The 118,312-nt window shown below is 29.7% G+C and overlaps 8 protein-coding genes and 1 long non-coding RNA gene across 14 annotated transcripts; 6 read left to right on the top strand and 3 right to left on the bottom strand.

Moving 5' to 3' along the window:
* Window positions 1-4: 4 nt before the first annotated feature.
* Window positions 5-1,024, bottom strand: LOC108565805 (N-alpha-acetyltransferase 10; the record flags this gene model as incomplete). Its single annotated transcript, XM_017925423.1, has 2 exons — window positions 940-1,024; window positions 5-598 (listed from the first exon to the last, which is right to left on the bottom strand). A coding segment is annotated over exon 2 (441 nt), but the record flags the coding sequence as incomplete, so codon positions are not given.
* Window positions 1,025-1,936: 912 nt separating this feature from the next.
* LOC108565813 (breast cancer anti-estrogen resistance protein 1) lies at window positions 1,937-44,619 on the bottom strand. 2 transcript variants are annotated; one of them, XM_017925433.1, is made up of 4 exons: window positions 44,164-44,619; window positions 22,446-22,595; window positions 13,077-13,232; window positions 1,937-3,663 (listed from the first exon to the last, which is right to left on the bottom strand). In XM_017925433.1, exons 1-4 carry the CDS (start codon window positions 44,203-44,205, stop codon window positions 2,146-2,148), a joined length of 1,866 nt encoding a protein of 621 aa, XP_017780922.1. In that variant the 5' UTR covers window positions 44,206-44,619; the 3' UTR covers window positions 1,937-2,145. The 2 variants fall into 2 exon arrangements, with proteins under 2 accessions (XP_017780922.1, XP_017780924.1); XM_017925435.1 differs by lacking the exons at window positions 13,077-13,232; window positions 22,446-22,595; window positions 44,164-44,619 and adding an exon at window positions 4,044-4,224.
* Window positions 44,620-46,517: 1,898 nt separating this feature from the next.
* Window positions 46,518-49,373, top strand: LOC108565804 (uncharacterized protein PFB0145c). The gene is made up of 5 exons (XM_017925421.1): window positions 46,518-47,728; window positions 47,789-48,243; window positions 48,300-48,532; window positions 48,606-49,217; window positions 49,278-49,373. The coding sequence occupies exons 1-5, from the start codon at window positions 46,518-46,520 to the stop codon at window positions 49,371-49,373; spliced, it is 2,607 nt and encodes an 868-aa protein (XP_017780910.1).
* Window positions 49,374-50,023: 650 nt separating this feature from the next.
* On the bottom strand, window positions 50,024-98,396 carry LOC108565809 (rab11 family-interacting protein 4). 5 transcript variants are annotated; one of them, XM_017925427.1, is made up of 12 exons: window positions 98,165-98,396; window positions 92,523-92,652; window positions 65,096-65,342; window positions 61,683-61,766; window positions 61,423-61,467; window positions 58,931-58,972; window positions 58,744-58,861; window positions 53,772-53,936; window positions 53,455-53,711; window positions 50,922-51,216; window positions 50,746-50,781; window positions 50,024-50,609 (listed from the first exon to the last, which is right to left on the bottom strand). In XM_017925427.1, the coding sequence occupies exons 1-12, from the start codon at window positions 98,306-98,308 to the stop codon at window positions 50,493-50,495; spliced, it is 1,680 nt and encodes a 559-aa protein (XP_017780916.1). In that variant the 5' UTR covers window positions 98,309-98,396; the 3' UTR covers window positions 50,024-50,492. The 5 variants fall into 5 exon arrangements, with proteins under 5 accessions (XP_017780916.1, XP_017780917.1, XP_017780918.1 ...); XM_017925428.1 differs by lacking the exon at window positions 50,746-50,781; XM_017925429.1 differs by lacking the exon at window positions 61,423-61,467.
* LOC108565812 lies at window positions 90,210-95,652 on the top strand. Its single transcript, XR_001891186.1, has 3 exons — window positions 90,210-90,625; window positions 95,362-95,402; window positions 95,623-95,652. It is a non-coding gene; the product is annotated as an uncharacterized LOC108565812 (long non-coding RNA).
* A 246-nt stretch (window positions 98,397-98,642) lies between the features above and the next one.
* On the top strand, window positions 98,643-101,220 carry LOC108565811 (mpv17-like protein). The gene is made up of 4 exons (XM_017925432.1): window positions 98,643-99,072; window positions 99,131-99,219; window positions 100,389-100,501; window positions 100,570-101,220. The coding sequence occupies exons 1-4, from the start codon at window positions 98,944-98,946 to the stop codon at window positions 100,776-100,778; spliced, it is 540 nt and encodes a 179-aa protein (XP_017780921.1). The 5' UTR covers window positions 98,643-98,943; the 3' UTR covers window positions 100,779-101,220.
* Window positions 101,221-109,581: 8,361 nt separating this feature from the next.
* LOC108565808 lies at window positions 109,582-111,833 on the top strand. The gene is made up of 6 exons (XM_017925426.1): window positions 109,582-109,669; window positions 109,723-109,763; window positions 109,817-110,788; window positions 110,844-111,077; window positions 111,371-111,554; window positions 111,614-111,833. Exons 1-6 carry the CDS (start codon window positions 109,639-109,641, stop codon window positions 111,778-111,780), a joined length of 1,629 nt encoding a protein of 542 aa, XP_017780915.1. The 5' UTR covers window positions 109,582-109,638; the 3' UTR covers window positions 111,781-111,833.
* Window positions 111,834-112,470: 637 nt separating this feature from the next.
* Window positions 112,471-114,424, top strand: LOC108565806. Its single transcript, XM_017925424.1, has 5 exons — window positions 112,471-112,591; window positions 112,645-112,685; window positions 112,738-113,709; window positions 113,766-113,999; window positions 114,339-114,424. The coding sequence occupies exons 1-5, from the start codon at window positions 112,561-112,563 to the stop codon at window positions 114,348-114,350; spliced, it is 1,290 nt and encodes a 429-aa protein (XP_017780913.1). The 5' UTR covers window positions 112,471-112,560; the 3' UTR covers window positions 114,351-114,424.
* On the top strand, window positions 114,351-114,824 carry LOC108565807 (the record flags this gene model as incomplete). The annotated part of the gene is made up of 2 exons (XM_017925425.1): window positions 114,351-114,522; window positions 114,580-114,824. Coding segments are annotated over 2 exons (294 nt in total), but the record flags the coding sequence as incomplete, so codon positions are not given.
* Window positions 114,825-118,312: the final 3,488 nt, after the last annotated feature.

The following is a 118,312-nucleotide window of genomic DNA, read 5'->3' as shown; positions in this document are numbered from 1 at the left end:
GTTTCATGGAGTAGGCGTCTTCGCCATCAGCATAGTATTTTGGTTCGATTTCAACAGTTTCAAATTTGAGAGAGTTTTTGTATAAATTTAAAGCAGCCCGATTACTTTTCCTAACATGCAAAGAAACATACTTCGCGTCAAAGCACTCTACCATGGCCTCTGATGCTTGATTCATCAGTTTCTGTGCCAAACCTAACCTACGGTGAGATCGTTTAACAGCTAGTGATGTTATGTGACCATGCTTCATCTCCTCAGTATCCTCTTCCATTTTGGCCAAAACATAACCAACTATGTTTCCTTTCTCGTCCTCAGCGACATAGCTTAGCTGAGGCCAGCTTAAGCCATGGTAGAAATAATACTTCATTTGATAATTTTCTGGTAAGCAAAGCAAGTTGCAGTGCTGCATGTTCATAAGGTCTTCAGGTCTTGCGCAACGGATATTCATTTTGGATTAATTTATGCTAATCACGTCTGGTTCTTTTAACTCTGCTTCGTGGACTTCTATTCTCTTCACCTGATGATTCTTCGTCTTGGTATCCCAAGAGCCCTCTGACTAGTATAAACTTTGACAGGAATAACTTCCAAATAATGTACCAGCCTAAAACAAGAAAGAAACATTAGTGTTATGAACAATCTGTTTGAATTTATTTGCAATTATTGTTTATGTATATTACCAAGCGAAGTTAAAAATAGTACTAAAAGAAACGATGCAATAATCGATGCAAGTGCGAGCAAAAAGTCTTTCATATTCGCGGCAGCCTCGAGTTGGCTGTGTTAATTAGGAAAATGAAAATTGTAAACTTTGGCAGTGTGTTATCACAACATGTACGCCATTTTAGTTCTTATGTACTTTGACTTATGCAAGGAACAACGTCATTTTGCAAGCACTGAAGACTATTTTGCTCGGTTCCCTTGATGGAAATATAATGTTTTCCTCACCTCAGATTTTCACTCCACACCAATATTCTGGTATATTTCAAGAAATGTCAAAAAGCATGCTTAGACGGCCATCTTATGTCTAGGAAAATTTGTTATTCTTATATTGGGGACGCTGAACCATTTTGAATTTTCAAATATTCAATAATACAAGTCATTGTTAATAGAATAAGATACCTTTGATAGATAAATACAGGAACTATACTCATTTAAAATTGCATGTTAATGCTTGGAAAGAGTTAAAGAAATTATGTAATGAAAAATATACAAATATGATTTACTGTATACTTGGTTGCCTGTAATAAATAAGCAAGGTAAGTTAAAGTTATTAATTTTATCTTTCTAAATGTTGTATATTGTTTAATTTAATTTATTAAATTATTTAAATAGAAAACAACCGTGTGAATAATTTAAATAATTGATATAACGTAATTTATAAAATTTGCAAAATATAATTTAGTTTCATAAAATGAAATGATTTCTACATAGATTACGAATTTCTAATTATTTATTATTTTCTTTATTGAATACAACTACAATGTATCCAAATATATCATTTATTAATGTGTGTAATTTGATTTATAATATATTTTAAATGTAAATGTTTATTAGATGAATATTGAAATGCATAGGATTCGGTGATGAAATAAATATGGACAAATAATTTAAATACGACTTTCATTTTGTATTTGATAAAATTACAAATGATAAATTATTCAATTCAATATATAAATCAGTTCGAAATGTTTGCAGCGATTCGAATGTGTGTTTTCTTCTCGCGCACTCTTGTATTTTTGTATTATACAAACTTAATATACAATCTATATAAAAATGTAATATATACACAGCAATTAAAGGTTCTTATTAAGTAAATAAAGGATCTGGAAGGAAGTAAAAACAATAGTTATAATATATTATATATATAAAAAAATAAAATAAAAAATAAAAACAATCTGGATAAAGGAGGGGATACTTTTCTTATGCTTAGATAGACATTGAGAACATTGATATTTCGTTTTTATTAAAAGTTCTACCGTAACGAGAGATAATAAGTTTCGTGTGTAATTGTTTTCTTATATAATATTATGTATGTTATCAAATTAAGGAACTACCTTTCATTATATTTTTTAGCCTATTAAATATATTGCCAAAATTATTAAAATTTTTGAGCTATTCACAACCATATTTAAAGAAGAAATAAGTGGAAAATCATGGCTGGGCAGCTTGGACTAAGCACAATTTCATATCCCTGGCTAAATGCGAGATGTCCACAACGGAATCGACCATCTCTTGAACTGCTGTTACACTTGGGAATTGAAGAGCAGCTTGTTTAGTCTTCGTCACGCTGGTAGCCAAAGCTTCGTTGAGGGCATTTGCACAACCCAAAGCCCTCATCTTGATCTCCATTTTGTTGACATTCCTATGAACCGTGTCGCCGATGTAGACCAGTTTATGGGCACTCAAGACAACAAATTTACCATGGGCCAAGAATATCTTGGGCGGCTGATTGTGTTCAACCGTCTGGAGGAAAGCGTCGATGGCTTGCGTCAAGTTATTGTGATGTGTGGCGGCTTGAGCGGCGAAGAAAGTCAGCACATGTTTATCGTCCGGATCCAAGATTGCGTTATCTATGGCGGCGTCGTTTGCGTTCTTCAAGAGACAGTCGAAATTCTTCTGAAGCTCCTTTGGAAGCGCGTTTCTGATTTCCGTGTTGCTTCTGGCGTTCGCCTCCTTAGATTCTAAATTGACATAGTCGTAGTCTTCTCCAGTTTCGTTGTTGTTGGTTGGGGGTGAAGTGTCCTTCTTAAAAAGCAGAGTGCTGTTGCCTTGGATGAAGGAAGCAGCTTGTCTTATGTCTTCGGTTAAAGCTTTGGCGCAAGCGATCACTTGCTCCAACTCGTCCAGTTTGTAATGCTCGTCTTCTACAGGTTTGGCGAGGAAATCCAGGGACCAGTTTTGTAGCTGCAGCTTTTCGGTTGCGTCGTGTATAAGTTTATCCGAGTTTTTCAAAGCCATGACTAAATTCACTAGCTTCCCTGCTAGATTTTTGTCGGTTGCTCTTGTAGCGTTACCAAGTGCTCCCTCGCAGAACTCGGCAAAATCGTGCAGAGAAGTTTTCAATCTGATCACCACCAATTTAATTTCCATGATGTTCTGTTCGAGCTTTTCATAAGTCCTCCATTTGGGCGTGACGAATCCCAGAAGTTTCGATGTTACCGTCGTGGTTTCAGTCTGGAGTCTCTCTAGTGTTTCCAGAGCCGAGCTTAGCTCTAAGGGTAATTCTTTGATTTGGCTCTGCGCCGGTGGCACGTCGTATATTTGAGTGTTGTGGAGGACCAACTGAGGTCCCTTCTGGTGTGATCTAGGTATATCGTAATCTGGCATGTTGATGAGACTGCTTCTATTCGAGGAGCTGAAGGATTCACCAGTTAGAGACAGCGAACTCGCGGAACTCGACGGCGTCAAGAGGTTCTGAGAGTGCAAGAGCGGCCGAGGAATGTCGTAACTGTCCTGGGAGTCCTTGCTGATTGGCGAGATGCAAGATGGAGCCGGAGAGCATCTCGGGCAGTTCGATCTGGTCTCGTAGTTCACGGGAACCGCCCTTGGTGGCACATCGTATAGCTCTGAGCTTTGGCTGGGGCTGAGGTTGGACACCGGGATGGGAGAGCACCTCATCGGTGGCATATCGTATAAATACACGTCGTTTATTTTCCTCGGCGTTAAAACCTGCAAAAGTAGAAAAAGAAAACATGAATTTATCGTTGTGTTTTTACCTAATAATCTGCAAGTCAAATGGCTTATTAACCTCGGGTTTAGCCAAGCACAATGGAGAGGTTTTGTTTCGCGCGAGTTACCGGGGAAAACGAGAATCAATAACTTCCATAGGCGTCGCAATAATTACGCGCAAGAGCGTTCATGTATCGGGGCAATTTTTTGGTTCAAGAACTTCATGACCAAATATAGTTCAGAGCCTTCGGTTTCTTATTAGTCTGGCGCCTTTTGTCTTCGCGTTCCATCCAATGTAATAATTTACAACGCACTCACACTAGATTTTATCTGTTGCGCACTCGCTGCTCTTTAAGATGCAGTTATATATATATACGTACATACATTTGTATTTATAGATAGATATCATGGACGGAATAATTATGTTTATTCTACTCGTGGCACGATAACTTCATAAAGCTCACTTTCGTACGAACTGACTCTTGCTCTTTTTAACTTTTCAAGAGATCTTTGAAGTCTAGACATTTAATCGCAGCAGCCCGAAGGGTGTGTGTGAGTGTCTGCCCGCGAGGGCGTCAGACAACCCTCAGGATCCAGCCAGGATCGTAACCATGGCAACCTTCGTATCGATTCAACCCTCCTTCGGCCCCGAACCACCCCGCTACCCGTGTAATACATAATATATATACATATATATCAAACACATTTATATACCAAGCAAGCATTCTTTATTATATCACGAATTTGTTTTGATCGTGATATTATACCAACCACCATATAGGAGGATGGCGGAGAGAGAGCACGTATTTGCATCCATCCACACATCACATCGTCTGGACAGAAGGCCAACGTCATCCTCTTTATACCACGAGACACTTTAATTCTTTATGTACTTTTTCATCTCCTTATCGCACCAAAGTAAATACGAAACAGACATTGCAGTGTAATTAAATGAATTTGCCGGCTGCCTTTCCACCAGATTCAAATCGCCATTTATACGCACTCTAAAAATACATTCATTAATATCATTCCACATTTTATCAAATTCAATTTACAACCACCAACAAAAAAAACAGTCACATTTAATTAAATGATTTATTTGCAGATCTCATCCAATCCAATTAAATCTCATTAAAATTACTAACTAATTACATTTCTCAGAAATAATATATTCTACATTTTACGACAATATTTCCGCGAATTCTCATTAAAATTATATACAATGTAATTACACAAAAATGAATAATTAATAAAAATTAAATTTTCTAATAATAAATGCCATAAAAGCAATAAATCTTGTATGAAACGAATAAAATGAATAATTTAGATGCACGCAAATTATCAATACGTTTACCAAATAAGCACGAGTGGAATGGAACGGAGCGCAGCATTCCTATAACCATCCCAAATCGGAGATCAAGTCCATACTAACATTAATCTTTTTTCTTTCTGGAAAATTGCGTGTACTTAAATTCCTCCTGGTATGAATAAAGCGGCAATAAAAAGGTCCTTCAACTTGGAATTTCATTCTTTTTCCTTTTTTATATTTTTTTTATATATAAATTCTTCTCCTTCAAAGAATTGAATCCCAAACTTGATTAACTGTTTACATTCGTGTTTAAGTGTTGTACACTTAAAACATATCACTCAATATCACTCTTTAAAGCCATTTTAAGGAACACTTAAGGTAGAAAAAGAAAGAAGCAACTAACGGGAACTACTTTATTTTTGTTTTATTCCTTTTTTTTTCCTGATCCGTTCTCTTCCTTAAGTTATTTTTTTGTGCCGTTCTCAGGAAAAAAAAACGTACGCTTGTTTGGTTATAAAGGAACCATTTTAATATATAATGAAGAACGGATTTCCTTACCGGCTTTTCTTTCAAGTTAATTAGGTTAATCTTATTATGATCCAGTTTAGAAATAGCATTAGTGTATTTTAGTTCTTTAGACGTTGGTGAAATAGAACAAAAACTTTTTAATAAATATGAAAACTTCATTTATAAATTTTATAATTTGATGTTTTAATTTTGCAACTTATATGCATATTACAGCATCATTAAAATTATATATGAATTGATACGATATAGGCTATTACTAATAGCACTAAACCTGCTGTTATTTTATGTATAGGAATGTACGTATAATAAAATTGCCTTAAGAGGTAATAGCAGTTGCAGTATATTTAGTTCATTAAGTTCTAAATATAACCTGATGTTTACTCTGTACTATTTTTATACGTTCTTAAATATAGAAAACAATTATAGTGGAAGAGAAGATCCTTCGGGTATTGTAGCATCCTCACAAATACTTTGCGGCTTAGTCAGAACCGTAATTACAAGAGGTGTCAACTTAATTGCTCTATGGAGATTACATATTTTGTTTAAAGCAAATTAAATTTTTCTCAGAAATAACTAATTGATCAAAATTTATATCAACAAGATGACTCATATGCTTTAATGGATTAGATGTATAATTAAAGCAAAGAGCACATTGTAGTTTAGTTATCTAATATTATAATTAAATTGATACTATAACACAGCGTCTTATGGGATTTTAGGGAAATCTCGTTTAAGTAAAGTTGTTTGCACTAACTATGAATATATTCGTAAAGTGTTAAGGCCAAAGGCAATTCGTGTAAAGTTAGGGCTCAGGAGGACCCTTTATCCAGCATCCATTTCGATAAAACGCCTGAAACGAGGGGTTTAATCTTTCAGCGATTTCCGAAAAAAAAAAACCTTAAAGCCCACGCACGTGGGTCCACACGACGCATAAACATTTCACCAAAGGGATTTCGTTTTCCTCGAATCTCCGAGCATTACGAAGATTTGATACAGATATTCATGTTATTCCCTATTAAATGTCACAAAAAAGGAGCCAACCTACATGGAATATTAATGGTCACCATTAAAGCGAACGAATGACGTCCTCAACCTTCCAACACCATCTAAGTATTTTTCTAAACGTCCTTTAATCTCGATTCTACAACGTTTCCTAAATCTACGATGCGTGATTCATACGGACGAATCGCAGGAATTTCATTTTAACAGCACTTTCGGAATAGCTAATTTCATTCATCACTACATGAAATCATCGCTTTTATTAAAGCCCACACAATCGAAGCACACGATTCCGCTAATCGGCGTGCAGGAAAAGTCATTGAATTGTAATGGTATAGCCAAATACTGTAATTGCGAATTTTCTTGTAATAACCTTGTATTTTTACAAAGAACGGATTACATTTATTAATTGCTAATATTTATACAAAATGACGTTATTAAATAGTAAATATTTATTTAAAGCAGAAACGTGATTAACTCGCTTTGTTCTTAATGAATTATAAAATAAATAATGAAATCATTTTTATAATACCTCACAATAAATATATATATATATATATAATTTGCGGAAACGCTATACTTTGACCGGTCCTTTAACATAGGTATAATGTTCTATTTAGTAATTTCTCTATTTTCATCGATACTTGATATTCTAACATTTTCAATTCAATTAAATTGTGCTGAATGTTTCCAAAATGCGATACGTTCCACAAAATTTCTACCGTAGGCGAAAATTCGTTTGCTGAGGTAAAAAATACTGCATTTAAGTTTAATATAATAATGATAATTCCTTCAAAGAATAAATTCAGTTTTTTTAACTAAGAATTTATTTCAATGCATAAGATGTTCAACATTTGATTTATATCTACATGTTCCATTACTTTCATTCAATTAAAATGTGTTGTGCGTTGTTAAAACTCTATTCTACTTAAGTGACATACAATTAGCATTTTTTTATACACATGAATTAAATTTATAAACAACTTTATGAATGGAACATATTTCATCCACATGATGTAATTAAATAGTAAATATTTATTTAAAGTTTCTATAAAATAAATTGAATGAATAATTATAAAATTGACATCATTGTTTATAGTTTTGTAAAGTCTATTTAAAGAGTTTAATTATATAACAAAAAAATTGCATTAAAATTAATCATTAATTTAGTCAAGTTTCATTGTTTCTAATTATATATGTAATTGTTATATTATTTTTTCTTATTGTTTCTTTTATATTCAAATCTTGTTAATTAAAGGTCAATCACCTTCATCAAAATGATATTGAATAAGACATGTGACTATTATACAGACGTATTATTTAACTTGGAATGTTTTTTGTTTTCTTTATATTTTATACTTGTAAGTTCGGAGCCGATGACTTTCCAATAAAATAAATCAGTTACCTTACGCATGAATAGGTAGCCCTTTTTTCCTACACTCATGCTCCGATGATGTTCGGACAAGTTTAACGTGTCAATTATAAAATATTTAAGACAATTTAATAACTATGAAATGGTTTTAAAAGTCATGGTTGAAGAACCACTAATTACTAACCACATCTAATTATCTTACAAAAACCTAATACCATGTAAGAAACATATATATTTTAGGGCATATGCAGATAGAAAATTGTAGACACAGAAGAAAATTACTGTGTACAATTACGTAATATATGTTAATGCATGAATATATAATTTAGATTAAAGCGATTATTTACATGAACAAGTTGCAAATTCTAACGGATCTTATGCAAGCAAAACGCATTCTTAACATTTTTTTTCTAATTATACACATCATCATACCGATATCAGCAACATTACGTAATCGAAAAATGGCCACTTTCAGCAATAAACATTGTAAAAGGAATGTTTTTAATAGAAGTAATAGAGCGAGAAGAAAGTTGTATTTCGAAAGGTTTGTAATAGAAGTAAAGAAAAATGTATTTGGCACATCAATTTTGTTTTTACGAGATTTTCTACTATTTTTCAATTCTTAACACGATTTCCCCTCTGATAATTATTTAAAACTATTGTATATATACCAGAATGCATAAGGTGATTGTTTGCAGATTGGAATCGCTTAAGTATTTCCATGTTCCAGTTACTTATTGAACCCAATAACTGTATTTCATACGACAAAAATGGGCTGCAAATGGCTTTGTAAATAAATACTTAGAAATCTAACGATAAGCTCTAACTTTATATAGTTTCCAGAATTTAAATCACAGCTGTTCTATCCTTATTGGTTTGAAAGATTTGGTTCTCTTTTATAAATTGATAATTCCTAAGTCTACATTTATTAGTTGCTGTTTTTTTTGTAACAAAATTACGATAATGAATAAATTGGATTAAATATTCAGTAATATTATGTAATTAAATTTTTCGAATTCTGGGACTATTTTTGGTTTAATATTTGAAACACAATTTGGAATTGAAGAATACATTCTTTATGTTATTAATTTTTTTTGTACGCGTTTTTTTATATCTTCTAAAAATTGTATAACAATGACTGCAATCTTCAAACCAGGTCATTTCAATTTGTTAACAAAAGTGCAAAATTATCGTTCAGATAAAGCGTAGCACATAAACTAGTTCCATTGTGTATTTGTTGTTATTGGACTGTTTCAATAAGAACATTGTTCTCGGTTTATACTTCTCAACTCGGATTTTCTTGACACGCAAAAGGATAGTCAAATTTATTGAAGATTATTCTTTTAACGCTCAATAAAAATTAACGACCCTACCCGTTCCGTCTGGGTCCACGTATTAAATGCCTTCGGAAATATACGTCGAAGGACCACATGGACATTCCATTAACGTTTAAATTGGTTTTCAATTACGGCAGACGTCACGCGAATCGATCAATTCATTCTCCACGTATTTGTATGCTTCTGTCTCATCAATAGCAACAATATAAATCATGCAAACAATAACAATTCAAATGCGCAATATGTTTGATTTGTGTCGACCTGTTCCATTAAATTAAATTCAACGATTTTATTAGAATAGATTACATAACTAATGTAATATTATATTATTTTGTTACGTGTTAATCGACTATCGACCGTTGTCACAACGTCCTACAAAAATGACATTATATTTTTCTCAAATTGGTTAAATCTATTCTTTTCATTATTTTCCACAAAGCAAGTTGCTTAACTTTCATATAAACATAATAGTAAAATAGAACAAATTCTTTGATTCATTAACACTTCAGTTTACAATAAATATTCCATTTGTCTCAAGTTAAGTCTACCTTTATCACCTCTCCAAATACCATCCACAAAGCTCGTTTTTTTACTTGTGTATAAATATAATACATTTAATAGTAAATCTGAAACTATCAGTTGTATTTCTCTTATTTAACTATCGTCCAAAGTCTGAATTGAACAGTTTACAAAAAATATTAAGTTGCTTCAACTTGCTTAAGTCTACCTTTATCACCTATTTAATTACTATTGAAATAATACATTGTTTGATTTCATATAAACATAATAAATTTAATAGTATATCTAAAACTATTAGAAGTTAAGAGATTTTTTCTTGTAATTGACCATAAGTTTTAATGAATTAAAACTACACTTTACAGAAAACAATATTCCATTTGTTTCAAGTTGCTACTACTTTTATCACCTATCCAATTAATATCCAGAAAACAAGTTGTTTAACTTCCAAATTAAGATAATAAATTTGTTCAAAAAAATCTAAAAAAACACTGTTTGTTTATACACTATTATCTTCTGATTAGAAAAGTAAATTTATGCGGTTCAATATTTGTTGACGCAATTATATTATAAACATGGTTTTTTTATACTTGTTTGTTTATTGAATGATTACTATTTGCTTTTTTAAGTAGACTTCAATAAGTAAATATGTTAAAGTATATTTTTTTATGTCGTGTAATTTTATTCACAATCTGTTCATCAATGTTAACATTAAGTAAGATCGCGGTTGACATTAGGTAGGTAATCTTTCCCGGTGGATAGTTACCATTATGATGATTTTTAATTTTTGACTATGAATCTGCTGCTATCCTTAACACTTTCATTGTCCATCGACTTGGCTGAAGGTCCATATGCTGAACCTCATTCATTTCACTATCCATCTGTGATGAACGATGACCCTATTGCTGCAAGCACCGCTAGGGCTCATAAAGGGCCTGGCTTGACCAGGATTTGAACCTGCGCCCACTAACTCGTGGGTAGGGTGACTTAATCATTCATCTATTAGTAGTTAATTAAAGTATATAACATGTCTTTAATTTGTATAATTGAATACATTTGATGTCTAGGTTAAAAATCGATTATATAATAATTAAAATGTAAACAACAAAATCTTTTGTTTATTATTAAAATTACTTGATAACAAAACGAAAGAATGAAGCTTCAGTAAATATATTAAAGAATATGATAACAGGCTTTTCTTCAAGTAATTGAATACATTTGAGAAATGCGATGAGATTAAAAATCAATTATATATGTTCCTGTTTCCTCCTCTCTCTCTCACACATACAATCTCTTTCATTTTCTCATAGTTTTATTTTTCGGTTCATGCATTTACTGCATGAATAAATCCTAGTTGAGATCCTAATCGTTGCAGGAATCTATACGTTCTATCGAAGCTGTCAGATGGTGTTAGATTTAGAGGTAGCTTTGATGAATTATAAAGGCATTCCCTATCTCAATCTTATCACGTGTATAAAAAGGCGTTTCTATTATTGAGTTATATTCTTCCCTCATTCTTCGCCCTTTTTTCTTCGACACAATGCTAATGCCTCGGAAGATATTCCAAGACATGTCTCATACAAAAAAAATAAATAAAAATAATTAATACTTCTTTTTTGAATGGAAAATTTTAGTTTTTTAAATTACAATTTGAAGGAGAAGATTTAAACTTTTTTTAAAGTTTATTTCTTTTAGGTAGTAATTCAATTATTGTTTCTAATTAAATGGGGAACGTCAAAGATTTGACATGAATCTTATTAATTTTTGTACATTTTAGAATAGAATTGAAATATTCCTCCGTGTTTTTCCAGATGTTACTGTACATTATACGAATAAAGAGAAAGGAGTTTGCCTCACTTACAAGATTGAAGAAATACAAGAGAACTACAGGATACGACCTAATTATCAATGATTTTTAATAAAATTCTTAGAACTGGTTATATTCTACAGTATTTTTAGAGATTTGATACGAATTTTCAATAAATTAATTAATAATATTAAATATAATTTAATTTAATTGCAAATTTCTATTCTAGTAATTAAATACATAATAATTTAAAAATTTGATAGTTAAAAATATCCAGGAACAAATTTATTATTACCATATTTAATATATTTATAATAAAAATTGAAAAAAAAAGGAGGAATTATATAAAATATTTTTAAAGTAATTAATTAATATTTTAAAACATTAATTTTTTTTCGAGAAATTTAGGACAATCATTAAATTTAATTATGAAACGGTTTAATTACAAATGTATTTTTTAAATTTCATCTCTTATGTTTCAACAAAATATTTGATTAGTATGGTTTTGTTTAATATAATAAAATATTCGCTAGTTTTTGGAAATTTATAAATACATTTTTTTTGTAATGCTTTAAAAAAATATGTTTTTTTATGTAAGAAATAAAAACGTGTTTTTATATATAAATTTATGTAAATGGTTTTCGCATTAACGTAATTAAAAGTTTCACAACAAGATAATTCCTACGTCGATAAAAAGTGATGGTCCGTATTAAATTACCTTTAATTGTACAGAAACTAAATACGTAATAATGAATAATGATATATATAAAGAAAGAAAGTGAAGGTAATTATTGAATTTCGAAAATATCTTCAGTTTTGCGTCTGAAAATGCGCTTGAAGAAACCGAACAAAGCGTCATTTATTTCCTCTTCTCTGGCATTCCCTTAAAGGAATTTCTCCGAGATTAAAAATTAATTAAAAACCGGCCATTAATTTCTTATCGCGGTCGCAGCGGACGAAGAAGCCTTGTCTTCGTTTCAATTATCCTTTCAACGTTTACTGGTGACCATAAACAGAGAGAAAGAGTTTATCAAGGTTCCCGCTGATGATAAAAACGAATAGCCCTTAAGGATCTAAATATTCTTTTATTGTCTGTACTTATATAGTCTATAAATACCAGAGTTTCTCAATCTATAGATCACGTTTTTTATTGCGTCTTAAAAATAGTAATATTTTTTCTTTGAGTCAAAACAGAAATAAAATTCTGAACAACCAATAAATCTACATCAAAAGATGAATACAATCATTTTCTTTGTTATGTTTTATCATATTTACAAATGCTTGCGAATAAAATGATTATGTAAGCACGTAAATATTTAGTTTTGTATTTTTTTATATGTAAAAGTTATTATCAATTTGTTTAGTAAATATATTTTAAATATTTAGTTTTCTTCGTGATAACAAATCTTGAGAAACGCTGATATATTATATATATATATTTGTATGTGTTTAGTCTTCAGTAATAATACTGTGTTTGGTTTTTCGCTTATTTAGTATTGACGGGGAGATAAAAATAGCATCGGAATGAATCATTTTGAGACTTGCCTTATTCGGCTGGACGTGCCAACTTCTTCTTTTCCCTTGCCTCTGCAGGCTGTTCATGTCGGAGATCTCGTTGAGCTGTGGTGAAGGACCTCGGCTTCCAGTCGTGTCTTCGTACACTCCTGGGATTAATCGGAGACGGTTTCCAGGACAGATACCCTGCGAGACAGAAGAATTAACACATAGTAGTTGCATGGACCGACGAGCGTCGTCATAAATCACAAAATGACGAAATCCTCCCGCGGGATTAGCATTTACATAACGGCGCTTCTTTAATTTACTGCCGCTCTTGCACTGCTCGAGGATCGAATGAAGAAAAATAAAAAAATGAATTTGAAAAAGCGAGAAGAAGAAAATAAAAAAAAACCGTGCGAGTCCAGGCATTATCGTAAAATGTGTACATATACTGGATTCCGATAAAATACGTCCGTGTTTGACAAATAAGATAAAAAGAAGTTGGGAATCGATATATGTTAATTCAAGGATTAAATCCGTTTTATTATTGCTTAATATCGCAGTACGAAAGAGAGAGAAGGTAACAAAAAAACTGGTTATGGGAACTGGATTATAAGGACATATATTTTCTTCTCTCCTCCCCAGATATAATAATCAGATAAACTCTGACTCCCAGATTATTACTTAAGCGCAGGGGTTGATTGATGAAGTGTAAAGGAGTGTCAATTAAAAGCGATAAAAATAAATCAAAATTTCCAAGCTTGGACACCGATAATGTGGATGTTAAATATAATTTTTTTTCTGTAATTTATGTCCGCTTGAATCGATTGAATTCCGAAATTGAAACCATCCAGGATGCGTTTAAGGCGACCGGAGAAACGAATAAGTAGGAGAAAAAAACATGAAACATACTTAAAACGTGTTTTCAGTTGAGTCAGCAGTAAAGAGGAATAATCTGAACATTATGTGTCCTTTTTTTTTCACAACCGAAAGCAGGATATGCGTTTTAATATGATATATGAAGATGCTTCTCTTGCGAGACGTTTATAATATGATTAATTATTTATTTTCTTGAAAGTGCTGTAATTATTTATACAATAAGTGGACTTCTTTTTTGTTTATGATTAAAACTGTAATATCTGGCGTAATTAGTTTTGTAATAGGCTTGGACTGAATGTCGAGGAACTGGGATTGGTTTCATGAATGGATGTTGCAGATTTTGGAGTCAAAGAGGTTGTTTGCGTGGATGCTGAAAAGTACAAGGGCGTCGAGGAGAAAGTGGTTATTTGGCCTTTGCAGAAAGACTACTTTAACACCAGTTTTTCTTTATACATCGAATTATGACATATTTTGTAATTATTAACTATATTTCAAACAAGTAAATCAATACTAAATAAGTACAATATAGTATAATTATCTAAGAAAATCAAGTTGAAATTAGTAGTAATTCGAAGTCTTTATTATTGACATCTTACAAAAGTTAAGCAACGTATTTTGATCAATATTTTAGCTAATATATAAGAAAATTGCAAAAGTTCGCATATTTCCTAATTGAACATTTAATTAATTCTATTCCAAAATGTTTATTGTCGTTGCTGAGTTGATGAGATATTTCTGAGTAAGTCATTAAGATTTGAACGGGTGGAAATTAATTAGTAACTGGTATTAGTCACGCCGTTATAACAATAAACATTCCGCAATTGAAGTAGAAAATTTCCTCTAAACAAATACGTAAAGATAAAACTTTAATTGCAGAATAGTCACTATGGTTTTTGGATTTGTCATCGATAGATAACAGTTTCTTGAATCATATTACATTTTATACGTGCAACATTTCTACAAACTCATTTAAAATAGCTTTAATTCACTAGAAATTGTATAGTTTTCTTTGAAATTTAATAATTTTTTTGAAATTAAAAGAACAAAATTGGGCAGAAAGACCTATGGTCAATAGCTCTTTGAAGTAGTTTACTTTTTTGATTTATGATATTTATATTATTGTATTGAGTTTTTAATTTTGTAATTTTACTATTTCAATAAATATTATTATTAAGAACAAAATACATCAATATGTTGCATAGTCCGGCTACTATCAGTTTGTATAGTCAAATTTGATTTGAATTTCAAAACAAATTAAATTTTAATTGAATAAAATAAATTCTATAAATCTAGTACATCAAATTATTGTAACTTTATACAGTTACATCTCTTTTTGTGCGGTTTATTCTTATTCGGTTTTAAAGTCCTCGATTAGTCCGGTTTCAAACAGTGCGGAACCGACTGCTAAGATATTCCTACTTTGGACGCATTTGAAATATATAATTAAATTTAAAAAAAACGAAATTCTGAAGAATACAGAAACTATTTTTGATACTAAATTATGACAGAATTAGAAAATTTTATTAAAAAATAATGCTACTTTACTCGCAGAATCTTATTGAAACTTTGAAATAATGTTAATGTTAAAAAACTGATATATCACGACTTCTTAGTAAAGGTTAAGTAATATTCCTCTTCAGCGTTTTATTGTTAGTAGCATTTAATTTTAATAAATAAATATAATAGAAAATCGATATTTTAACCGTTATTTCCTTCTTGATCTTCAATTGTTTTCTGATCATGAACTATTAAACTAATGTAATATTATTATCAGTTAATTTCAGATTACAAGATTAAAAATACTATAATCAAAGGTATATAGATTATTTCCCTGACAATATTTTTGTTATTCTTTCTAGATTATATATTAAAACAATACATTCTCTAGTTGTTCAGTCTTTAATGTGCTAAGAACTAAACACTAAAACTAAAGGTAGAATAAACTACTCCGCTTTTTATTTTACGACCACCCAACACACACTACAATAGCTTCAGGTCTACAAACTTCTTTTTAAGCTTTTCCCCAGACATAATATTCCAAGAAAGGTGATCACGCAGTAACTTTACAATTTGAAAACAATGCTACACGACAAATCAATTTACACAATATCCAAATTATATATAATCAACATATACACAACTTACACTTCAAAAAAAAATCAGAAAACAAAACGCAACTCCTTGCACTCACTTCAAACGCAACAACCTATAAATACTGCTTACATGGAACTGACATCGATAAGATTACATATTTGCATAACACTTATCTTGTTTGTAGATAAGACAAAAAATTAATAAATTTGAGTAAATATTAAAGTGTACTGTCTGAAATTAGATGTGATTTTTACGTGATCGGAATATAAATCGTGATAAATTTACCATAAAATAGTACTTAAAACTTTCGATTAAATCAACAAGCAGATTTATCGGACTAATCGATTAACTAATTAGATAGAATAGCCCTTTCATTGATTAGAAAATTGCTGTTATTTCCTCCACTTATGTTGTAGCGTTATATGGAGACTATTTAATGGCGGGAAAACTAACATTACTATCATACTATCATTATTTTCTTTCTAATTTCTTTTTGTTTGTTTGTTCAAATGAAAATATTTCTTGGTTGATTTTAGCCTAATTCTATGTTTCTATGGCGTCGCGTGTTCAATTACTTTCGCTTTCAACTCCCGAAGGCTCGAGTGTGTCCTTGTTCATAAATTAACTCTTCTATGCTAATTGCATCTTATATTTCGATGTGGTTTATTGCACTTTAAGCTATAATAAGCAAAGCTAATAATTTTCCATAAACACTTAAGTGTACCAAACGAAATAATGCGAAGCCGTAAATAAAAAAAAACAATCAGGAAATAATAACGGGTGAACTTAAATGTTTAATTATCTACCATAAATGTTAAAAGTAGTATACCTTTTAAACAGCAGTTTAATTTACTCTTAGATTTTTTAATATTTGACACATTACAAAAGTTAAGCAACGTGTTTAAAGGATAGTACTTAGTAATTCGTTATAGTTCTAGCAATACGCATATCTTTATTAGCATTTTTAAAATTATGACTCGCGCACCAAAATTGTCATGTTAAATTTTATATGGGTCGACAGCTGTCACATTGTGTCAAAGCGAGGAATTGGTGACAACCAATAATATTGAATTCGATTCCATTTGGACAAATGAATGTCAAAACTATTTTTGAGTTGATTATGAATTCAGAATTTTACTAATTAGTTTATTAACGTTCATATTGCTTAAAATTGACAAAATTTAAGAGCATAATTTTATTTTATTAAAAAAAAACTATTTCCCTACCTAACAAAAACCAAAAGCGAATTTAAATATAAATGAGAAAAGTATTTTCCTAATAATTTGTTTTATCTTGAAAGAACTATTTGACTTCAAAAAATATAATACAAGAATGAAAAATCACTTGAAAATACTTGAATATGTATTAATTCATTATTATTTATGTTCGAATCAATAAAACCAATAATTACAGTAATTACTTACTTCAGATTTAAGAATAAATGTTGAATAATGATTTAATAACAGTTTATTATCAGAACGATTATAAGACAATTCCAGGGGTAAGCAGGAAGTGAAAGCGGTGTAATTAAATAATAAGAGAAATTTGAGTAATATTAAGATGAAAAATCGGTGAATTTAATGCATCTCAGATCACTTGTGCATCGAGTTTCGATTTAGCAAGACATACGCACACCTAACAACGTCCACTTATGGAAAAAGCAAACCAACCTAGTAGTAGTTGTAGTCAGTTACAAAAATAGGATGATACTTCAAAACTGGTTCTCAAATCAAACTACATTCCAGCTATTTTCGTGAAATGTACCTATTTCCACAAATGTTTCTTAACAATTAATTGAAACTAAACATTCGCATCCATTGTTTCGTTGAATTTACAACTTGAAAAAACCATCATAATTTCCAACTAAAATTCACGACCCATTGTCAACTATAAAAAAAAATGTGTGTTTCATATACAACATAATGAAACAATTAACGCATTTAAAACGTCGCCGTTTATTATTGTTTTATCTTTGTATACACATATTTCTTTTTAATAACATACATTTTCATACGTCGTACTCGCATCCAGTTTTATAGTTTAATTAGCGCTAGTTTAGTTAACAACAGTAATTAGTGGACACGCATTTCTCTACTCATCTCCTATGATGCATCCTTTTTAGCAGCATCCTCTTGCATATGCTGATAATAACGCTTTTCACGAGTTTCTGTTCAACGGAGAATTATATCCATCCGCCAATAATTTAATTAATTACTGAAAATGCCGCAGACTGAAACGAACTTTACGCTAATTACAGCTGTTACATAATTAAATTTAAATTACGAGTTGCGAAGCATCACGAAGCTGACATTAGTTTCATTCAAATTTAATAATTCTAATTACGAAAATACTAACATGATAACTTATCATAAAACTGGTACCAACTCATGTGAACATTATAACTATGTTTATGTCTCATATTCCTCTCATATTTCAACTGTTCAATTTTTGAGAGATTATCCTCTTTCCTTAGTGTTAAGGTAACTATATGCAACTTTAATAAAGAGTTTCAATATAAAAAATAAGAGCAATTATATTTGTTTCTCCAAATTGTAAATAAATTAAGTTGTGTTACTTTAGAATGGAGTAACACAATTAATCTTCATTACATTAATATCAAGTTATCAAATAGTATTGAACATCCATCCAAATACTATTGTTAATATAACTTCCTTAACTTACATAATTTGTGAACATTAAGTACTCAAAGGAAGTCACCACTAGAATAATTATCAAGAATAAATTCAATAAATTTTTTGCGATATAATTTGAAATGTAAAGTAAATTGATTAAAGCTATTTGTACTAGTAAAAATCAGTTAAGAGTAAACAAATGTGAAGCTCGTTATTCGCTGTAATAACGTCTTCCATGCATAATTGACCATACTGAATCTTTAAAGTAGAGATTCATCGTGTAAATATTATATACTCAGTATATAGAAAGCACTCTGTTTGCATCCGTCCAAGAAGAGAGCTTATTTCATGCTTTGTTATTACGTAATTACCTTCAAAATAGTCCCATACCTATCCTCAACTCAAACTCCATCTCAAACGCGCAACACACAAAAGCTTTCGCTCCTCTAATATATTAATATAAGAACATGACGTACGCTATAGATGACATAACAATTAATCATATCTGATCCTATCCAATTACTTTAAATAATCCAATTTGAGTATGTGCATAGTCTTCCCCTTATGGCATTCTCAACTTATCAGATTCTCAACCATCCTCGAAGTACAAACATTGATTTACAACATTGATTTTGTACGCAGAGTAAAAATTTAAAAATTTATCACAACAAATGGGGAACCCGTATGGGCCTAAATTGAACCGTTAACCCCTACCGTCTCTTCGCCCAAATACATGCGGGACATTCGCAAAAAGAGCAGCAACAAACGGAGGTCATCAATCTCTACCCAAAAGAAGAAAAAACGAAGGTAGTTGCAATTTACTTTTCGGCGTAGAGCGTATATTTTATAGCATTCAATTTGTTGCGATTTCAAGGAGGTTCATCCTTGCGGCCCTTTGTCTCATTGCGGTTGGTTCGCAAGGAATAATGATAATAATTGCACTTTTACGTGAACATCGCTTTCGAGAAAAGACACTGATTTCGCCGGTCGCGAATGACATAATGACGGTGGAAATAATTACCTGGGTATTTGCTTTGTTCGTTTCCAATTTAAAAATGTCTTGGAAGCGGTGGCATTTGTATATGAAAGGATGAAATGACAGGGTGGAGGGAGGTAAGAAAGGGGGGAACGGTGTGCACGTATGAAATGCGGCTGTAATAAATATAATTTGCTTGTACACATGGTTCAAATTGTTTTCGGAGGAGCGGCGTTTTTTTGAGCAAAAAGGAATTAAACGAGATTCCTTGTCTTCGATCCTCCTTCCTCCTCGACCGTATTTTATCAACGCATTACTCTTCGTTCTTCGTTTTTTATATTTTTTCTTCTGCTCTTATTAATACTGGCAATCTTCACACGCAGGTGGCAATCCCACCGCAATTCACTCAAAATTGTTGCACGATACCGTTAAAACATACGTACAGACAAGTTCATTTCATAATTTAATTAAAATTTCTATTACGTTTAGACTTAATTTAATAAAATCATTACTTTAAATTCAATCTATCTATTTGCATTCTCAATTGTATATTCCACAAAAAATTATTGGTTATACAATTAGAAAACCAAACAATAATAAGTTTATAGAAAATATTAACAAACCTATACAAGTATTTTCCGTGACAAACGTTGCTTAACTATTATAAGATGTGAAACGTTCGAAAAACATAATGATACATATAATATTCATTAAAAACTTTCTGCACTCGTTGTTAATTGGAATATCTAGATAAATTATAGAACAAACTATTTATAACATATTCTATAAAATTATTGGTTATTTTATAGTTTAACAGATTGTGTGCTTTATAAGTAATATAAACACTTATGAGTTTATATCAATAACCCTATAACATATGTATCAATCTTATACAAATTGTTTAACACATACAAAATCGTTCGAAACGTCATCATAAGTGAAACTATTTAGATATGTCTACTCTAGATAGATAAGTATAACAACTGACAAGATACCATTGTTAAACTATTGATTATTTCCTACACGTATTCCTACAATTGCAAATCTGTTTATGCAAATATTATACATAGTTTTTTGTATTTGTAACGATAATTTTTGTAACTTACAATACTGAACATACAAACGAATGTAAATAATACAAAATGAAGATGTACATTGAACCTTTCGGTATATTGTTAAACCCATTTTGATGATTATAATAAGAGTTTGAAACTATCAATTTGTCTTTTATTAAATTATTTTGCAAAGAGGATATTGTATTTCCGGTAGTTTTTTTAATTGCAAATAGTGTGTATGAAATTATAATCATTAGGATCCTGTATTTAGCAATTTTATGGTGACAATAGGAAATTCCTAATTTTATTAGCGTAATGAAGTGATGATTCATCTGATACAAGATAAACTATAGTTTCATAACGTACAAATTAAACTAATTAATAAGTTATAATAAATAAGTTAAAATGTCATAAATAAGACTGTTATATTGATTAACTGAATAGGTTTTTGGTATTGAAACATTTCTTTTAAATAATTACGGCTTAACTATTTATGATGCGAATATATTCGTCATAATGGCTACGCAATACAATAGATCATGACGAATATATACGACATAATCAGTTAAGAATTGCTACAAATGTACATATTGCTTTTTCTATGCTCAAAATTTAAATAATTCACATGTGACAGCAAATAACTACAAAATCCTATGTTTCATTTTAGAAACCTTACATTTTATATTGATTTTCTTAAGAAACATATACAATTATCTAAATGTTTATTTTTTTGTATTTTCAAGTGATCTTATTGCAAATATAAGAACAAAAAAAATGTGTGGCGGTAATGAAAATAAACTTTGCGATAAGCATGTTGCCATGTGCCCATTCAATTAAACTGCAGATGACGTAACCGCAAATAATATAGTATGGCAAATAACAAAGTGAGTGAAACACGTTTTGCAATTCGTAACACTCTATTAAGTGATTCTAACAACAAAATAGTATTGATACGAAATATTCAAGATATTTTTTTTGTCATTAAAATATAATTTTTCTATAAGATTTTCCCAAATAATTTCTTTTTGAAATATTTTGTTGATTTAATTTGTTGCATTGAACATTTATTCTGAACTTTATAACATTTGCATTTTGATATATATTTCATTTTATATTGAATTTTACTAAACAATTTACAAGAAGCAAATAATTTTTTTAAATGTAATCTTTAATCTAGTTTCAGCATTTATTAGAATATTTAAGTTGTTGCATTCTCTAAGATTCATTGGGCAATTAATGTATATGTATTGCATTCAAAATCATTTGTTGATTAATGAACAATTTGAGTTGTTCATTAATCGAATATCAATTTAAGAATCGGATTAAGTTTCATTCGCATTAACCAATCACCCATTGAATTCTAAAATACATTGCCTTAATTAGGCTGTTTAGATTATGAACATTGATTTAATTTGTAGATTTAATCTTTAATCTTATTTAGGAACATGTTACAAATTAGTTCACTGCTTGATTGTTCACTTTATTGATTTTTTTTCCAGTCGAGTTGATGATAAATGTAAGGTTGACTGCATCCCCGAATTTGCGTGCCCGGACATGTACTAATCGAATTAGTCGGAAGCCGAAGTCTCCGAAAGAAAAAAAACGAAAGAGAAAAAAACGTTTTGCAACGCCACGATCTTTATGCTCAATTTAATCCATTTACATTTTACGAAAATAAAGATTCCGATCTGGACAAGTTGTCGAGGACAGAAGAAAGAATGAGTCGCAAAGAGAGAGAAAAAGAAGAAATCAAACCAAATGGTCATTCTTTAATGTTTACCTGTCGTCCTCTGAGGGCACACAGCCACCAGCCTTCGATGTTTGCAGTGTTCTGCTCCAGGACGACGAGAACATCGCCCTTGCGGAACGTCAATTCGTCGGGGGCTTCGGCAACGTTATCGTAAACAGCCCTTGCCAAACAATTCTGAAACTGAGAACAAAATACACCTGTTTTAGTTTATGTACTGTGATCGTCGCTCGGATAAAGGGACACATGACCATAAAAGACAGTCAGAGCGAGTTTGGAAGAAAATGGGAACGGGAATGGACAATTATTTAAATGAAAGCAGTTTTATGATGTGATTTTGGATATAAAGCTGGAAACATTTTCAGTCATTAGACTATCTATAGATTTCTTCTCTTTATGGAGCTATAAAATCTTTTATATACATTGAAGCTAATTTGTTTTAACTCAAGTTGGATTAACCAATTATTTCTATTTTATCGAGTAATTTTGTAAATGAATACAGGTAGATGATCGTATATAATTTTTGATTTAACAGAATTATAAAATCAAGATCATAAGATTCCTTATAAATGTATACAGTATATCTTCTGAAAGCTGTTACAAGTTTCCCATTAACAGGAAATGCATTTTTATTTACTGCAAATATATATTTATTTCATGACATGGCAGAAAAAGGATTGGTTTTATAGAACATGAGAAAAATACATATATTAATAGAACAAAATAACAGTATAAAACTACGTCTACGAACTATATTTCAACAAATTCCATAGTTTTTATAAGTAAAATGATATGAAATTTAGTTCCAATTATTAATTTGAAAACTTTCAATTTATACTAATTGATGTAAGTGATCAAACATGTCGGACAACAAACACTTTCTTGAAAGATTCTTATGTCCAGAGAACAAACGAACAATTTACCGTCTGATTGACGTTATTTTTGGGGATATGAAGCTTAAACCACTTCTAAAACCAATGATCGGTTAACAAACTTCATCTTTTATGTTCGTAAACCCTCTGTATTTAATATATGAAATACAATATATTTTGTTCGAAGTATCATTCTGAAAAGGTTACAGACCCTTGTATTATTGTTATTTTGGTTTACTACATCGGAAATGTAATATTTTTCACCACGTCCCACATGTCCACAAGCAAGTTAAAAGGGAACAATGGAGTTTCATAAGAAAAAAAATAAACATACCCACGAGTGTCACATCATTTTTTTTTCTATATATATACGTAGGCTTAATAAATATATAATTCTCAGTTTACAATAGTAAATATTACGATCACACCTTTCTCCATTTAGTAAATGTAATTTTAATATAATTTACCAACAAATTCAGAGTACAAACTTTATTTTTGTCACAACAATACGGAGTGTAATTCCTGTGAAAATTATAAATGAATAAAAGCCATGTGAATACTAAACAGTACATAATTACTGCAGTTAAGAAGTTTTTTTTTGGGGGAGTTTCGTTTAATCGTTGCGTTTAATTGGAACCATACCAAGAGATTAAAATCCTTTCATAAACTTGTCAATTAATGATTCAAATTTCAATATTTAATTGTACCTTTTCTTGTATACCTGGATTTTAGATTGTTAAATAACCGGTTGATAATTTAGCTAACCACATATTGATTACTTTTAGTTAATTAATGACTCTTTCTATATTATTAATTGTAAATTGTTATATTTATGAAAATAGATTTACTAAAATTCGCTCATATATACTTTATAGTCATTAAAATATATTTAGTTCCTCGATTAGACCAGTTTCGTTATATTGACGGAACCCGGACTATGCGAGGTACAGCTACAAAGATAAATGACCTTGTAGTCGTTAATAAATCTACCAAATAAAGGTTCTAAAATGAATAGTTTTAGTAGTCTAATGCAAAGTTCTTCGTTAACTAAACACAAATACTTTTAAACATGAATAGAATTGAGACTGATGTTGATTTTTTAAGTAACGAATTAGATAAATTTTTTAAGAAATACAGATAATTCTAGAAATGTAATTTCAATTTAATTAATTAATTTATTAACGAATTAAGCACCTTGATTTGATACGGAGTCAAATGTTTTGAACCTTGAGCGAGCCAAGGTTAAACCATTATTAGTTGTTGTTTGCAAATATATTATTATTATCATTAAAATAATAAACATAGTTTGTTGAAAGAGAATTTTAATTGAACTTGATCTTTTCAAACATTGCTAAAGCTATAATAATATCCGCTGAGAAACCATTAACGTGACGAGAACAGCCGTGAATAAATCTAGATTCAGGAAACAGCGAATTACGGAATATTTATATAAATATAAAGAGAAGGCAAGTTATTTTACGTTTTTTTTTTAATTCCCAAGACGAAAATAGGATACTGTTGTCAAAAGAAGTTTCAGTAAAGCGGATTTTATTTTTATACTTAATCCGCTCTTCTCATGAAATTCCTGAAACCGACCACTATATATGTTTGTGTGTATCTGTATGCAGAGAAATGCTTATAAAAAAAATCGGCCATAAACGTAAAGCGCATATTTCCATTCAACATGTGGAAAAATAGTTATTTCAGATGTCAAAACACTGGGACGACCGTCGCATTCAGCTTATAAGTATATATTTATCTTGGAATTGAAAACGGCCGTCTCCTTTTTCGTCCTTTTTTTTTGGTCTTCACTATTATTTTTTTTATTTTCGTGCACATAAAGAAGACATTCTCATCGACCGAGCGGAGAGAAACTATCGTTGAAGTCTTTAATTATTTCAAGTACGGGGAATTTATATTTCAACCTTGAGCACCGGTTTTCCTAATAAATTCACTTCCATTTCCGTTCGCGGAATAAAATGCGCAGTCGACGATCAGCGAATATTTACGCCCTTCTGCATGGAAACGTTCAAGACTTAACTTGCAAATAGATTCTCTTCAGGAAATGCTAAGATATTCAAGCGCTATGTTTGATGGGACAGCCCATTTTTTTCTGAGATCTTTATTGCCAGTGAGAAGGTGTCAATTGACTTCCATTTCCGTTCGCGGAATAAAATACGCGATAATTACTAGTCAACGATCAGCCAATATTTACGGCCTTCTGCATGAAAACATTCAATACTTAACTTGCATTCTCTTCAGGAAATGCTAAAATATTCAAGCGCTGCGTTTGATGGGACAACCCATTTTTTTTCTGAGATCTTTATTGCCACCAGAGAAGGTGTGAAGCGAAGGGCTCTAAATGAAAGCATAAGTTTTTCGATTTTTTTTCCAGGGTTGTTCTAGGATTTTAATACTAGTTATATATTATTTTTCTTTAAAGCTTTTTCACATCTGGATGATAAGTACATTAATTATCACCAGGACTATTAAGTATATCACACTATTTTTCAAAATCCAGACAACTTATTAAGCCATTCCAAGAACGGCTCTTCTCTATCTACTTTAGCATCTTCTAAACGTCCTAATCATAATAATAATCAAATTTAAATGGATAGAATTACAACAATCCCTCGCAGTAGGAAATCCACCCTCTTAATAACTAATAATTTAAGACATTTAGTTGAAATTAAATCAAAGCTAATTCGATTAACATTTCTTTTAGTTTTTTTTTACCAAGGGTTTTAATGTGAAAGGGCGTAACTGGTCGTTTACCCAAAATTACATTATAATAGCCCTTACTTAATTTGCCTGAAGGATAACTTAATCAGAATATTACAGTGGAATTTAAATTAATTATTATTTCACTATTTATTAGCAATTAATATTTATATTTGCTCAAAACATACCTTGAAAAATATGAATTTAAAAACATTTAACTTATCATGATAATTTTTCCATAAATCCTTACGTATCTCAGTTTGAGTAAATTAAATAAATGTTTTAGTATAATAAGAACAATGTAAATTCAAATATGATAGTCATTAAAAAAATAAGTAATAACAATATGTTAGATGACTTCGCACTTTCTTTACATTTATTACAATAATTTCTATATTAGTTATTGAAAAATATTAAAATTATTAATTTATAGTACAATTTTAGATTGAAATCTTCTACTAACTAACTTCAAGTAACTTGTGCTTAGTTATTTTTTTTATATATTGAATACTGTAGAAAGTTTATAAAAAAAATGCCATGTATTTGTAAAAACTATACATTTAAGAATTTGTTAAATGATTATAGAACTGCAAGTACTGTAGAAAACATAAGTACATATGAAATGGCTTATTGTAATCATGAAACATTCCAGTCAAAGGCAGTGTAACTTGACAAATTAATTGCAATAAATAATAACACTGTATACTTTACACGTTCATCCAATAATTAGAAAATAATTTACTAAGCATATTTACTTGAAGAACTACTGGGTCTTATGTATTATGGAGACCGTGGTTATTAATAATACCGTAAATGCAAGTACTGTAGAAAACATAAGTACTTGTGAAATAGCTTATTATAATCATGAAAAAATCCAGTCAAAACCAGCGTAACTGGATAAATTATTTGCAATAAACAATAACGCTGTATACTTTACACGATCATCCGATGATTAGGAAATAATTAACTAAGGAGAAGTACTCGAAGAAGTACTTGCTCGTAGGTATTTTAGAGACCGTAGTTATTAATAATACCGTAACTGCAAGTACTGTAGAAAACATAAGTACTTGTGAAATAGCTTATTATAATTATGAAACATCCCAGTCAAAAGCAACGTAACTTGACAAACTATTTGCAATAAATAATAACACTGTATACTTTACACGTTCACGTGATGATTGGGATATAATTTACTAAGACAAGTACTTGAAGAAGTACTTGCACCTAGATATTATAAAGACCGTAGTTATTAATAATACCGGAACTGCAAGTACTGTACAAAACATAAGTACTTGTGAAATAGCTTATTTTAATATTAAAACATTCCAGTCAAAGGCAGCGTAACTTGATAAATTATTTGCAATAAAAAATAACACTGTACTTTACACATTCATCCGATGATTAGGAAATAATTTACTAAGCACAAGTACTTGAAGAAGTACTTGCACCTAGATATTATAAAGACCGTAGTTATTAATAATACCGTTCTTTCTCATTTATTGGATGGTTTGAAGGTACTACGAGCAATACATTTACTCACAAAGTAAGTATAACTTGACAAGTTACTACTAAATATTACGCATTCGACAATGATTGATATGCACAAGTAGTCATGTAAACAAAGCATGGTACATATCAATAATCATCTAGTTTTTACAATATTATTTTTGATAAGATACTTCTTATACTCACTAAAGTACTAGTCAAAACTAAATCCGGTTTAATACAGATTTTTTTTTATCTACGTCTTAGTAATTGATTAATACGTTTCATGCGCTCAACTAATGACAATCGCAATCCATTAAATTAAATCCGTTGCGCTGAAATTGAAATTGCAGTTGTATCAGATAATTGTAATAAATGTATTTTCTTTGGTTACAGCTGCCATTCGTCGATCATCGCAACATCACGATTCCTATATTCCATCGAGAACGGTTTACATAATCCACGATTAAAACGGGTATTAACAAATCGGCAAATTAATGGGAATTACAGAGTAGACTGAGTGACGGGTGCAGGGTATTAAAAAGCCATTAATCTTGGACGCAATCCCGAAACAAATTAGTTGTAGTATAACAAAATCTGTAAATAACTTCGGATGGAAGAGGAGGAAGCCTTTTGTAACTACCGTCGACCGGTCACTTTCACTTCGACCAATCGGCTTAACAATACGAGAAAATAATAAAGAAAGAGTGGACAAGAGAAGGAAAAAAACATGTGTAATAGTTTCAAGTTTGTGTAAGTTATCTTCGTTGCAAAATCTAGTCGAAAAGAAGGCAACAACAGCAATGATAATAATAAAAATTGTTTTGTGTAATTGTTGTAGTTGAGTGGACGAGCGTAGGTCGATGATCTGCTGCAAAAAGCTTCATTCCACCAGTATAATAATTATAATAATCGTTTTTTTTTTAGTATGAGGAATTACATTTATTTTATAATTGAGAAATAAGTACTATAATTTCAGTGTTTAAAGAACACAACTAAATGTACGTGAGCTGTGGTTTTCTTACCGCATCATTGAATGCATGATAATAATCCAACAAACGATCGCCCTACATCTTTATTACGTGTTAAAACAAAACTGTTATAGACACAGACAAATTTAGACATCATCTACGTTTTAATCTCATCAAATGTTTGTAAATTAATAATGGACAAATACTTTTTAAGTTCAAATAATTAAATCAACATTAAGAATATAAAAAGTTGAGATCGAACATTTATTTTAACTAATAAAAGACATGCTTAAACGAGCCTTAGTAAATATTTCCAAAAAACTTTTGAAGTATTGTATTTGATTTTTGTTCAAATATTTCTTAATTTTTCAGTTTCATTTTCATATTTTCTTTTTTAAATATAATTAAAATCTTTTAGCAGTATATTTTTTGCTCCATGATATTATTTTTCCCTTGTTTTTTTTTATACACGTAATCCTTGAAACAATATGTCAAGTCTATATGAACAATATCACGTCATTTTTGATAAAATTCATGATCTTTTTTGATCACAATATTTACATAACGAGATAAAACGATAATATTTCCACCTATTAATACGCGCTATCTACGCGCACAATGTTATACAAAACACATTACGTGCGCATACATCCTGTTATGTGATCCTCCTTCTATTCATGCAATATGCGCCATGTGGGTTTATGTGACGTCTCCTGAATGGATCAGCTGCCAATTGACGTCAACCCTCCGAATCGTAATCCCCAAGGGGGTGGAATTAGAAATCAGTTGAGAAAACAGGCAGCAAATGTAACATGTGTAATTAATACAGTATCTCACATTCGTCGTCCTGAGTTTTTGGGATTTTGAAGGATTCGTGTTTTCACAGGAAACATATATAATTTGTAATATTATACAAACAAAGATGAGCAATAATCAAAACATATTACAATATTTAATTCCACAAACACATTTTTAAACGATGAGAATTTACAAGTTTATATAAGTAATACGAAATGTATAAATACATTTGTTGATTCATTTACATTAACAGTTAAAAAATTAATTAAAGAAAAACAGCTTAACTTCTTTATACAAAATACAAAGATCATTGCATAATTTAATATTAAAGCATCAAATGATTCATTTAAACGAAATTTCTATTTCTATTATTAAAATAAATGCATAATTAATTTATTATTAGAATTAATTTATATATCTGTCGCTTCAATAGAAAACTTTCCACTTTTGAATTCTCGATCAACTGATATAGATCAATCCATTTTGTACAGTATTTCCTTTCCGAGTTACCGCTTATAGAAGTTATGACTTTTAAATTAAGGCCGAAAGGTCAGAAATCAATTGCTTCCTACTGGTATTTATAAAATGAAACTCACAAACAATTATTATTGAATACTTAAATCTATGAAAACAGACGATTACTTTTCAAATTAAACATCATAATTTGTATTTTAATTGATAGTTGTAAAAAAATAATTTTATTAACATCATATTTAATATAATATTAATTGAAATTATTTTAATCAATTTTAGTTTAATTACAACAATAATTAACTGTAATATTTCTCAATAATCACAGTCTCTTTTATTCTCAGATTTGTTTTGTGGAACGTTTCCTTTTAGGATTACCGCCAATCAAAGTAATCGTTTTTCAATTAAGGCCGAAAGGTCACTAATCCGTTTCTTGTATATAGATAGAAAAATGAAGAAGTATGAATGTTTAAGAAATTTGTATACTTAATCTAATTTCCGTAGCGGAATTTTTCAAATATTTTAGTTAGATTTCTACTTAAAAAGTTATATAATAATCTTTACTTTCAATAAAGTAAGTACAGTGGAACCTCGCTTAACGAGCATTCCAAAATTTCAGAATTTTTACTTGTATAGTGAAACAATTTTCCACATATATATTTCACATATACTAAATTTGTTTTATAAATAGAATAAGTATTGTGACTCAAGATCTAAATTGTAGCAAGAATGTACAGTGGAACCTCATTTAACGAGCATTTCGCTTAACGAGCAAAATAATTGTAAGAAAAATCACTCGCTTAACGAACAACGTTTCGCATAATGATGAGAATAGAAGTCCCGGATTGTGCGCCTGCTACATCATTTTTAAAACTTGTGTACACATATTATGTGTATTTTTTAATGAATTAAACTCGTTAAGCGAGGTTCCACTGTATTTGATTTAATTAATTTATTTATATGTAATGCAATATAATTTTATAAATAACTTAAATGTAAGTACATCTGCGTTTAAGATCTATTTATAAAATCTGTTTTAGTTTGATTTATATATGAAGTTAAGTAGGTAGGGTCGACGGTTTATTTCCGTATGCAGAGTTACTCGAGAGAAATGGTGTTTTTCGATTTAGTACCGATGCCAACTCTATTATCAATGCACCATTTTATGTTATTTTTATCAGTTTGCTACATTTCGACTATTTCTTTGAAGAAGCTGAAGGATATAAAAAAGATGACCTATTGAATGAATCAGCTGCCAAAATATTTACAAGAAGCATACCAGACCTCAAGGGTGTATAAGGTAGTGGAAATAGTCTTGAGATGAGGACGAGAGGAGAAAGGAAAAAAAACACCGAACGCACAAACAACGCACGAAGAGAGAGAAAAAAAAGAGTAGAAAGATAAATGTATGTGGTGGTAAGGAAACGATGGCAGACGCAAAGGAATGCCGAGTATTCGAGTGTCCTTTGTTGCGTTCGTCGGTCTTCCTTTGTTTCATTCGATGCTCTAACCCCGTGACCGTTCGTTCGGATCTGGTGCTAACGAGAGGTCAAAAAGTTTGACCACTTTTATGAATGGGCGGAATTTTCGCAATGTGTTCCACTACACCAGACGCCCTTAAGGGTATTAGTGGTATGGTTCTCGGATTGCGGCGCCGCTGAAGCAGCAGCAGGCGGCGGTTCCCTTCAAACAAAATCCGTCATCTTAACGCGTTTATCTTTCATACTACATACGAGACACATCGTGTGCGGTTGGAATACGAATATGTTATGTGCATAATTCCGAGAAAACAAATCACACGGTGCCCGTTTCATTTCGGGTGGACTGACCTTTAATTAATTTCGGTGCCCACCCCATGGGACTCTTTCTCTCTGCACTGTCCATATAATTAGGTGTAATTTAGGTTCACACTTCCATTGTCCACCAAATGAATTTCGATCAATTCCCAACGAAAAACCGAGGGTTTTCTTCATTCATTTCACACTTATTCCATTATTCATGGCACGACTGGAAATCGGATTGTGGGTCTGTCTACAAACGCTTTTTCCTCGGTTTCGGCTCGTAAGTGGCCACTTAATTAAATTGCCCACGGACTCTTTAAAACTTATTTCATTTAATTCGATTTATACATCAATGTCAATTCAACTTCCACCGAAACATCCACATCACAATTTCAAATACTTATATTTAATGACTCATTACAATTAATTAATGCTCCACACAAATTCCAACGAATATTAATAAGTTCATTAAGAAATCTTCTCAAATATACAAATCAGTACACAAATTCTAAAATATGGTATATTTGTAATGAATGCAGATACCCAATCCACCGCAAAATTACTAATTAAGAAAAAAATCAGACCTAAATTATAGGTCATACTTCAATACCATTTCCAAACATTTGTATATAATCTATAAATTATTACGAAATTCAATACTGTAATACATCGAGGTCGTCTTGCCTATAAAACTGAAGTACTATAATCTTTTTATTGGCTATGATCTTACTATTATCTTGTCAAATTAGCTGTCTTTCAATGATTTTCGAACTCATAGATAATGGCCTAGGGCCGCATCGCGTTAATAAATCAGATACTTACAACATTTCAATAGGAACCAAAAAAAATGTGTATATATAAATATTAATTATATGTTTATTTTATTCTGAGTCCTATAAATTATCCAAAACGTCTGTCCCTGAAATAGTTTAGGGAGCGCTGAAAGGAACACCTCATTGGATATTCAAATTAGTATATTTATACTTCTTTGAAGAAGGAAAAACCGGTGAAATTCTTACTTGATTAATAGGAACAATATTCTGAAACCCTTTGATAAATAGTTTTATTTAGTTTAAAAAAAAATATTTTAAAATTTTAAATAAACTATTTTTTATAATACCATGAATAATGGATGATAAAGAAAAATATTTGAGCTTTCACAAAAGTAAAATTTATATATTTTCAACCGAATCAATCTGTGAAATTTCATCGTGAAGTTGATAAAATTTCATTGGAAACAAAAAATATAAACTGTTGATTTGAAGTTTATATGTTCATCAAAATGTAATTTATACTTATATACAAATAATAAAAAAAAAAAGTTAAATCATCTGACACTTTACCAATAAAAGTATTAAGACGATCTTAAATTGCAAACAGAAGAGGAAATAATTAGAAGTAAGAATAAAAAGGCATGGTAATAGAAACTAAGACGGGCTTGAATACCAGGCAAACGATCTGGCAATCAATCTTCTTAATGCCTCGTGGCTTTATCCAAGCGTGGCAAATCAGTGCATCTACCTCCAAGTATTAATTATCTTTAAATACATCCCTCTTAGTAGATGTTTGTATAATTGGATAGTCGAAGAGTAAATTTGCAATGATAATCAAATTTCTTCAAATTAAATTCCCACATAACTGTACAATTGTAATTCGTGACAATACTTGCGACTGTATACAAATAAAAGGATAATTAGTATATGATGAACATATTACAAAGTCACTAAATTACTTACTTAATAAACATGTGTATTTACGAAATTTTAATGAGTTAATTATGAACATTTAAATTTAATTATTTTCTAATATTGAGACTTTATAACCATAGAAATAAATTAATTTATTTTCTTAATGTAAATAATGTCAACAATTTAAAATTATATGTCAGATAAAAATAAGAAAAACACGTCTCATCTTTTTTTGTTCATTTTTACTATAATTATTGACTATTAACCGGTTGCACATATGTTTTTATTATGCATTTAATAGGTTGTTTAATATCGATTTCTATTTAGGAATTATACGATAAATATTGAATTAATTGACCATTAGTTAAAGAACACGTTAACATACTTGTATTCAACATTTCTTTTAAACGCAATTACTTTGAAAATATGTAAATTGAATGAAATTTCTCTTTAACTAGGAATATTATAAAAATTTAAATAGATATCCAGCAAATATAAACAGAAATATTCATTTTTTTCTTATATAAGCTTACTTAATTAGATGATATTGTTTTAATATAGAATTCCAATAATAAATCTAAAAATTGTGGATGAACAAATTGGATAATGACTATTGGTATCTTCACAACATTTATTTAGATAACATCATCTCATCAAACATTTCACAACAATAATTTCATTCTGATTAAAAACGTTATTTTTATCACTTAATTGTGATAATATTTTTCGGAATATAAGACGCATCCCATGTTTATGAGATATGATTTATCTGTAGAAAAATGTTTGAAATTTAAGAGTTATTTTTATGTATTGAGTTAGTTAAGTATTGTCAGTATTATTTGTGTATAAAAATAAAGACTTTATATCATTATTGTTGAAAAAAATAATTCTAATTGTTAAATGATATAAGATTTCATGGTTGAACTTAACAAATGGATGAAATAGTTTTAAACTGGTTTGATTATAATCTGGTATAATGGTATTTCTGCAAATGATTTTATATACATTTTGAATTTATTTTCTAATGACAATTCTTATGAATTCATAAAGTTTCTGAACTTCAATTATCTTTAGAATAGAAACGCTCGATAATAATAATATAGAAAAAGTTTTAACTAAAAAAATATCAATTCCATTAACTGGATAACGAGGTAAGGTGCAGGAAACTGTATGCAATTAAAATGACCGTATCCTTAACATACGGCCAATTTTCGATAAATCTAAAATGACCGCAATTACGTGTCGCAATAATAATGATAATCATAATAATATTGAACGCGTTCGATCAATTTTCACACCCAGCTCAAGCAAAACGCAGCATTTAAACATTCCATTTACAACTCATTGATTATCCGGAAATCCCTGCGCAACAGTAAATGGAGTTCAAATAGCCTTAAGTGTGTTTAAAGTTCAAATATTTGCGAAAGATTTTTCATTCTCTGTACGGGCGCTAATTGAGTCCTGCTCCCCCAACCCTACTTTTTGCATTTCGAGTTGATTGGATCACGAAGGCCCCATGAGGACGGACCGTGACTCATTGACGTGGCAGTAATTTGTGAAATGTGGGGTGGCCTCCTCCGTGAACCCATGAGGGTGGCGATGGAGCATGGGTTTGCATTCATTTTTCGGTTCGATTTGTTCCGTTCGACAGTGATTCTCGTGTTCTCATGTTGGGGAACTACAGGACCACCTGCAATTAAATTCTCGACAAAAAAAATAACACGAAATAATACGTATAAATAAAGCAACTGTGGGCGAACCGAATTTATGCTGGGACTTGACAGTTCTGCAACTAAAATTCTTTTTTGGAAATAATTTTCAGGGAGCTGTAATTGGTTAGTGACGGTTTAATTTCGTTTCACGAACACTATACACGCTTCGGCTACGAATGAATTATGGTTGTTTTTTTCTCTCTCTTCTACTTCTTCTTCGACGGGAATAAATTAGGGCCCCCCTTTTTTTCAATTAATTTCGTTCGGAAGAGCTGAAGAGGATAAATTGCATTCGGAGAAATTTACATTTACACTTTTCCTCCAATGCGAACTGCTTTCATAACAAATGATTTATATTTTTCAATTATAGGTCGATATGTCTTCTATACATCCTATCAAAAGCTTTTAACTCTTTGAGTGGCCAGAAATTCCTAAATTTCTAAACCCAACAAATTTCTAGACAACTAAATCAGACAGCTTTATCAACTGAATCAACAACTAACCAAATGTACATTTTCTAGAAAATTGTAATAATGCCCTACTAGTCATGTTTAAAAGGTGGTACATTAAGTGTACCACCGCATCTCAGAGAATTAAACAACTTCTTCTTTCTAGATTTAAAACAATAAAATCAAAACAAACTTTATACACTTATTAATATGATAAAATTTCTTTAAACAACTTTTTAAAATCTAGAATACATCAATTTTGGTTTCAGACTCCAAATTTTGAAAGATAAAAAACATATTTTCTTGCAAAATTTGCATTTAGCTTAAACTCCATGTCTAACCATATCAACTAAAATGAAGTATGAAAACTTTTAAATAAAAAAAATGAACTATAAATAATGAAAATTTAGTTAGTAGAAGTCAAAATTTATTGAATAAAATCATATTAGTACCATTCAAATTATTCAAAGATTGCATACGTATATATAAAATGATTGGAATTTCATAAAAAAAAATCATATAATTATGGCAAAGGACAGCGTTTCTTAACCTATCCTTTATTTAGTCGTAAAATGACAGCTGTCACCTTGTGTCAAAGCGTTGAACTGTTGAAATACTCTTAGCCAATATGTTCGAAACATTGGTATAGAATATTGTAACATATACATTTAGACAATTATATTTCTTAGGTCAATACTTTAAAATGTATTTCTATACTGAGTAAACATTCTAGAAATAAAATGATACAATTTTCATTGAAATCTTAAATAAATGATCTAACCGAACCTACGTTGATTGGCGTCAACCTAATCTAATAAATAATAAAAAGTGACATGCTTTGAAACTCTAACTTAATTTTGTATACTAACCAAAATTTTCATATACACTAATTAATGATATTATAAAATACTTCCACTAAATAAATTTCAATGAATAAATTTTATATTAATCAAATTTTTGTAACGTTCAAAGAAAATATATTGGAAAGAAAATATGACGAGAATAAATATTGTGTTTGAATGCAGGATGCATTTGCGTCGGACGTGTCGCGTTTGTAAATTCCATAACTTTTATTTTATTATTTCTTTCCTTGGTCTTCACTTTGTAATATGTAACCTACATATCTGTTGATCACATACGATGTACGCATACCGAAGCACCGAACGTCCGAATTCAAATTGAATCCATCATGTTTTCTTTTTTTTTCATATGATCTCTTTGCCTTCTGTTAGCCAACATCGTTTTGCTTGTATCGCGAAAAGTAGAAGTCCGAAGCGAACGACAATAATAAAGCAAGTGGAAAGAAAAGAGGAAACCGAGAATAATATAAAAAAATGCAACGACGAAGAAGAAGAATAAAAAGTAAAAGAACGTGTATGCAAAACCTTCGTGAATGTGCATTTTAAAGTGGCTGCATAAACATTTCTCTAGATATGTGCGAGTATGTGAATTAAATTCTATTTATAGTATCCGTATTCCCGTTCAACAGGTTTCTACAACTGATAATTAGAGTGGAATTGAAAAATCCTTATATCGATATCGATTTACATATCTGCTCATTTTCCCCAACCGTAACAACCTGTTCGAGAACAAACTGAAAAAAGAGAGCAAATACCATTTACACTCATTGGCTCATTCATTCATATTCTGTATACGAAACACCTACTCACTTAAAGCTTAATTATTGATATACCCAATTAATATTTTAAATATTACGAAAACAGTCAATAAAATATATTAATAATACAAATGATTCATGTGTTTTCACACTTTTCTATCTGCAAATATTTGTCTCATTACGTAATTGCTACAATAAATATGATTTTATTAATCAACATAACCTAGGTTAACTAGTTTAATATACTTTAAGGCCAACCCAAAGCATACATTAATAACAATCTAATGTAAATCAATAAATGTGTTATCTAATCACATAATATTTACGTTACAAAACAACTATTTGGCAAACTTTCCCATTATTAATTTTATTATTATTTTTCGTAAATATCCAAAATATATAAATAGAATGTCAAAAAACATATTAAATAACAATATAGCAGTATCATGTTTATGTATTGTATACAAATTACTAAAAAAAACTATAACTTTTATATACTACAATTATTTATTTCTTTTATTTGTAATCCTTTATATAGTTATCATTTCTTAAACATATGTTTACTGAATAAAAGAAATCTGAATTTATCTGGAAATGAATCACTAGTTGGGATCATAATAGATGATCAAGACAATAAAAATGCTATTAATGGAAACATAGTTGTCAATGTATCAAATAGAGTGGCGATAGAATAAAGGATCATCATTGGAAATGCAGTGACCAGGAAACTTGATTGGGGATATATTTGTAGGATTAAGCCGTATGACTAAGGGCACTTCCTTGGGAGAGTGATGGAGGCTTTATGTAATGGACATAGTTGGATGGATTATGTTTAAGGGATCGTAGGGACTATTAATCTTGATGATAGGACGGTATAACTAATGTTTGGATCATGACTCAAACAGAGAAAAGTCGCTTTACAACATGACGAAAACACCATTGTTCTGGGCATCTTTCATTTTTAATCGTAACATTAACCACAAAGTTAATTTTAAGCTTTAAATATAAATAAAATAAAATTTTTATAGTCTTAACTTTAGTTACTTACTAATGACAACATGAATTGCAATAATTATATATAATTACATAAATAATTGCAGACAAAAAAGTATGAAATAAGAAATACATGAATCATTACTAGGATTTTAATTACAATTTATATTTGTTAATAGACAACAATACTATTTAAATATCTATTATATCGTCAATAACAGCGTTTTTCAACCTTGTTGTAATAAAACCCAATTGCTAAGAGTATTCTACTAGATTCTTACTTTGACATAAGATAATAGCTGTTATAGTTTGAGAAACGCTGGTGTGTAATTCACTTAATGGTTTTGAAAAATCATCGATTTAAAAAAACCGGATCTTTTTAACTAGTTCTAATTGAGTGGAATAAAGCCATTCAAGCGATTAACAATCTATGCCAAAAAAAGGAACACCTCGTTTTATCGTTGATTTCTACTATATACCGATTTTAAAGTACGTGATCATTATTTTTAATTATTAAACGAAATTCGTAAAGCCTGATTTTTTAAGAGGAAAAAAAAATATAATGAGCATTCCGGAAGCAAAAATTGGAGCACTGCACTAGATTTAAAATCTACATAAACATATCTGTTTTATTTATAAGTACATATAATATTGCGTGATAATCAAATTCTGATTGAATGAATTCATTCATATTGAGTTGTTTCGTAATAAATAGTGATTGCATCAATGAATTTATTAATTCAATTTTCAAGGAAATTTATAATTATCTTAATACAAAGCTATTGTTAATGAAGGCTTATTTAATTTAATTAAATAAATACGTATCTTAATTAAACGTTTAATTAGTTATTGTGGGTTAACGTTTGCCCGGATATTCATACTAAGTGTAATTCAGTAATTACTTTAATTAATACCAATGTTAAAAAATTTAAATAATTGCATAAAAAAAATAAGGTGTGACACAAATTTGCTGCGCTTCTGAAATTAACGGATCGTTAGTTAACAAACTAGTTAAAAGAATGATATGCAATGCGCTTGTAATTGCTTTGGCATGCGACCTAATTAATATGAATACTTATTTTTATCGTCGCTTTTTATCATCAATTAAACTATTTTTAATTTGGAGCCTATCTCATTGCATCGGTCTGTTGAGAATACGCACTCCGACAGAGAAAAATTGGTTATTTCCATTTCTCAATTAGTATTTAATGTGTCGTTATGATGTGATATCAAGCCAAGCAATTAATACAACAAATTATAAATAATTTATTTATCAATAGAAGAAAAAACATGAGACGGGATTAGATTTCAAAGAGCAGTTTAAAAATATGTGCGTGTATGCAACAAGATTTCTCTTTGTTTTGAAATGCCGGAGGAATGATAAGATACGGAACAAATTCTAGGAGGCCGATTTTTTCATTGAAATTCTCTCGTTTCGTATTTAACAAACCGTCGTCGTCATCGTCGTATTGTGTGTATGTGAAAAGCAATGTTTCTCTTGAGTAGGAGTCGCGTTTTGTAAGTCGATACGGAATGGAAGCATGTGTGGTAGAGTTTCTTAACTTCTTGCATTTCCGCGAAGCAATCTCAAATAATCCACATATGTTCAAAATTTATATGAAAACGAAGCGGATAGAGACTTACAAATAGAGAGAAAAAAAGGGCGCACTGAAAGGAGCTATTTGCATTCCACGTGAAAGTTTCGAACGCGGAATCATTTCCGCTCTATTTCGAAGATTGGATGGACGACAATCTTAGTGTATCTAATTTTTCTGTCTGAAACCTCATTAAGGAAGAGATAGAAACTTAAGATACGCTATGCAAATTAATGGGAGTACTTAATTTTCTCTCGGTAACGAAATTTGTAATTGAAGTTTTTTTTTCCTGGGTCACTCCGACAGCTGTGCTACAAACTGAGTAAATATTTATTTTTCGTTATGACACTTGTAATTTGTCTGGCAATAAAACTGTACGCTCTATTCACACCTTCATTATATATTATACTTTATCACAAATAATATTTGTTTCTCAATAATATCTAATCATTGCGGTGTATAATGCGAATGAGCATGTAAAATTCGAGTATAATACGCACAATTTACACTTTCGTATATTATATGTTTGTTAGCGGCTTTATGCAATTAAAAATAAAATTCGTGTATAATACGTACCTATTTTATACACGAATTTGCATTAAAAGAATCATAAACACTAGTTCGCATTATATATTAAATATTTTACATCGATTAGAATTGTGTGTATCTACACATTTTTATAAATGTAATTAAACTTTTGAGTAATATAAAATATTAATATAGGAACTAATTAAATCGTTTAAATGTAAATATAAAATTGTGATAAATGTACAGTTATATTTTATTATATACTTGAGATGTTCCACACCTTGATTCATTATGTAAATGATTGATGGTATCTAATTTGTTCTCGCAGTTTTAATTGAAACTTTCTGTAACTTATGTAGAAGCTTGATTATTTAACTTGAAGTAAAATATAAATATTTTCATATCGGCGTGAAAATGTTGATTTACGAGGGGCAATAAAAAAGAAGAAGAATAAGAAGGAAGAAAGAGCAGCGTCAATGTTTGGTCTTCCGATGTTCTAAGAAAGGAATGGAAATATTTATGAATACCTGGATTGTTGTGGCTGGGGACCGGAGGAAGGAAGCAAACGACGTCAAAAGAAATCCTTGGGACGGTTTACGCTGCTGTTTCTTGCATTTCGCTATAAATATGATTTATATATTTAACGCCTCGAAGTTCATTTACCTGAGAGAAGTTCCCTTGAAGCTCTCTATACAGACGCAAATAAATATTTCGATTAATCAAGCATGAAGTAATTTTCGAAAAAAGAAATAATAACGGAGCTAATTTAATCTCTTCACTTTTTTTTCTTTGTCGTTTGTACGTCCGTCCGTCCAGTTGCTCTCTTCAAGCAGCTTTAAATTGCGAGGAGGAAAAAGTAGGTCATAGGTCATAATGTGTTGCGGTACACATATTATATCCACATTGGACCGGTTTTTCGAACCGACACCGTGTAGAAAGTGGACGTAATTTGCAACCGCTCACAATTAGCTCTCGTGATTACCATATGCGGGGATTAATTCCCCAATGGAATTAATAAACTTTACAAGCGTTTAATCGCGTCGGTATAAGAAAGAAATCAATTTCCGAAAGTTATTCAGCAATATTCGTAGGCCCGACAGAGATTCTGATAACCATCTTTCCACCTCCTTCTTCTCTTCATCTTCCTCATCCTCGTCCCTTCATGGTCATTAGGCTTCAATCTTCGAGGAACTAAATACGTCAACGACAGAGCTCCTCTCCACTCTTGCCGATGGCTTTCAGTAGCATCTGGTTGACGATAATAATGATAATAATAATAATAATGCGAGCTGGCTACATTCCTGAACTATCTACTTTTCATTATGCCTGAAGTTGACAAAGTGGAAGATCGGAGCCGTTTCGAAATCGACAGGAAATCCAAACGCTCTCCCTCCTCCCATCACTCTTCTATTTTCATTCCCGACCCGTTCCACATATTTCAATCCGTTTAAAAAAGGAATTGCATAACTGAAAAACGGACCGTCTTCATGCTTCGAATAGTTGCTAAATCGCTGCGTTCATCCTTTGTCAACAACCTCCATCATTTCAATTATTTTTTTTACATATTTATTTATTATATCCTTCCTTATTACTATATCAAAATTACTCATAAATAAAAAAAAATATGTAGCAATATTTTAGAATTTATTTTTATTTTTAAATTTTCAAAACGGACATAAAAGCAACCAAAAATATGGTAAATAATTGGTATTGGTATTGCTATTAATAGAATTATAATGGAAGTCGAGTGACTAAATGTTTCATATCTAATAAAGTTAAATGAGAAAAGGTGTATAATTTCTATTACGCAATTATTACAGTAATTATATAAAATATCAATTATTATTTATACCAAAAACATTTTCGTAAATTTTGATTGCTTATTGTATAAAGTAATAAATAGTTATTAATTAATTAAGAAAAACATATTCATAACTGTTGCAACAATAATTTAAATGAAATTTCTAAAATAGAATTCTCAGGAATCCTCGCGCTTGGCTCCTTCGTTCTACTTCTGTCTCTTATTTCGCGTTTGTCGCAGACTTTATGCCATTTGGAAGACAGGTCGTTGCTGCTGCTGTAGATCGAGAGAAGATTTCTTTAGTGCAAAAACCCGACATTTGCATAACGGCGACAATCTATATGAGTTTGCCCGTTAGAGATTACGAAATTCCCGTGAAGGCACATATAAAACATTTTACTTTTTCAACTATTTATATATATAAAAGAAAGTTGCTCGCATGACTACGACAACAAAGGAAAGATTTACTTTTATTCGAAGATTTCGTAATGACCCGACCGTTGTGGGTACAAGTGATAAATAGAAAAAAAAATGTGTACACAATATGTGTAAGTTATACCTAACCGAAAGTATACTTCATTGAATAGAAAACATGTATTATTGTGAAAAATACCATTATATTATCTAAAAATTGTTATATTTCATTTCTTTGTAAATATTAAATATAATTTATTTTTTTGTTATCAAATAACTATATATTTACATTCAATTTGTATTTAGATTTTTGCTCAAAAAGCACCGGAACACAACAAAACGCATTTTATATATAGGAGTCATTGATTATATTGAGTCTAAGATCATAAAAATAAATTAAACATCAATCTTCGAAAAGTTAGAAGATAATTTACATAAAGAAAATATTTGTTTACAGTTAATAAAAAAATATTTGGAGCTACTAAAGAAGTTCTACAAGAGGTGATCCCATTGAAAAAGCTTCTATTTACGACCATTTTTTTACAATTGCCTCTACTTCTTACTATATTACTCAAATATAAATAAACACAAAGCAAAAAAATAAGCATAATATGGGACAGAATCCATGAAACACGTGTCAATATTATTGTTTATATCTAGAAGTTTGTTGCGCAATATTGATTATTAAGTCTATAAACATGTTATTTCGTTTACTCCAGTTATTCGGTTTCTTAATTCTACACATGTGCAATATTTTTTTATGAATGCATCTGTTGAATCGTTGCTGTAATTTTTAAACTTTGTACTTAAGTGTAGTAATCATAAATATAATTAAAAATTAGAATCAGTTTGATTTTATTACATTTACATTTATTTCAATAATTATTAATTAATTGAAACAAACAAATATTTGTTTTAGTAATTATTCATAAAACATCTGTCTAACAATGTATATAGATTTGTTATTGTTATTGATTATTTTTTTTAATAATGACTTTTAATTCATACTTTGTTAATTGATAATTTAGTATAAAATTAGCATTAATTTATTATTATGTGGAAGTATTTATGATAAAAGTATAAGTAAATATTTGTTTTAATTATGAAATGAAAATAATATTTAGATAAATAAATCATTGACAAAATCCTAGAAAGTACTGAATTTAAAACTAATCCGAACTGAAGGTGATTAGAAGAGTATTAACTTGAAGTGTTCACGTTTAAAGGATTATTTGTATCCGGATTTTGTATGCGAAATGTGACTTTTTCGTTTATTTTTTTTATATGAACGTGATATTGCTACATCCTGGTGTTTCCTTGAAAACGCCTTTTCAGTGTCCTTGCCCAACGCCTAAAGCAGATTCCCCGAAAAAAAAAAGAATCAATACTAAAAAGGTTTTCCCCGGCGGTGCGCGCCAGACTTTATACACATTTTTTTCCTTCTCATTATATCACTATATGACTTTGGCCAAATCTCGCGTCAGTTTTGAATAATATCGTCCCATTCAGGTATGGCCCACAACAATAACAACGGAACGTTTATAAATGGATATAAATAATGGGGGGTTTGCGTGGTGCGATTCATCTTTTATTAAAATATCCCCCAAACGCTTTTGTCCAAATCCCATCGTCATCTAAATATCTTTTTAAAAAATATATAAATAAATAATGAATGTATGCGCCGTGCATTTACATTTATATACGCTTCATTAACATAAATACAAATTGTAATGGAACCGGGCTCACGTCATGCCCAATCAAAACAAAACAAGAAAATAAAACGATTGCATCGATGACACCGACGACAAGACCGGAGCGAAATGGTTGCGAACAGAATCGATCTACTTAAATTACCTGGACTGCATTCGTGATCACAGTTTCCGGAAGTTGAGGCATTATTCAATTTTTTTTTTGTATCAAAAAAAAATCAACACTGTTGTGGTACTGCAGATGAGGGGGTTTTCACTGGACGGTCTTTTCCTCCGCAATGTTTTCCTTTCTTTAGTTTAAATCCCAAAAAAAAAATTGGTTTGCACAAAAATGTTGGAACAGTCACATCACAGCTTCTACTCGATCGCTTCCTAGGCGTCGCATTTGCAATAATTTTTTTGGTTGTTTTAAGAGAGTTTATGTTTCGATTTTCCGGAAAAAAATTCACATAGGTATGCGCGTTTGAACAGATAAGAACTGATCGGTATAGTGCGGAGTGTAGCGTTAAAACGAGGATTGGTGACTCAGTCGAGAACGCTCGTACAAATTCGAGGATGGATGGTTACACAACCAAAGGTTCCACTGCACGGACTCGACGATTCACTTGATCCACTACACTTCATCCCCATTTCGTCCATGCTACACCTACATATTATATATATTTTTTTTGCATCCTCCCACGTCGAATCCCATCCTATCTTATAGTATTGATCAAATCAGACTACCTACAAACTATGTTTGTAAAGGTAGTCCCCTGAATGATAATGCTGATAAAGCGATAAAAAAAATATACAAATATATCACCTATATCGATACACACACACATACATTTTTAGTGTTTAATGGGTTTCAGTATTTTGAATTCAATCCAACGCGTTTCGTTTTGTAATATAATTGCGGCTCATCTTATATAACAAAAGCAATCTCGGCGCTTGTCTGTCGCGTCTAATGGCATCATTTATCTTATCCCAACTTCCTTCGGCCACTCAACTGCAACAAATTGTCCTATACAAAGCGGATGCATATGCAATTAATTTTATGAAATAATCATAATTATGTAGCTTACATACATTGCTTTTTTTAATTATCCATAAGAATTGTCCATAAAATGTACTCATATTCAAATAATATTTGAATCTGTCAATTTAGGCAACCGAATATACTCAAATTTTCAAATTCATATTTATTATAAAAAAAAAATAGATTAGCGTAATGCGTCGACAGGACGTAGCTAAATGGTAGAGGCTCTTCCTAGAGGGAAGAAGCAGTAGGAAGGAAAAAAATATTATAAAAAATATCAAAATCAATTAAATTTTGATGATAGATCAATTAAAAGTTATCAAAATCATCATTAATTGTATATATTTAAAAAAAATAAAAGCATTAGAGTTTTTACTGAAAATATTGATTTACTACATTTATTGTACTACGTTTTCAATTAATTGTAACAATCGTTTATAAAATTGATGGATCTTCATACAATATTAGATTTTTTCTATACAGGCAACCAGATATACGTAGCGATTTTAGATTACATTTAATTTCTTTATAAAACACAATTTTCATATATGAATAAATATAAAAGACTGTGAATAATAATGTTAAAACGACAGAAAGCCTATGGTCTATAGCCCATTGTAGTAGTGGATCTTTCATGTTTGATTATTGTTCCAAATTCTTTTTCAAATTTTTATTTGTTTTATTCAAATCTTTATAAAAGCACTTATGTAATCATAAAAAAAATATCATACATGTTTTTTTTTCATTATTCAATATTGCCTACTGTTAAAATAGATATATTTTTCTTCAATTCACATTAGTTGCTTCCAACAGATTTTTTCATCGAGAGACAAAATTGAACTTAAAAATTAATTATTCCATTTGGAATTACTGGGCTGGAAAGGGTTAAATGTTATTGAAAATATTTTGTTTTATGATCACATGATTTATTAGAAATAAATAAAATATCCTATGTGTGGAAAATCATTGTTTCAATATCAATAAAAGTTTTATCAATAAAAGATTTCTCACAATAATAATTTTTCTGATAAATTTAACTTATTGCAATTGTTTACGTTTTTATTATTTACATTCCAAATTATGTTACAACTCTCTTATACTAATTATTATTAATATAAATTCTTAAGTAATATAATGTTTACATGATGCTATTATTCAAATAACATTAAGCTTACTTAAATACATCTTAGTATTATTTTAGCACAAGATTAATGATTTCAATAAAATTTTATGTAGTTAAAGTACTTAATTTATAAAAATATTTTGTTATTTCTTATTAAATTAAAGGTGAACGTATTTGTATTAAGTTAATTACAGTATTTTTGTTTGTCTTTAATCAAGTTATGCAACTAAAATTACTACGTTTCTAGTAGCAACACAAACAAATCATACAAACAAAAACATTGAATTCATCCCCAGTGCATATAGAAAACGACGTCTGTTATACTTTTAATTTTGTTTAAGTTCTGAATTAAACTATGACCAATTTCGATCTGGACGATCCGCTCGGCGATCTTCTCTCAGACGGAAGCAACGATAGTTTCTTCGAAGAAGCGAAACCTGCAGCAAAGAGGTCCAGTTTAAGCAAAACTCCGGAAAAGAAAAATATTTCCGATTTGTTTGGTTTGGAAGAATCCAAGTCTTCCACTAAAAAGGACGATTGGCTCGGCCTAAAGAAGTCCGAAAGTCCTGTGAAAAAAGCTTCCAAGAAGATTACTTTTGAAGAAGATGACGATATTCTAAATATATTAGACTCAAAGAAGCCGGAAACTTCTAAAAAGTCAGCATTGATAGAGAGTTTGAAAAATCCTACCAAGGAGGAAGATAAGAAAGCGTTTTCGCTTGACGATTTACTAAAAGAAAGCAAGTTTAAGAAGAACGATCCAATTGAGACGACCCAATCAACTCCTCATATCAATCAGAGGTCTGAAGGATTTGGTTTGTCTTCACTTGAAGCTCCAAGAGAAGGAAGACGTAGACCGAAAACTGCTGCAGTTGCTGATCCTCTGGGATTATTTTCTGAGCCTGAACCAGAACCGAAACCTGAACCTAAACCCAGGAAAAAAGAACCGGAAACGGAAATACTCTTTCAAGCGAGTGAAATGAAAACTAAAAGCACGCCTAATATTGCATCCGATGTTCCTGATTGGTTGGGTGGAGCTGCGATGAAACCCAACAAATCGGAAACGACCGTAGAAACGTACGAAGCAAAAAAATCTGAAACTGTGCAAGAACAACTTCCAGTAGAATCGCTGATAACGCATCAAAAATTGGCAGCTTCGCATTTCGATTACCAGAACGCCTCTTTGGCTTTGCAACAGCAGGAATCTCAAGTTCTAATGGCTTTGCAGCTCAGGAAATATGAAGATAATTTATCTGAAATTCAGAATAAACAGCAAGAGGTTATTATGAAACAAGAACAACACTTCAATAGTTTACTGGAACGTCAATTTGCTAAGCAATCGGCGATGGAAAACAACATGCGGCTACAACAGGAACGAATAAATAATCATATACAGATGCTCATTGGTCAACCATCTGTGCCAACAATGAAATCCGCAGAAGACGAAAAGTTTGAGGAGTTGAAGAAGTCCGCAAATGAAGAAACTACTAAACAATACGAAGATTTAATTAACACTTTGAAGCAACGACATCACGATGAATTATTTTTGCTCGAAGAATCCTACAAGTATAAATACTCAATTTAAACAATGTTTATAATCAATAATATTAATATTATTTTTTTTAGGAAACAATTGACTACTTTGGAGCAATCAATGGAATCGATGGAAAATCATTTGAAAATGGAATTGGATACAATTACAATCAAAAGTAGAGAGAAAATGGAGCAAATAGAATCTGAACATGAGTCGGAAATTTCTAAGCAGAAAAGAAAAATTGAGGAATTATACGAATTGCATCAGACGGAAATAAAGCAAATGCGGGAAAACAATAATCGCATTTTAGAGGAAGTCAAGTATGAGTATAACACTATTATTGAGAACATCAAGATGTCTAAGCAAACCGAAGCAAGTGCTTTGCAAGAAACAACTGCGTATTCTCACAAATTGGACAGCAATTTAAAATTGTTGGATATCAACAGCAGGACTTTATTGGAAATGAAACACAAGGTTGAAAGTGATTATGGAATTTTGAGTGTTGCCAGAGAAGAATCTTTGAAAGCGAAAGAAGAGGAAATTAAATGTAAGTTATATCATCTGAAAAAAATAATGTTTTGTTATCTTCAATTAATTATATAGTGATGAGATTGGCTTTGGAAAAATCTCGAGATTCGGCTGACTCCGAAAGGGCTCAATTGATGAGTCTAGTGAGAAATTTAGAAATTAAACTAGCCGAACAATCGCAAAACTCAAGGGAGGAGAGGTTTGCTCTACAACAAGCAGCTTCCACGTTAACAGCTCGAACTGCAGCTTTGGATAGAGAGGCTGATTTTAATAGGGCTTCCATCGAGAGGGAGAGAGAACAAATGAAGGTAATTATATTTCATTAGGTGGTAAGTAACTGAAAGTTTTAAGTAACTAATATGTTTTTTTTTTGTTATTAAGACTTTACGTGAAAGCATTTTGGCTGATCAAGATAAAATGATACAAGAGATAACCGAGCAAAAGTTGGCTTTGCATACTGAAAAGATCAAACTGGAAACGAGTATTAAGCTTGGTCAAAATTACGATTCTCAACGTGCCAAAGTTGAAATGGAAGCTGCGATGCAAGTGGCCAAAGAAGCAGCTGAGATGACGGACAGGGAAAGAGATAATTTGCTGAGGCAAATTCGAGAAGTCGAGATTTTGAAAAGGAATTTGATCGATAGAGAGAAGAAAGTGTCTTCTAGGGAATTGGAGCTGGAGAAGTCGTTAGAACATGCTAATAGGAAGAATGCGGTTGGTGAAAGAGCATTGGAGGAAGCAAGAATGCTCCAAATTAATTACAACGAACGTTTGAGAGAAATCCAAGCGCAAATGGCGTCTTTAACTGCACGCGAACGGAAATTGGCGGAAGAGAAGATAAGTATTAGCAGGGAGAGATTGGCTTTACATAATAACGTCAAACAGATGAAGAAGTGTAGTTTATGTGCCATTGATAATAGTAGGAAGTTTGAAGACGAAGATGAAGACCCCGAGGATGAAATGGTCGAGCACGATATTCCCAGATTTATAAGTGTAAGATGAAGTTATTTAACGAAAATTCATTTTCAGATTTTTATTATGTTTTTTTTTTAGATGAGCGACGCTGATCTGTTTCGTTTACAGTTGCAACGAAGCGAAGATCAATTGGCTTCTACACACAACACCGAGGATCGCCAAAGTTTGCATTAACTTTAAATTTCCCGCGTCTTCTAATAGTAATAAATAATACCTAGTTTAGATTTTTTAACAGTAATATTCGTTTATTATCATTAATTGTATAAAAAAATAAGATACAGATTTTTTCATATTTTCAATAAACTTTTTTCTACTCTTGTATTTTTTGTGTTTGATGACACCCAATCTTGAATAACCCTTTTGGGTTACAACAGTATTATTTTTTATATAGTAAACTTTATAGAAATAATATCAAGAAAAGCAACTACTCACTAATACTTTACATAACTGAATTAATACGAAGTCGATTAATAAATAAATAAATTACAAATTAAGAAATAAGTGTGGTAATAAGAAATGAAGACGCTTCGTCTTGATTAACTCTTTAAACCTTAATATTTATTTACAAATTAAAACAATTCAATGCAAACTCCACTCTTCTCAAACAGGAGATTCAAATATACATTTACACAATGATAGGCCGTTTGACTACTCTCGAGAAAATGATTATCTTCAAATAAATTAAGTTAGCTACGAACTATGAACCTTAACTATATTTACAAATTGCAATATAATATTAGTAATGTAACATTTATTTCGTTTATACTTAATCGTACATATATATATATTTATCTCTTTACAAATATAATATAACAATATATTTATATCTTTGAATAAAATTTTTAATTTCCTCGCATTTCACAAAATCCTCTCGTTTAGTACACGGTAATACACAAGACGGGAAACACAAAATCATATGAAAGGCACTTAAATTTAATTGCATAAACATTTATTGATCCGCTTGTGGCCCAAGGGATAAATAAATCGTTATGCAGTAACGTTGAAAAACCGCAATAATAAAAAAATTTAGTGATCACAGCACCTAATCACAAAATGGACGGACCATTTGAGCCTACAAAATATATAATATGTTTTCCTTAATTTTCATCCAATTATTAAATATATATGTATTTTTTTTTTACAAAGAAACTAATTGCATGTTCGACGTGGTTTGACGTATAAAAAGTTAATGATCCCTAAAAATCTTGCAGATAAAAATACAAAAATATATTAATATTATGAGTTCATCGATTAAAAGAGAAACCAAAGTAAGGCAATGCCTTCTTCTGCTGCTTAAGAAGATCGTTCTAGCAGTTGCGGACATTTCTCGACGATGTTCAGCAGTATTCCGTCGATGTAGGAGCGTAGTTGAGCGTTAACTTCTTGCTGTTCCTTCAGAGCTTGTTGGATCTTGAATAGAAACAAAAATTTAGAGATTAGATTTACTCAAAATCAAGAAAAATTGTTGAAGAACAAACATAGTTAATTGTGTGAGTTCGTGTGTGTTTTTGGATGCATGAGAAAACAGAATTAGTGCGGTGCATACCTTAGCTATAGCATCTGGGTCCCTCTGGAAATTGTTCTAGAAAAACGAAAATAAACTCATATAAGCACCCAGCATTAATTCCCCATTAAATGAACGATAAGAAGCGAATAAAGCCATGACTGATATTAAAAATTTGTTTTTTTTTTTGGTTTAGTTGTTTGTGCGTTTGCACTTACCTCGTCTTGAGTCATTTCCTCCAGCTCTGAGGCCAAACTGAATTCTCCGGCGGTGAGTTTCCTGCCCTGCTCGACTCCTGCGTGCAAAAGATTCGCCTGAAGTTCTTCGTTGGCTTCTTGCAGTTGGCTATTGATTTCTCTGAGTGATGCCATTTCTTCGTGCAGCTCGTCCAATCTCAGGGCTTCCGGTGATGTGGTAGGAAGTGCCGGAGTCCTTGCCTCCGATCGCAGCCTTTCTACTTCCTTCGATAGCTCTTCTATCAGCTGATTGTGGGCTTCATGTTCTTTATTCAGTCTGAAAAATAAAGAAAAACAACTGTTTATATATAGGAATACGCATTTCCACTAATGCATTATCATATGCTAAAAAGATATTATTTTATACGCTGGAGAGGTCATTAGACTACAACAATGGTTCTATATTAATATCTTGATTCAATTTATTATTTTGTAAATGTTGTTACTATTATTCGTACGTAAAAATCTAGATTTAGAAATTGTTGCAAAATAAATAGCAACAAACTGATTAACATAAAGTTTTACATATAAGATAACTTTCCAAGTATAAACCATTATTAATCTTCGCGAATTGAGCTTTAAATAACTTTCCAGCTGGCTTCTGCGTACTCGCCACTTAATTAGTAAATATTTGTATAATACAATTCAATTACACAATAGACTAAATAAGCTAACGGTATTAACGCGTTTCTTCTACGGATTGAATAATATTTATACAACATATCCGCAGAAGAAATGCAATATTAATTTTAGCTATTTGAAAATATAAATGAAATTTTTGAAAAAATGTGAACGATCATAATAATACAGGAATTTATATTATATAATAGAATTTGTAGACTTCAAGCCCTTATAGACTAGCCGGTACTGTTGTCTATTAAGAGAAATTAACTTACTTATTACAAATTAAATTAAATAAATTTCGAATAGAAAGTTTTTTAATTCTAAAATGTAGCTTAATTAAGATTAATCATCAAATGATAAGAAATGTTTTTAATATTTCGTAGCGATGTGTGCATATACATACAATAAATTAGGATGTATAATGACATCATTTTCGTGATTATTTACAATTTTTTTCGCGGTTTCCTTATTTCTTAATAAGTTTGGAATTTTGCTAATGATGCATTCCCTGCGTATATTAATCTTATCAGCAGAGCTGAATCGAAGTAAACGACATTTTTACTTCTACTGTTTGAAAAATGTGTTTAATAAAGTAAGGTTAAGGTTATACCATTTGACCCAATTGCTACGATTAAAATCGTTATAAAAGAGTCATACATAAAAAAAATACTGTAGGTGACGATTTGCGAAAAGTAAATGAAAAGACTCCATGTATCAATCATTCAATTAATATCAATTATAAAAAAATGAAAGCGATTATTTGTATTAACAAAATAGATAATAGATAAAAGAGATGATGTTCGATATCCGTGAAACGGAATATCGCGTTTTCGTGAAATACATACAGATGTATTTTTAGGGCTTTTTTCTTCTGACAATTGCGCTAAAAACATTGACTTTGATCATCAATGACTGGCGCTCTTGGCCATCCTCCAATTGCTCTCCGCGTCCGAAAGTAAAATCTTATACACATTTATAAATAACGTATACGAACATCAACATCATTCATTAAATTTACCTTTAGTTATAAACAACGAAAAAAATTAGAACAAAGTTATTTTTAACCGTAGAATTATTACATTGATCTATGCGCAACACTTTACTATTTGAGAAGACGAGATTCTTCAAAATTCAAGACATTTATGATGAATAATTTATATTACTTTCGACGGAACAAAAATCTTTGGTTTTTATTTTTTTTTAATTACAAGATATCACTGAGATATATGTAATTCAAGACATGTGGAGAACACATGCTTAGTGATTTATAAAAGAAAACATTGCTGTAATATACAAAAAAAATTTATAATTTATATCACAGAAATTGTATATTTTATTTTTGCATAAAGAAAATGTGCATTTGTGTTTAAAATAAAATTAAGCAAAAATGTCATTACATTCATATTCTACGTGTTTTGTATATGTTCGTTATCAGTGCTTATCGTAAGTCATTTATTTTATAATGACATTAAAGAAAAAAAGTAAACTTATTGTATCTCTAATAACAAAAATGAAAAATTTTGCAAGTTTATATATGATTATAATAATCAAATGCATAATTCCAATTAAATCTAAGCAATAATGGTAATAACATTTCTTATATAATTTCTGTAAAAATATTTTCTAAAATATTTAATATCTTAATGTTGATAATAAAAATCCTGATTCGAAAGTAGAGAAACAAATAATTATGTAAAAATATATATTTTTAGGTTTACTTCTTATTGATTGTATAAGTTTTGTTCTTATTCTATAGTAATATAGAAATTGTATGCATTATTTTTATAGATACTTTAACGTATTTTATGGTAATTATTGAAGCATCAATTTTTAATTAAAATATTAAAATATTGAATTCATTTAATGAAATATAATAATAATTTTGAATTACCTTCTCTCCTGTTCTTTAAGTCTATGTTCCTGTTCCTTGGCTTCGGAAATATCGTACCGCAAATCCTGCAGTTGATCGTGTAATTCAGTCCTCTCTGTTTCCAACTTTTCGATCCTGATCCTCTGCCTCGCAGCTTCCTCTTTAAAGTTGCTGGACTCGCCTTCGGCAGCGTGCAATCTGATACTGGAGTTCTCGAGTTGCAGGAGTTTCTCACGTTCGATCCTAGCCATAAGCTCCTTCGACCTTCTCTGCTCCTCCTAAACAATCGAACAGTTGCAATCAAGAGGAACTACAATAAAGGACTAGGTATAAATTACGTGTATCCTTTCATCGGCCCGCATCTCGGAATCCCTTAATTGCTCCTCCAGCATGATGACTCTCGCTTGAAGGGCCGCATTGTCCGCTTTGGCCCTCGTGTAACGTTCATCGTTGTGGGTGGCTGAATCTTGGAGAACGCCCATCTGCTGCTGAAGGACTTGAACCTGAAAGAATGCAACGCATTAATTGGGAGAATCAAATGAGTGGTCGTTCATTGAGGAATGTTAAACGGTCGCAAATTACTTTGTCGCTTGTCAGCAACTTCTTGAGACCGTTCTGTACTTTTTGCACGGGCTTCTGGGTGCGCATCAGACCCTGAGGGATGACGGTACCGGAGGGCCCGATGAATTCAAACTGCCCTTCCCACATGTCGTAATCCATTTCCGGTTCGTCATCGCCGTCGTCGTCATCCTCGACGTCGGAAACGCGAAATTCGTCCTCGTCCTCGCCGTCGCTCATGCTTGCAGATCCCCGTAACATTTATTTAAAACTGTGACATTGCGCGCTCCGGTTTAAATTTTCTTTTCTTTTTCCGTGCACAGTCTTATGTAGTTTCTCTTGTTTTTTACGATAAGCGAATTGATAACCCCGCACGAATCAGAAATTAAAATTGTGGCAAGTTTATCGAAACGCGCACAACATGTAGACAGAGCACTGGGCGTTCTATTCGTGAAGCACCTCGACTTAGAACTGAACTTTTATGTTTGTTATATTTTTGGCGTATTACACATTACGGGCTCAATGCAATAGATGGATCCGAACCGAGCGGAGAACAACAACAATCCGTGAGAAAAACTATGGAAAAAGTATGTTTGAAGCCGGGTGTAAATGGGATTATGGCAACAAAACCGCGCCTTACGTTCTCAATTAGACTGAACGACCGACTGACTCTCGTATCTATCAGCTGCAATGTGTGTTTCGTAGTGACGTCAAAGCCAATGTGCTGTAGATATAAGCCAACATTCTGTATATTATCTACATACACTTGTACTCTCTCCGATACACATGTATTTTCCTAAACGAACTCGCACATACGACCATCCAACGGCAAAAGAGATGTTTATAATTTCGATTCAGACGTTTGGGTGCATTCATATGCAGTTAACACAAACACCGGAAGTTCCCTACGATCCATCCATACGTAAATGGTTTTGGTTGCGAGGGGGTTGGAATACCCACGTCTCTCAACGGACATAACATGCCGATGGCCTTATACGAGAACTGCATTCCACGCGATATTTGTGTCACTCGAAAGTTCTTGATGCATCGAGTAAAATTCAATTATATGCTTAATTGGAAATAAGAAATGTTAATTGCAATCTATATACGTGAAGATTTATTTTTTATACTTCTTCAATTTTCATGAAAGAGAAAGCTAAGATCACCGCAGAAAAAACTGGAATCAGCTCTTCGTTCTATTTATATAAAAAAAACACGAAAACTCGAACATTATTATTAACATTTTACAAATCTATAGAATTAAATCATAGAATTACATTGAAAAAAGTAGCCACTAAATTAGTTTTATCTTAATATATCCAATAATGTCCAGGAAATAAAAAATATTTATATTTTTGTTTATAAAGAACTAATGAGAAAATATTATTAATCAATAATAAGAAAAAGCGGATTTTGAAAATTAAACATAAATGAAAAATTAGATCATTTGTTTAACGTAATTATAATGATGTATGAAGAAATAAAGCTAGACGAGAGAAATAGCAAATAAACATGAAAAGATTATTGACCGCACTTGATATTTAAATTTAAATCTCATAGAAGAAGATATTTATCTATATTTGTACTTGAACAAAATCCATTACAACCATCCATTCTTTATAAAAAGTATTAAACTGTTGACTAAATAAGATTTACAAACAATTTGTAAATACTACACATATTCTAATAAAATAATCAATGGAAACTTGAAAGGAAATATAATTACTAATACTTCTTTTTATACATAACCGTAAACATATTTTAAAATAAATTATTAACGTCATAAACAAGTAATAATAATGATATTCTTAATGCATATTAATATCAGTTCTCGTAAATCTGAAATTGTCTTTTATAAATCCAGTTTGTTAATTTCGAAACATCAAAAACGATTTACTCATACTTTCTTCTCAGAAGTCCTTTCATGTTTCACAGCCGTTTATATGCTCGATTTAATCGTTGTTAGTAATCATTTATTCAATATAATTCTCATGCAATTTTAAAGAAAACCAATACAAATTGACTAAATTTAATAGATATAATTTAAAATTTAATAAATACTATATTTATTTATCACCAATATATTTTTTTAATAATAATTAATTTTAAAAAAACATTTGAAATTTTTATTACAATTATTTATAATTTCATATTGGATAATAATCATGCTAGAAATAATCCAATAGTGAATGTCTTTTAAAATACTTGTGTAGCTTTCTAAAATATAGAGCTTCTATTTGTGTAACGTATGCAACACAAAAAGCAGATTGGAAAAAAATGTGTGCACTTGACTACGTTTATTTTTAAAACCGTTGCATTAATTTAAGTTCTTAATCTAAACCAAACATGAACACTTCAGTGATTAATTATAAAAATAAGTAAAAGATATATAAAAATACTCTAATCAATTTTCATATTTAATTAAAGCTTATCCATTTGAAATGAATAAAGAATTTACAAATCTTTTATAATAATGTAATATAATCTAATGTTTAGAATCGTTCAAACAATTTATCAGTTATTGACATATACTTAAATGTTTTACACAATTTTCATCCAAATGAAATTTAAAAACCATTTATATCATCTAAAATTAAATAAACTCAACATTTTAATATGTAAATCTTGAAAGTATTTTAAATTAACATTCCTTCAAATATACTGTTATAAGTAAAATATCAATAAAACCGAATGTACAAAAACTTTCATCACTCAACAGTAAGAAAATTCTCTCTGTAAAAAATATGTTTGAATGCGTTTTTCATGAGTTTACTGAATTGATCGTTCCATAGAAACAAATATCGGTCATCTTGCAATACATACGTTTCTAAAATTAGTTTCGGATGTTGCCAATTTTTTTTTGCGTACTTAATATTATTGGATCGTTACAAAATGCAAATAACTCTGCAATACATATATTTGTCAGAGGAAGAGGAATAAAAGAGACGAGTGTTAATAACGTATTTGTCGAAGAGAAATCGCACACACAAATTGGTGTCAATTGATCAATAAATGAATGCATTACTCACGTTCCAAATCCCAATGATCTTAATTTATTTGCTATGAAGATGCCAAAGAGATAATACTAGAATATACACCAAAATCAATAATTTTCTATTTTTCTTCATTGATTTTAACATCTAAGAAAACGTAAAAATACGAATTTATTTTATTTACTGTGGCTTATCTATATTCTATTTTATATTTTAAGAAAAAAAGTTAAATTAAAGTATTTTGTTTGATGTTAAAAAATGGTGTCAATTATACTTATTATCTATCAAATATATGTTAATATATTGAAAAAGATATATTTTTTAAAACTTATTTTTAATTAATGGTACTTATATTTTTATTGTGTGAATATTCACATTTGTTCTAATAAATCATGTAAATATCTTGATTTAGAAAAAATAAGTGATTAATATAAATGTTAATTTAGTCAATGAATATAATTAATTAATTTAATAATCAAATATATACATTCTTAATAATAATCATATTTTTTATAATATACGTAAAATTACAAATAATTGTAATAAAAAGCAAAAATAATGCACACAGTGAATTATTCAGGCCTTGTGTATATTTTGAAAGCCATTGTTTCAAGGAATTTACGAGATATTCCCTACTTCATAAATAAAAATGTTGGTATAACGAATATATACATATTGCGTTCAACTAAAATTATTTTTGGTTTCACTTATTTACATTATTTGGCTAGAAAGTGATGTAGAAGAGCTCTGAGGTCATTCAAATCGGGTGGGCGTTCTCAACGATCCACGGTCGTTTATATATGGTATGACATACCCATTTTTAGTGGAAGTGCGCTCCGCCGATGAATCAAATGTGATGAAGCTCTAACGCCAAACAATTCAGTATTGTAAATGTCCCAGACAACAGCAACAAAATTAGATTGTTGCTTTACAATTAGAGAATTGAATAATGTTGAACGAAATCTATGAATTCAATTTCCTAAAAGGCTGATGACCGAAATTACGAACGTTTCTTTTTATAAATGATAGTCAAAATATGTATAAACTCAAATATTTAGATTATAAAATAGGTATAATAACAATATTTCTGTTCATAATAAATTAATGTTTAAAAATGTTCATAAGGTCATAAATTTTTCTATGCAGAATTTAACTTAGTGGTAGTATTATTAATGAAGATTCGAATGGCTTAAATGAATTAAAAACATTAAGTGATATTATCTAAGGTCAAACCCAAGTGAATAAATCAGATTGATTTTAATGGGCTCGAAATATAGGGTTGGTTTATTTCCAAAGAAATATCATAAATTTTTACAGGCAAAAAAAGGGTGTTTCAGCCTCTAGCAAAAATGCCATTCATCATTCGGAATCCTTTGCATCCGCCCAGAGAAACAAAACAAAAAAATAGAGAGAATCCCCGCATTTCGAGCTATTTTTACAAAACGACTAAATATAAAACCGAATACATATGCAGTATTGCGCCGTGCACCGCGCATTTGCATTCCCTTACGCAACTGAAAAACCCGTGCGAAAATGGCTCCATTGTTGGAAGCAATCCATTTCCAAATGGTTCCATTTAATTTCCTTCTGCGAAGGATGTTTGCGATAAGAAGAAAAAAGTGGAGTAAAATCCAATAAAAATGTTGTAATTTTAGTTACACGAAACATTAGATGTTGTGAAGTTCTATAGGATTTATATCAAAACGCTGAGAAGATATCAGCTGTTAAAAATGTGAAGTTTATGTTTAAATTTAGTTACCTTGTGGTTCAGGTCCAGCACGTCTTCCTCGAGGGACGCATCTGAGTACATGTCATCAGCGGTGTCGCAAGTGCTGCTCCTTCCAGACGAATTGAAACTGGAGCTTCGATAAAGTTGACTAAAAATAATACGCATGGAATTGAAATTTACTAATTAAAGATCGTCGTTGGACGGTGATGTGACTTACCTCGCTAAAGCATTGGAGCCGAGCTGCTGCCTCTTTCCGGCGCTGAAACCAAAATGAAAAATTCTTCTCAAACAGTTGAAAAAACGAACGTTTCGGGGCACAAACAAAAGTAACGCAGCTTGGATAGTACTGACGTGCGGAGAAGAAGAAACACAACACAAACAGCGAAACAACAAACACCCACGATTTATAAACTGTTACGTTCAAAATAGAAGGATAAATTCCCTGTTTATTTGTTCACTAATCCCTATCGACCCGTTAAATAATAGCAGTCTCTCTCCAGGTGGAGCACTTCCTGCAGACTGATTTTACTGAGAGCCTATGGTCAACAAGTTTAGAAAGTGGCCAAATCATTTCGCTAAAGGTCACGGTCGGGTTTTTAAATTTGAATTTTATATTTTCTCTGATGAAAATACAGACTCATTTTTATCTCAATTTAATCGCATCTTGTATTTGAATTAATATTTTCCCTTCTGTGAACACATCCTAATTTTTCATAAATCTTAACTATTTGACAATATTCTTATTTTCATCAATATTTTCTCGTTGCCTACACTGCCTCAATGTTCATAAATTTTAACTGACACATTGCATCTTCTCTTTAGAACTGTGCCAATTCCCGATTAACACAATTTCCTCATTATATGGCTTCACGGTTTACCTTGAATACCACTCTTGTAGGGTCTTGTAAATTGACCAAGAATTTAATCCAACGATCGCCGATATCCGGTGCTAAACAACGTTCTTGCAAAATCCTATTTCGTAATTACACGCAAAGTACAATGAAGATATCTTTACAAACTTCGTTAAATAATTAACGGTTATTACATTTGCTGCAATACAAGTTAAACCAGATAGAAATTTAATCTATATTCACTAATATGTTATGAATTCAGACAGAAAACTTTTTTTTTTAATGATAAAGAAAATTTCTTACTTGCATAATAAAATATACCATAAATTATTGAAATTGTGTGGTAGGATGATGGGTCATCGAACCTAATTATACCTGTTCCACCTACACTTGATTGTTATGTAATAAAATTAATTTTAGATCTGTTGACCAAATAATTTATTTCTTCACGTTGCAATGATTCACGTGTTTCTTGTTTCATATTTATTGTAATTATTTATGTAATATCATATTTTTTAATGTCATAGGTTGAGAAACGTTGTTCTAGAATAATGTATATATTTCTGTATCTATGAATGAACACAAGTAAACAAATCATATTAAATACAATATCAATTACTATTGAGATAAATACATTGATTTAATTACAATTTCCTGTATTTCTTGACCTGATTTCATTCATAATTTGAACATAATATAAAAGAAAACATATATATTATATTTATAAAGTAATCATTATTTATAATTGATTCATTCTCTCTGAGAAAAAGAGATTTTAAAACTGAAATGGAAAATGCATTTGAAAACGTTTCAGAAAAATGAATCTGGCTTTGATAGAGAAAGGCGATTAATTTAGAAACGATCTAGTTAATTGTTGATCATAAATTGTGTACCAACAGACATTTAGAAAGGAAAGTATCGAACATACATCTATAAATGTATTTACAAATGCACGCACTTTTCATTCTTTTGTAGCAATAAATTAATAAATTAAATACATTAACATTATTATGTTAATATCCATATAAATATATCTTTATAATATCTTATTTGCAATTAGAAATAAATAAAATTTTCAACAATCAATATGGAAATTACATAAAGCAGACTTACAATTATTTTTGCTTTTTTCTATTACTTGATTGAAAATTGTCTTCAAATAAAGAATATTAGATTAAACTATTTCCTTTTTAAGAACACATACAATTCTGATACTTTAATCTATTAAACCCTTAATATTTGTATTTAAATATGCTTAAAATTGATTTAAAGAAAATAATTGTATAAAAAAAGTCTGATTTATATTTGGAAATGTTTCCATCGAAATAGATGATTGCAATTTTTATTGTAATTTTATTGATGGTGCGTAACATTCTATTTGCAAATTACATCACATGTGACCCAACAATTCTCCAAACAAGTGTATGTGTATGTGTGCAGCGCTAACGGAGTTTTTTTCCTTTTGTTTCAATTTACTTTTAAGCGAATCGATTTCAAAAGTGTACCAACAGTTCGTTGACCAAGATTTATCGGAAGGCCAGAAGACTCTTGCATAGACCAAGAAAGTCACACACTCGTACACACAAATACAAGAAGCAAAAGAAAAAAAAGAAGAAGTTTTTACAATTGGATTCATCAATGTAGAAGCCCTTTATCGATTTCCACGTATTCCATGGAAACCCACATTTCTATAAACAGACATTGCGTGCTTATCTAGAATAGATATTATAAACAATATATAAGTGCTAGAGGTATTAGCAGTCCATCACCGTGTATTATATAATAAAATGAGGCGTGAATTAGAGAGAAAAGCAGAAGAAAAAGAAGTAAACAGCGTGAAAATTATTGTAAAACATACTGTCTGAATGATCCCCATCTTCTGTTTGGTAAACTCTCGGCGTGGCTAGAAGAGACCAAAATGTTCGTGTTTACATAGAAAAAAACGTCAAATGAATTAATAAATGAACGACAAAGATCTTCGTGTCAACGGCCGAATATTATGAAAGCCAAAAGCGGAAACGACGAACGAATCACGCACGAATAAGTAACGAGTGGAAAGTAATTGTTATTCGAATTTTCTGGAAACGAAAAGAGTAGCATTATGATTACTGGTTTTACCTTGTTGGTGATCTCCTGAGGCTTGTCCTCAACCATGAGTGTCTGCTGATTGCCGGATTATTTAATGGACTTCTGATTCTATCCCTGAAACGTGAAGCCAAAGCGTAAAGTAAATGTTTATTATAAATCGTAAACCGTTCTATTTACAGCTAACACCATTCGAATCTACGATCTAAATTTACCAAAAAATAACAAAGAAAATTGAGTTAAAAATAATTGTTAATATTTACTTTAAATTTGTTTCAATTATGAAGGAATCTCATAAAATCTAGATCATATTTAGGATTAAGATTATATATACATAAGAAATCTCTAAAATATAATTTTTGAAACTAATTGGAACGATTATACTAGAACCACCTTTAAATAGTTACTAAACTTGTGTACTCTTATATAATAATTTTATTAAATATTAATGCAATTATTAGCTTTTTATATAATTAATAATTGCATTATTTTCTATAAAGTGGATGGAATATTTTCGTGAATAAAAATAATGACAAATTTCTGAGAATTTAATGTTTTCTTAATAGTACATTATTTTCTCTAACTATATACATTTATTTATTGTTATAGCTATAAACCTGATACATACACATCAGGTAATTCCATAGAATTTAAAATTCAAATACCCTTTGGGGATTCGTGACATGCAAATGGAAACATTTTCGTGGAACTTTTCCGGTCGATTCAATAATGAGTAAAATTCAAAGCAATTGCGACACGAGGACTTTCGCTTCACTTCCCGGTATAAAATACATATCTGATTCATCACTATAAATTTCAATATTTCAACTTTTATTTTTTATATCTTCTTCAATGAAAGCATGAACGTTTCGTGTGTGTCCGCTGTAGATCACGTTCAACGGGTTGTTTCGGTTTCAACTCTTACTCATATCCCCCCAATTGCGGTATGTCGGTCAAGTTCGTTGATACAAATGGGAACGACATTCATGAAGCTTAAAGGTACAGAAAATTAATAGCCTTTCGAGATTAAGAAGAAGGCAATTTACGGTGCCCTCGATCTTTCACGGAAATAGCTCAAATTTCACTTCAGAATATGTATGGGAATTATTAACAAGAAACAAAGTACAAAGTTAAATACAGATTTTATAATTAGAATTGATTGGATTTGATAAATAGGTTTCATTAAAAACTAATTAAGTCTCTAATTAATATTAGATTATATTATGTTTGCTTATTATTTAAATGCTTAAAAACAAACCAGAGATTTTCTTATTTATAAGCATATAATATTTGCATTTATATAACAGGATTTCATTAAATAAAACATGATTCTTATGTAGATTTTAGATCATGTGGAAGCGGAAATAGTGCAAGTTACGACGATTTTAAACGAGATAAACCGGAAACGGTTTACAAAAAGGATAATTAGTAAAATACAGTACGTTTTCCGCTCTGATGGAATTAACTAGAGTTAACCGAAATGTTTTTTGTATAATTAAACTGTAGTAATTACATATTAGTTTTTTTTATTGATTATTGCTGCTATGTTATACAAAACTACTTTCATTAGAAATTGATAATGACACACAAAGTATCGACATATTAATATTTAAATTTTGAATGTAAATTACAAAAGAAATAAAGATTTTATATTGATTAAAAAACTACGCTCGCATTTTCTTATTACACTATAGAATTGAATTATTAATCTTGATGAGATAATTAGCAGAAACCTTCGATGCAATTTTTCATGCATCCAAGACAAAGTGAGTCAGCGAGTTGTGTTACATAACATATCCACTTATGGTAGCGAAATGTTGATGATACGAAAAAAAAGGAAAGCTACTGACAACGTTTGCAGGAAATAATGCAATACTTTTATAACAGCAAATTTATACATAAACGGTATGTACAGACAAAAAGTAGAACTTCCGCGTTTATGCATCTTAATCCATTTAATTGCAAAACTTATAATTTTGCAGATACATACATAGTTTATATCGTAAGATTATACTAAACTCGAATGCAGTGGAACCTTGCTTAACTGGCATATCTCTGACTTCTCTCTTCCTCGTCACTCGTTAAATTTATTTAAATTTAATTACGTACAAGCATAAATTGTTAAAATAAGTTATAAGAAACAAAAAGATGTAGGCAACATAACAATAATCACTTACTTCTTATACAACCAATAATTGAATGATATTCAAACAACTGCTCGAATTTAGATACCGTACACAATCACGAATAAGACTATAATTTAATTTGTACAAAGTAAAGGTTATGTGTGTTTACTTCCATTGATTTATAGAGTAAATTAAGGTTATATTGATTTTCATTATCATTGCGTTACTAAAAACCATGATCCAATAGATTCGAATGAATTATATTTAATTCGTGATTTCATAATCAAAATATTATGTATAAATGGATCATTTGTTTGAATTTCCACTCCTATTTATTTATAGTTTAATTATTAATTAACGACTTGGTTCATATATCAAGAAAACCGTTTTATCTAAGTCGTTTTTTTAATTGTAGTTTTAAGTGCAGTATTTTTATATTTAGTATTAGTTGTTTTTTTTTATTCTAACGTATTATTTCGTATTTCTGCAATGTATATTTTCATCAACTTTCTCAATAAAATTATATTTTTGTTTCAAAATTATAACATTTTATTTAGTATGTAGAGTATTTACAATAATTATTAATAAAAGTACAAATTTGACACTATTTTAGATAAAATGCTTTAAAATATATAAATCAATTCGCATATTTGGCAGTAGTAACGCAGATCCAGCCATGTTATAAGTCAGTAAATTTTATCGATTTAATATTTATTAAGGGCATGAAATAAATCTTAGTTATTTATTATATAATTTCATAACAAAATTACTACAATTCTCAAATCATTTATTTGAATACGATCGTATTGCGGTAAATTATCCTTTGTGTATTTTTAAATTATCAGTCAAGAAAATAATAAAATATAATTACATAAACATGAAATGTTACTATTTTAAAGGGCTATTGACCTAAGGCCTTTGCGCCCTTTATTTTAATAATAAAGTCGTTAGAGTATATTTCCGTACAATATTCTTAGAAATGTGATTGTTAAGTGCTTATGAAAAATGGTATTCACGGCTTGGATAAAAATAGTGACGCAGCTAACGGTAAATCGATGGCGACAAACATTAACCGATGAATACGACTAATAACGACCTGATGAATTGGGATAATTCAGTACCGTTCAGTCACAAGGAAGTCGCTTATTAAGAAATTCAACCTTAATGTACAAACGCGACTCGTAACTGTACTCGAACTTGCATTTAAGTCGAATCAAACCCGCGCAACATTGCTAATTAGAATCCACGCTGAATAACGTATCGTTAATTTAACTGTAGAATCGAATGGTGTGTATAGAGACGGTAATGCGTATTTCTTACCCGTGGTGTCTTTCGTTTGCAATCCCGGAATCTGCATCGATGTCGGGCCCTTCGCCGTAGCTCTCGTAATTTTCACCATCTGAAAGCGACGAGCATTGACTCTTAGTCTGTCCTGTGGCTCGAGGACTGTCCGGAGGGCTCAGGATGAAGCGAGGATCCTCAGATCCTGCGCTGACTACGCCTCCACCGCCCCCGTTTTCCAAATGCGATTCCGCAGGGGCTGCCGTTATGGGCGACATCATGCTATCTGCGAAACAAACAGATCGAAACTTATGTCACCGAACGACTCATAAATTACATTTTAATTACATCACAATTACAGTTTCTCAATAAATATACACATAAAAACAATAAATAACAAGAAATATTTCAACTACTTCTCTTCAATTCCCCATTTTTCATGTCAATATTTAATAGCATGCAGCATAATAAATATTATAACATGGCGCAACCAAAATTAAGAGAATTTCAAAATGTGTACTGAATCTTCATTTAGATATTAATTCAATTAAGTTTATTGACACTCAATAGTTTACGTAAAAACAAGTTATAACAAAAATCTTTTAAAAATAATGAAAATTAGACTAATTTAATATCAAAGAACTTTTTAGTGACGGTGTTTTTAACGTGAAAATGAATGGTAATTGGAATTTACTTCACAGCGAATAGTATTATTGAAATGTATCTAATATATGAATTTCTTAAAAAATAATAAATGGAATTAGATTTCTTTAAAAGTTTAATAATTAATTAGTCGTAAAAAGTAATAGGCTGATAGTTCTTAGATCAAAGTAGGATCAATAAAAATCATTATTAAAAAAATGCAAATTGAAAAATTATCTGAATGATTTTGTTGTCCAATATTGACATATTTCTGTAAACTTACATTCCAAATACTCCAAGTAATCGCTCATTTTTGTAATTCTCATCCTTAAACTTTGATACCGTATCATGTATTCCATTGCGATGTAGCTCTATTTTTAATATCTTTTTTTACTACTTTCGTTATAACAATATCATTCAAAGCGTGACTGTCAAATAATTTCCGTAACAAACATAAAATCGTAATTGGTTGACATAATTGTCATTTTAATTATCCTCATCAGTGGCGTATCAAACTTATACAAAGTATCATTTTGAAACAACCAAAATAAAATTATATAAATAAATAAAAGTATTAAACAAAAAAATGAACCATGGCAATTGATATAATTAATATTAAAAAATAATTACAAAAAAAATATGTATGAATACATCAAAAAATAATAATTAAAAGAAACATCAAATTCAGAATGTTGAATATAAGCATATTAGTATAAAATATATAAGCTGAAAAATGTATGAATGAAAAGGGTAAAATGAATGAATAAATGAATGAATTATTTTACTACGTTCAATCGGAGTATGAAACGTTTAATTATATAGATTTATAGAAAAAATAAACTACTTTTAATTTGAAATACTTTCTATAGATACACAGAATCCACTTCGATAAACTTTCATAATTATGAATCTAACGATATGCAAACGATACTTAGGAAATTAGATTTTTTTTTGGAATTTCTGCCCCGAAGTGTGTCATCGTTGTCATTTACTTTTTGAATAGTCAATCATCTCTCGAGTTACACTTTCTAAGCGGATAAAAGTGAACAATAAATTTGAAAAGAATGAACTTTTCCAGTATTACTACTACTACCATCGTTATTATTATTATTAGTGGATGCTCGGCGCACAAAATAGAAAGTGCAATTAGTTCGTTCTGTTACACACACGATTACAAATAATGAAGAGGAGCGTTTTGTATACACATCACATCATCGGAAAGCAATCCGAACCCGATGCTATCAAACCTAAACTAAATACAGAATGTTTGCTCCACCTTTGTTTGCTACACTCACACAGAATATTTATTTTTGTACAGTTTTTTTATTATTATTTTTTTTTGGTGTGTGCGTTTACCTCTAGATTTCTCCTTGCGTTATTCAACAGGCATTACGTAAACTGCACAAAATTCAGTGAAAAATTACACTTGATACAACAAAACGTACAAAACTTGTTTTGAAAGTTTCTCAGTGGCGACGACAAAAAGAGCAAAATATCATTCGACAAAAACAAAAAATATATATATTTGTCACCTTTCTTAATTTACTTATTATAAATTATTTACATGACGTGAAATACTTTGGGACGTTTAATACACTTTGATGTAATCAGGTGATAATTAAAATAATAACAGGAATTCCATTATTAATTTTAATGTTTCCATTGAAAACTATAATTAAAAATCAATGAAATTATAAAACTAGTTTGAAAGTTCCCTAATAATTATCGTCAATACAAGATTTTTGTTATTTTCTTTTTATCAATTAATTACATATTTTCATTTCAATGAAATGGTTTTTATATATTTATATAGTATACATAAATAGAAGGAAGTAATTCATGTGTATAAGTAATTGTAAACCGTGAATAAGATTGTTAATTTTAATGTTTCCCTTCACAAGTAAAATTTAACTGCGGCTGTAAAACCTATTTTAAGTGCTACAGAGGTCCTCGTTCCACTTAATTATGATCGAAGTCGGAACCATTTAGACCGAAATGCGATATACCCGATGGCCCCATTTAGATACGGTACACTCCGCTCAATTGCTATAAAGAGCTTTTGAAGTTGTTGGTCCATGTATTTTATATACCTTTTCAGAAAACGTGCTCAATGTCTTTCAACTTTAACAGATCCGAGTCAAATTCTGTGATTTAGTGCTTCTCGGAGACGATTACATAATGTTCCGATTCCGCACACGTCTGATCATTTAGTCCTGTTATATTACGGTTATGGGCTTAAGTTTAAGTCCACTTCATCCACTGCAGTTAGTTATGTTATGATTCTACTTAATCGCTATTTGCCGCGACGGCTACATTCGTAAAGTGTGCATTGTTTTTTTATGAACCTTGGAATTCCTGTTTCTTTCTTCTTGCTGAATTTTATTGTATATTCGATATGACTATATCAGTTTCGATATGGTTTATTTAATAAATTTGATATTCTTAATGCATTCATTAATACATTAACCTACAGATAAAAAAAATACCAAATCCTTAGCAAAATTTTAAATAGAAATTGAAACTTATTTGTAGTTTAGTAAAAATTAATTATTTATTTAACTTTTTTGTATATTTGAAATAAATTTACTTTATTAATCAAGCTTTCTATCTTTAATACTTTCTAAATAATACAACTTATTAAATCAATGAAAATGTTTTGCATTGCAGTTTTAATGAACCTTGGAATTCTTGTTTCTTTCTTCTTTGTTGTATATTTTGTATATTTGATATTACTATATAAATTTATTTATGTTTAATTAATCAAGTTTGAATTTCTTAGTACCTTATAAATAATATAGATTTAGATATTTAGATATTCAATAATTCCTTTGTCATCTGACGGTACATGAGTACATTTATGTCACTATTTAAATTATAAAGAGACGTGAAACATACCTAAATACTTGATGTTGCTTCAATGTAATCTTTATATTGTATACAAAAACTATTTATTTTGCAAATCGAAACACCAAGTAATACTTGTATACTGTATAGGTTTTTTTATATTGTAACGAAAAGAAAAATAGTATACCGGGATACCATGAAGTAAGTTTATAAAATAATATTGCTACTAAATATAAATATGAAAATTCATCTGTTTTTGTAATCTAAATCATTTTAATTCACTTATTATACGATTTAAGTTTAAATTTGCCTGACTTTGCCAAAAAAAAAATATGCCTACAACATATTTTACATTGAAGATATTGCTGAAATTATTCATTTATAATTTTAATGTGTTTTAACAAATCAAAAGAAAATTTTTTTTTTTTATTTTAGCTATGGTCAGGTAAATAAAATACCAAATTATTGATACAAAATTAAACATTAATGTGGTTTAAGTGAGTAACTTAAAAAAATATATAAAAAATTGTATGTTTGTGAATAAAATCGCCACCTAGTAAGCCTTAAACTATAATATTAACTTGGTTTAAAGATATTTGTTTAGAATTGAGTAAAAATTAAATAATAGATTTCTGATCTTACATTTTAACTATCATAATTATTTTTTTGTTTAAATTAAATTAAAATTTGCTGAATTTAATAAATAATAATAATATTTATTGCAACAATAAATAAGAAAATTCAAAAAAAGATTTAATACAATAATTAAAACAAAATTGCCCGAATTTATCTATTACACTTTATAGATATTAAATTTATATTATTTTATACAAAGTTAGCTACAATTAATATTTATTTTTTATCTTAAATTACATATATAAATCTGAATGTAAGTTGTAAGTTTTTTTAATTACCTTTATATTAATTGATTAAAATTACAATTGTTTAACAAATAAGAAAGGTCACTTTAAGAATCTATTCTTCCTTATCGATTTATTATATTGGACAGCATCGATTGATATTCATGCAAAACAAAGTGTGGGAATAATTGTGTGTAAGCAGTGTAATAAGTCCGATGAGGTAATGGAACAGAGTGAAAAAGGTAAAGCCAAGAGAGTCCGAAGTAAAAGCGGAGCTGTGAGGCTGACACCGACTGGTACATAATATGTTACACTCCGTTACGTATTTATTTATTTCTACACATACATACAAACAGCGCAAATTCGAACGAACAACGATTTTATGTTTTCGTTTTACAACGAATGTAACCTTCGCATTTTAAATTATACTGATGCAGCCAGCAAACGAGAGAATGATACAAAACAAAACATACAAAAAAAAACGAAATGCAGAAATGCATGTCTGCCTTCGATACGTTTTACGATCTTCATAAATTTCAACATCCGGGATTTCCAACATCCATTACCCGTACATACCAAACATCAAATTCGTTAGCTTTCATGTTTTCCTATCAAGATTTATTTGCTATTAGACAGGTAAATAATTCATTTAGTTTGCACTATATTATACAGAAATATAATGAGATCTGCCAATGCGAACTATGAGGTTTTATAATATCACAAAAAAAGAGATTTTATGTATAAAATTTGGGTACTATTACTTTTTTTTTTAAATTTCAAATGGGACTAAAGTGAAGCCGAACTATGCGAGGTTTTGCTGTAACAAGTTGTTTAGTAATAGAATCCAAATGATCAGTTCATTAAGGTAACACAAACCACTTATTTACTCAAAGGATGTTTTCACCTTGGGCTTTTGGTAATAGATTTAGCGAGTCACAATTCTTACATAAATACATTACAAAAAACAATGACTTTAATATTTTATTCACCTTTTAATTTTCCTAAGCCAATCATGTTTTGTAAAACTTTAATTTCACGCTTATTTAGGAATGATTTATTATAGCATAACTAATTACATTTGCTAATGACCCTAATTTCTCAATTTTATATAATTCGTTGAATCTTACGTTTCTCATCTGACAAAAAAAGATGGATTTACTAAGGCTTTGTTCCTAATCCTTGAGTGATAGTGATCAACGTTGATCCTCTATGGATACAAAGAAGAGGCTATTATTGTGTCTCTTTCCATCACGCCCACAAATCTTTAATATGAATAGGATTTTCAGTCCATTATATTTCTCAAAATATACTGAATTTTTTTTTTCAGGTAAATTTATTTGTATTCAATATGATCATGCCTTGAATAAAGATAAAATATTATATATATTTAAAAAATTGTATTAAAGAATTTGATTTAAAAATGATATTTTCTATGCATAGATGAAATAAGTTTATAACACACATTCAAAAGAAAACAAGTTGCTGATCTATAAAGCAATTTTAAAACCAGTCTGGACATATGGAATACAGCTATAGGGAGTCAGCAGATCTAATATTGTGATTATACAAAGATTCCAGTCGAAGAGCCTAAGAAGGATCATTGGTGTTCCATGGTATATTACGAATAGGAGAATTCATGAGGACCACCAAATGGAAACAGTAGAGGAAACAGACTAGATAGACATCCAATTGTACTAGCTGTCAATCTTCTGGACAATAGCCTAACAACACAACGACTGAAGCGACACACTGGATCTACCATTGAGATTCAACAAATAACCAATAAGTAAAGGATAATCGTCAATGGATGATGTCCAATTAAAATTTTGTCAACCGCCAGATCATTTACTGAATGTTTTTATGATAGAGCAGTAGTGAATACAATGGACGATGAAAAAAAATAGCACATTCTTCAAAAAGAGGCCAATTTTCTAGAATGCTGTGTTAAAAAAAATCTATACACATTCGTTTCGTTGTTGATCAATAATATTGTATTCCACACAAGTGTTAATTACGTTAAATAGGCTCATCTTGCAACATCTCGTGATAACTGATTCATCAGTTTACATACCGATAAGTAAACATGTTATTGTTAAACCACATAGTTGCTCATGTTTATGTCTGGTTATTCTCATTAATTTAATCAAAGAGAATTTGAAACCTGATCTATCCATTTTAGTTCATTGACTTTAAAATGCATAACCGCTGTATTGACATTTAGTATTTATAAATTAATACTTAATATTCCATCCTTTATTTTAACTATTTATTTTTTAATCAATAATTATTTCATAAAAAATACTTATACTATGTTCAATACAAATATTTCTAAATAATTTTAGATTGAACTATCAATTTCAAAGAAATGACAGGTATATAAACTAGTAGATGTCATCAAGCTAGACCAGTTTCACCAGTTTTTGATAGCAAAGCACAAACTGAAGATTAAACTTTTAAATAGTTTTAACTCAATTCCAAATTATATCTAAATATAGTTTAACAAACGTAATCCATTCAATAACGATATTCTCTACTTTAATTGTTCATTAACCAATAATCGATTTAAGAAGCTTCTTAAGCTACATATCACCACTAGCGTTAACTCCAGAAAATAACGTTAATCGGTTGGTGTTCGTTAACCAAACATATGTTTGTTGTCCGAATATAAAAATCTTCGTTCGTTTTCCAATTTGTTGTATAAAAATTCTTATGGAATAACAAACTGTGAAAAGGCCTTAATCAATTATAACAGTATTTCCCACATGCTACTTATTTCTGAAAGTGGACATTCTAATTACAAATAAAATGAAAATTGCAACAACTGTTGATGACATTTTATTTGTCATCAAAATGAGATAAAACAGAAATAAATTATAATAAAGTCCACATCCATTAACATTCAACTCGGAATAATTTCATTCGCTAACTCACTCGCTCACTGTATCTAAAGATTTTGTAGACAAAAATATCACAATTTTGTCTTATTTAATAAAACTTTTCATTGAGAAATATTGAAAAAGTAACTTTATTTATGAGTATAATTTCATGTAAGAAAGCATTTGAAATGAAAGCTTCAGTTATTAATAACAAGCGTATATAATAATTGTTCGCAGCACAAAAGAAAAAATAGTGATTGAGAAATTATATTTCAATTAAAGCGTTCAACTTTTTCCACAGCTAATTAATATCATTTATAAATAAATAACATGGTATTATTGTGAGAATAATTTACTAACTCATTAGACATTTATGCAGCCAAGAAAACGTTGTTTCGCGGTCGATCGAACTCGGATGAGTCGAGATCACAACCGAAAATTACAGTTATGCATAATTAGAAAGTATGCGATTATATATATAGAAAAAAAAATATGTATCACCGCATTGGAATACTTAATAAAAAGAACATGTCTGCATACATGTATGTATTTTGCATTTGGACACATTGAAAAACAGATGCGAATAATAAACCCCATAAAACCATCAACAGTGAAGTCCAGTTGCACAAATTATGTTTATAAAAATAAAATGATGGTATTTCAAGGCTCGTAATAAAGTAAATGGTTCAGAAAAGAAATAAAACCATGAAACAATTTTAAATCTTTGAGTAAAAAAACTTCAAATAAGTGTAAAAATACAGTGCAACCTCGCATAACGAAGTAAATGAATTGTAAGAAAAATGACTCGCTTAACGAGCGACGTTTCGCATAACGAGTGACGATAAGAAGAGTAATCCCGGATTGCGCGCCTGCTAAATCATTTTTAAAACTTGTTTACAAATATTATGTGTATTTCGAATATGTTTCACTATACGAGTAAAAATCCGGAACGGATTAAACTCGTTAAACGAGGTTCCACTGTAATTAACTATTTTTTTGAAACGTAGATAATTATCCTGAACAAGTTGCAAATTATGTTTATTCAAGTTTAATAAAGTAAATATACTTAAATATAACATGAAATAGTGTTTCTAGATTTCAAAATTTACTTAATTTGTACATACAAAAAAAAACAAACTTTAAAGACTAAATGAAATCTTATTAAATAATTAACAATGACACAGTTTGCGTAACGACGTCTTCCTTTCGTGTCCGTGCTTAATTACATCCAGTGCTCATATTGACAATCCCCGCTGTCGCAATTTCGACTCCGAATTACGTAAATAGATGCGCCTCTTTATATATAAATCAGAGACATTGCACTCGAAATTAAATGCGTAGAGTGGACTTGAACCCGAGGCTCGTCTAAAAATAAGATGGAACATCATCGGTTTGGAACCGAGAGAAGAGAAGAGCTACATTTATATAAACGCTCTGACCCAAATACACGTGGCGAGAAATTTACAAAATAAAAATGTGTATATATAAAAAAAATATGCAGAGCACAATCCGACACCTCCATCTTTGCCGGAGGATTTCCATTGTTAGCGGTATATTGTGGAGAGCACCTCGAGGCGCAGATGCTTCCAGGTTACTACAATAGCCGTAACTGGATAACAGGAAGAGGAAAAAAGTCGCTCTCGCACTTTCCGGTCCTCGAGCTGCAATCGATTGCAAAAGCATAAAATGCAAGAAGACTATAGAAAGTAACCTCACGACGGGCTTAACCTTTGCGATTAACCGTTTCAAAATGTAATGTAACGGAGAAGTCAACGCCCACGGAATTATATCATATCATATTTAAAAATAAAAACAAAATGAAATTACGCATTTCGGTTTTGATTTCAATTTCCTATAACCGGATGCCTGTGTAATCCAACACCTCTCACGACTTCGAATGCATTCCATTTTATTTGTTTGAATTGGAAATAGGATAGAAGATATCATCGTGCAGAAACATGTTTCACGTGTTTTCCTTGCATTAATTTCGATGTTTACGGAGTCGGTGTCGTTTCATTAATTAGGGAAATTCGAAAGGGAAACGCTAAAAATAAAAATTTCGAAAGTGTCGTAACCTAAATTTGGAAGCCATCATTCGGCACTTAAGAGTTCTTAATAGTCATTCGCACCGACCAGATGAAAAGTGTATCCTTCTTTTGCTCTTTTCCTGATCATAAAATAAGACAATATCATTACTTCACTCAATTCCTTCCTCATTCACAAATACTTATTATGTTAACAAAGATAATTTTATTGTTTTTCTTAATAATTACCAACGTAAAACTTTTGTAAGAGTCAATAAACAAATAAACAGCAAATGTTACAGTAATGTAATATTTCTTTAACTTTATACACATATGATTTAATTTACAAATTCAGTATTCAATTTTGGATCAAGAATCTTTTATTTGTAATAACCTAATAATATTTATGTAGAAAACAAACACTTTTTTAGAGAAAAAAAAACTCCAGTAAATCACGAATGAAATCACCAACAATTCTTCTTTAGCAGAATATTTATGAGCATTTAGGGGCAATAGTTTAAGAGCTTTTAGCTACTTCACAATATATTTGCCACCCAAGTTGTGACATTAATCTCGAGTTCCTACATTCTGTAAAATTTTTATCTTATCTTTCCTGCAAAATCTTAAAGTAGAAAAATGTCAAGAGCGTAATGTCTAGACTAAATTAAGCTTCTTCGAACTTTCTACAATATATTGGATTAGTGCTAAAATATAATACCCAAAATTACCTATTTATTTATTTAACAAATTAAAGTAAGAAGAAAATATATACATTTTCTAATAATTGAATAAAAAGAACAAAAATTGCAATAAAAAATCTTGAATATAAATAAAATAAATATACATTCATGGATTATTAACATCAATATTTACACCCTTTAAATTAAAATAATATACTTAAACTTATTACATTTTTTTTTAAATATCAATTTACTTTTGGACCAAATCAAACAATTAATAAATAATAAAGTTAAGCAACAAAAACCGCTGATTGTAATTGGATTGGTGATTTTGGTACAATTTTTGTAATTCGAATTGCACAGTATTAATATTAATTTGTACTCTAATAAAATTCTGATTATGTTTGATACGTTTAATATAAAATCCAGTGAAAATGTATTAAAAGTCGAATAATAAGCGTTTTCACTTTCAGATATTCTTTAAAAATCGAATAATTGGTTTTTCATACCAACACTTACTTTATGATTGCTTCAATGCGAAAATGTTTTTATCTACATATGAAATTGTAAGATAATAAAATACAAATTTGAGTTAATCTAATTCCTTTCCAATATAATTATAATAAAATAAATTGTTTCATATATCGACAATTAATATGAATGCATATAATTATTATTAAATTAATTATTTCAAATACGTTTTCTTAATGATTGCTTCAATATAATTTATTTTCAATCTATGTTAGATATTTAAATTAATAAAATGGAAAAATCGATTTCAAAAGTAATAACATAAATAAATAATAAAATTAATACATATAATTGTTTGTAAATTACTTATTTCCAATTAAACAAAGAAAAAGTAAATTTTCATTAATTTTAATAACCAATATTAATTTAAAAGTTTATATTTTTAATTAAATATTATTGTAAAAGACTGTGTACACTGTATTTTTAGTTATAGAAGTACATATTAGATTGTTTGAGATTTTTTTTCTCAACTACTATATAATTTGTACAATATTTGCATTGCGTAGAGAGAAAAAAAAAGAAAGCACGCAATTTGAAGAGAAATGCTTTTACTACAATACTACGGCATTCTTGACGAATTTAGGTTATCACACAGTGATATATATGCAAGTATATGACGAAAGGTATAAAGTATTTAAATCCGTCGTGCAATTTATGCAAATTTGTTGGGCTCTATTTGCGCCGATAGTAACTTTTCTCTCTTTTGTTTTATTCGTTAAATTGTTTAAACCCAATAACAAAAACAAAGAGCAACTAAACACAAAAAAAACAAAGTGTATGAATAAGAGACATACAATAAACAAAAGAAAATAGTCGAAACCGATGTGAAGACGACGCTTTCACGAAATTCCTCTAAATTCACTTTCACGAAAATAAAGAAAACGCTCGCTGTTCATTCAAGAACTAGCTTTAAAATTATTCAAATTCAATTAAATTTTCATTCCAGTATATAATTATCATTTACATCACGCATTTCATTCGTGTTACTTGATATTTATATACATATTTTAATCGATACAAATTGTTTTGTGGATTTTACGATTTATTTTGCAAATAAGATATTTACTTCACTCATGATACTTACAGTAATTATGAAATTAAAAGCTTATAGTCGCTTTTAAACAATATTCACAGATTTTGAAATATTTGTGTGTTGTTTTATAATGTTCTGGATATACTGGAAATCTGGTCAAACTATTGTGTCTAAATTATAAATTTTTAATATTTTATTGTTTGATTTTAATTTACATGTTGAATCTAACATGTCATCAAATGATTGAAGAAATATGAAGATTAACTGATATTTAAAAGGATATTACATAAGACCTTGAAATTTTACTTGAACCTTAGTAGAAATCGGTTTGAATCGAGTAATAAGTTACCAAATTACTCAATTACTCAAAACAATAATTTTGTTTTGCTTAAAATGATACTAGCATTATATAGTAACATTGTTCTTATATTTTTTTAGAGCGAGTAGAATGAATGCAATTTATGGTAATTGGTGAGTAATGTATTTTTTTACTACTTATCACTTTAACAATGGCATTAGTCATCAAAACATTGATAACCTGAACATATGTTCATCTAAACATCATTAAGAAGCAAATGGAACAAAGCAGCTTCAAGTTTATAAACAATTTTAATGAATCATAATTAATTTCTACTTGGTGAATTTTTTTATTAATATTTAATTATAATTTATTATTTCAATTTTCAAAAATATTTTAAAATTAATCGTTTATTTTTGTAAATAATTATATAATCAAACTTTAATGAAAAGAGATTATTGACTTATTCCTATTTTCAATATTCTTAATAAGTTTCTTTTTATAAATAATTATATAATGTTATCAAACTTGACGGATTGTAGAGAATGAATAATAATTTTCATATATATATAATTGTACACATTTTACTGTATTTTTTATTGTATAATAGGTAGAAATAGTCCTTTTGTTGAAACCTTCAAAATTATTTTAAGTTAATGATAGTATTTATTTTTTTTTAGAAATAATTGTATAATTTCTGTTCAAATTATAATTAAAATTTGATGTATTGTTCAGATAAATGCATAATCATTTTCTAGATTGTTATTTCTGATAGTCTATCGACCATGAGCTTATTTCATAATGAGGACTGCACTGGACTGCATATTATGTATAAATAATCATGAAAATGCGTCGAATGTGAGAAAACTGTTTGGAAATTCTTCAGCCGAATAACTCCGACTGCATCTGCCGTCTCTGTTACTACTCAAGTCCGTCCTCTACTTCTTCCTCTTGGGGGCATATTTAAATGTATTACGTTACACGGCAATGAGTCATCGTTTCGTAGGTAGGTAGGTAAAATACCTGAGAGGCTTCTCATTTTCTACTGGCGAGAAGAAACGGAATGCGAGGAACGGAAAGGGTCACAAGCAGCGTCGTAATCTTCATATAACGACTGAGCCGTGCATTCGTTCGTTGACTCTCTTTCTCTCTTTATTTAGCCAAGGTTAAAGCCAGAAAGAAACTTTTTACCCAGATCCATATCATCCGCAACGCGCCACCATTTTACTTATTATTTCGTCTACTAGAAATCCGGACGATTTCTACTCCATTTCATACTCCAATTGACTTCCTTGCTATATTTATATGTATACATTTTACTCTGTTTTCCCTTTATTTCCTCGATAACAACAATTACAATAATAGAAAACAATAATAATGTTGCTCTACTAATCTCCTTTTGCTTTCTTCATAAAACTATAAAATCAATCTACCGTGAGTAAGTATTTTCTGTAACATTAAGTAATATACATAGTAAATTATATTAATTAATGATTAAGTTTTCAAAAATAAAGTTAAAGTTAGATATTTCATAGAATAACGGATACAAGGATACAAGGTAATATATACAATTAAAGTAAACACAAATATATAACATAGCAGATCTCGAAACACGAATACTCGTAGCTGTATATTATTATCTTCTTGTTAAGAAAAAAAAAACACTTTTGCTAAATGACCATAATATATTTCTTTGATGATGATGATAAACAGGAGCACTTGCTGCGGATACCATTTGGTGCATGACATTTGGTCCTTATTATGTGGGATAATTCTGCATTGTACGTCTCGACTACGTGAGAATAACTTGTGGCAAATTTATGATAATTACGTCTGGACATGTTCTGAAGCCACACGATAATTTAGGTACACGCCGACGGTGAAGGACGTAAAGGGAGCAGATGAAGTTGAGTAGTATTATACAAATGCACGTAGGTCTGGTCTGGTGCCATTGAATGCCGGAAAGATCTCCTCCACTTATGCATGCACGGCCATGTGTCTTGTGTTCAAATACAATGGCTTCAACCCACATCGACTATAAGACACTGAACGTAAAAAAAGAAACCCTTAAAACCATAGCATTACAAGTTGTCACTTTGTAGACAGGATATGAATTATTGAATGGCTTCAAATGAATGTATGACTTGTTTTTTTTTGTAAAATTTGGAATTATCAATTGATCTAACATTATGAATTAATGCATTTGAATTAAACAAATTAAGCATTTTTTTTTTCAAATTTGGTAATACTAAATGACCTAAATTCAATAATTTTATGGATAATTTTTGGTTCATTATAGTAATTTATATAATTAAAAGAAATTGTTCGGAACTTTTGTTACAATTTATTGGTTTAAGAAAAATTCTTTTGTACAAATATAAATAAAAAAAATTTGTAACTTATTTTTAAGTTTAAAATTATTAATCTAGTTATTAAATCAATCCATTAAATATTTGATTGTATCAAAAAATTTAAAAAAAAAACTGGATGGACTTTACGCGTTACAGCGTATTAAACTCATCCCCATCCAGTATGTCAATGTGAAACTCTGTAAGTTTTACACTCATGGTAATCCCTTCATGCGAAGAACAACCGGTCGACTTCACGGTTACTAAATGCACGGGATCAAAGCTATTTTTAAGCATTATCGATTTACGTGCAGTAAAAGTTTTACGTTTTGAAGAAACTCGGGAATCATCCAATTGCGCTTGTATTCAAAGAGATATTTTGTAATTAGTGAAAACGATAATAAACGATAATCATTGAAATTTGCCTGTAAACTCTATTCTACTACTATAGAAAACACAAGTTACTTAAGAATAACAACAGGAATTCATATAATTTTTGTACAATATAATTTATGTTTTATAACTATTATATTTATAGGATAATTTCTTTTAAATTCATCTGTTTACTATTAAAGAAACAATTTGTGATCAAGAACAATATAAAATAATATTTTTATGTAAATTATATAATTCTATGAATTATTAATTATTATTATATTTATAGAATAGTTATTTTATTATAACTATTAAAGAAAACAACAAGTTTCTTACCAAGAAATGTATAAATTCACATTGTTTACAATTATAAAAAAAAACTCACGTAATACGATGAATAAGTCATGACTGTTATAGTATATTTATGTGATAATTGTGACTTAGAATCACTTTTTGACAGACATGTTTTAGCTGTAAAGTGTTTTCGACTCTGATTTAAATTACACGGCAGACACAGGTTTTTTTCCGCATTGAAGCAACATGCGAACAAGGACGAGTGTTTCAATTACATTTCAAAATACGTTCAATCCAAGGGCATTCAAATTCATTTCATTTATATTCCATATACTCTCATTGTATTATTTATAAAGAAAAGAGCAAATCACGGTGCAAAAGAAGTCAACGGTTGAAGTATAATGAAAGAAAACCTCAATGTATTATAGACTTGTTGCTTTTATATTTCCTGCGCGAATGTTTAATGCACAATTGACATTTCAGTTAATAGTTAAGCAATGGGGTGATCTCTATTCCTCTGTCAACTAATTAATAGAATGGACATAAGTAAACAATTTAATGTTATAAGGAGATCAAATAATGTTAAGAATATTACTGAATCTTTAATCAACCATTGCGTTTCTTGTTGTTATTTATTATGTAGATTGTAATGTTCTTGAATAATTCACGTTCTTTGAAGCTATGTAGATATTAATTAAGCAAAATAAATAATGCTTCTGATTCATTCATAATTTCTTAGCTTAATACTATAAAACTAAATTTATGAAAATCTAAAGAACAAGAATTACAATTTATAATAAATGATTTCATTATATGTATTTTATATTTACATTGATTTATTTAAGTTTATATAAAAAAAATAATAAATCAAACATTATGAAAATCGAATGCATAATAAAAGTAAACAAAACAAACAACTTTTATTAAGGTTTGTAATTATGATTCATCTGTTTGAAATCTAATTATTTAATTAAAACAACGTTTTTAACTATGAATTGTTGTAAATATGTATAACATGTAAATATTTTGCATTATCGCAGATTTACACTGAGCCTAATTTTGCTGTGTAACTATGTATGAAATGACGTGCAAAAAAGAATATAAATTGGTAATACTTGCAAAGTCCTTCGTTCAAAATGAATTGTGATAACATGATAAAATTCAAAATCTACAAATGTAATTTCTTTTTGTATAGATATTATAGTTATTTTATTTGCTTTACGTGTGTTCGATTAGTCAAGTTTTAGATTAGTTAGCATTATAATGATCACGTTTTAATCTGTTGCCTTTAAATTATAATTATTCCCAATGTTATGGATTGAAATTAAAAAAAAAAATATCCTGAGGGAATCAATTATTATATCAATAATTATTTATAATGTTTCTTTTAGCATTAATTAATAATATTATTTTATCTAATTGGATATGGATTATTCTATTTGGATATTAAATTCGTATAAGTTCTTTTCTGATGAAGAAAAAAAAAGGAAGTAACCTAATTTTTGTTTAAATAGATAAATATGTTGTATCCACACGTGTTTTATTGATCATTTTCGAAATTGTTATATATTTAAGCTGTTGTCTTTGAAGGTAAGTTTTGGCGCGCAAATACTTTAAGGTAAAATTCTTGTTTTGTCAATAATCCAGAGCTTTCTAGAAACCTGTCCGAAGGAATCTAAGAATAGGGTTTAGAACGCACGGTTTATGAAAATTGTATACTCTACCTGTTTCAGATGCGTTTTCTCGCAGGTGCAGCGAAGAAGATAAAATAAATAAGTGCTCCAAAGTGTCTGTTCTTTCGTCCGTCAATGCGTGAGGCGTTCTTTAAAAATCGATGAACTCGTCGAGGAAGATTCACTTCGCGGCATTCACTGAAAATCGTCCACGGATCGACGACTACAACCAACTCTCAATGGGAACCGAAATGTTCGACAGCGTTGAACATGCCAAGCACAGAATGCACACACACACGCAACAGTGGATAATAGTAGTAGTGAAAAAATAAAACGAAAACAAAAAAATAACACGGCTGTAAAGGTGAGTCTGTATACACCTGACTCACAATATGGAAACGAACTGAGGAGAGGTCTTTCGGTCTTTTTCGAGGTAGTAGGAAAGTAGGAGAGGCGTTTGCGCACTCGATGCGCTCACCTGTTGAGCGCTCCACAATCCACGTCCATCGTTTCCTCTCCATCTTTTTATTATCTCTCTCTTTTCCACTTACAGCAAACCACGATCACCCGCACCTTTTGGTGAAAATACCGAAAACCTGACTGAATAGTAAAACTAGGAATAACAGCTTATCCAAATAAAACAGGTACATCGCACCACTTCTGCATAACTTAGTATTTCACAGCTTCGGACTACTAAAATTATAATGTATATATTACATTTTTGAACTACCTACTACTAAATTATGTTTCAACTATACATTTTTCAATGAATCAAATCCTTTTAATCAATTAAGAAAATTCTATTTTAAGGTGACATAAAATTGTGACATCTTATTGTTAATAGTTATTAAATCATATAACGTAAATATTAATTACTGTAACTTAATGAAATTTTAAATTCAAAATAAATTTTCAAAAACTTAATTGATATTTTCATTAATTTTTAAGACATTGATATTTTTTGCATTTAAATTGTTTATAATAATCCTTTATTTCTTACTTATATTTATTTTCATAGGCTTCTTATCAAGGTTATTGTAATCATTGCCTTGTCAATACAAAAACATATTTATTGTTACTAGAAATGCAATGCTGACTGTTTTCATTCATTCATATACAAATTACATAATCACATTAATTTATATTTTGGACTTATGAAATAAGGAAATGTGAATTATTATTTGCTAATTAATTAATTTTCATATTACTTCTAATATAATTAATATAAATATACATGTAAACAAACACAATTTATTGCGATCTAATAAAAATATAGTAGAATAATTAACTAAAATTGTTAGAGTACAACAAGCAATTATTAATTTAGAGTATGTATACGGAATACAGTAATTAACAAGGAATGAAACAAGTTAAGAAAACTATTGCAAATGAGTTAATTTAATTATAAAGAATGAATTCAATCGTTTAGTTACAAAATATAGATTTTTTTTAAATATATTTACTAAACAAAAAGAGAAACGTTTCAATTATTATTAATGTTATATATTTTCACTTCCGTTTTACGATACTTCCTTCCAAATAGTTATTTCACTTTTACTTGAAGTACTTATACTTTTTATAAATAAAAATTAGTAGCTGAATACACACTTTCTCATTGTATGGTTTTCTTGTGATTTTCATGGAAACAATAATTAAAGAGAAAAGAAATAACAATTGTCTTGTAGTTTTAATGAAGTTAACTAGAGAATTCCATTAATTGAAAATGTATTAGTTAATATATAATTTTTAATTTGAATTTAAAATTTTATTAATTTAATCATCAAATTTCTTGTTTATTTTAATTATTTGATAAAACTCTTTACCAAATCCAATTATTTACGTACGCAAATCAAGTTTAGTATAAATCGGTGAAGCAATAAACATCATTCAAGTATGAAAACATACACTTAAAGAAACGATATATGATTAAAAAAAATCAATACAAACATCCGTATTCTGTATATGTAAATTTAAACAAATCCATACGACTTTGAATTTAAACGCGAATGTAAACAGAATGAGTACTCTTTGTACAAAATACGATCTTGTTTACACCTCGGCCGGTTCGGGTTTTATATTTTTCGTGGAAAACTTTTGGTTGCGGATGGAAAGAAGTTAAATTTAGTTTTCATGGAAGTCGGTTCACATCCTAATCTGGCAGAATCTGTGCATATAAATAAGTAAAACTATCGTGCGGGAAGTGGAGTTTTAGTCTGTTGTAAGATATCTTTCGAAACAGTGAAATTAGATGAAAAAGAAAATAAACGACCGAAGAATATAAATTAGTAAAAACAAAACCGTATGTTCTAACGGATTAAAGCCGTTCGATTAATCATGATAATATCATGTTTTTAGCTAACACCTGCAACTTTAATGTAGATCGATCAAGCGTTTTAATTTGCAGTAATCTTAAATTTTAATTTACATTTTTTGCATGAATTTTATTAATGCAATTTTATGTAAAAACTGTATGATTACAGAAATACCTCACATAGTGCAGACTTTGATCATTCCAGATTCACTATAGAGAAATACCATGAAATAATATAGTGAGGCTTCGATCAGTCCGGATTCAATAATTAATTTGAAATTTTCGAAACAATATTTAAATTCAGCTAAATAAAAATAAATTCTATAACATTAGTACACATTTTTTTTTAGTTTCTCAATTAATCCGATTTCAAAGAGTCCCCGATATTAGGTCAATATATTCTATAGTTAAAAAAAATATAAAATATTGCTGTAAACCACAGCTATTAAATGTTCTTTTAATTTATTTTGCAAAGTTCTTAAATAATAAAAACATGAAGATCTGCTTTCTTTTCAGGCAATAACCTGGCTTTAAACTCTCCATAAACAGGTAGACTTAAAAGAATCTTCTATCTATATTTTGTGTATTATAATAGATACAGGTTTAGGATTTCGAAAATGGTGTACCTGTACAGATTATGTTACTTCATAGAATTAGCGCTTTATGGGATTTAACAATTTTTTACAACCTTTTCATTTCTCACCTTTTATTAACTGTTTGATGTTTACCAATATCCTATTACTATTTAATGTATTATTAACAATATTTAGTAGTTCTTTAATTACAATTGGTAATAAATTCATTCAAATATGCAGATTTATTTAATTAGAAGCATCAAATTAAGAGCGAAAAGCAAAAGTAATTTTCTTGATGGGAATCTTAATCAATTTCGACTTTCCCACCGTTCATTATTATTAAATCGACTAATCTTAAAAACCCGTCCAGGCGGTGGGAATTATATCCCTTTGTTGCGTGGATCGTTTTAATTTTCGTTTTGTTCTCGTTTTCGATTCGGTAAACTTGAAAAGCGAACGCTAAGAAAACAATAATGTGAGCTATGTTTCATGTGTGTGCATTATTATTATTTTTTAATCCGTTCGTCCATTGCATCGTTCGTGTATTAATTTTTGTTGTTGCATACATCACGTATAGGTCACTCAAATGTCAACACAAACACACACACACGGTTCGATTTCGACACGGGTTTTGTTGCACATTTCCATTGTGTTGGAAATATCCATAAAACGTTGCTCTTCGTTCGCAATTCTTCCAGCATTCCCCTATTATTTACTTATTCATATTTCATAACAAGTACATTTTTATTTAATAAGTAAATAACGAAAGAAATAAGTAAATGTTATTAACATATTAATTCTACTTTTCCGAACATCTTGCATGTTTTGACAACACTCTTACATGCACTTTCTACAAATTATAAAAGCATAAATTATCAACACGGAAACACGGTTTTCCAATTATCAATGATGTACCTCAAGGAAGTGAACTTGGAACTATATTTTATATAATACACACATATGATCTATCAACACAATAATAATCATTACTAGTTTACAATTAAACCAATACTTTCGACTCATACTAAACTACGTAACACGTAACTATACGTAACACGTAACTATACGTAACACGTAACTATACGTAACACGTAACTATATTTATGAAGAGATATTTCACCTAAATAAAATACAGCAATACCACGCAAAGTACGGCTTCGATCAGTCTAAAAAATCAGCAAAATAAAATCGAAAGGATTAATACACATAATTTGTTTTTTTTATACGTTTTTCAAACAGTGTGTGATGTAGGCCGTATACGAGTTGTTATTAAACTGAATAAAGTTATTTTTAATTTACTTTTTTTTGTATGAATTTTATCAATGTAATTTTATGTAAAAACTGTATGCTTACAGAAATACCTCACATAGTGCGGCTTTGATCATTTCAGATTCACTATAGAGAAATACCACGCATACTGTAGCTTCAATCAGTCCGGATTCAATAGTGAATTTACAAAATTTCAAAACAAAATTTTACAAAATTCTCTATTAATCCGATTTCAAAGAGTCCGCAATATTGACCGAACAAATTACTATGCGAGGTAATCAGTAACGCGGAATTCTGTAGTTAATAAAAATATATAAAATATTACAGAATAAAATCGAAAGGATCAATACACATAATTTGTTTTTTTATACGGTTTTTCCAAGTCTATTTATCATATTTTGTGTATATTAAGTTCCTCGATTAGTGCGGTTTCAAACAGTGTGGGATGTAGGCCATATACGTGTAATATAAAAAATGTTAATAAAATATCAAAAAAAGTAGAAATAAAAATTTAAGATTTATTACATTTTATTTTATTGAATTTCTTGTTAATACGTAACAAATTCCAGTGAAATTATTTTTTTTATCTAAATTTATGTTTCGATTATTTTCACTTGATTCATTTATGTACCGTGTTGTTATTCTAGTAAATATCAGAAAAAAAAGTTTTCGAATATCATTATGTACTGCACGTGGAACAAAATATCGATTAAATTACTATACTCAGTATGTGCTGTTGTGTGTTCAACTTTACTGCGTTTTACTAAAAAACAATAATATTTTTATTTTTTTTTGTTATTAGATATGAAAATATATTTTTATACTGCATAAATTAGATATTTTTAATGTAATTTTTTATAACAATTGAATTGGAAAAAAATATTTTGTCAAATAATTTGTATATAATAATTTAAATAGTAATTTTACAGATAATCCATTTTATAATGTATGATGTTATATAATTATAATGAACGTAATGTTTCTTAAGCAACAGATGGATCATGAAGTGGATAAATCGTTGAAATGCTAAGGAAGAGGAGATTCACTTGAGAAGATGAAATCTGTTTGTAAAGTTTAAGCAAATAATCGTGATTCGAGAGTTTCACTTTTACGACGTTTATCATTGAATCGAATCCAATCTTATATGCACAAAACATATGCAGAATTTATTTTATAAATTCAATTTGTAATACATTTATACGATTGATATTAATTGATAAATTACTCTAAATAATCAATAAAATCAAACGCAAAATATTATTAAGACTGTTTCCCAAATTCATAAGATTGATTTATATTATCTATGAAAATTCGAATAATGTACAACAATTATAAAATATTTTTCCATTTTTGAATTCATTTCACATCTAAGTTATTATTTTGATGTTACATAATGATGTGTACGAATGTTCGTTGTTTTGTTTCATTTTAAATGTTGTAGAATTATTGAATTAATAACAATGTATGCGCATTCGGTCAAGGTTATGGCAACTATTTTATTTATAAGTCTTCAATTACGTTACATGAAAATTTTCGTTTGTATTTCGTTTCAATAATAATAGATGATTTTGAAACAAAAAAAAGTGTATATTTATCTTCTCAATTTTTCAATAATGTTGTTATTAAAGACAGGACATAATAATGATGAAATTATATTATACAGCAATACCTCGCTTAGTCCGGATTCGCTATAGTCCAGTTTGTAAATTTAGTTTGAATCAAAATATAAAAAGATGAAGACAACATTATTATATTCAACCCTTTTTTGTGCGGTTAATTTTCATATTTAGTTCCTCGATTAGTCCGGACTGGTTTGAAACAGTCCAATATATTAGCAGAACCGATTAACCATACTACACAAGGTATTGTACATATTTTCTTATTTTATCTAGGAATAACATCTTTGTGTTACATTTTATTCATACTACCTACCTATTGAGGATAACACGAGAAGATAGTGTCTACTGACAACCATTTCGTGTTATATTTGTTATGAAATACAAACATAGTTAATTGTCATAGTCACACATAGTCAGTGATCGATAATTATTTGCTTCAGGGTATTTCCACTGTTAATAAAATATTATTGACGTTCTTGGTTAACAAATAAATATGAATGTAATGATAGTATCACAATTCATTAAATTAATATAATTAAGTATTGTCTATTTATCATTATCAATCTTAATGTTGAGACTTTCATTCATAACCATCACTAACATAAGTAAGTTAGTTGTATTTTTGACGATTATAAATAAAAGAGTATATTAACAAATTGGATCGTACTGTTGAAAAACAATATATTCATTGATTATCCTATCTTTGACAATAATTATGGTTTTCAAATACGGCAACTTATCAGAACACGTAATTTTAAGTGTATTTGTCTATACTTTATTAGTCACCAGTAGTTCCAAATGACAAGTATAATTTTGTAATAAATTTCTAACTATGAATAATACCACGAAGAGACGCACTTAATCTAATGCAAATTGCTGATTAAGAAGTAAATCATAATATGAACTTCGGGCGATTCATTCGTCATTAAATTTCCATTCTCACGATGGTTGTACTTTTTTTGAAAAATCACCGGATACGAAGCGCCAACGGATTCATTCGTCCACCTTAAAGAAGAATAACTTTATAACCGGGGGACCCATCAGACCAGAACTTAAATTCATTATATAATTTCGTTAGATGTCTCGCATTCGTTCATGGAGAAGAATACGAAAGAGGTGGCGCGCAGGAAGGAAAACAGAAAAAAAAGTTTTCCTCTCCACTTGTTTACTATATAATTTGCCCCAAGAATTCCCATCATCATCAAAAACGATTCTAATTGCATAAAGATTTATTACATCCATTTCGCAACTCACATGCAATAGGAAATTATTAAAGACGAGAGACAGAGAGAGAGAGGATTGCATTATATTTGTTTGTTGCTGTTTCCTACTCGTTTCTTTTATCTGCAGTTCTCACGGATTGTTTAATTAATTTACATTGCTTCTAATCAATTTTCCTTGAAAGCGATGATGTGCATTTACGTTTCATTGTCTTAAGTGTTTTTCGAGAAGCTTTCAAGTGTATCCTCTTGATATTCTCAATTATTTGTATATTAAAACTATCAACATCAAATATTAACGTCGTAATTATAAAATGTGATTATTAGATAGTAACAACAACAATTCAATTTTAAGATAATTATAATTTAATCTTAAAAAAATAATTATATAATCCAAATAATTTAAACAAATCATATACAGTGGAAACTCGCTTAACGAGTTTAATCCGTTCCAAAATTTCCGGATTTTTACTCGTTTAGTAAAATATATTCAAAAATACATATAATATGTGTACACAAGTTTTAAAAATTATGTGGCAGGAGCGCAATCCGGGACTTCTCTTCTCATCATCACTCGTTATGCAAAACGTCGCTCGTTAAGCGAGTAATTTTTCGTACAATTCATTTTGATAAATGCTCGTTAAGCGAGATTTCCCTGTTAAATAACTTATATTGTAGCTTGTATAGTTGGTTGCCGGTAACAATGTATAATAATTACATCAATTTCTGATCAAATTTCTTCACATTAATGATATATATTGATTTTAATTTAATAAATATAAATTTATAATTTTTACCTAAGATTATTTCTATTTTTAAATTTAAACGTGTTTGGAAACATTGCCAATATGAAAATACTTTTTGATGACAAGTTGGTAGCCTACATCAATATACCAATAATCAAATACATGTCTTCAATATACCAATTAACTGAATTATTAACACGTTTTGTATAAATAAATAATTTAAATTCTTAAAATAATTTAAATATTTTTCAAAATTAGGTATGTTTGGTTGTCTATAATGCATTCAACAGTATTAGAAAATCCAATTTATGCTAGCATTTTTTAAATTCAAACCTTAATTCGTTTTTATTATTTATTTTGTTGCATCTAAATATGTTTTAATAGAATTTCGAAAATTGATAAATTACTATAATTGAATGTTCTTTTAGACGGAATTTCAATGAATATTCTTTGGAAATACATTATATACATTTATTTTTCTATTATATAAATACATAACATACTTGATTTCAAAATAAAGTAATAAATGTTATTAGTGTTAACAATAATTCAAAATTACATAACATTAGCGTAAATGTTACATAATATTGAACAAAACTGCTTTTATTAATAATGACAGTCTGAGTAATAAAGATTATATAAAATAAAAGGCAATAAACAATATATTTAATTAAGGTTTACTATGATTTCACTAATCTTTATATACATGTGCTAATTATATAACGATGTTTAATTAACATTTAGTAATTATCTTAATGAAATATTTTGGTTATTTACATGAATTTCATATCGTATTATATTAAATATTGTAAATATATTAGTTATAGTAATATTGCAACCAATAATTGAATGAATTAAAAAAGGAAATAAATAATGAATATTAACAGATGTAAAAAGTGTATTTTCTACAATTTACAAAAGATTATTTAGCGTTTAGGGAAACCTGGATGACACAGAAACTACATAACATTCTAACCTAAAAAAAAAGGGCATCAGTCTGTCAGTAATCCAGCCCTTATTGCAGGCAAACCCACCTCCAAAAATAGATCAAGCTATTTACGGATATTAGAATAATTACAATAAACGTAACAGTCGTTGTCGGGATGCATTTGTTAATAAGAAAAGATGTGTTTAAGATTACCCTCGGCCCTAATCGGGGGTGTGAAGTACACGGCTTACTAAAAAATAAAAAGATTAATTGAGTTTTGTTGCTCTCCAATTGGTTTGTAAGATTAGCGATTTTTTTAAAATTTATTCTTTTAAATAAAATTGATGAATTCCGTATCGTGATGTGATTTTATCAGGTGCTTCCCAAACTGAGGGAGCTTCAGTGCATACGTCAAATTAATGGGTAACATATTTTGTTTTCTGTATTTTTTTTTCTCTTTGTAAATAATTCATAGTATATAAATGTATTCCACATCTTTTTTGATATTTTATATGTGTTCACTTATAATAATCGTATAATATTATATAAAGAGAAACAAACATTTTGTATGATTTTGGTATAGCTTTTTTACCTAAAGTTAAAAAAAACAATACATTGCCTTGTCTTCCTTCATATAATTATATAATATGTTGATGTTTTATTTAGAACAATACACAATTATTCACTATAGTCCGGTTGGAATATTTCAAAACAAACTGAATTTTAATTTTAATTGATCAAAATAAAAATTAATTCTATATAAATAGTACACTAAAAATGATCTTTAGACAGTCAACACAGTTGATTTTTGTTTGTATTTAGTATTTCGATTAGTCCGGTTTCAAACAGTCCGGGATATTGGCTGATTAGCTGCACTATGCGAGTTATTGCTGTAGTTAATATTATAACATCTTTAGTTGGCTATAAAAAAATATTATTTACTTCTTCGTAATATTTTACTATGAATACAATATCTGATATGATCAATGTGAATATTGTTTCCGCATTCCATTTAGTATATACCGTTACTCCGAACTTTTGGATTTATTTAATGGCATTTTTTCAACGTTACAAGAACACTGAATTATGTTCCTACTAAATTTATTACAAGTTTTCCAATAATAAATAAAATATTACATAATTTTCTCCGAATAAACTATTGTATTCGTGAATGTTTGTATTTAGACTGTACTATTTATAGCTAAATAATCGTAATACACACTTAAATAATATATGTAATTGGAAATCAATAAGCTTTAAATGAGCGGTGAACAGATACATTATTTCCATCAATATTTTTATTTATAGATTCTTAATATAGAGTTTTTTTTATAAATACAGGTTTAGTCCTTAAAGTGCTATATATAGTTCAATATTCTAATTTTTAGTAGTAATAGTTTCATTCTGAGAAAAAGCGATTTTTTTAGTAAAATAAATATACAATTTTTCAATTTAAGAAGATTTATTTCCATCATTAAAGTTTTGTTTTATAATGCAATATGTGTTGTACAATTAATAAAGTTTACAAATATTTAAATAAAGTTAGAATAAAATCATGTCTTTAGAAGAAAATCATGTCTATTATTCATGTTAATTTACATGCAAAAGTTAATTAGTATAGTGATTTGATAATAACTTATATTCAATTTATTATCAGAATTAATAGGAAAACGTTAATGAATCTTACATGAAAATGTAATATTTTTATTTGCATTTACAACATTTTGTTTTTACAAATCAATTTGTTTTAGATTATGTATTTTGTATTAAGTTAAGCTATTTCTGAAATAGTTTGTCCATTATCAATAATATATTTCTTCTATAGTATCAGAAGTTTGTTTAACTAATACTTCTCAAATATTTATAGTTTTATGCAACACAATATACTGCGGTGCATGAAGAACATATAAATCGAATTTACAAACCTATTTAGTGTAATTGCATATGCATGGAGGAGAAAGTAGTGAATTTGAGAGAAAGATAATCGATCATCAGATTACACCAATTTCCAACGTATCTGACCCAATTGCACACCAGAAAAGTGAAATCATTCACGCTTTTTTAATATCTATTCAGGTGCATTTCAATTCGTTCAGGTGCACTACAATTTATTCAATTATGTCATAAATTCAAATAAAAGATATGGAAAGTTGTGTTTATTTGTTTTGTAATAATAAATTAAAAAAAACTACGAAGCTTAACGTATTATCTGACGCACAAATTAAGCTGATTAACAATTCGATGCGAAACAAACGTGTACAATTGTAATTAACTATAAAACAATGATTTTCTGGAAAGTGATTATAATAATTTTAATTACCTTTCAATGCGCATATTCTCTCCTGGAAATATCTTTGCCTCAAGATGGCTCTGATCCCGTAGGAAAACTCTCGGAACGTCAATGTTCCGCTTCCTCTAGCATCCAGCTGCAGAAGAATTGAAGCCAAATCCTACAAAAAAAAAATAGGAAACAACAATCATCATCATGCGATATTATTACCTAATTAAAACACGGAAACGGAGCTCGAACAACATATTTATATGTTTTGCTTCCCTCTTACGAAACGAGGTGTATGATTAGTCACGAATCAAACCGGGAAATTGGGTTTTGAGGAAATGCAAACACGGGCGTCGCAGTTGTTGTTGTCTCGTCAACAATTTTGTTATTACAACTCGTTTCGATGTTATATGGATCAAAGAGCGCAAATTAACCCGATCGAAACGCGTAACAATGTTATTCCTACTCTCATACCGTGAAAGTTTCCAATAGCAAAAAAAACTGCAGTAATTAATAGTTATTTCGAAAAAAAATAGATATATAAGAAAAATGAAATGATTGCATTTACACAAGTTTCTCGTCGCTAATTGGATTTGGGATCTCTACAAAAAAAAAATGTATATGCGATCTGCATATTGTGTTCTGTTGTTTTCGCTGTTGTTGCAGATGTTTGAATAATCATTGATCGAAAACAATGAGTGTGTGAGTCAGAATGTTCTCAAAGGAAAGCGAGAAGGTGTGAGCCTAAGTGTAGCAATGAAAAATAAGAGAGAGAAAAAACAATTGTCGGGATTATTAGAATTATTTGCTTGTTGTCATGCGAATGGAATGCATCCGACGAAAACCGGAAACAACCTGTGACCTACCGGATGTGCTCCGACCGTCGCAATGGACATAAACATATCTATTTATATCAAACGTGCGCGATTTCACAAAAACATCGACGCAATTTCCATACCGTTTCGCCTTGTAATTATTAACAAATATTTAATTAAATCAGTCAGTTTGCGTCTTTCCACACATATTTGTAAACAGTATTTCAACAATTTTAAAGAGAAAAAGTTGGTAATTCATTAATAACATACTATTAATTGTTAGTTAATAATTTTATCTATAATTAAACTAAGAATATGTTGTGGTTTCATTTTGTCGGTATATTTTTAATCCAAATTGTATATTTCCTAAGTAATTATGAAAATCTCGTATAAACTCTTCATGTACAAATGCCACATAGTCAAATTTTGGATATGCTTACTTCGCGCATGCGCACTTCGTGGTATTCTAGGTTATGTTCTCAAGTTGACAAGTGCTTCAGTACTACAGATAGATGAGGATTCTAACTTAGCTACCGTGGACTAAAACACAGTGTTTATTGATGTATCATTTAAAGAGCTGGCTAGTCTATTTCTTTGTACGAAGATAATCATTTTCGTGGTAACCAAATAAAGAATGAAGGTAGGTTGACAGCGGAGGCTGATTGCAATTGTTTAATTGAAGATATGCTCAAAACAAACAAACAAACAAAAATAATTAAAACATAGAAATTTACGGATATTCTGATCTAAACATCAGTGAAGCATGAAAGAGGCACGAATGCTTTCAATCTTACCTATGCTCTACTGTACAATTAAAAAAAAGGAAAGGGTGCACGTATAGAATTTGTTTTAGTGAGACATTTAAAGATAATATTGCAATACACAACAAGGAAATTACTCTAAATCGATAGAAATTAATAAATGCTATCTGTTTTTTTGACTTTGCGAGAACATTTTGAGGAATATAGAGGAAATTATGTTGAATTGCTATATATACTCAGTGTTTTTTGTGGTTGAAAATTCAGCACCCGCCACTGTTGTACAACAGTATTTCATCAATTTTAAAATTAAAAAATCTATGGTTAATTCATTAATAAATTTATATTATTTATTAGATAATAATATTAACCAGAACCAACAACATTTATATTATAATATCCTTTGGTTCTTTGATTTTTTTTTCAATATTTGTACAGTTTTCACTACTTTACGTCTTTTCACACATTTGTATACAATATTTCATAAAATTTAAAAATCTGTAGATAATTCATTAATAAAATCAATTTTTAAAGAGGCATTTGTATCCACAATCAACGATAAGCTAACTGTTTGGTCTTTGGTATGTTTGTTTTTTAAATCCAAATTGACTGAATATTTCATACATTAGGCATTTATTTTGTACACGCTTCAATTTTTAACGCAGCAGTGATAGTGGCCTGAATCATAACAAGAAAGGTCATCTAGCGTCTGGAGATATTTGATAAGTTCAAATAGCCATACTTTTGAATCTTAAATTGCTTTCGATAATAAACAAAATTTCCTACTTTACACGTCTATATTCATACCGAAATACCATTTCTTTTTCAAGATCAAAAATAATAAATATTATAAGGCGGAAAAACCTTGGTTAGCTTTTTGGTCCAAAATGGTTCTATTTTATTGAATGATTTTTTTTACGAAATTATATAAAAAAGTTAACAAAGTAAAATTAATTTTCATTAGAGGAAAATTGAATTAATGAAATATACTCAGATTTCTTACAATCAAATTTAACAAAACTTTACAGCGTTTTCACTAAAATCATACTACGAAGTTCGTTGATATGTTATCTAAATTTTTAATGTTGACTCATTAAACTTCACTTCCTCCATCTAATTAGATTTGTAATTAGTTGAATTCAGTCCAAATAGAATATTTATTAAATCCAGCATCACGTAATGTGCATAACTTAATGCCAGATCTATTTCAATTAAACGTTATGTTACATACGGATTAATGTAGAAAGCATTAATTATATACATTCCTTAAATATTTATGTACATATCTTGTTTACTTAAACATTTCAGCTAACCGAAGAAAGTTTGCTGCACTGCACATCGCAAGTTCCGTAAGTTTTTACAAATTATTAAACATTTTAATTGCCAATTATGATTTAAATTTTAGTTGTTTAAAACAAAAATAAAAATATTATAATTAACATGGAATTAATATCCGGAAAATGTAATTATTATTATTTATAATGATAAGAAATACATATTTTATTAAGAAATTTGAATATGAATTTATGATAATATTAAATAAACATTTTTCTGCTTTTTTAATTCTAGTTGATCTTCAAAATCTAAACAGATTTCCATGGATAAAGCAAGTGGTATGTATTTGTATATATTGAAAAAAATATATTGTTACATCATTGAGAAATATACAAAAGAGAACTTTTAGTATATTAGTATTATTTGTAGAGGTGTACAGCAATACGTCGCATAGTGAGGCTTCGATTAGTACGGTTTGAAAATCCTCGATTAATCCGGTTTCTAACAGTATATGTGCTGAACTAATTACCCGCACTATGCGAGGTATTGCTGTAATTTTTGTTGCGTATATTAAATATTAATTAGATTAAAAGACAAAATCATATTTTTTAGTTGTTTTTATTACTAATAAGCAGACTTACAAATTTTAGTATTAGATTTTGCAGCGAATGCACTTAGAAATGTGGATTGACTAAAAATATCGGTTTAATGATTAAAGTAAACCGTAGAAGCCAAAAATCAATTGGAAAATATTTATTTAGTACGTGTGATGTTTTTTTTTGCTAGTGTTATCTAAGATATAGTTTTTATTTTGCGTTAAGTGTGTATAATTTGCTACATCTATTAATTACGTAATATGAAAAAAATACATAATCAATTGGTTTATTCTTTAAATCTTGATTGAATAATATTGATTGAATTTCATAGAAAGTACATAAAAAATAATAAGAATTCATATAAAACAAAATAATTAATGAAACTTTAAATTATTTAGAAAAAATACATAGAAAATTATTTATTCCAATAAAAATAAAATTAAACCATTTGAAACATCTTAAAAAATGCAATAATTTATTTAAAATAAATTTGAATTTTACATTGTTAATTGAAGTCAAATTTAAAAAATCAACAATAATACCTTTATTTATTGAATTCTAACAATCATAATGTTTTCTTGTTATATTTGAAATGATTAGAACGTGTTAGCACATAATAATTTACAATTAGTAAAAGATTGTAGATCAAAGTTTGAACACTTTGTGTCTGCCAAGTGATAATTATAAAGAAAACATAAGCACCGTGCAATTTCTAAACGTGATATCATTGCGAAACTTTTCGCATTCTTTAAACATTATATCAACAATTTATTAACAAACATCTCAATGCTATATAAAATTGTAAATTATTTATTTAATTGTATTTTTACGCATAAACTATATTAGAAGACCGTCAAATTTGACTGTATACAAAATTGTATAGGGGCTTATTGAATTCAGTAATTTAATGTATTTAGGTGACACAAAACAACAATGAATTTTGCATGAATTGGCAAATTTGTTAATTCAATAAAAAAAAGGAACAGAAAGGATTCATATTTCTACATCGTCAATAAACTTCGAAGAATATACTAGATGAGAAGCAAATCCAAGAATTAATAGTCAGCGTTAAAATAATGAAAAACTGATTAGTAAATTCTTTTACATTTATGAATCCCGTTAATTGCATCTAAATACTTAACTTTCGTCTAGCTTGCAAATAATAATTTTATTGTAAGTAATGTTGATTAGAAACTTTATACATGATAATGACTACAAAAGAATGTCGTTTAATTATTGAAAAACTAACGAGTATTATTATCTACATTTATTTGTGACGTTCATTATCCAATTAACCATAAGGTTCTTTAACCGTTTATGTAATCATACGTAAATACTTACAATTTAAGATTAATTTTACGTATTACAAAACATACTTCAAATTAATTGCACAGAAACACATATAAGTTTCATATCGCTATGGATGGGTTTTCAAAAAATAAATTTATTTGAAACGTTACAATATTTTGTAATATTTTTAATAAATAAATATGTATAACATTGTTTTTTTGTTGTATAAAAATATGATTTCGTGCTTGCTGTTACTTACTTACTTTATTTATCGTTACCACAAAAGCAAAGATATAGAAGCATGTGGATAATTTCCGGAATAATTTTAATTGACGTTTGTTAGCTTCAATGAAAATATATTTTACGTAATTTAAAAAATTAAAAGTTTGCTTATTATTTAACTTTCAGTTAGTTGAATTTTTATAAAGTGCATTAATGTTTTCATTAAAAGCAATAAAAAAATAACACTCAAATTGTGAATTAGAAATGTTTTATTTGCGAGATATTCTTTGACTTACATTTATTATTTATAAGAAATTACATTAACAATAGATAATAAATGTACAATGTTACATTTATAATGTGAATTAAACACTTTTGATTAATGTTTTAAGTAAAAGTGATAACAGAACAATACAAAACATAACTATTGTAAATTATAAATGCAGTTGATATATGACTTGTGAGAATGTATTTTGAATGGGAGTGCATTAAATCACTTTTTACTAAAGTATTCATTAAAAACGATAACAAAACAATATAGAAAAAAAATAGGTCAGATATTAATATTTGGTCATGGGCACACACATAAACAAAGAGAAACTTTCGATTGTAGTTACGCATTTCTATGTCACAGAATAATCGATTTAAAAATATTAATAATTTGTATTAATTACTAAATTATTTAGAAATTATTAATAGTATTGTGCTGTTGAGGTTAATAAAAGTACCTTAGAACCATCATTGTCATAAAGAGTGGCCAATTCCAGTAAATACTCGATTCGCACTTTTCCTGTACCCTTGGGATCGCAGATCTTGAAAACGTCCACCAACTGCTTCATGGAGACGGCATGTTTGATCCGCTTGCCCGGCATGTCGCTATTCCTCGAGGATCAACCTCTTTCGCATTCGGGAATGATCAGAACTCGCGCTCGATTCGCGCTCATACCGAACACTGAACGGTGGTCGTCGCAGCACCTGAGCTCTTCCAAGCTACGCAGCTAATTACTTCCACATAGCCTTGCCCATTGGCTCCGAATGTGGAAACTCGATTCTATTATTCGTTTCGTTAAATCGGATTCTCGTTTCGAATTGGATTTCATTGCAAAATTGCTTCTGGTCAACGAGCATGTGCCTCGTAAATGGTAGATCATTCAATTTGAATTAATTAAGTCAATAGAATGAGGTCTTGGTGTGAGTCTTACGACGGGCAGTTCCTTTACAACCATCGACGAAGAAAAACGCGCCGCGTAACCAGAACATTGGCATCCGCGGCCGTCTGTTTACGTTCCGATAAGATAGCATACGAAGCACGATTTCAGTGTTTTAAATCCACGTGACGATAAGCTATATACAGCTGTGCCATTGGACGACGAACATCCACACTTTCGCGTAGAACTTACACATACTCCTCTCTATATTATTTTTTTGGTCTTCTTGTCGACACAGAAACACGCGCGCTCATGAGCCGCTAGTTTACTCATTTATTTTGTAGAGAGAAGTTCACGAAATGTCCAAGTTCGCAGCGTTCGTGAAGAACGCGTTCACAAAACATCCAGTTATTGCGAACTCCGTCATCTATGGTACCCTTTATCTTGGAGCTGAGATGTCTCAGCAGGTGATGACGAAGAAAGTTCTCGTAAGTAGAAAATATTATTCAAATATTTCCGCTTTATGTAGTCATTATTCTTTTGTAGACTGATAAACCAGAACCGATGGACATGCCCACCTTGGCGAGATATGGATTTTATGGTACTATTATTCAAGGACCGCTGTTAACCTTCTGGTAATACACAACACATTATAATTTTAAATTTTTTATTCAAATTACTGCGCTCCTCGTGACATAGGCAACTTATTATACTCTTCTTTCTATCTTGAAACTATTTACCAATCAAACTATTTACTTACAATAATTTACTTTAATGCAATCCACTTTAATCATATACAAAGAGAGATTTAAAGATTACATAATATTAGTGCCTTTTTCTATGTTCTATAAAACACACTTTACAATAACAATTGCATAGCAACTAATTAAGTATTATGCAACAATCATCTTATTATCAATCACACAAAATATTTCAATAACTGTCCTTTTATATATAATTATTATATTAAAGTATTATATAAATGCTAATAATAATCATTTTCTAAGAATTAAAACTTATTTGACTTTTTGATTTTGTCTGATTCTTAAAATGTTTGTTTATAAACGAATAACAAATTCTACTTACATATTCGTTTAATGCTCTATACGAAGTTCAAATTTGTTGAGAGTCAAAGGTCAATACGTTTTATGCAACAATTTAGCATATAAGTACATCTCGTTATTCAATCTTAACAATTGTGAGTGAAATCGTCAGAATTATTATTTTTCAATTACTGCAATACCTCGCATACTACAAGGCTAATTCAAGAACTAAATACATAGACAATAAAAGAGACATAACTGTATAAAGGGAAAAACCAAACATTATTTTTTGTTCCATTTTTTAGAATTAAAATAACTTGGAAATTACAATACTAACCTAAGTAATATTCTAATTAAAAAATCGCTTAAGAGAAGAATTTAACCTTGGAAGTCTCATATCATTATGAGTAAGATAATATAACTAATTTGATGATTTTTATTGAAAGTTAATTTGTATAACAAATATAAGAATGTTATTGAGATATTTAGATTATATAGAAAATATTATAAAAATAGTAAAAAGTAAACTTATATTGTCATCACACTTTTATAAATTACAGTACTTGTTTAATTTCGACTACAGTAAAAGTGATAAGGTTGAGACTCATAAATTAATTTAATTTTAGATTAGCTTTAGAATTGCAGTGCAATAGGTTTATGAAGCTTTATTATGGAATTGTTTTTAATTTTAATAGTACATTAACCTTGTTATTTTGAATAAAAAAAAAACGTTGTATGTAAATTTACTTTTTGTGTTTTAGGTACAAATGGTTAGATGCGAAATTTGTTGGTACTGGTCTAAAATTGGTTGCGAAGAAATTGATGGTAGATCAATTTGTGAGCGTTCCGCCACTCCTATTAATTTTCTTTGTTTGTGAGTGAACCATCAATAATATTACATTACATATTATAAAAAAATATTGTTTCTATGTATTTTTACAGCTATGAGTATTATGGAGAGAAAGCCAAATGTTTTGGAAGAATTCCAAAGCAAATTCAAGCAAACTTTTGTGAACAGTTGCATGTTCTGGATGCCGGTGCAGGCCATCAACTTCACCTTCGTTCCAGCAGCTTTTAGGGTCGTCTACATTGGCACGGCGAGTTTCGCTTGGGTCAACATTCTTTGCTACATCAAGAGGCAGCAATATTAAGCAGTTATTATTGTATTGGAATTTAGTCGAATTTAGTTAGTAAGCTCAAATGAAAGACAAAACAATTAATTAACGCATGTTTTCACTCTCGAAGTGAAAAATTTGAATTGCTTTCAATTACTGCGTGGATGATATATATTTTTTATTATAGAAAACACATTTTTAAATTTTAAATGGCAAATGCCGATTGAGAGGTTTTTCTTAACTATAATAATACTTTTGGTGTGCACAAATGTTCTGTAGACTTCTAGTTTATTCAAATTCTATGAAGGGATAAATTACAATAAAAATATCTGTGATATGTACTATAGCAGCATACTTTCAGTATGTTCAATTTCCGAATGCTTCCCAGGGACGGTTCCTTTGTATGTCTTTATTTCTTGAGATTATACAAATTTTTGCAGAAGAAATTCGTTTTCTTCAATTTGGATTAGACATTGTTCGTATTTTAATAATGTAATTAATTGTTTCTTAATAAAAAAGACATATTTGATTTTAAGTAGTTATTTCGATTTACCTTGTATCTTTATATTGTTTTATTATATTTGTAAATTGATATTATCTTAAACAATTTATATCTCACATTATAATTAAATTGTAAATTTGCATTTCCTACATAAAATTATTATTAAATATTGATATAACTTCAAAATTTGTTTCAATAAATTTTATGAAATAAATTAAAAATTGTTAATTTGATATGTTCAAATTGTAACATATGTAGAATTAGAACACAAATATACAACAAAGAATTCAATAATTTGGGTTGTATCAGATTTGATCGAAATATTTGCAAATCTTAATATATATATAGATATACGTTATTTGTGCAAATTTGATAATAAAGTTGCATATGTAAATATAGAAGATATAAAAAAATTGCGCAAACATTAAGAAATTGCTGCAATTATTAAATAAGAATACAAATTGTATTATAAGTAAATTACACCATATTGAAGTCAGATTTCAAATATTAAAATATTAATTTTGATACAAATAAAATTGTTTCAGATCGGAATCGTACGAAGACTTATATATACGAAGATTATATATAGCAAATATTAATATTACAAATAATAATACGTAGTTAAATAGTATAAATTATATCTATATACAAATTGTATTGTTTTCTCTTTTTTTTTGGGAAGTAATGGGTTTTTCTTTCAACCAATGTATAAATCATTAAGTCAAATTATAAGTCATAACTTAAACTAGTTTAGTACGTTATCATTATGTAACCAAGGAAAATGTTTATTAATTGATATATAATAAATTCAATCTGAATATATTGTAAATTGTTCCATAATTGAAAATATTAGATAAACAAATTATAAATCATCAAAAACTATTAATATTAAAGCAATTTACTATATTTTATGGGCATGCCCGACGTTCGAAATCCCGACTGTATAGAAATCTCGACGTTCGAAATACATCGAATATGTAACATAATCCCGACTATATCTAAAATTTCTACAATAACATTTTTAAATTATTTTGGAGCGTAGTCACCTGAGCTACATTTTTATTTTTAATAACAATAAATTATTATTAATTTATTTGATTTTGTTGAATTATTCATAATAAACCTTAACATTATGAAATAATATCAAATACAATTAGATTATAAATTGTTGTTATTTATTATTAATAACAATTTAAAAGTAATTTAAAAATGTTATTGAAGACATTTTTGATATTGTCGGGATTTTGATACAGTCGGGATTATGGTTGTCGGGATTTTAATATAGTCGGGATTTCAATACAGTCGGGATTTCGAACGTCGCGAATTTGATTGACGGTATTTCGGTTGTCGGGCTTGGGATTGCACCGGTATTTTATATATCAAAACATTAAAAATAAAATATGTTTTTAAGTCATTATTCTTGTATGTAAATTATTGATGTTTAATTTGTGTTATAAGAATACTTTTGTGGGTATTACAAAAATGGATCAATCAATCATTATTTAATATTTATTAGACTATTAACGCAAAAAAATAAAATATTATAATTATAACTAATAAATAAATGTGTTTACATAAGTTATATTAATGTACTTTAATGATTTAGTAAAAACAAAGATTAGTTTTATATATGGTCACGAATTTGTAAAAAGGAAAGTTTAGCATTTAATGGCAAAGCTATTTTCGAAAAATGTCAAAACACATTGTATAAAGAGGTAATGCACAAAGAAAAAAAATGTGAACTTCGTGTGTGTTTGTCTGTATTTCATTCGGCTTAATTCAATTGAAATTTCGACTGCGAGGAAGTGGAAGCTTGTAACAATTTTAATATATACATATAATTATAACATTAAGGCTCAATAAATAGTGAGCTTTACAACACCAATTCAGTCTGTTAATGAAAGCTGCCAAGATGCAATCTCTGAAAAAACTTTTGAACATCGGTAAGTCCACATTTGAACATAAATTTAACAATTTACACATTTTTTTTCAGGGAATTTGTACATTTTCTTGTATATTTTCGGCGTTTTAAAAGTAATTATCAGTTCGACTGATTTAAAAACATGTTTTAATTTCATTCTTTATATTTAGAGAACAAAAGTTTTTGCTCAATCGCATTGGATTATACTGCTACCATTATCTTTAATTTGCACCGTTTTTATGTGTATAATTTTGGTTATCTCATCAATTTACTATGAAATTATCAATTTCGTGTTGAGGTTGAAACACTCGGATGATTATTACGGTATTATGGATGGACCCGATTTACTTTGGTTCGTCGAACAAGGGAGTTCTTCGTTAATCAACACGCTCTTCATGATCGATGCCAAAGATGGAGAAGGCTGTGAACCGCTTTTCGAATTCATGAAAATCTCCTATGAGAAAATCTGCAAAACGCACGAGAAGATGAGCTGCGTTCGAAGATATTTCATGGGCTACCGGTATTTCCTCAAAACGCACATCAACATCCACGAGCACGTGAAGTATTTGGAGAATTACAAAGATGTGAAAGGACTGAACTTGCTGATGGATAAGTTGAGTAACTCCCCTTTACCAGCTGGGAATACGGCTTTATGGGAAATGTATATTGGAAGAGTTCCTTTAAAGTGGAAAAAGAACGGTGGTAATGTTCAGTATCCAATTTTCATCAAGTATCATCACAGCCTTGCCGACGGTATCTCATTAACCACTTTAATGATCACGCAGTTATTCGAAAATGGAGTGAACATCATGAAAGAAAACTGTAAAACTTACAGAAACGTTCTAAACAAGATAGCCTTAAAAAATGCGAAGCCTACATTCCTGGAGAACTTAAAGAAAATTTTCAGTCAAAGTTACTACATCACTTATTTCGGTCCTCTGGATGACAATGATGAAAACATGCTACATGGTAAACACTTGAGCCACGAAAAGCACGTCTGCTACTCCAAAGAGAAAGAGACAACGAATTACGTGGAGAAAGTAAAATCTATCAAGAATCGGATTAAGGGAATCTCTTTTAATGATGTAATCTTGTCAGCGTTTTCAGCGAGTTGTGCCGAATATTACATGGCTCACGATGAGGTAACAATGCCTGTAATAGGATGAACTTAGTTTTCAATTTCCGTTCCAATTTGCAGAATCCTCCGGAGAAGATTCGTTTCGTATTTCCGTATTATTTATCTTCGGTCAACTTCGAAAGCAAAGTGACGACTGGTACTAACGGAGAAATCGTTGCAAACTTAAATAATAACTTCGCATTGGGTTTTCTCAACATCCCTATCAACGACAAGGACATCGCCAGGAATATGGTGGACAGGTTGATGTGCATCAGTAAGGATTCGCAAATTTCAAAGGACAGTTTAGATTTTCCGGTGAGTCAGATTTCTTTCCAGGTTCCCAATTTCATAAAAATATATACTTGTGCCTATAAATAATCTATTATGGGGCAAAAGGAAACATTCAATCCGCGTTTTCCAGGATTATTGTATTGAAATTTGAATTAAAATGATTGTATTAATACGTTGCAACTTTATGTCTTTCCGTTATTGAATTAATATATAAAAATAAAATGCAGAAAAATAGATTTAATTGCAAAAAGAAGAAATGTTCATTTGTCTATAAATTAAAATAATGTTGTGAAAATTATTTTTACACTTATGAAGTTATATAATTTTAATTTATTTCATGAAAATAAATATACTTTAGTCAATAATTTTCTGTGAAGGACTTTTTATAAGATCTGCCATCAAATTATATTCTAACGTAACGCTGTAAATTATAGATTTTTCAGTGCGTTAAATGTTATAGTTTTGATTTGAGTAATATCAAATTTCAATAAATTGACAGAAACTATCCTTTATTCGCTTCCGGAATGTTTGGGCAATTTTATTTATTACCGTATTAGCCCGAATATAACGCGACTCCGAAATTTTCATAGATATTTAGAAAAGAAAAATATTATAGGTAATAATATATATATAGGTATTGGTCGGACGTTCAGTCACGTTTCAACCTCTGTAGGAAAATTTCTATTTTTTAACGGAAAATAAATGGTCGAAAAATATTGCGTTATATTCGGGTTAATACGGCACTAACTGTAAAAAAGTATACGTAGACTCTAAAAATGGATATATTTATTTGGAGATTTTCATTTTACTAAAATATTATAAGTGAATAATTAAAATGATTATTCTTTACATTTTAATTAAAATTTGATGAACTAGACAAAATAATGTGTTTTCTTCTTTATATTAAATAAAATGAACAAAACAATGTAAATTATGTATGTGCATTATATTATAATATAAACAATAACATTTTTTTAAATTCATTAATCTTCATAAATATGCTTAATCAGACATAAACAATTGTAGCCAGTTTAAAAGAATTTTAATTTCCATTGCCCTAATACATTGTATTATTTTATTCAACGTTTTATTATTAAATATATAAAATATAAACATGCATCTAATTGTAGTACTATTCTAATTTCAGTTAACGTTTTGGCAAATGAATGTCTTCTTGACTCTTGTTCCTTTCTTGGTAGTAGAGAATGGTGTCAAATTGAATCGGAACACGGTGGTTCTGAGCAATCTTCCAGGAAATAACAGTGCGAATCTTATCAGTGGCCACAAAATAAGAGACGTCTTAATATGGGCTCCGAACTTTTTGAAATGCGGTAAAACGAACTCAGAATAAAAAGTATGTCATAAAAATATTGAACTTTTAAAGGTATCACCTGCACAATATTAACGTACGACGGATTGTTTCGTTTCGGATTACTGGTGGACAAAGAGATCATAAAGAAGAGATCGGATGTGCAGGAAATTTGCGACAACATATTCAAGTACATCGATCTGTTGGATACGATGACCAAGGCTTATGAAGAGAATTGCATTCAATTGTAACTAAAATGTCATCAAATATTGTATTGTATAAAAATAAGAATATTACTAAAACAGGAATTATTCTTGATCAAAAACTCAACGTCAGTTTTCATTCCAAACAACTCAAGTCCAAAATTAATTCCATTGCCTGTTATTTCCATTCTCTGACCTTGCGTACTTCCGGAATATCTATCCAATGTCTAACATCCATCTATCCCAATGCCGAGATCCCGTCCTAAGAAACCATTCTCTATCGGAACGTTATGTCCTTCGTATCCTCACCAAAATACGGCATCCTAATAAGCCTTGGTGCAACATTCTTTGTTACATGAAAAAATTATAAATAACAAATTAACGCATGTTTTCACTCCGAGAGTAAAAAAATACTTGCTTTGATGAGAATAAATAATTAAAACATAAATTTATTCTATATTATCAAAAATATAAGTGATTTGTTATCATCTTGAGTTGCATATGTAAATATATAACATATAAAATGTAGATAGTTTCACTAAAACAAAAAGAAATTGCTCGAATAAGAGTAACAAAAGTTGGTTATAAGTAAATTACAAAATAAGTAATACAACAAAAAGTTTGAAAGTTTTTTAGAAAATCTATACATTTTTTCTATATTTATGGCACCTTTAAAGTAATTATCCAAACTACTTTTAATTCTTAAAAATTAATTTAATATATTTTTAGCACTGAAAACTTATTGGCCAATTGCATTGGATTATATTGCTAGCATTATACTTAATATGCACCATTTCTTTGTGCTTACTGCTAATTATTTTAGCGATTTACTATAAAATTATCAATTTCGTATTGAAGTTAAAGCCTGAAGTTAAAACCTGTCCGTATCCGAACGTTCCGACCTTCGTATCCTCACCAAAATACGACATCCTAATAATCCTCTACACAATCCTCCTAATGATCTCCTTTACTCCAAAACCAAAATAGTCCCTCTCCTCGACCGATACCTGTCCCTCTCCTTGAAATTTAAATCCAAACAATCCAACATAGCCTCCCTCTCTAAATGTCCCACGAAACCCAAATGTCCTTCCCAAATTTAAATATCCCACATTATCCTTATTCCAATACCTAATGTCCCTCGATTGATATACACTTGCTCCTAATCCGCTGCTTTCTTTTCCATCATTCTTCTCTAATTATTTCAGCGATTTACTACGAAATTGTCAATTTCGTGTTAAAGCACGGGAATGATTATTATGGTATTATGGATAGATCTGGTTGTTGAAGAAAAAAGCTATTTGTTAATCAACTCGCTTTTCAGGATCGATGCCAAAGATGGGGAAGTATCTGAACCGCTTTTTGAATTCATGCTAAACTCCTACTAGAAAATCAGCACGAGAAGATTTTTCATGGGTTATGAGTATTTTCTCAAGACGCACATCAACATCCACGAGTACGTGAAATATTTAGAGAACTACAAGGATGTGGAAGGATTAAACTTGTTAATGGATAAGCTAACGGCTTTGTGGGAAGTGTATATTGGAAGGGTGCCTTTAAAGTGGGAAAAGAACGGAGCTAAAGTTCAGTATCCAATTATCATCAAATATCAGTATCTCATTAGTCATTTTAATTGAAAATGGGGTGAACATAATGAAAGAAAAGTATGAAACCTACAGAAACGTCCTTAAAAAGATAGAATTAAAAAAAATACTTAGTTTTCAATTCCCGTTCCATTTTGCAGAATAATCCGGAGAAGATTCGTTTCGCATTACCGTATTATATAGCTTCGAGCAACTTCAATAGCATAGTGACGACTGGTGCCAATGGAGAAATCGTTGCAAACTTGAAGAACAACTTTGCATTGAACATCCATATGAAGGACAAAGACATCACCAGGAATAAGGTGGATAGGTTGATGTGCGTTAATAAGGATTCGGAAGTTTATATTTTCCGATGAGTCAAATTTCTTTGTCGTTTCCTCAATATTGGCGTTTGCGTTTCAATATTGGCGCAATAAAATATGCACTTGTAATGAAAATAAATACTTTTCTGTCGACTATAATATGAAATTATATGCTTTTATTAAGTGCGTGACGTATTTTATAAACGTCTGGCTTAGTGAAACAAGTGTTCTTAACCTTTTTATTTTCAACGAATTAGAAAAAATATTCTTAATATTCGGATGAAAATTGCATAAATTATACAAATTAATATATTTTGTTATGTTTCTATAATGCGTCATTATTTTCTTGATGTTAGTTAAAATGTATAAAAAACAATGTACATTATGTATGAGCATTTTTTTTATGTGCAGTAATATTCTTTAAATGGAAATAAATATGCTTCATCGTCCAGCAAAAGTTGCAACATATTAAAAACAATGATTTTTTATTTCTGCATGCGAACTTAATTAAATATTATTGAATAAATTAAAATAGTTGTATTATTATGATTATATGCTGCGTTATTGTTCAAGACAAAATAAATATGTTTTAAATATTATTCTAATTTTAGTTCATATTTTGGCATATCAAAGTCTTCTCGAGTATTGTTCCGTTATTGATAGTAAAATATTGTGTCAAATGGAATCGGAACACAACCATCGTGACCAATATTCCAGGTAACAACACTGCAAATCTCATCAGTGGCCACAGAATTAGAGATTGCATATGCTGGGCTTCAAACATTTTGAAATGCTGTAAAACAAACTTTCTTATAACGAAATTTATGTAAAAAAAATACTGAACTTTTGTAGGTATCACCTGCTTAATATTTACGTATGACGGACTGTTTCGTTTCGTATTACTGGTGGACAAAAAAATCATAAAGAAGAGATCGGATGTGCAGGAAATTTGCGATAACATATTCAAATACATCGATCTGTTGGATACGATGACCAGAACGGTTTATGATAAAAATTAAATTTATGTAAACGAAAACTAAAATTAGGACATTGACTTTAGCATGTATAAATTGAAATGTATCCATATATTGATTTATAATAATACTTAATTTAAAAATTATTAAATCTCACTTGAAGGTAATAAAAATTAACTAATTTAAGTTTTATAAATTCAAACGTTTTTGTAACACTATGTGATAAAATCGTTATAAATATTCGTGATTCAATTTTGTTCAGAGTCAACGATCAATGCATATAAAGCCAAAATTTATTTTTTCAATTTCTAATATATTTATGTGAACTATAACAGCAGACACCTTGGTTTGGGCTCCAAGCTATTTGAAATGCGGTAAAACATACTTTATCATAACGAAACTTATGTAAAGAAAAATTGAACTTTTGGAGGTATCCCCATAATACTATTTACGTACGAGGAATTGTTTATGCCCAGCGTCTCAAAATCTAAATACGGACCTGGCAAAAAACAAAGGTTGTGAACTTACTGTATGTTTGTGTGTGTGTGTGCGTGTATACGTCTGCATTGAATTTCGTTCAGCTTTTTTAATTGAAGTTGAAACTCCGTCCGAGGATCAAGCTTCCACTTCTATTTCAATCTTGCGTTCGTTTAGTCTGTGAATATTTGTTGACAAGATGCAATCTCTAAAAAAACTTTTGAACATTGGTAAGTTCACATTTGAACATTAATTTACCGATTTAAATTTTCGTTTTTTTTAGGAAATCTGTACATGTTTTTCTATATGTTTTGCACCTTTAAAGTAATTATCGAATTTACTTTTATAGCTTAAAAAGTAATTTAATTCTCTTTTAGCGCTCAAAATTTATTGGTCAATTACATTGGATTATATTGCTACCATTATCCATAATATGCACCATTTTATTTTGCTTATTGCTCATTATATTAGCGATTTACTACGAAATTATCAATTTCGTGTTGAACTTAAAGCACGGGGATGATTATTGCGGGATTATGGATGGATCCGATGTAATTTGGGTCGTTGAAGAAGAGACCTTTTCGTTAATCAAAATGCTCTTCATGGTCGATGCAAAAGATGGGGAAGGCTGTGAACCACTTTTTGAATTCGTGAAAAGAACCTACGAGAAAATCGCCAAAACGCACAATAAGATGAGCTGCGTTCGAAGATATTTCATGGGTTACGTGTATTTCCTCAAAACGCAAATCAACATCCATGAGCATGTAAAGTATTTGGAAGACTACAAGGATGTGGAAGGATTTAACTTACTGATGGATAAGTTGAGTGACTCCCCTTTACCAGCTGGGAATACGGCTCTGTGGGAAGTGTATGTTGGAAGGGTTCCTTTAAAATGGGAAAATAATGGAGGTAAAGTTCAGTATCCAATTTTAATGAAGTATCATCACAGTATTGGCGACGGAATGTCATTAATAACTTTGATAACAACAAATTTAATTAATAATGGGGTGAATAGCATGAAAGAAAACTGCAAAAATTACAGTAATATCCTTAAAAAGTCGGACTTGAACAATTCGAAACCTACTTTCCTGGAGAATGTAAAGAAATTGTTCTATAAAAGTTACTATATTTCATATTTCGGTCCACTGGATGACAGTGATGAAAACATTCTGCACGAAAAACACTTGAGTCACCAAAAGCACGTCTGCTACTCCTTGGAGAAAGAGACCACAAATTACGTGGAGAAAGTAAAGTCTATTAAGAATCGAATTAAGGGAATTTCTTTTAATGATGTAATCCTGTCAGCGTTTTCCGCGAGTTGTGCCGATTATTGCATGTCTCTCGACGAGGTAATGATGCCTGTAATTGAATGAACTTAGTTTTCAATTCCCGTTCCATTTTTAGAATCCTCCGGAAAATATTCGTTTCGCATTACCGTATTATATAGCTTCGACCAACTTCAATAGCTTAGTGACTACTGGTATCAATGGAGAAATCGTTACAAACTTGAAGAACAACTTTACATTGGGTGTACAAAACATCCCTATCAAAGACAAGGACATCGCCAGGAATATGGTGGACAGATTAATGTGCATCAATCAGAATTCGCAAACTTCCAAAGACAGTTTAGATTTTCTGGTAAGTCGGGAAATCTATTTTCCTTATTTTATTAAATATTGGCGCAATAATCTCTCCTTTCCTCTTTTGATACCTTTCTCATGATACCGCATCAAAAAATTCGTATACACTTATTATATTCTATCATTAATGAAAATAAATAATATACATTCAATATATTTCTGTAAATGACTTTCTCTAAGTCACCACGAAGTACAAAAAAATGTGCATTAAGTATGATATATTATATGCAATAATATTTTTTTAATACAAAGTTAAATATGAAATAAACATATAATATTTTCTATTTTCAGTTTAATAATTGGCAAATGAATGTCTGCGCGAGTATTGCTCCGTTTTTTGTGATAGAGAAAATGGCGAAATTGAATCATAACACGGTAGTTCTGACCAATTTTCCAGGAATCCAAAGTTTTAATCTCGCCAGTGGCCACAGGATTAGAGACATTGTAGCCTGGGCTCCACACTTTTTGAAATGCGGTAAAACAATCTGTCTCATAATGAAACTTATGTTAGACAAATATTGATACATTTTTCAGGTATCACCTGCACAATATTTTCGCACGACGGATTCTTTCGATTCGGATTAATAGTAGACAAAGAGATTATAAAGAAAAGATCAGAAGTGCAGGAAATTTGCGATAACATTTTCAAATACATCGATTTGTTGGACACAATGACCAGGACGGCTTATGATGAAAATTAAATTTATGTAGCCGACAACTAGATTTAGGACATTGATTTTAGCATGGAGAAATTGAATTGTATCCATATATTGAGTTATAATAATACTTAATTTTAATAATTGTACTGGTAAAAAAATTAAAGGTAATAAAAATTAATTTAAATTTTACAAATTCCTTTTTATTAAATATATTTGATAATTTTACACATTGAGATAAAAAACGTTTTTGATGGTGTAACAAACACCTTATAAATATTCGTGATTACTGTATACAAAGTTCACTCTTGTTCAGAGTCGAAGGTCAATCCATATAAATAGATCTAGTTATTTAATAATAATAATTATGCATAAAATAATGCCGACACCTTAGTTTGGGCTCCAAGCTATTTCAAATGCGTTAAAAAAAAGAACTTTTGCAGGAATCGCCATAATACTATTTACGTCCGAGGAACTGTTTCGTTTCGGATTAAAGGTAGACAACGAGGTTATAAAGAAGAAATCGGAGGTGCGGACACTTTATGACAACAATTTCAAATACATCGACTTTTGGACACGATGATTATGATTAGATATAATTCAATTGCAAAAAAATGCAATTCAATGACTTCTCGAGTATTATTCTGTTACTCCATATTTATGCCCGGTGCTTCAAAATCTTAAACACGGATCTGCCAAGAATCAAAGATTGTGAATCGAATCGTTCGGCTTTATTCAATTGATGTTGAAATTCCGTTCGAGCCACAAGTTTGCACTTCTATTTTAATCTTGCGTTCATTCAGTGTGTCAATAATTGTTGATAAGATGCAATCTCTAAGAAAACTTTTGGACATTGGTAAGTCCCCATTTCAACATTAATTTAATGATTTAAATTTTCATTTTTTTTAGGAAATTTGTACACTTTTTTCTATATTTATGGCACCTTTAAAGTAATTATCCATGCTGCTTTTATAGCTTAAAAATTATTTAATTCTTTTTTAGCACTCAAATCTTATTGGCCAATTGCATTGGATTATATTGCTACCATTATCCTTAATATGCACCATTTTCTTGTGCTTATTGCTTATTATTATAGCGATTTACTACGAAATTATCAATTTCGTCTTGAGGTTAAAACACGGGGATGATTATTGCGGGATTATGGATGGATCGGATGTAATTTGGGTCGTTGAAGAAGTGACCTCTCCGTTTATCAAAACGCTCTTGATGGTCGATGCCAAAGATGGGGAAGACTGTGAACCTCTTTTTGAATTCATGAAAAGCACCTACGAGAAAATCGCCAAAACGCATACGAAGATGAGCTGGGTTCGAAGATATTTCATGGGTTACGGGTATTTCCTCAAAACGCACATCAACATCCAAGAGCATGTGAAGTATTTGGAGGACTACAAGGATGTAGAAGGATTAAACTTACTGATGGATAAGTTGAGTGACTCCCCTTTACCAGCTGGGAATACGGCTCTGTGGGAAGTGTATGTTGGAAGGGTTCCTTTAAAATGGGATAAAAATGGAGGTAAAGTTCAGTATCCAATTTTCGCCAAGTATCATCACAGTCTTGGCGACGGAATGTCATTAATGACTTTGATAACATCACAGTTCATTGTTAATGGGGTTAATATCGTGAAAGAAAGCTGCGAAACTTACAGAAACGTTCTTAAAAAGTCGGCCTTGACAAAATCGAAACCTACTTTCCTGGAGAATGTAAAGAAATTGTTTAATAAAAGTTACTATATTACATATTTCGGTCTGCTGGATGACAAGGATGAAAACATGCTGCACCAAAACCGTTTAAGCAACGAAAAGCACATATGCTACTCCTTGGAGAAAGAGTCGACGAATTATGTGGAGAAAGTAAAATCTATCAAGAATCGGTTTAAGGGAATCTCTTTTAATGATGTAATCATGTCAGCATTTTCCGCGAGTTGTGCCGAGTATTACATGTGTCACGACAAGGTAATGATGTCTGCAATTGAAAGAATCTAGTTTACAATTCCTGTTCCATTTTGTAGAATCCTCCGGAAAATATTCGTTTTGCATTACCGTATTATATAGCTTCGAGCGACTTTAATAGCATAGTGACTACAGGTACCAATGGGGAAATCGTTGCAAACTTGAATAACAACCTTGCATTGGGTTTTCTCAACATCCCTATCAAAGACAAGGATATCACCAGGAATATGGTGGACAGGTTGATGTGCATCAATAAAAATTCGACAATTTCTAAGGATAGTTTAGATTTTCCGGTAAGTCGAGAAATCTCTTTTCATTATTTCATTAAATATTGGCGCAATAATCTCTGCTTCCCTCGTTTGAAACTGTCTTTGATAGCAGATCAAAATATTCATACACACTTGTTATGTTCTATCATTTTAATTAATTTAATGAAAATAAATAGTATTCATTCAAAATTTGTCTGTGGATGACTTTCTTGAGATATTTGCATCTATTAATTATATAATTAATTCGGAAATACAATTAACTACTTTAAAGAAGTATGCTTAATCTACAAAGCTACACACGTATTTTGTTTATGTTAGTGAAAATGATTGAAAAATGTGCATGTAATATCATTCTAATTTCAGTTCGTATATTGACAAATCAATATCTTCTCGACTATTGTTCCGTTATTGGTAATAAAGAAAATAGTCAAATCGAATCACAACACGGTAGTTCTCAGCAATTTTCCAGGAATCCACAGTGTTAATCTCATCAGTGGCCACAGGGTTAGAGACTCTTTAGTCTGGGGTCCAAACTTTTCGATATGCGGTAAAACGAACTTTTTCATAACGAAAATAATGTGATAAAAATATTGAACTTTTGCAGGTATCACCTGCTCAATATATACGTACGACGGACTGTTTCGTTTCGGATTAGTTGTAGATAAAAATACCATAAAGAAGAGATCGGAGGTACAGGCAATTTGGTACGACCAGTGCGGTTTATGATGAAAATTAATTTTATGCACGGACAACTGGGATTAGGAAATTTATTATAGCATGGGTAATTTGAATTGTATCCATATATTGACTTATAATAATACTTAGTTTTAATAATTGTACAGGTAAATCTACGTTGATTGTTATAATAATTAAACAATTTAAATTTTACAAATTCTTTCTTATTAAATATATTTAATAATTTTACTTATTCAGATCAAAAACTTTTTTGATTTTCCGCTGTGTAACAAACTCGTTATAAATATTCCTGTTTGTTCTATACAAAGTTCAATTTTGTTTAGAGTCAAAGGTCAATGCATATAAATAGATATATTATTATTTATGCGTTATTTAATAGTAATAACTGTGCATAAAATAAAGAGCCTGAGTTTATTTTTCAATTATTAATATATTTCTGTGATATACACACCTTAGTCTGGGCTTCAAGCTATTTGAAATCCGATAAACGATACTTTATCATAACCAAACTTATGTAAACTTTCAATTACATTGATGCCGTTGCAGGCCATCAACTTCGTTTCCGTTCCAGCAGCTTTTATGATCGTCAACAGTTAGACAGTTTCCCTTGGGTCTACATCAGAGGTTCCCAAACTTTTTTGTGTCGTAGACCCCTTGTCATGTTTTTCGGTTTTGGGTAGACCCCCTACTTACCTGATATTGATTTTTGTAAATTTATTATTTATATTGGGACATCTTTATAATTATTAAGATCTTTGCTCTGAGACTGCGCGTATGCTTGTAACAAGATAATACTGGTATATCATTATGTGCAGGTTTTTAGAAGTTCAAAATGTATTGCGACCAGAAAGCGAATGCCTACATCCTACAACTTACACAATTTTATAAACATATATAATATATTTTTTACTTCAAAGGTACTTTTATAAATAATGTATATGTCTTTATATTATAGGATAGTATAATGTAAGTACTATAAGTGTTTGTTGAGATCCATTATCGTGGACCCCCGTTTTCATTTCATTGACCCCTAAATTTTTTTTCGCTGACGTAGACCGCTTGCAGGTTGTCATAGACCCCTGTGGGTCGATATAGTCCACTTTGGGAATCACTGGTTTGCATTACGAGATTGCACTATTATGAATATTATTTTATTGAAATTTATTCGAATTGAGTTAGCTTAAATGAAAAATTAAAAGAAAAATTTGTTTTGATTAGAATTACTGCGTGGATGATATATATTTCTAATTATTATTATATATTGAACAGACATACTTCAGTCGATAGCCTTTTGATCTAATAAAGACAGAGGTCAAACGGGCAATTGCTTGGGGCCTCGCGAAATAGGGCGCCCTCCCCAAAAGTGTTAGTTGTGGCCTTATTTGTTATTTATGCCTCAAAATCCAAAGGATTTTACGGCCCTGAATAAAGATTATTAATATTATTATATAAATTGTGTTTTAAATAATTTCATAATAAATAAGTTTATTTTATATGTTATTATATGTAATTGTAAATCTTTATAAATAGAACATCTAATAGATCTTGAATTTCGATGTACTTGCAATTCTTAATGTGTTACAAAACAGTATACGAAATTTGTGCTACTCCTTGGAGAAAGAGACCACAAATTACGTGGAGAAAGTAAAGTGTATTAAGAATCGGATTAAGGGAATTTCGTTTAATGATGTAATCCTGTCAGCGTTATCCGCGAGTTGTGCCGAGTATTGCATGTCTCACGACGAGGTAATGATGCCTGTAATTGAATGAACTTAGTTTTCAATTCCCGTTCCATTTTAAGAATCCTCCGGAAAGATATAGCTTCGACCAACTTCAATAGCTTAGTGACTACTGGTATCAATGGAGAAATCATTACAAACTTGAAGAACAACTAAACATCCCTATCAATGACAAGGACATCGCCAGTAATATGGTGGACAGATTAATGTGCATCAATCAGAATTCGCAAACTTCCAAAGACAGTTTAGATTTTCCGGTAAGTCGAGAAATCTATTTTCCTTATTTTATTAAATATTGGCGCAATAATCTCTCCTTTCCACTTTTGATACCTTTCTCATGATACCGCATCAAAAAATTCGTATACACTTATTATGTTCTATCATTAATGAAAATAAATAATATCCATTCAATATATTTCTGTAAATGACTTTTTCTAAGTCACCACGAAGTACAAAAAAATGTGCATTAAGTATGATATATTATATGCAATAATATTTTTTTAATACAAAGTTAAATATAAAATAAACATATAATATTATTCTATTTTCAGTTTAATACTTGGCAAATGAATGTCTGCGCGAGTGTTGCTCCGTTATTTGTGACAGAGAATACGGCAAATTGAATCATAACACGGTAGTTTTGACCAATTTTTCAGGAATCCAAAGTTTTAATCTGTGGGCCTGGGCTCCACACTTTTTGAAATGCGGTAAAACAATCTATCTCATAATGGAACTTATGTTAGACAAATATTGATACATTTTTCAGGTATCACCTGCACAATATTTTCGCACGACGGATTATTTCGATTCGGATTATAAAGAAAAGATCAGAAGTGCAGGAAATTTGCGATAACATTTTCAAATACATCGATTTGTTGGACACAATGACCAAGACGGCTTATAATGAAAATTAAATTTATGTAGCCGACAACTAGAATTAGGACATTGATTTTAGCATGGAGAAATTGAATTGTATCCATATATTAAGTTATAGTAATACTTAATTTTAAAAATTTTACTGGTAAAAAAAATTGAAGGTAATAAAAATTTTACAAATTCCTTTTTATTAAATATATTTAATAATTTTACACATTGAGATCAAAAACGTTTTTAATAGTGTAACAAATACCTTATAAATATTCGTGATTACTGTATACAAAGTTCACTTTTGTTCATAGTCGAAGGTCAATCCATATAATCAGATCTAGTTATTTAATCATAATAATTGTGCATAAAATAATGCCGACACCTTAGTTTGGGCTCCAAACTATTTCAAATGCGTTAAAAAAAAAAGAACTTTTCGGGTATCGCCATAATACTATTTACGTCCGAGGAACTGTTTCGTTTCGGATTAAAGGTAGACAACGAGGTTATAAAGAAGAAATCGGAGGTGCGGACACTTTGTGACAACAATTTCAAATACATCGACTTTTGGACACGATGATTATGATTAGATATAATTCAATTGCAAAAAAATGCAATTCAATGACTTCTCGAGTATTATTCCGTTACTCCATATTTATGCCCGGTGCTTCAAAATCTTAAACACGGATCTGCCAAGAATCAAAGATTGTGAATCGAATCGTTCGGCTTTATTCAATTGATGTTGAAATTCCGTTCGAGCTACAAGTTTGCACTTCTATTTTAATCTTGCGTTCATTCAGTGTGTCAATAATTGTTGATAAGATGCAATCTCTAAGAAAACTTTTGGACATTGGTAAGTCCCCATTTCAACATTAATTTAATGATTTAAATTTTCATTTTTTTTAGGAAATTTGTACACTTTTTTCTATATTTATGGCACCTTTAAAGTAATTATCCATGCTGCTTTTATAGCTTAAAAATTATTTAATTCTTTTTTAGCACTCAAATCTTATTGGCCAATTGCATTGGATTATATTG

This window comes from Nicrophorus vespilloides, unplaced genomic scaffold, assembly GCF_001412225.1.
Source record: "Nicrophorus vespilloides isolate i.1.1-1 unplaced genomic scaffold, Nicve_v1.0, whole genome shotgun sequence".
NCBI lineage: Eukaryota > Metazoa > Arthropoda > Insecta > Coleoptera > Silphidae > Nicrophorus > Nicrophorus vespilloides.
Note: the sequence above shows the minus strand (reverse complement) of the source record. Positions and strands in the feature narration are given on the sequence as shown.

Excerpts from the sequence above, each read along its gene's own strand:
- LOC108565808 (XM_017925426.1), top strand. The coding sequence starts at position 109,639 with ATGCAATCTCTAAAAAAACTTTTGAACATTG. Across the intron at positions 109,670-109,722 it reads AAAAAAACTTTTGAACATTG|GAAATCTGTACATGTTTTTC; the intron begins GTAAGTTCACAT and ends CGTTTTTTTTAG. Across the intron at positions 111,555-111,613 it reads TCCACACTTTTTGAAATGCG|GTATCACCTGCACAATATTT; the intron begins GTAAAACAATCT and ends TACATTTTTCAG.
- LOC108565813 (XM_017925433.1), bottom strand. The coding sequence starts at position 44,205 with ATGCCTCAACTTCCGGAAACTGTGATCACGAATGCAGTCCAG. Across the intron at positions 22,596-44,163 it reads TGATCACGAATGCAGTCCAG|TTTCAGAATTGTTTGGCAAG; the intron begins GTAATTTAAGTA and ends TTTTGTTCTCAG. Across the intron at positions 13,233-22,445 it reads GTGCCCTCAGAGGACGACAG|GGTATCTGTCCTGGAAACCG; the intron begins GTAAACATTAAA and ends TCTGTCTCGCAG.
- LOC108565804 (XM_017925421.1), top strand. The coding sequence starts at position 46,518 with ATGACCAATTTCGATCTGGACGATCCGCTCGGCGATCTTCTCTCAGAC. Across the intron at positions 47,729-47,788 it reads TTGCTCGAAGAATCCTACAA|GAAACAATTGACTACTTTGG; the intron begins GTATAAATACTC and ends TATTTTTTTTAG. Across the intron at positions 48,244-48,299 it reads GAAAGAAGAGGAAATTAAAT|TGATGAGATTGGCTTTGGAA; the intron begins GTAAGTTATATC and ends TTAATTATATAG.
- LOC108565809 (XM_017925427.1), bottom strand. The coding sequence starts at position 98,308 with ATGCCGGGCAAGCGGATCAAACATGCCGTCTCCATGAAGCAGTTGGTG. Across the intron at positions 65,343-92,522 it reads GAGAATATGCGCATTGAAAG|ATAGCATGATGTCGCCCATA; the intron begins GTAATTAAAATT and ends TTTGTTTCGCAG. Across the intron at positions 53,937-58,743 it reads TGCTGGACCTGAACCACAAG|GTTCAAGTCCTTCAGCAGCA; the intron begins GTAACTAAATTT and ends GCATTCTTTCAG.
- LOC108565806 (XM_017925424.1), top strand. The coding sequence starts at position 112,561 with ATGCAATCTCTAAGAAAACTTTTGGACATTG. Across the intron at positions 112,686-112,737 it reads ATATTTATGGCACCTTTAAA|CACTCAAATCTTATTGGCCA; the intron begins GTAATTATCCAT and ends ATTCTTTTTTAG. Across the intron at positions 113,710-113,765 it reads ATTACATGTGTCACGACAAG|AATCCTCCGGAAAATATTCG; the intron begins GTAATGATGTCT and ends TCCATTTTGTAG.
- LOC108565811 (XM_017925432.1), top strand. The coding sequence starts at position 98,944 with ATGTCCAAGTTCGCAGCGTTCGTGAAGAACGCGTTCACAAAACATCCA. Across the intron at positions 99,073-99,130 it reads TGATGACGAAGAAAGTTCTC|ACTGATAAACCAGAACCGAT; the intron begins GTAAGTAGAAAA and ends ATTCTTTTGTAG. Across the intron at positions 99,220-100,388 it reads GGACCGCTGTTAACCTTCTG|GTACAAATGGTTAGATGCGA; the intron begins GTAATACACAAC and ends TTTGTGTTTTAG.